At 41.7% G+C, this 144,179-nt stretch overlaps 11 protein-coding genes across 13 annotated transcripts; 7 read left to right on the forward strand and 4 right to left on the reverse strand.

The window, feature by feature from the left end:
* Positions 1 to 11,280: 11,280 nt before the first annotated feature.
* On the forward strand, positions 11,281 to 12,438 carry LOC308305378 (small ribosomal subunit protein uS9m-like; the record flags this gene model as incomplete). The annotated part of the gene is made up of 1 exon (XM_080750163.1): positions 11,281 to 12,438. One exon carries the CDS (start codon positions 11,281 to 11,283, stop codon positions 12,436 to 12,438), a length of 1,158 nt encoding a protein of 385 aa, XP_080606289.1.
* Positions 12,439 to 15,266: 2,828 nt separating this feature from the next.
* Positions 15,267 to 15,776, reverse strand: LOC308305421 (succinate dehydrogenase cytochrome b560 subunit, mitochondrial-like; the record flags this gene model as incomplete). Its single annotated transcript, XM_080750223.1, has 1 exon — positions 15,267 to 15,776. One exon carries the CDS (start codon positions 15,774 to 15,776, stop codon positions 15,267 to 15,269), a length of 510 nt encoding a protein of 169 aa, XP_080606349.1.
* A 386-nt stretch (positions 15,777 to 16,162) lies between these two features.
* LOC308306047 (succinate dehydrogenase [ubiquinone] cytochrome b small subunit B, mitochondrial-like) lies at positions 16,163 to 16,642 on the forward strand (the record flags this gene model as incomplete). Its single annotated transcript, XM_080750948.1, has 1 exon — positions 16,163 to 16,642. One exon carries the CDS (start codon positions 16,163 to 16,165, stop codon positions 16,640 to 16,642), a length of 480 nt encoding a protein of 159 aa, XP_080607074.1.
* Positions 16,643 to 21,218: 4,576 nt separating this feature from the next.
* Positions 21,219 to 25,473, reverse strand: slc25a47b (solute carrier family 25 member 47b; the record flags this gene model as incomplete). The annotated part of the gene is made up of 6 exons (XM_080750097.1): positions 25,216 to 25,473; positions 24,913 to 24,956; positions 23,948 to 24,019; positions 22,632 to 22,814; positions 21,606 to 21,873; positions 21,219 to 21,496 (listed from the first exon to the last, which is right to left on the reverse strand). Exons 1-6 carry the CDS (start codon positions 25,250 to 25,252, stop codon positions 21,219 to 21,221), a joined length of 882 nt encoding a protein of 293 aa, XP_080606223.1. The 5' UTR covers positions 25,253 to 25,473.
* A 2,327-nt stretch (positions 25,474 to 27,800) lies between these two features.
* Positions 27,801 to 28,826, forward strand: LOC308305789 (small ribosomal subunit protein mS22-like; the record flags this gene model as incomplete). The annotated part of the gene is made up of 1 exon (XM_080750661.1): positions 27,801 to 28,826. The coding sequence occupies one exon, from the start codon at positions 27,801 to 27,803 to the stop codon at positions 28,824 to 28,826; it is 1,026 nt and encodes a 341-aa protein (XP_080606787.1).
* Positions 28,827 to 32,138: 3,312 nt separating this feature from the next.
* On the forward strand, positions 32,139 to 39,676 carry slc25a29l (solute carrier family 25 member 29-like). 3 transcript variants are annotated; one of them, XM_080751266.1, is made up of 4 exons: positions 32,139 to 32,540; positions 34,600 to 34,643; positions 35,752 to 35,835; positions 36,604 to 39,676. In XM_080751266.1, exons 1-4 carry the CDS (start codon positions 32,513 to 32,515, stop codon positions 37,366 to 37,368), a joined length of 921 nt encoding a protein of 306 aa, XP_080607392.1. In that variant the 5' UTR covers positions 32,139 to 32,512; the 3' UTR covers positions 37,369 to 39,676. The 3 variants fall into 3 exon arrangements, with proteins under 3 accessions (XP_080607392.1, XP_080607393.1, XP_080607391.1); XM_080751267.1 differs by having other exon boundaries at positions 32,139 to 35,476; XM_080751265.1 differs by having other exon boundaries at positions 32,139 to 34,643.
* Positions 39,677 to 40,221: 545 nt separating this feature from the next.
* On the reverse strand, positions 40,222 to 103,520 carry fancm (FA complementation group M; the record flags this gene model as incomplete). Its single annotated transcript, XM_080750949.1, has 24 exons — positions 40,222 to 40,633; positions 41,025 to 41,319; positions 42,417 to 42,774; positions 42,923 to 43,010; positions 43,165 to 43,658; positions 44,126 to 44,232; positions 44,971 to 45,130; positions 46,722 to 46,841; positions 47,275 to 47,343; positions 47,879 to 47,964; positions 48,645 to 50,877; positions 61,659 to 61,823; positions 62,184 to 62,329; positions 63,423 to 63,666; positions 64,023 to 64,229; positions 72,808 to 72,995; positions 73,157 to 73,258; positions 74,128 to 74,220; positions 75,372 to 75,498; positions 75,975 to 76,106; positions 101,198 to 101,356; positions 101,812 to 101,889; positions 102,529 to 102,701; positions 102,797 to 103,520. The coding sequence occupies 24 exons, from the start codon at positions 103,518 to 103,520 to the stop codon at positions 40,504 to 40,506; spliced, it is 6,678 nt and encodes a 2,225-aa protein (XP_080607075.1). The 3' UTR covers positions 40,222 to 40,503.
* On the forward strand, positions 66,339 to 70,886 carry LOC308305451 (inhibitor of growth protein 4-like; the record flags this gene model as incomplete). Its single annotated transcript, XM_080750248.1, has 2 exons — positions 66,339 to 67,096; positions 70,883 to 70,886. The coding sequence occupies 2 exons, from the start codon at positions 66,339 to 66,341 to the stop codon at positions 70,884 to 70,886; spliced, it is 762 nt and encodes a 253-aa protein (XP_080606374.1).
* soul3 (heme-binding protein soul3) lies at positions 84,314 to 96,602 on the forward strand. Its single transcript, XM_080751352.1, has 5 exons — positions 84,314 to 84,868; positions 91,638 to 91,732; positions 92,625 to 92,766; positions 93,001 to 93,184; positions 94,108 to 96,602. Exons 1-5 carry the CDS (start codon positions 84,634 to 84,636, stop codon positions 94,274 to 94,276), a joined length of 825 nt encoding a protein of 274 aa, XP_080607478.1. The 5' UTR covers positions 84,314 to 84,633; the 3' UTR covers positions 94,277 to 96,602.
* Positions 103,521 to 106,477: 2,957 nt separating the features above from the next.
* On the reverse strand, positions 106,478 to 107,434 carry LOC308306049 (methyl-CpG-binding domain protein 4-like; the record flags this gene model as incomplete). Its single annotated transcript, XM_080750950.1, has 1 exon — positions 106,478 to 107,434. One exon carries the CDS (start codon positions 107,432 to 107,434, stop codon positions 106,478 to 106,480), a length of 957 nt encoding a protein of 318 aa, XP_080607076.1.
* A 7,496-nt stretch (positions 107,435 to 114,930) lies between these two features.
* LOC308306050 (doublecortin domain-containing protein 2-like) lies at positions 114,931 to 124,215 on the forward strand (the record flags this gene model as incomplete). The annotated part of the gene is made up of 10 exons (XM_080750951.1): positions 114,931 to 115,229; positions 115,979 to 116,030; positions 118,488 to 118,558; positions 118,877 to 119,008; positions 119,696 to 119,830; positions 120,952 to 121,012; positions 121,776 to 121,959; positions 122,275 to 122,384; positions 122,504 to 122,572; positions 124,111 to 124,215. The coding sequence occupies 10 exons, from the start codon at positions 114,931 to 114,933 to the stop codon at positions 124,213 to 124,215; spliced, it is 1,218 nt and encodes a 405-aa protein (XP_080607077.1).
* Positions 124,216 to 144,179: the final 19,964 nt, after the last annotated feature.

Raw genomic sequence — 144,179 nt, forward strand, 5'->3', positions numbered from 1 at the left:
TCTATATGCTGACTCTGGCTCCAAAGCATCACACTGGACAGCAGCTGCCATACCTTGGCTCAATTTGTATCTACTGTAGTCTATTAGCTAGCTGCTATTGCTACGGAAAACCATGGCTGCATTGAGAGGGTCCTATTCTAGATAAAGGTGAGCACATCCTGCCTGCCAGGCTCTATATGCCGACTCTGGCTCCAAAGCATCACACTGGACAGCAGAGTGAGTGGTGAGTATGTTGATGCTTATATTCAGTTTTTGAAACTTATATAAATACATTATATATACAGTAGATAGAATTTTTCCTAATAGCTTCCTCCAGTGGTTGCCCTGCTATAGAGCAATTGAGTGGCCACATTTCAGTGATTCTAGGTGTAAGTCTCATTAATGTTGGATCGATTTAAGAGGACTGGCCACTGGGAGGGGAATATTTCCCATCCTTTTACGGGATTTTAAGGGATAGGCAGCAGGGGCAATGTGGATTGCATTTAAAATGTGTTATCCTTTAAACACAAACTAGTTTCTGCTTGTTCATGGCCTATGAAGTTATGAACCATATGTATTATATTTAATTTATTTGCATACATTCTTACATTGTTATAAATATATTACTTTTCTTAAATTCTTATAAACATATAACATGTTGAGGGGGAAATAGGTATGGCAGCTGCCATACCTTGGCTCAATTTGTATCTACTGTAGTCTATTAGCTAGCTGTTATTGCTACGGAAAACCATGGCTGCATTGAGAGGGTCCTATTCTAGATAAAGGTGAGCACATCCTGCCTGCCAGGCTCTATATGCTGACTCTGGCTCCAAAGCATCACACTGGACAGCAGCTGCCATACCTTGGCTCAATGTTTATCTACTGTAGTCTATTAGCTAGCTGCTATTGCTACGGAAAACCATGGCTGCATTGAGAGGGTCCTATTCTAGATAAAGGTGAGCACATCCTGCCTGCCAGGCTCTATATGCCGACTCTGGCTCCAAAGCATCACACTGGACAGCAGAGTGAGTGGTGAGTATGTTGATGCTTATATTCAGTTTTTGAAACTTATATAAATACATTATATATACAGTAGATAGAATTTTTCCTAATAGCTTCCTCCAGTGGTTGCCCTGCTATAGAGCAATTGAGTGGCCACATTTCAGTGATTCTAGGTGTAAGTCTCATTAATGTTGGATCGATTTAAGAGGACTGGCCACTGGGAGGGGAATATTTCCCATCCTTTTACGGGATTTTAAGGGATAGGCAGCAGGGGCAATGTGGATTGCATTTAAAATGTGTTATCCTTTAAACACAAACTAGTTTCTGCTTGTTCATGGCCTATGAAGTTATGAACCATATGTATTATATTTAATTTATTTGCATACATTCTTACATTGTTATAAATATATTACTTTTCTTAAATTCTTATAAACATATAACATGTTGAGGGGGAAATAGGTATGGCAGCTGCCATACCTTGGCTCAATTTTTATCTACTGTAGTCTATTAGCTAGCTGTTATTGCTACGGAAAACCATGGCTGCATTGAGAGGGTCCTATTCTAGATAAAGGTGAGCACATCCTGCCTGCCAGGCTCTATATGCTGACTCTGGCTCCAAAGCATCACACTGGACAGCAGCTGCCATACCTTGGCTCAATTTTTATCTACTGTAGTCTATTAGCTAGCTGCTATTGCTACGGAAAACCATGGCTGCATTGAGAGGGTCCTATTCTAGATAAAGGTGAGCACATCCTGCCTGCCAGGCTCTATATGCCGACTCTGGCTCCAAAGCATCACACTGGACAGCAGAGTGTGTGGTGAGTATGTTGATGCTTATATAAATACATTATATATACAGTAGATAGAATTTTTCCTAATAGCTTCCTCCAGTGGTTGCCCTGCTATAGAGCAATTGAGTGGCCACATTTCAGTGATTCTAGGTGTAAGTCTCATTAATGTTGGATCGATTTAAGAGGACTGGCCACTGGGAGGGGAATATTTCCCATCCTTTTAAGGGATTTTAAGGGATAGGCAGCAGGAGCAATGTGGATTGCATTTAAAATGTGTTATCCTTTAAACACAAACTAGTTTCTGCTTGTTCATGGGCTATGAACCATATGTATTATATTTAATTGATTAACATACATTCTTACATTGTTATAAATATATTACTTTTCTTAAATTCTTATAAACATATTACCTGTTGAGGGGGAAATAGGTATGGCGGCTCAATTTTTATCTACTGTAGACTATTAGCTAGCTGCTATTGCTACGGAAAACCATGGCTGCATTGAGAGGGTCCTATTCTGGATAAAGGTGAGCACATCCTGCCTGCCAAACTGAGATCTTTGTACAACCACCCAGCAGTTGTGTTTTGACGTATGTTGTTTCATCATCATGGTTGGTTTCAGCCTCAGGTTATCTTCTTTCTGCCACAGAGGACTTAGGTTTTACAGGGGCAGAGTTTTGCTGGACTGGACAACTACCTACTACCTCACAGCAAGGATCCAGGGGCAGAGTTTTGCTGGACTGGACAACTACGTACTACCTCACAGCAAGGATCCATGCATCACAGGGGTTGACTCTAACGCCTGCCCACTTGCCCTTAACCTTACCGACAAAGTTGGACAGGCCTTTACTGTCACTCAGTAATATGGCAGTTGACATCACAACACATGAGAAATGAGATCTGTATTTAAACTTCTGTTTTACAGAAGCAGTCTCCTGACCAGACCACTGTCCTATCATCAAGGTCAAGAGGGCAAGGATACGACTAGAGAATGGGTAGAACATTTTGTTGATGGCCCTGTGGCTTACTTTTACCCCACGCCCGTCACAGTGCTCACTATGCATGGACATTGTGATATTGGAGTAAAAATATATACAGTTTTTGAAACCTAAGAGCTTCCTCCAGTGGTCGCCTTGCTATAGAGCAAATGAGTGGCCACTCTAGAGAACTGGGCACTGGGAGGGGGATGTCCTAGTCACCTTTAAAGTTGATCGATTTAAGAGGACTGGCCACTGGGAGGGGGATGTCCTAGTTTTGAGGGGGGAAATATGTATGGCAGCTGCCATACCTTGGCTAAATTTTAACTACTGTAGTCTATTAGCTAGCTGCTATTGCTACAGTAAACCATTGCTGCATTGAGAGGGTCCTATTCTGGATAAAGGTGAGCACATCCTGCCTGCCAAACAGATCTTTGTACAATCACCCAGCACTTGTGTTTTGCCATTTGTCGTTTCATCATCATGGATGGTTTCAGGTCATCTTCTTTCTGCCACAGAGGACTTAGGTTTTACAGGGGCAACTATTGTACTACCTCACAGCAAGGATCTATGCATCACAGGCTCTATGGGACACTGGCTCCAAACTAAAGCATTACACTGGACAGCTTGAGAGCGTCCTCTACTGGATAAAGGTGAGCACATTATGCCTGCCAAACAGATCTTTGTACAACCACCCAGCAGTTGTGTTTTGCCGTTTGTCGTTTCATCATCATGGATGGTTTCAGGTCATCTTCTTTCTGCCACAGAGGACTAAGGTTTTGCAGGGGCAACTATTGTACTACCTCACAGCAAGGATCCATGCTTCACAAGCTCTATGCGGACACTGGCTCCAAACTAAAGCACTACACTAGACAGCAGAGTGAGTGGTGAGTATGTTGATGCTTATATTCAGTTTTTGAAGCTTATATAAATACATTATATATACAGTAGATAGAATTTTTCCTAATAGCTTCCTCCAGTGGTCACCCTGCTATAGAGCAAATGAGTGGCCACATTTCAGAGATTCACAGCCTAGGTGTAAGAGTCATTAATGTTGGATCGATTTAAGAGGACTGGCCACTGGGAGGGGAATATTTCCCATCCTTTTACGGGACTTTAAGGGATAGGCAGCAGGGGCAATGTGGATTGCATTTAAAATGTGTTATCCTTTAAACACAAACTAGTTTCTGCTTGTTCATGGCCTATGAAGTTATGAACCATATGTATTATATTTAATTTATTTGCATACATTCTTACATTGTTATAAATATATTACTTTTCTTAAATTCTTATAAACATATAACATGTTGAGGGGGAAATAGGTATGGCAGCTGCCATACCTTGGCTCAATTTGTATCTACTGTAGTCTATTAGCTAGCTGTTATTGCTACGGAAAACCATGGCTGCATTGAGAGGGTCCTATTCTAGATAAAGGTGAGCACATCCTGCCTGCCAGGCTCTATATGCTGACTCTGGCTCCAAAGCATCACACTGGACAGCAGCTGCCATACCTTGGCTCAATTTGTATCTACTGTAGTCTATTAGCTAGCTGCTATTGCTACGGAAAACCATGGCTGCATTGAGAGGGTCCTATTCTAGATAAAGGTGAGCACATCCTGCCTGCCAGGCTCTATATGCCGACTCTGGCTCCAAAGCATCACACTGGACAGCAGAGTGAGTGGTGAGTATGTTGATGCTTATATTCAGTTTTTGAAACTTATATAAATACATTATATATACAGTAGATAGAATTTTTCCTAATAGCTTCCTCCAGTGGTTGCCCTGCTATAGAGCAATTGAGTGGCCACATTTCAGTGATTCTAGGTGTAAGTCTCATTAATGTTGGATCGATTTAAGAGGACTGGCCACTGGGAGGGGAATATTTCCCATCCTTTTACGGGATTTTAAGGGATAGGCAGCAGGGGCAATGTGGATTGCATTTAAAATGTGTTATCCTTTAAACACAAACTAGTTTCTGCTTGTTCATGGCCTATGAAGTTATGAACCATATGTATTATATTTAATTTATTTGCATACATTCTTACATTGTTATAAATATATTACTTTTCTTAAATTCTTATAAACATATAACATGTTGAGGGGGAAATAGGTATGGCAGCTGCCATACCTTGGCTCAATTTGTATCTACTGTAGTCTATTAGCTAGCTGTTATTGCTACGGAAAACCATGGCTGCATTGAGAGGGTCCTATTCTAGATAAAGGTGAGCACATCCTGCCTGCCAGGCTCTATATGCTGACTCTGGCTCCAAAGCATCACACTGGACAGCAGCTGCCATACCTTGGCTCAATTTTTATCTACTGTAGTCTATTAGCTAGCTGCTATTGCTACGGAAAACCATGGCTGCATTGAGAGGGTCCTATTCTAGATAAAGGTGAGCACATCCTGCCTGCCAGGCTCTATATGCCGACTCTGGCTCCAAAGCATCACACTGGACAGCAGAGTGAGTGGTGAGTATGTTGATGCTTATATTCAGTTTTTGAAACTTATATAAATACATTATATATACAGTAGATAGAATTTTTCCTAATAGCTTCCTCCAGTGGTTGCCCTGCTATAGAGCAATTGAGTGGCCACATTTCAGTGATTCTAGGTGTAAGTCTCATTAATGTTGGATCGATTTAAGAGGACTGGCCACTGGGAGGGGAATATTTCCCATCCTTTTACGGGATTTTAAGGGATAGGCAGCAGGGGCAATGTGGATTGCATTTAAAATGTGTTATCCTTTAAACACAAACTAGTTTCTGCTTGTTCATGGCCTATGAAGTTATGAACCATATGTATTATATTTAATTTATTTGCATACATTCTTACATTGTTATAAATATATTACTTTTCTTAAATTCTTATAAACATATAACATGTTGAGGGGGAAATAGGTATGGCAGCTGCCATACCTTGGCTCAATTTGTATCTACTGTAGTCTATTAGCTAGCTGTTATTGCTACGGAAAACCATGGCTGCATTGAGAGGGTCCTATTCTAGATAAAGGTGAGCACATCCTGCCTGCCAGGCTCTATATGCTGACTCTGGCTCCAAAGCATCACACTGGACAGCAGCTGCCATACCTTGGCTCAATTTTTATCTACTGTAGTCTATTAGCTAGCTGCTATTGCTACGGAAAACCATGGCTGCATTGAGAGGGTCCTATTCTAGATAAAGGTGAGCACATCCTGCCTGCCAGGCTCTATATGCCGACTCTGGCTCCAAAGCATCACACTGGACAGCAAAGTGAGTGGTGAGTATGTTGATGCTTATATTCAGTTTTTGAAACTTATATAAATACATTATATATACAGTAGATAGAATTTTTCCTAATAGCTTCCTCCAGTGGTTGCCCTGCTATAGAGCAATTGAGTGGCCACATTTCAGTGATTCTAGGTGTAAGTCTCATTAATGTTGGATCGATTTAAGAGGACTGGCCACTGGGAGGGGAATATTTCCCATCCTTTTACGGGATTTTAAGGGATAGGCAGCAGGGGCAATGTGGATTGCATTTAAAATGTGTTATCCTTTAAACACAAACTAGTTTCTGCTTGTTCATGGCCTATGAAGTTATGAACCATATGTATTATATTTAATTTATTTGCATACATTCTTACATTGTTATAAATATATTACTTTTCTTAAATTCTTATAAAATATAACATGTTGAGGGGGAAATAGGTATGGCAGCTGCCATACCTTGGCTCAATTTGTATCTACTGTAGTCTATTAGCTAGCTGTTATTGCTACGGAAAACCATGGCTGCATTGAGAGGGTCCTATTCTAGATAAAGGTGAGCACATCCTGCCTGCCAGGCTCTATATGCTGACTCTGGCTCCAAAGCATCACACTGGACAGCAGCTGCCATACCTTGGCTCAATTCTTATCTACTGTAGTCTATTAGCTAGCTGCTATTGCTACGGAAAACCATGGCTGCATTGAGAGGGTCCTATTCTAGATAAAGGTGAGCACATCCTGCCTGCCAGGCTCTATATGCCGACTCTGGCTCCAAAGCATCACACTGGACAGCAGAGTGAGTGGTGAGTATGTTGATGCTTATATTCAGTTTTTGAAACTTATATAAATACATTATATATACAGTAGATAGAATTTTTCCTAATAGCTTCCTCCAGTGGTTGCCCTGCTATAGAGCAATTGAGTGGCCACATTTCAGTGATTCTAGGTGTAAGTCTCATTAATGTTGGATCGATTTAAGAGGACTGGCCACTGGGAGGGGAATATTTCCCATCCTTTTACGGGATTTTAAGGGATAGGCAGCAGGGGCAATGTGGATTGCATTTAAAATGTGTTATCCTTTAAACACAAACTAGTTTCTGCTTGTTCATGGCCTATGAAGTTATGAACCATATGTATTATATTTAATTTATTTGCATACATTCTTACATTGTTATAAATATATTACTTTTCTTAAATTCTTATAAACATATAACATGTTGAGGGGGAAATAGGTATGGCAGCTGCCATACCTTGGCTCAATTTTTATCTACTGTAGTCTATTAGCTAGCTGTTATTGCTACGGAAAACCATGGCTGCATTGAGAGGGTCCTATTCTAGATAAAGGTGAGCACATCCTGCCTGCCAGGCTCTATATGCTGACTCTGGCTCCAAAGCATCACACTGGACAGCAGCTGCCATACCTTGGCTCAATTTCTATCTACTGTAGTCTATTAGCTAGCTGCTATTGCTACGGAAAACCATGGCTGCATTGAGAGGGTCCTATTCTAGATAAAGGTGAGCACATCCTGCCTGCCAGGCTCTATATGCCGACTCTGGCTCCAAAGCATCACACTGGACAGCAGAGTGAGTGGTGAGTATGTTGATGCTTATATTCAGTTTTTGAAACTTATATAAATACATTATATATACAGTAGATATAATTTTTCCTAATAGCTTCCTCCAGTGGTCGCCCTGCTATAGAGCAATTGAGTGGCCACATTTCAGTGATTCACAGTAGGTGTAAGTCTCATTAATGTTGGATCGATTTAAGAGGACTGGCCACTGGGAGGGGGATATGTCCCATCCTTTTAAGGGATTTTAAGGGATAGGCAGCAGGGGCAATGTGGATTGCATTTAAAATGTGTTATCCTTTAAACACAAACTAGTTTCTGCTTGTTCATGGCCTATGAACCATATGTATTATATTTAATTGATTAACATACATTCTTACATTGTTATAAATATATTACTTTTCTTAAATTCTTATAAACATATTACCTGTTGAGGGGGAAATAGGTATGGCGGCTCAATTTTTATCTACTGTAGACTATTAGCTAGCTGCTATTGCTACGGAAAACCATGGCTGCATTGAGAGGGTCCTATTCTGGATAAAGGTGAGCACATCCTGCCTGCCAAACTGAGATCTTTGTACAACCACCCAGCAGTTGTGTTTTGACGTATGTTGTTTCATCATCATGGTTGGTTTCAGCCTCAGGTTATCTTCTTTCTGCCACAGAGGACTTAGGTTTTACAGGGGCAGAGTTTTGCTGGACTGGACAACTACCTACTACCTCACAGCAAGGATCCAGGGGCAGAGTTTTGCTGGACTGGACAACTACGTACTACCTCACAGCAAGGATCCATGCATCACAGGGGTTGACTCTAACGCCTGCCCACTTGCCCTTAACCTTACCGACAAAGTTGGACAGGCCTTTACTGTCACTCAGTAATATGGCAGTTGACATCACAACACATGAGAAATGAGATCTGTATTTAAACTTCTGTTTTACAGAAGCAGTCTCCTGACCAGACCACTATCCTATCATCAAGGTCAAGAGGGCAAGGATACGACTAGAGAATGGGTAGAACATTTTGTTGATGGCCCTGTGGCTTACTTTTACCCCACGCCCGTCACAGTGCTCACTATGCATGGACATTGTGATATTGGAGTAAAAATATATACAGTTTTTGAAACCTAAGAGCTTCCTCCAGTGGTCGCCTTGCTATAGAGCAAATGAGTGGCCACTCTAGAGAACTGGGCACTGGGAGGGGGATGTCCTAGTCACCTTTAAAGTTGATCGATTTAAGAGGACTGGCCACTGGGAGGGGGATGTCCTAGTTTTGAGGGGGGAAATATGTATGGCAGCTGCCATACCTTGGCTAAATTTTAACTACTGTAGTCTATTAGCTAGCTGCTATTGCTACAGTAAACCATTGCTGCATTGAGAGGGTCCTATTCTGGATAAAGGTGAGCACATCCTGCCTGCCAAACAGATCTTTGTACAATCACCCAGCACTTGTGTTTTGCCATTTGTCGTTTCATCATCATGGATGGTTTCAGGTCATCTTCTTTCTGCCACAGAGGACTTAGGTTTTACAGGGGCAACTATTGTACTACCTCACAGCAAGGATCTATGCATCACAGGCTCTATGGGACACTGGCTCCAAACTAAAGCATTACACTGGACAGCTTGAGAGCGTCCTCTACTGGATAAAGGTGAGCACATTATGCCTGCCAAACAGATCTTTGTACAACCACCCAGCAGTTGTGTTTTGCCGTTTGTCGTTTCATCATCATGGATGGTTTCAGGTCATCTTCTTTCTGCCACAGAGGACTAAGGTTTTGCAGGGGCAACTATTGTACTACCTCACAGCAAGGATCCATGCTTCACAAGCTCTATGCGGACACTGGCTCCAAACTAAAGCATTACACTGGACAGCAGAGTGAGTGGTGAGTATGTTGATGCTTATATTCAGTTTTTGAAACTTATATAAATACATTATATATACAGTAGATATAATTTTTCCTAATAGCTTCCTCCAGTGGTCGCCCTGCTATAGAGCAATTGAGTGGACACATTTCAGTGATTCACAGTAGGTGTAAGTCTCATTAATGTTGGATCGATTTAAGAGGACTGGCCACTGGGAGGGGGATATGTCCCATCCTTTTAAGGGATTTTAAGGGATAGGCAGCAGGGGCAATGTGGATTGCATTTAAAATGTGTTATCCTTTAAACACAAACTAGTTTCTGCTTGTTCATGGCCTATGAACCATATGTATTATATTTAATGTATTTACATCCATTCTTACATTGTTATAAATATATATTACTTTTCTTAAATTCTTATAAACATATTACGTGTTGAGGGGGAAATAAGTATGGCAGCTGCCATACCTTGGCTCAATTTTTATCTACTGCAGTCTATTAGCTAGCTGCTATTGCTACGGAAAACCATGGCTGCATTGAGAGGGTCCTATGCTGGATAAAGGTGAGCACATCCTGCCTGCCAAACTGAGATCTTTGTACAACCACCCAGCAGTTGTGTTTTGCCGTTTGTCGTTTCATCATCATGGTTGGTTTCAGGTTATCTTATTTCTGCCACAGAGGACTTAAGTTTTACAGGGGCAACTACGTACTACTGCTGGACTGGACAACTACGCATGCATCACAGGGCTCTATATGCAGTCACTGGCTCCATTACACTGGACAGCAGAGTGAGTGGTGAGTATGTTGATGCTGGCACATGGGGCCTGTGGCTCACTTTTACCCCACACCCGTCATGGTCATGGCCAACTTGTCACCCTGCATGGACACAAGATATCAGCCATGTTTTAACAGATTAGGTTCATGAAGACAAAGCTCAAGATGGCCAACATCAATCACTTCTCCTGGCCTCTACTACTTAATAACACATTAATTACCAGAGTTAAAACATTGTCTCCTGACCAGACCACTAGCCATAACCTGTCAAGATCAAGACAGAAAAGATCGATCTTCACAGGCTCTATATGCAGACTGAATCCAACGCTGCCTCTTTGCACTGAACAGCAGAGAGTGGGGAGAGCATTTTGTTGCTGGCTTGTTTTTACCCTATGCACCTGTCATGGACAAAGTGTTGGCTGCTGCTCACACTCTGCATGGACACTGAGATATTGGCCAAGTTGTTAACAGATTAAACAAAGATTAAGAGGGAAAACATCGGTCTCTTTACTCTCTTCCTCGGCAGTGCTACTTTAATTACAATGACGTGGGCATTTGTATAGCAAATTAATGGTAAACTAGAGGACTGGGCACAAGTAAGGACCCATTTTGGGAATACTTACGTGATTCACGGATGTGTTCATTAATCCATTACTGGTTCTTGTCATTCTTTACCACTTTCAACTTCCAGACCCTATTTTGGCTTTATTGGACACCGGGTTGAAAGTAAAATGAATCTACTTGTATGATGGTTTTATGTGTAACATGCATTTTTAAAGACATATTTTTCAGGGTGGGCCTCTGATAAAACAATACTGGGAGGATATGTTGCCTGGATGCCAGGAACTGCCGTGGTGCTGGTCCAGTGTTACCTGGTGTCTCTGTACACACCTCTGTTAGTTTTATTTGCAGGGTCAGACATTACTGTCAAAGTCATGTTCTGATTTTGAACACGGCTGGTGACATCACAACACATCAGCAATTAGATCTGTGTAATGGCCCCACATAGTGACCTTGGTTGTTTCATTATCATGGTGGGCATAATCAAGTAAACATCTGCCAGAGAGGAATTAAAACTGTTTAACAAAGATGGCTGCCTCCAGTGGACCCACCATGAGCTCTCTGCTGTGGAGATGGGGACATTGTTGCACAAATATTAACGCAGTATCATCGCATTTAACCCGACAGGTCCTGAGCAGGCAGATATGTGTGAGCTCAGCCCTCCACAGGAAGAACCTGGCTGCAGCAGGACCAGAGAAGTTCACAGCAGAGTTTGTCCAGAAGCAAGTGGAGGAATTCAACATTGGGAAACGCCACCTGGCCAACATGATGGGAGAAGATCCAGAGAACTTCACTCAGGAGGACATTGATAGGTCCATCACCTACCTCTTCCCCTCCAGCTTGTTTCAAAAGAAGGCCAGGCCTGTAATGAAGCATCCAGATGGGATATTTCCAAAGCAGAGAGCTGTGCAGTGGGGAGCAGACGGTCGGCCCTTCCACTTCCTCTTCTACGCGGTCAAACAGTCCTACTTCTCTCTGATGCATGAGACATACAGTAAAGTCTTGAACATCGAGAAGCACCAAGATCGTCTCAAGGCAAAGGGACTTTTCTCTCTGGATACCAAGCAGATTGCTCTAGGAAGCAGCAGGTGGTTGATAAAGGAAGAGCTAGCTGACCTGATAGTGGAGTCCATCTCTGACCATGACGCTGCACGCTTCATCCAGCTGATGGAGGGGATGCTGTCCATGCCCTACTGCACCAACGAAGAAGAGTTCATCCTGCGCTATCGGCGGCAGCTGGAGGTCCAGTCCAGCAAGCAGCTCATCCCGCCCCTAGAGAGGGATGACAAGGGAGTGGCCTTCAGTGCGGCAGAAGGGAGGAGGAAGTCATCTAACAGCTCGGTGGTGATGAGAGACAGCGGCTCTGGACGCTTCACCGTCAACAGTCAGGATTACCTTCATTACTTCCCTGTCCTGCAGGACAGGGAGCAGCTGATGTTTCCTCTGCAGTTCATGGGCGTACTGGGCCGCTTTGACCTGGACTGCATGGTGAGCGGAGGCGGCCACTCCAGCCAGGCGGGGGCAGTGCGTCTGGCCATCTCCCGCTGTCTGCTCAGCTTCCAGTCTGAGGGCGACATGGAGATCATGAGACAAGCTGGGCTGTTGACTCCGGACCCCAGGGTGAGAGAGAGGAAGAAGCCTGGGCAGGCTGGAGCACGCAAGAAGTTCACCTGGAAGAAACGATGAAGAAGAGGAGGAAGAAATGTCAAAAGAACAGGTGGAAATAGATTGTGGTCTAAATAACGAGCTAACGAGGAGCCATACATGCAAACTAAGTGAGTACCACTGATGTCACGATGAGTCAGCTGTATCCATGTATGGAGTTTTACATAAAGCATTATATTTTTTTTAACTGAGGAGGTCAAATTATCCTTCATGATGATGACTGCTTGTATGGCAGTACAATAAGATTAATATAGCCAACAATGTCACCGACTTAAACGTCACTGGACACAGTCATTTACATTAAGTGGACAAAATAGAATTAAGCCCTGTAAGAGCCTCAACGAGATGATGTCATAATGACTTTACTTGCCCTTGACCTGAGTTACTTTTACCTGACTTTGCTTTCACACATGCTACCTCAATTCAAGCTTAAGTTTCTCCTTTAAAGATGAGGCATGTTCAACTAATGCAGCTAGATTTGCTTCTTCAGCAGCTCAAACTGAGTGGATAAGACAGATAGTTCAACAACTGAACCCTTTTTAAGAACAGTTGAACAGTTGACAATTGTGATGCACTATCATCAGGGCCCATCTCATCCTCCTCTTCATCATCTTATTTGTTTACACATAAAGCATCCCCATTGTTTTGCTTTGTCTTTAAACTGCATCTTAGGTTCAAACCAGTTTCTTTCATCTGCATATTTTTCTTCTTTAGGCAGAAGGTCTCTGCTCATTGAAATCTTGAAAGTCTGAAACAGTGTTGATATAGTTCACCAACTCTTGCACTGTCTGCAGATTGGCAGCATCACTCTTCATCAGACTTTCAACTTCATGCATTTTACCAGTTTATTCTCCAAAGCCCTCTTGGCTGACCGCTTACTCATTCTTTTAGCTTCCATTTAGCTGTTCATTTTCTCTTTATCTTCAGCCATCACGTCAGAAAAACAGAGCGTAAATTCTATGCAAGGCAACAAAAATTAACACTTCTCTTACAGACCAGATGCATAACAATTTCTGAACACGCAGAGTCTTCCGTTTAGTTTGCAAACAGAGACACGCTCCCGAAAAAGTCACTGCATTGCTTGAATCAATTCACCTCTGGGGCTAAGTGGCTTTAACGGGTTCTCAGATGTATTATTCTTTACCTTCTTTTTAAAGTTGTTGTTTTTCATCCAAGAAAGTCTTCCATTGAGTTGTGTCAAAGAATTCTTCCAAAAGATATCCAGAAACTGTCTGGTAGTTTTCTTAGAATCCAAACAATCTTCTTAAATCTTCCAATCAAAGCGAGATTTTTTTTAACTAAATGTCTAATGTTTCCAAAAATCTTTGAGCTCAAAATAATGACACACGTTGTAAATGTAGACTCTTCAAGTAAAGGCAAAAAGAATACGTGGTACACTACAGTTTACATGTGGTACACGTGTGGTAAAAAAAATATGAGCTCTCTCTCCTAGCTTTCACTGTTCTGACCAAATTCAGAAGAGAAAGGAACATCCACCAAACACATCAATAGAAGAGCACCAATCACAAGCATTCACTTAAAGACAGGCCAATCCACACAAAACAATTACTACAGCACACTGCTGCACATAATCATCGCAAAATTACACACTGCTGCATAATATTGGGCACTATCAACTTCAAAGGAAAGTCAGGTCAAAGTAACTCAAGGTCAAAGGCAAGTAAGGTCGTTATGAAGTTCTACCACAACCACAAAATACAAGCAAAGCGATGTGTTCCGTCTTCAGCACCAGGGCCAGCGCGCGCTCTCTCTCACTCAGACACACACACACACACACACACACACACACACACACACACACACACTTACTTACTTACTTACTTGCTTCTGGCAGTCCATCGTTGTCAAACGAAGAGCGCCAGGTGTCTCGATCTGCTGCAATCCTTCCCATTGCTATGTTGCATTTTATGAGCAGCACCTTCGCGTGCGCGTGGTCCTTGTAGCGCTTTTGTTGCCCTCCTGCAGACCTCTGGCCTGATTGGAGTTGGTCTGAGGACCTGTCGACAGTGTCGAGGTAGACGGGCTGCAGGCATGCAGATCACATGATCTAGCCAGCGGACAGAGGTCATATCTGCATGCCAGAATCAGTCACCTGACTCACCTCTAGGCTCTATAGCTGGATGAGCTGGTAGCTCTGAATAGATCATGTGGTGCTCCCATGTGATGTGATTTGTGATTTATCTGTCTGTCATTCAGTGTTATGAGTTTAAAAAAGGATCTCAATTTCAATAAGGGTTAGGGTTAGGATACGCCCATGTGCTTTCTTGGGCGTATCCTTTTAGTTGACCTTGTACCAGTGAGCTGTAGCATATACTGTCATGACACAGTAACTGTACCCTTTCCTATGCAAACTTCGAATAAATTCTTCAATAAATCAATCAATCAAAGCCCAGGATCCTTAGCAGACAGCAGATGTGAAACGCACACACACACACACACACACACACACACACACACACACATGCACACGCACACTGACTGAATACTTGAGGTATTCTTTCCATTGTGGTCCTGTGTTTTCAATTCATTGAGACAAAAATATTATAATATACAATAATATATAAGACATCAATAAAACATATTCTGTAGAGTAAACGGTTATCTAAGCTTATAGACATTAATAGGACCAATCCATATGGGAGCCATGCAGATCCCATGCAGAAGATCTCAATGTCCACGATTTAATTCTTGGATCATGCTTAGCTCTCGCATGAAGTCAAGAGGCAAAAATATTTCCTCTAAATTTTCTTTGATCTTTGGTTTGGACCTCCTTCTCCATCCACCAAGGCAACTCTCCTTGCCTTCTCCTAACCCAATCTCCTACAGGCTCAAAGGAAAGCAATGGCGAAGGAAGTAAAGATTGACAGAGATATGACTATGTAGCTGGTACGATACACATGGGGCATCTTCAAGCCTTTGGCCATGTCCCAACACAGATGGCGGATGCCGTTGTAGGTGTGGTAGGATACCGGGAAGGCAATGCCAAATTTGGTCAGGCTGATGAGATAGGAGCCCAAATAGTTGGAGTGGACCAGGTCGAGGTAGTAAGGGTAACTTCCTGGTAATACAAGCGCTGCCATTGCAAAGACTGAAATAGCTCCACTCATTCCAATACCGGTTAGTCTGTGTGTGATGGACATCACCATGGGGATGGACCACTTGTAGATAGTGAGATGGGGAGACATGGGTCTGTTTAGTCTTTTGTTTTTGGCCCAAAAGTTGATCATCTCCCCCTGTGCTGTGGTTCCTATTTGGGCTGAATGCCTGTGTATTACACAGTACTGAGACCTTGAGAGACGGACACCCTGTCGGGTCAATGTCCTTAAAAGCAATGCCATGTCTGCCAGATACTGAGAACACAACCGGTTTAGTGAAGTCTTTCTCTATACTACGTGTGTATCTGTCTTGTGTCTGTTTGGCGTCTCTTGACCTTATATAGGCAGAGCTCTGTTTTGATGCCACACAATCAACAAACCGTTGCATAGCAATAGCATCGACAAGTGGACGGGCGGGGCCTTTCAGTGGCCTCTGAGCGCCATCTCGCGTGAGTTGAGCCAGTGGTGGTGGTACCGATCATGGTAACATAGCGTTACCATGGTAACATCAACAACTCATCATCTGTGACGATGATGAGTTGTTGACGTTACCATGGTAATGCAATGTTACCATGATTCTATAAAAGTAAGATTCAGCAAACAGAGACCACAATGGTAGTTTCATCATCATGTTGGGCGTAATCAAGGTGACGTCTCTCTGCCATAGAGGACTTACACCTCTTTACAGAAGCAGTATCCTGACCAGACCACTAGCAGCCGTAACACACCAATATCAACAGAGACCGTCATACCTCCTCACAGCAAGGATCCATTCTTCACGCACTCTCTATACGGACTCTGACAACAAAGCTGCCTCATTACACTGGACAGCAGAGCGAGGGGTCAGTATCTTGTTGCTGGCTTTGGGGCCTGTCGCTTACTTTTACCCCACACCCGTCATCGACTACTCATTAGCCGCTGCTCTGACTCTGCATGGACACTGGGGCATCGGCCAGGTGTTAACTGATTATGTTCATGGAGACACAAAGATCAGGATGGCCAACATCGGTCTCTTTCTCCTGTCCTCCATCACCTTTGCCGGCCTCTGCTACTTCAACTACAATGACGTGGGTGTTTGCAAAGCCATCGCCCTGCTGTGGAGCAAATGAATGCGACACAAGAGGACTGCGTACTGGAATGACGGGGCCACAACAGCACAGACCTACAGGCCCTCCACCTGTACATATAGGCCCCAGGTCCCTGAGGTCAGTGTGGAAATAATGAAAGAAGACAGGTGGTGTGAGAAGAATCCCTCGCAATGTGCACGTTGAGCTCAAGGAGGTCTTTTAGAAGTATGGGAATGTCCTGAAAGTCAATGTCATGCAGAATGGTGGGAACATGGACCTTTCTTACTATATAAGGGAAGACATGGTGTCATTTGTTTTTGAAATCATGAAAAATGTTGTTTCTTGTGAAAATAATTCATGTGATTTACTTGCCAGTATGTAACAAACAACTCAATAAAAATACAGTAGGATATCTAAATATAATGTCTACTGTTGATTTCTGTTGAGATTGGCACATTTCATCCAGGTTTTTTCATCTCTCTCACGCCAGGGTTCTTGTGGTTAAAATATCACAATGTAGGATTCTGATTCAGATTTATTCATCACTAGACTTTCTGGAAAGATGCAATTCTGGAAAATTGAAAGTGTGGTTGCCATGATGTGAGTCACACTTGCAAATAAATTGCATCCTGACCTTGTCCCTTTTATGCCCATATATGGAGATCCCTGGTGTCATTAATATTATGTATAAGCCCTTATCTTGGGCAACCATTCCGTTTTGGAATTCTCAGACTTTAATCACATGCAAGAATATTCTCAGGAAACAAATCTACTCTTTTGGGTAATAATAATAACAACATCTGATAGTGAGGGTGAGCCAAATTGGCATTCCATAATGTAACCCCTCGGTATGTGACACAATACTGTCCCCTAGTGGTGTAATATCTGAGGGCATGTAGATGTTTTGCCTGTCTGATGGATATTGGAGTTAGTGTGTTAGTATTCTTGGAAGTGATCTGGGAGGTTGGCACACTTTTTTAGATGAAGATGAAGAATGTTCTCAGGATGTTTATGTTAAAAATGGTTAGAAGTTCGAGACTAGTGGTAAGGACGGTTCCCTGTAGTTTGACCTGGTTGCTATTCTGACAAACCAAATTTGAAGTAAATACAATTTATAGAGTATCTGTGAGGTAAGTATATACTGCTATAATATAAAGTATGCAAAATGGTTATTTTGAGAAATGAGCTGATTGTCCTGAGAATTCAAACAATACTCCTCATCCACTATTACTCCCAAAAAGGAGGTGGAAACCAAAAGTCCTCAAAAAGCTTTTAAAAGCACCCCAAAATAACGTCAAATAATGTCAAATGGTTTGATCATGAATGTAAAAACCTCGGAAAGAGATGAAGGAACCAAACAAAACACTGGCGAAACATTTAAACATAAACATACAGTAAGGAAAAAAGGAACCAATACATAACTGAAGACATAACTGCATAAACTGTGTTTAGGTTTTGTTTATTAAAGAATTTGCATATAAATAAGTATAGTAATTAATTTACTATGAACACTAAATGCTTGGAAATCTTGTAATGTATTGCATTCATAATCACAAGTCATGGCTGCAATAGCACAGATTTCCTTCATGTTAATCAGAATTGATTCATACAAATAAGGCATACCTCAAATAACAGTAATAATAGTCATGAAAAGAACATTTACAGTATTTTGTTTGGGATGTAATAAGGTAGCTAAGACTTGGAGCACCGAGATACTAGCAAAATGTTTTCAGAGGTAGATTTCAGAATTAGTCTAGTAACAAAAAACAACAGATGTCTGAGGAATTCACAGATGATGCCTTGAGAAGGCCTTTGTTGTTGAGGTTTGAATAGACACATGCATGGAGATATGACCAAAGAATTAAAAGTAAGTTTGTATAACAATTCTGCCTGGCAACACAGAAACATAAAATGTAAACCTTTGTAAGACAAAGGTGATTTTGGCCAATAATGTCAAAAATAACAAAACTGCCTCTGTTAATCATGATGATATTAAAGTCATCATCACTAACAGATCACAACCAGACTCTCATCCTGACCCTCAGTTTGCACTTACATTTGCACTCAACGGACCACAATGTAAATAAGGTTTTTACATCTTTTGACAGATACGTATGTACAAATATACAGGTATATAGGTCATGTACTGTATATGCATTCAATCAAAACTGTTGCATACCATGACACTGAAGGAATTTGGACCTGCGAACCATAACAAGTTGACAACTCAATAAAGTTTGGCATTGAAAACAAGCCAGCCAGAGCGAGGCATGAACTGATCTTGTGGATTCAGTGCTGTCCAAGTTGAATACCAAAAGTATACCTGTAGGTGCAACCTTAACCTCTCTTTGTTGATATGGACAGAGCACTGAAGACTGTATTGTTTTAACTAACCTAATTTGTTGTAAAAAAAAAAAAAAGAAAAAAAAATCAACAGCACTGTTTGCCCTGTCACCGTTTTCCTGCTTATAAGTGTCTCTATTTATTATACTGTATGTGTGTATATACAGTACATAAGATGCTACCTCATATCCATCTTGCTGCTGGTCTCAGAGTTACAAAACAAGTCTTTTATCTTATCTTTAAAAACTCAGGCAGAAATTATAATATGTATCCAGGATACTAGACCAGTGAATAAATAGTTAGTTGATGAACTAAAATAGGTCTCATTTTTGTTTCATGACAGTCTACCCTGTAGTATTCCAAGGTTGTACAGAGAATCTAAAGTAATGGGGGAGCAGGTCTGCCTAAAATAACAGAATACTATAGATACATATTCCATTAAAACCTCCATTGATTGGAAGCGTTAGGATAAAGGCATTAATCAAATGGATGATAAAATCTTGTTCAGGGGCAATTCAATGATTTAGTGCAGGATAGCACAAGAGCTCTGAAAAACTGTAGCAGCATCTGAAAAATATTATATTAGTTTTATATCACTCAACAGAGCAAGAGAAAAGTTAAACCAAAATAAATTAGAATATATTCTATCTTAGAAACTACCTTTTCCACACACCCTTTTCTACAGAGATTTAAGAAGTGTTGAACTTTCGTAGAACCCTGTTGATACCTGGATAGGTAGGGTTGGGGGCGGTAACCGCCGTACCGCCGTACCGCGGTATACCGAGGCCTACCGCGGTCTCAGGGTCCTTACCGCGGTCAAAATAGTCTATTTTTTATTGAAAACAAGCGAGTTTTAAAACGGGGGAGAGGCGAGGACCGCATGCGCTCCATGCCGCTCTGCTCTGGGCCGCGTACCACAGGTTTGGAACGTCTATGGTTTGGAAGCCACATACGTCACTCGACTCGGAGACACAGTCTACACAGACACAGCAGCAGCCTCGTAGTAGGGAGCACGGAGAAGCGTAAACTTTCTCTGACTGTAATCCACACAACACAAGTATGTTAATACATACCTTGTGTTGTGGCAGTAGTACCTTGTGGCATTTTGTTTTTTATTCATACGGATTACAGGCGGAGCGCGGACCGCGTGGACTAAAAGCGAAAATGAAACTATCTTTTACTTTTCCCACCGCGTCGCGCCGAGCCGCCGACTCGCCCGTTGTGCCCCGTCGCCGATTTTATAACCTTTTCTGTCAAGTCTTGTCACTAAAACCTGTATATATCAGCACTCAATCGCTGCGATTTCAGACGTGAGTTAATCACTGTACACGATCTGATTACCCGTCTCCGTCTCTCTTCTGGTTTGTTCACACACAGCAGTCTGTGTCTTAAAAGCCCAAGTAGCTACCGTTACTATGGTAACCCGACAGTGCAGATCTAAAAGCTCAGAACGCGTCGCGGATGCGACGTGTTGTGAGCTTGTAGATCTGCTCCTTTCAAAGCCAAACCTGCTGTGCTGTACGGGGAAGTATAACTCGGGCAGTCAGGCTGTGGAGAGGCGACTTTTGGGAAGACGATTGCAATATTTTGGCTTATCGCCGAACCTTAATTAATAGATACGGGGGTGCGGTAATTACCGCAATACCGGCGGTAAATGGGAAGACGGTAATCGCGGTAACAAAATGTCGATACCGCCCCACGCCTACCATGATGTAGTTACGTAATAGAGTTGCAACAGTTAATCAAACTAATATTTGAAATCTTTTATTAAAATATAAATTTGATACGATTTAATACATTTATTTTATTTTGGGAGGGTTTCATAAAAATTACAAGGGTCCACTTTCTTTCATAGACGGTCCCAATCTCCCCTTTTCTCTGCTCCCTTCACTGGCTCCCGGTCGTGGCCCGCACTGAATACAAAACACTGATGCTGGCCTTCAAAGCAGCCAAAGGAGCACTTTGTTTGTATTCATTTACAGTATATGCTAAAAGTTTGATTTTGTGAACCATTTTGCCATGCAAAGAGTGAATAAAACTTGCATGCATGATGGCCACGTCGCTACACAACCCAGGGAAACCAAAGTTCAAGTTCAACACTTTAAAATATAGGAAAGAAATTGCTAAAATCGATCTACCAAAACACACACACACACACACACACACACACACACACACACACACACACACACACACACACACACACACACACACACACACACACACACACACACACACACACACACACACACACACCAAGATGCAGCCTTCAGAATCAAGTTGAGGGTTTTAGAAGGCGAATCACAACTTCATACATCCCAAATACTGACATGTTGACCGGGAAGGCACGTATGCAGTTGAGACTCAGGCCCTTAAAGAGGACAGAAGGCCCCTCAGACCGTATACAATCCACAATGCAGTGGAAGAAGCCTCGATATCTCCGCTCGCCCATCCAGTCCATCTGCAGGCGAGATTTGATCAGGTCCATGGGTGTGCCGATGCACCAGCCGCACATCCCAGACAGACCGCCTGCCAGCATAATCACTTTCCACTCTGTAAGTAGAAAGAAATATAATATAAGTAAAACACTTAGCTTATTCCTAATAAATATTTTACAGTATATCTTACAGTATAGGACTTTCATAGAAATATTTTGATTTACCACGCTGGGTCTGCCCAGGCTCCGACAGCTGTTCGCAGATGATGTGGTAGGTGGTAAAGTATGTGGCAAAGGAAAGTCCATCTCTCAGTGCCAGGGCTTGGGCTCCCTTGTAGAGCCCCAGGAATCCCTCCTCACGGGCGATGGTTAGCAGACAGTGGACTGGGCCGCGGTATTTTGGCTTTGGAACCTCTTGTGAGCTTCCTTGGTAGGGAGCCATCTGGCACTGCAAACGCACCTTCACTATGTCCGCTGGGGACATCACTGACACCTAGAAAATGCATGAGTGCAAAGGCAGAGTGAAGCCTGATTCATACTTCATCATACGACAGTGGCGCATGACGAGCTGAGCTACAAGGTCACAACACGCCACATCACAATGTGTTGCTCGGCTATTGAGTATTTTTAAGCGAAAGAGAAGGGAAAGAGAGGAAGAGAATGATTTAGGGATGAAACTATTAATCAACTATTAACTTTTTATTTTACTTTTTAGTAATTGAATAATGCATTTACTGATGTACCGTGAACATTTTTTAAATATGTACCTGTATTCTACCTGTTAAACATTCAAGGCCAATGTTTCAGCATGCCAAAACTGTAGTTATGAACGTGTGAGTGCATGCTTAATACTGAAACCATATATGTGCATAGATAGATTGTATAAGTGCACTACTTCCACGTTCACTGCTACACTAGCTACTTTGCCTTTGGACCACAAGGCTCTGGGTTAGATACCTGGCACCGCCAACTCAGCGTATGAGTAGCACTGCTTAGGTGCAGCAAGACTGGGATGGCTGATGGTAGGTGTTGCTCTCCATCTCAGCAATCCATCTCCCAGAGGTGACGTCTAGTGCATAAAACAGGGATAGACTCCCTGGCTTATACAAACAATAAGCCACACTGACCGACTTACTTACTTATTTAACTATTTCCTATGGATGTAGTGCATCAGTATAATATGCTAATTTTATATACAAGGGTCATCATGGCGACAGTGTCTGTTTGACAGTGTTCAAAGCCCAAGCTCACCTGTGCCACTCCACCAGAAGCCCCAGACAAGAAGATGTCCAGCTTGCCAGGCAGAGCTTCGGGACTCCCGTGACGTAGTTGACGGAGGCACTGCAGGACATTCCTGTAGGTCCCAAACACTACAGAGGAACTGAGTGAAACAGTGGAGACAGGCATAGATATGCCCCTGTAGAAGCCTCTCACCTAGGGAAAGACAGTAAGACACGGTTAAGCACAGTGGGCTCACTTACTGTAGACCAGTGGTTCTAAAACCTTTTTAGCTCAGGGCACCCCTGTAAATGACTTTTTCATCCACGGCACCCCTGAATTATATCACCTTATATTTATGTCATATTACGGTACATAAATATGTACTTCTTTACAATATGTCAGGAGGAAAACTTGAGACAATAAACGTTTCCATTATATAACTTTATACTTGAAGTAACGACTTGAACTCCAATTCTGGGGGGGGGGGGGGGGACGTTCACCAAAAACAGATCTACGAGCTAACAACGTGTTGCGTTGTGATGTGTTGACTGTTGTTTTGGTGAAGAGATTTTGGTATAGATCGAAGAAGAACGCACCAAGTACAGCGCAACTCAGATCCGTTTTACTAAGTAGTTAAACCGAAGAGATATTGATAAATTCAATACCCTGCAGCACATCTGGACTTGCATCACGGCATCCTAGGGTGTCATGGCATCCACTTGTCATGGCAGAAACTGTAGACTAACACAGTGGTTCTCAACCTGGGGGTCCCCAAATTGTTTTGGGGGGTCCCCGGATGATCACCTTAATGTGCAACCTTGTTTTCTCTCTCAACAGTAAACAAACCAACATAAAGTTTAAGCGTATAGAGGGTATATGCACATTGACATTAAGGACTTTTTAATACCTCTAAAATGACAAATTAAACATTGGACAAATTGTCAAAAATTTGAGGCATAATTTGTGAAAATAGGCGATCTACATGCTCACATGAGCATGTAGATCTGCCATTTTCACAATAGAACCGTGTCATACAAAATGTAATGCCTCAACTCTTAGTGCTCGTCAGGCTTGGGGGTCCCCAGTTAAAATATTATTATTTTGGGGGTCGTCGCCTCAAAAGGTTGAGAACCACTGGACTAACACGAGATACCGGCTCAGAGTAAGAATAAGTAAGAATGAGGCAATACGTGTGCGTGTGTGTGTGTGTGTGTGTGTGTGCGTGTGTGAGAGAGATAGAGAGAGAGAGTGGATTGTGAGTTCAGAACACACAGAAATGGTGTAGCGACACAAAGTCCAACATTCACTGTGACGGTGGACAATCAGGTGATGTGTGAACCACTCACCCCTTCGTTCTTAAACGTGGATCGGACACAATGCCAGATTCCTCTGTACTTGTGTTGGGTTTGTATCCTCACCTACAAAACACAATCAAAGAGTCATTCAAATATCACAGATCTAATTATGACTCTGTGAGTCACTAATGATTTTTTATCTGTTGAATCTAGAGTTGCAACACCAACCATTGACAGCCCATACATCCAAACAGAAAAGTTCTGATTGTTAAACTCACCAACCAGTAGTGTGTTCTAGACTTTTTTTGAGGGCATACTATAATTTATGATCCGCGGCTATTTGTGTGGCCAGGGTATACACCAGTGCATAGACAATGCCTATCAAAATAATCAAATACTCTACTTTGAAAGGTTCACAAGGGCAGACGCTATTCATATTTTTATTTCTGACAGCAGATGCTGTATATACGTGTCTTACAGGTAGAACACAGCACTGTCACCAACATTGCAGCTGTACTGAAAGCTTGAATTATACTCTATCTACAAAGTGTTTGTTTCATAAAAAAACACTGTAGACATGTTATATGAGCAACTTTCTGTTAGTAAATTATGTGCAGGTGATTCTTTTTCTGTTGGAGTGTTGGAGTTTAGAAGAGCTCATTGAAACCTCTCAACGGCCCTGCGTAGTGCATACCACCCATTTCAAAATTGCACACAATGCAGGAGGCAGCAGGACATTAGTGTTATTGAAAAAGAGTTCATCCAACACAACTCCAACACTTAATCACATGCATGGAATTTATTGACATAAAGTAGCTCATAACATGTCTGCTTTGGATTTATTATTATTTTTTTTTTAAACACTTTGCAGATAGAAAGAGGATGTTGGTGAGTTTAACGTTGTTTAATACAATCAGATAGGACTTTTCTGTTTGGATCTAGAGTTGCAAGTTGTGGCTACTGTATGTAATGATTACAAAATACTGTGCATATAATTGGTGTGTGCATTAACTTACTTTAACTGTGTCCAAAGGGTACCCAACTGCCACCCCGAATGCTCCTGCAAGCACAAGGATCAGATCAAACGACTTTGGAAACAGATGTTAAAATCTACCACAGACAGGACAGGGAAATGCAGGTTGTTATAGACATTGTCCTGATTCCTGAATCATACTCTGTAACGTGGTAGCCCTGAATACATGACTATCATATCATGTATATGATAGTCATGTATTCAGGGCTAGTAACGTGGATAACTATCAGCAAATATGAAATAGTCAGCTTGTAGTCAATATCTATGTAAATGTAAATAGTTTTACCTCCTATGGAACCAGCAGCGAAATCTGCCAAGTGCATCTTTTCTCTCCTTTGCTTTATCAAATGCTATTCATTCATTCAGCTGCTAGCTGGGTTAGCAAACATGCCAATGTCACAGAACAGAAAACGTCCGACCTCAGAAGCATTATGAAATAATTATGGCTGTTATATGCTGATGCTTATCTACCAACCAGCACATTGAAACTGTAATCTACAGATTGAATTTTAACTGATAATATATTAATGAGCAACTAAATAAGAACATGAACACAACAACAACAACACCACCATTCACTCTGCTAGCTCCTCTGTGCTCTGACGTAACTGTCTGCATGACAAACATCAAAACGTGCGTCGTGAACGTGCACGGTGTTACTTTATTTTTAGCTCGTGGTGCAACAACAGCGCCTTTTCTTTTTAAGTGTGTCTTTCTAGAAACCGTCTACCATAGATGGTTTCATAAAATGTAAAAAAGAAAAGAAAAAAAGAAATGTTGTAGTTTAAAGAATAATAATAAAAAATAGTAATAAAAGAATTCTAGACTAGATTTTTTTTATAGAGACAATCAAATATCCAATGTAAAAATCTCTCTATCTCTCTCTCTCTCTCTCTCTCTCTCTCTCTCTCTCTCTCTCTCTCTCTCTCTCTCTCACTCTCACTAGCATATATATATATTATATATATATATATATATATATATATATATATATATATATATAATATAAAATCATATAATATACTATACAATATCCTTTTATTCATATAATGATATTATATATATTATATATTATATGATAATATGTGAATATATATAATATATATCATATATTATATATATATAATATATACTATTATATACACTAATATTGTGTGTCGCAGATGAAAAAACATGAAACTGAAAACAGTACTTGCGCCTCGCTTTGCTGACGCAAGTAATGAAGGTCCAGGAGGCTCTCATGTCCCAGGACTCCATCACAGGCTCAGGGGGAAGGACAGGCTGTGGGGTGCATGGCGGCTAGGGCCCTCAAATCCCACGCCAGGGTAGCATGCGCCAGGGCTGGAACACGGCCCCCATTTTCATAAAAAAACAACCCATCGATACTTCACGTCTCCCCAAAATCACAAAGACTCCAGTTCTTGACTTAAACAACTAGTAAGACGCTTCAAGGCAACATGCAACTTCGCCCTTTAGGGGCCAATTCACCCTTTGTCAGCCTTCTGATTGATCCCTGACTGACCAACCAGCAGGCTCTTTCTGCCTTGTCCCACCCTGGTTCTGTCTTTTTTATGCTGAATTAACTAAAACATCATTTAAAAACATGCCCAGTCACTATACTGCACCTGAGAGGTTCATTTTTACTGAAACCAATTAAGTTTAAAATGAGAATTGAATACACAAAATAACAATAAGAAGCAAGTGAATTTCAATGGTAGTGGATGGAGAGAAAGGACTTTTGTCCCACCAAGACACAGCAACCAATGAGCGCAAAGAGGGGCGGGACAACGGGCAGGACTTGACAAAGGGCGAATTCTTGGCCATTTGGCCAGTGATGTACAGTATATCGGACCACCCATATATGGAGATCCATGTACTGTAGTACGTCCCTTTTATTCCCACACATGGAGATCCCTGTCTGAACCAGCCGCACAGATATGGGCTGTCTTCCACCATATATGGGCATTCCCATATGAATTCCTGTTATATGGGCTTAATATTGATGACATCAGGGATATCCATATATGGGAATAAAAGGGATTCTGTTAGAGTGGTTCCCATGACATCACCACATACAATATATTTTATGCCCATACATGGATATCCCTATATGAACCAGCCACACAGATATGGGCCATGTCTTGGCCATCTGGCCAGTGATATATATCGATGACATCAGGGATCTTCATAATATGGGCATAAAAGGGATTCTGGGAAAAACCATATATGGACTTTTACCTAGGTGATGTCACCTGTGATGTCACAGTGATGTGTCAAGGGAACCAACCCATAGACTGTAAAAATGTGTACACACACAGCTTCACGGCTTCACGTCTACACAGGGACAACTGCAACCTTCGGTCGCAAATAACATGCTTTCCCCAGGACATGAGGGCAATTGGTCTAACGGCTGCAGCGGTGGAGCCAGTGTCAAGCCTATACATATCCTAGCTCAGTCTGGCAACCGTCTAGCCACCAGCACCACAAACAGATTACATTCTCTTATATTTTACAGACCATCAGCAAGCACAGTGTTTGAATTGATACTTCTACCAGCTTGCTCTGTAAAAGAGTCTTATTAGCTGACCTCAATGCCTATATGGCTGACCTGCCCATATATGGAGGCTGACCTGCTCATATATAGAGATCCCTGAAGTCATCCTGCCCATATATGGAGGCTGACCTGCCCATATATGGAGATCCCTGATGTCATCACTGTGATGTCAGGGGAACCACACTAACAGAATCCCTTTTTACCACATACAATCCCTTTTATGCCCCTATATGGAGATCCATGTCTGTAGAAATAGCCACACTGACATGTATAGTCTATACTAGGTTAGAAAAGCGACCTCTGAGGTAACAACAATCATGGCGGCGCTCAGTGCAGCACGGTGTTTATTCCAAAGCTATTCTCGGGTGAAAAATGTGGATAAAAGTACACATCTTCTAGTCAGACTCAGCAGGAGGACGCTTTGTAGTGGAACAGCTGACCATTCTCCCTCAGACGAACACGTGAAGCCTCAGTACATGGACCCAGCAGTGCAGGACATCCTCACCAGGATAACGGGCCTAGACCTGCAGAAAGTCTTCCGACCCATCAAACAGGAGCTGAAGCCACCCACATACAAACTCATGACTGATGCGCAACTGGAAGAGGCGACCAGGCAGGCGACTGAAAAGGCAAAGAAGCTACTGAAGATGCCTCCTGTCTTGCCTGAGAGGAAACCGATTAATGATGTGCTGTCTGTGGACCCGATCCTGGAGGGCATAGACACAGCCAATTATGTCTTCACTGACATTACTTACAACATCCCACACAGGGAGCGGTTCATCGTCGTGTGGGAGCCCAGCGGGACCCCTGAGGCCACATGGGAGGAGAGAGACAGGCTCATCCAGGTCTACTTTCCTAAAGAGGGACGCAAACTCACAGCGCCAGCCATCTTCAAGGAGGAGAACCTCAAGCTGGTGTTCTCCCAGGAGCGTCACACAGACATGTTGGACCTTTGTCTGATCCAGTTTGAGCCAGATTCTGCGGACTACATCAGGGTACATGCAGCCACCTATGAAGACCTGGATAAGCATGGCAGATATGCACTGTTACACTCCAGCAGACACTTAGGGGGCATGGCCTGGTACCTGGTCAACGCACGCAGGGTGGATGGACTCATTGTAGACATGCTACAGAGACATCTGCTTCAGGATGCAGTGAGCCTGGTGTCTCTGTTCCACATGGTTCATCCTCACAGTGAGTCAGCCCAGGAGGCTGCCAGCCAGCAGGCCACTGGCACAGACCTGCTCAAGATCTACGCCCAGAAGGAGTCTCAGAGATCGGGCTACATCAAGCTGGCTCTGCAGACCTACAAACAGACACCTGCAGAGAGCACTGCTGCGTGAATGGACCAGCTCCAGTTCTAGGAATGTCAATTTCCTGGGTATATTTCAACCGTCCTACCCATCTCATGGAACTGTGACAGTCCAACAACGCCCTGTGGAATGGTCTGGGCTCTGCGGGCTCTGTCTTTTCATTATTGTGTATCGTTAAATTCTTCTGTAGGAGAATATCATAGGGTGCTGTCACTGCTGTGATATTTTGTGGTTAAAACAAAGGTTCTCTGTTCTCTCTCCTGATTGGATGAAATTGGTATAATGAACTGAATCTGAAACTCTACAGCAATGACTGCTATTGGAATGTAGCGCCAGCTACATGGTGACTGGCATCACCATTCCTGGTGATGCCAGTGGTGAGCGCACCTCATGGCACGCTCTGCTGCCTGCACAAGTAGGCCATACATGGCCTATTTGTGCACAAGGCGCAAGTTGGCACCTCGACAGAGTGCAGCTCTAGTTTTATCATTATTTTTAATAACAAAATATCACTTCCCATGGGACAGCTTTTCAAAGAGATGTACAAGCCTCTCATTCCTCTGGGCAAGGCCGGAGACCTGTTCATCCACATACTCACCCTTCTCTGCAAAGGAATGAGCCATACCAAGGTGGGAGCCATGTGGAGGGAGGCGAGCCTAAGCTGGAAGACAATGAACCCTATGATATGAACACGTTTGTGACAGAGAAGAATTTGAACCAGCAAGAGGAGGTGAGCGTCCCTGAAATGAGCAACCAGCAGCAGGAGGATGAGGTGATAACCACAGAAATATGCAACCAACAGGAGGTGAGCAACACAAAAATATGCAACCAGCAAGAGGAGGCAAAAAGAAGGCAAGAGTGGGGAAAGACAGATGTGGGGATTTACTGTAGGTACCCTAACATCAACCGACTGTTTGTGGAAAACATCCTTCGTGACGTGAAGGAGGCAGAGCTCAAAGAGGTCTTTGAGAAGTACAGAAAAGTCCTGAATGTCAGTATCAAGCATGCAGAGCGGTGGGAAGGGCCTTAACTTTGGCTTTGTGACATTCAGTGACTCAACGCCTGTACAGAATCTCGCCCGCAACAAGTACATAAAGCTTCGCAGGAACTGGCATCTCAACTTGGAGCAGATAAAGGCAAGGGGGAGCACCAATCCCCATCAGTCTGGGGTGTCGCCAGTAACACGCAGGAGTCAATTGCGTATGGCAGGGGTATGCAGCTGCCATACCCTGGGTCCAGGGGGGAAAATAAAAGTTACTTTTAAATATAAAGCTGCACAGGTGCAATGCATTATTGTTAATTGTGGCACTACTAATATCTCAAGTTTAGCTGCACTTGAACAACCGTTCCAGGCTGCCATATCCAGCCCAAGAAACCGTAGAAACCTGGAAAAAAAATTACAAAACTCCCATCTTTGCCATACCCTAGCTTTTGCTGAACTGATGCCACTGCAGTACCATGGACTGCAGTAGACATGTGGAACTCTGAGAAAGAAAAAACTCCACGCACACTGTCTTCAAATGCAAAAAAAGGGGATTTAATAGGTAATTACAACGTTTCAGTCATATTTAGACCTTCATCAGGCATAAAGATTGCCTGATGAAGGTCTAAATACGACCGAAATGTTGTAATTACCTATTAAATCCCCTTTTGCATTTGAAGACAGTGTGCGTGGAGTTTTTTCTTATTCAGTTCCCCGGACCATTGTTTGGTCTCTCCTCAACGCACCTGTCGTTTTTGTAGGTGCAAGAGTCTCTCGTTTCAATGAACTCTGAGAAAGGAAAACTGTGATTTAAGCTGTTTTTAAAGCCACACTAAATGTGTTGTTTAGTTTTTTCTATTTCATTATTAAAAAATTCAATTGTATATTATGTGAATGATGATTTATGTGACAACTCAATAAAACACAGTATCTAAATATATACAATGTCTTCCTGTGTATCTTGATCCCCATAGTTTTAAATTGTTTAAAGCACACAAAGGTACGTGTGTATCAGTGAAAAGTAAACGAAATTATGTCATCAATGACATTTTATCTAAAAGGTAATTTAACTGTGTGTGTGTGTGTGTGTGTGTGTGTGTGTGTGTGTGTGTGTGTGTGTGTGTGTGTGTGTGTGTGTGTGTGCACACGCGTGTGCGTGCGTGCGTGCGTGTGTGTGTGTGTGTGTGTGTGTGGTCATCCCTGTGATATAAAAAAAAACTAAACTACACTTGTGTGAGGAGGGTAGGAGGCTGCCCCTAAAGGTTGATGATATCTTCGGTCAAATAAGTAAAGGTCGATATTTATGCCTGCCTGTTTAATTTTCACCTAATTCAAATGAAATTATAAGAAATAATATTACTAGAGGTCCTAGAGTGCCTTTGCCCAAGGAGATTTCTGATGTCATCAGTAGGCTATATTCTCATATATGGGCATGGTCCCTTTTGTGTCTATAGCCTATATGGATTGCACTCTAGGTTTGTTTATGTTACTAACATATGTCTGCAATGTATAAGCTAGGCTACATCACACTCTCACTGGACCCTTGGATTTTTTATAAGGTTTTTACTGAATAGGTGCTTGGTCTACCTATGTTTTTCCTTAGATTAGCCTACTATCTTTATGCAATTGATGTATTGATGTTGATGTAATTACTTTGCTATTGTAAATCACTCTGGATTTAAGAGCGTCTGCTAAATGCCTAAATTGAAAATTGAGTCTGTAACTAGAGTGTACTGTACACTCTCCAGGTGAGTATTTGACAGTGAAGCTTGAGGTGAGAGAGTTACAGAGATTTAAAAAAAAACATATAACAATCATATGTGGATCTGTGGCCTAACACAATGGTTCTCAACCCACCAAAAATAATATTTGAACTCGGGACCCCCCAGGTCCCCACCCTGAGCACATGGAATGCAGAAGTTGAGGCACTCCATTTTGTTTGAAAAAGAAGAAAATCATGTGGTTTACCCTATGGGTTTACCTCTTGGGGTAGGCTACCGACCCACAGGTTGAGAACCACTGGCCTAATGCATGATCTTGAAATTAAAAAGTTTGAGAATCACTGCTCTTCTAACTTACTAAGATTATTAGGTATAAAAAAGGGGGGTGTTGGTGAAGGAAAAAAAGAAAAGAAAAAAGTTGTATTAAATGAAAATAAATCCCTGATCACATCTTTAAATAAACAGGAAGGATTGTACAGTGCATGACTCCTGCAGTGCACATGGCTCTAACCAATGAAGTGGAGGGGCGGTGGGGGAGTTGTCTTGTACGAGGTGATGTGATTGGACTTGCTCAATAAGGACAAACTTCCCCTTGACATACACACACGGCCAGGGCAGGACTCACAGAAATAGAAAAGACCTGAGAGAAACTGCAACGTCAAATGAAACAGCTGGCTTTGGTTTAGGCTCAGTAGAAATAACAGTGAGAACTGAAGAGGGCACATTATCTTATTACTACAGCATTATCTGTCCCGAGTGACTGGTTGGTTTATTGGGCTGTATCCCAGATTACAGATTGTTGGGAGATTTGGTAGCTTATGTTAGCATTTTAGCATCAGCAGTTTTAACCCAGGAAGAGCTATACCAGCTCGGCTTACACAGACCAAGTCGAGTTGTAAAGAAGCTCAAATTTAAACAAGTCGTCAGGAGTCGTTGGTATTATATAAGGGTCAGATTAACAGCAAGATTGACACTGTAATTAATTACTGTGTTAGATAGTTTTCTTTTAAGGAATGGACTTCGTTGCAGGCTGCATAGGAGGTAAGTAGTAATTTGATATGTATGTTATGGTTTTAGGTAAAGTGGACTCATCTTATGCATAGTTTACAGTTTAGTACACGTTTAAAACACGCGTGTGCGTTTTTGATTCCTGGGGGGGGAAAAGCGTGGCTATGAACTACTTCCTGTGCTGCACCGCCACGTTGTATTTTGCATTTTGTCAACATGCTATCTCCAGTGGTGGGAAAAAGTACTAAAATGTTTTACTTAAAGTATCAATACTGCAATATAGAAATGCCCTGTTACAAGTAAAAGTCCGGAATTCAAAATGTACTTGAGTAAAAGTAGTGGCATAAAAAATGTACAGTACTTAAAGTACCAAAAGTAAGGTTCAAGTGGTCAATGTTTTGTAATAATCAAAATCTACAAAGTAATTATAGTTACTAAATTTTTAAGATAATTGGAGTGGGGTAAAAGTACAATATTTGGAACCGAGAAATTGGAAATACTCAAGTAAAGTACAAATACCTCAACCTTGTAAGTACAGTACTTAGTAAATGTAGTCTACTTATAGTTACTTTCCACCATTGCTAGGGTTCCCCACAATTCTGAGTGTATACAAATACAGGTCTATTTTGTTTAATTTGTAATACTCTCTCAGAGTTGCAGAACCCCCCTCAGCCTCAGGGAACCCATAGGTGCTTTTTCCTGGACCCCTCTTTGAGAACACCCGGTTCTGCAATGGACCATTCGTTCCATTTCGATTGGGTTCAATGTCATCATATGTGTACATCAGAGTGGATTTTACTGTGTAAAAACCAGACCAGATTTACATCCTCTTTCACAATGACAGTAGACCAATCTTATGACGTGTGCATTCCTTTCCTTGTGCTCATACAGGGATGGGCACACTGTGTGTGATGTTCAAGACTAGTATACAATTCAGATATTATTCATTATTCCTACAGATGAACTTATTTTGACAACAAGTCTTTTCTCAGTTTCTCTGGTTTTCCCAATAGATAGTTATTATTTGCAATGTTTGTTTTGTGGTCCAGCTTTGTGAAAGTCAAGGTCGGATAAAGCTAGTCTTTGGGAATTTTGTCAGCTGTTTTGTCTGCACTAGGCAGGCATGTTAGGTTTAGGCCGGCTTGCAGAGATAATAGTGTCTTTGGTTATTGTTCTTCCTTCTTTAGATAAGTTGTCGGTACTTTGTATCCATAGTGACAGAACTGTATTTTTCCATGGTCATCCCTGTATTCGGTCACAGCAGACATTTGACAGGTGAAGGTTTTTAAGGTAATAATAATAATCAATTGTGGGTGTGTTGACACTTCTGTGCCAGCCTCCCTGGACAGTGCTCGCACATTTATCTTGCAGTCACACAGTAACATCTCATGAGACACGCCCAAGATGCGTTTACCTTCAAAATGTTAGATGGTGGTGATTTTAATCAGTTAATTTATCCTGCTACTGAAGCAAGCCAAAATCCAAGACCACACCTAATCAATAACACAAACGGTGTTTCACCTGATCAGTAACTTAATTAATGAGGGACACTATACCATCATAGCTGCAAACATAGGCTGAACACATTGGTCACAGTGTTATTCACATAAATGACTGAACAACATCCAAGAGAAATGCAGCAACTGAGTTGAAAAGCATCTTTGCTAGTTAGTATGTTAGGTATTTGGGGGTATTTGAACTACGATCGCAAATGTTCAGCTTAGTTGAAACACGTGTTCTCAGTAATCTGAAAATATTATCTGTAGTTGGTATGTAGTTGGTTGGTTTACTTGTCTGAGAGGAGAGGAATGCCTGTTGGCCAATAGGAGTTCCTGGTCGGAAATGTTGTATAATCAGCATAAGTCAAGGACGAACACTGCTAGGCTGTCGTCACTGGGCACAGTGCAGACTGGCTGAATTGGCTAATCAGAGTTTAAACACACACGCACACATGTATTACCTTTTGTTTAATTTGGCACAACTAGGGCATTTCTTTCAACAAACTTATTCATTGTATTAATTAATCTCAGTTTATCACCCTGTACATTTTGCATCAGACAAATGTTAACTTTTTTTTCCTTCTTTTTTTCAGGTGCTGCTGGTGTTTTGGTCGGACATCCTTTTGACACTGTGAAGGTAGGTTTATTTCATTGTAGTTGGCCTAGTTTTAGAAATGAATCATGTCACCAGACAGTGCTTAGCTATGAAGGTGTTATGAACTTGACTGTAGCGTAGCCATTCAGTGTTAATTTCCGTCCAGTTGACCCAGATGTACACCATTAACCCACAAGGTAAACCATCTTTAGACAGTTGACAGCTTGGCATAATTTAGATGAATTCGAAATGTCCTTTTGTGACCAAGTGTCTTTCTGCAACAGAGTACAATGACAGAACAGAGTGATTAACATAACTCTCACACATGGGTCATCCAGTAACTAGTTTATTATTTATGTTAGTGCAGAGTTTATGACATGTCTTACCAGCAAACTGTGAATGTTCCCCATGCTAAACAAAGTGCATTGCATGTTGTGCATGTTTGCGGTGTACATTGAAGCTCAGAAAGGCATGCCATTGTACATGTACAGTAAATGCAACTGAGGAGCTTTTATATTAGTATGTATATGTGTATAGGCATTAGGCTTAAATATTACACATTTGGATGATTTGCAGACATGACTCACTTTGTTTAAACAGTTCTGAAGTTTAGTTTTTGTACCTTTAGTTTCAAGGGGCAGTATTTGATCAGTCTTATGTGTTTTAAGTTAAGCGTGGCCTGGCCCATTGTGTTGACCTTGGAGTGGTGGATGGGCAAAATTTTGGTTGAAGCTCTTTTCCTTTCTTGCTTTCAATTTCTCTCTCTGAGCTCATGTCTGTTGTGGGCTGGGGGAGGCTGTCTTTAACAGCAACAGTGTCACTTTGTTGTAGATGAGAGAGAGAAATATACAACCTCTCCACGGAAATGTGACCTAGTAAGTATGGTCAAGGTCTTCTGCTTATCTCACCCCAACATGTTTTCTTGAGTTATAGAAATACAAAGTACAGGTACTTTGTCTTGCAGTTTTAAGTTAATTCTTCCCTTTAAGTTCCAAACCTAACCCATTTCAGAATAATACTGCTACATGCTTGTTTGCTTTTTACCTGCATTACAGTATGTTTTGTTTAGTTGTTGTGGTCTTGTAACTAAAATGAATAATGTGTAGTTCTTGTTTTAAGTGTCTTATTGGTCTCATGTTTTCATTCTTAGGTGAGACTTCAAGTTCAAAATGTGGACAAACCTCTGTACCGTGGAACATACCACTGCTTCCAATCAATCGTACGCCAGGAGTCGGTAAGTATTTCATACTGATTTTAATATTACTTATCAGTTATAGTAGTTGCATTTAAAAAGATCGTCCAGGCTTTGAAATATGAAATACGTGCCATCTAGATTTGTGTATTATGTACAAACCTCATCATACTAAACCCTGGTTAACTTACCACGTGTTATGCAAGCATGGGCTGAATGGGCTACATGCAAATTAGGTGTCCAGTTACAGTCCCATCCTTCTGAACAGGCGTCAGTCCAAGATCAGCCAACCTGCCCCTCACATGGAGGGGAGGGGGGGGGGGGGGGAGTAATCAGCTGGCCAGGGTCACCCAAGACCTTATTCATGCATGGGCTAATTTAAGGTTAGGACATCTTTGTAATTTGAGCTGAGGAGAGTATACTGTATGCGGTCTCTCAGAGTACTATTCTGATGTCAGTTTCATATGCAGACATGCATACCACAACACACAGCATGAAATTGTTGTGATTTTGTTTCGATTTTTTTTCCCGAAACAATCATATTTAATATGAAGGTAACCAGGTTCAGAGTCTTAAGCTTGTGTTAGTCAGGTGCTATGACTTGAAATATGCCTTTTTAAGCATGTGCTTACATTCTCAGAACAATAGTGAAAGTGGAGGTTCATTTCACTTAATTTTTTGCCATTTTGCAATTCTGTGTCAATTAAGTCAATACTGCTTTATTGAGTTGACTTGTCCATGTCACGTGTGTGTGGGCATGTAAGCACGCCTGTTTTCTGACTTCCTACTAATGTGACACTCTGCCCATAGGGGTTGGGTCTGTACAAAGGCATCGGCTCTCCCATGATGGGACTGACCTTCATCAACGCCATAGTGTTTGGTGTCCAGGGGAACGCCATGCGCAGGCTGGGCCGAGACACGCCGCTCAACCAGTTCCTGGCTGGAGCTTCGGCGGGAGCCATCCAGTGTGTCATCTGCTGCCCCATGGAACTGGCCAAAACACGCATGCAGATGCAGGGCACGGGGATGTCCAAGAAGTCCACAAGGAAGTTGTACAAAAACTCTCTGGACTGTCTGGTGAGGATCTACAAGAAGGAAGGAATCCGGGGTATCAACCGTGGCATGGTGACCACACTGCTCCGCGAGACGCCAGGTTTTGGCGTGTACTTCCTAACTTATGACATCCTCACTCGCTCCTTGAGCTGCGAGCCGGAGTACCCATACTTGATCCCCAAGTTGTTGTTCGCCGGCGGAATGTCCGGTATCGCTTCCTGGCTATCGACCTATCCTGTGGATGTGATCAAATCTCGCCTCCAGGCAGACGGGGTGGGCGGGGTCAATAAGTACAGTGGCATCATGGACTGTGTCAGGCAGAGTGTAAAGAAGGAAGGTTTGAGGGTGTTCACGCGCGGGCTCACGTCCACTTTGCTGCGTGCGTTCCCGGTTAACGCCACCACGTTCGCCACTGTGACTCTTTTCTTAATGTACATGCGTGACGGGGAAGAGTGCCCTCAAGACTGCGAGGCTGTTCCCCTCCAGCCTCTACAGCCACAGGGACAGCCAACCAGCATGTGAACTGGTTCTGTGCTGGTGGGGGAGCACCCTCTGCAGGGCAACAAGCAGCACTACACCAACAATCAGCTAATCTGTTTTGCCTAGCAAGGTTTTGATGGCCACGAGAAAGTGTAGGGGGAAGTTGCAGCTTTACGCAGGTCTATGATCAGTTATTCATTTCTGCAGATATTGTCTACGTGTTTGTCATTGCCAAGCAGCATGTTTTTGGGAGAGCTTTTTTTGGTTCACTCAAATGTTCTGCGTATATGCAGCTGGGTTTTGGCTTGGCAATGGCATACATGTAGACCATATTCATGTGGCAGCCATTTTGCACTTATGTCCTACACTGGGTTGATGGGGTGGGGTTTCTCAAACAACTGAACATGACTTAAGTGCAAAAAGGCCATTGTAAGGGTGGACTGATTTTAGATTAGCATCTATCCAAGGGAACGCAAACCTTGGAGCTCCAGCCAAGAGACCACTAGTAGAGGCTTCACTCTATAAAGAAGCGATGTCTATAAATAATAATATTTGTAGATGACAATGGCGCTTGTAAATATTTACGTATTTCTTTTAAGTCCCTGGTTTTGTACTGAGCAGTTGTTTTTATTCGTTAGGTTTCATGAATTTAAGAGAGCTAATGGTTACTATTTAACAGTGACAGTGCATGATCTAGCAGTAATCATGTAAAAAGTCATTGAAACACCGACGTGTCTTTAATGCTGCATTCATAGAAAATTGTTCTTTACAATTCATACTGAAAGGGTTTCTGTATCTCCAAATACCAAATGTTGCAAACTGTGTTAACATTATTATTTTAGAAACAAAGCATGCACTCACTAAAAACAGGTGCTGGGCTGAGGTCAGAGTCCAAAGAGAGTCTGCACACTGGGTCAAGTGGGTCATGCTCCAAAGCTTTAAAATGTATTGGTTCCTTTTTACGCCATCATTGGACGTGACGTTTTGAGCCTACCGTTCTGGTGAAACATCACGTCCAATGATGGTGTAAAGGAACCAATACATTTTATCTTTTTTAACATTATTTTAGCTGTCAAGCCATTGTCAGACCTGGATTGTTACACTTTAGCATCATGCTGTTGGACCAGGTGAACATAATACGTAAACAAACAAACATTCTTCCAACTAAAAATGTGGTTGCTAGTAGAAGTTTAGTGTTAAATAAAAATGTCAAACATACCTTTACTCTCGTACAATGTGAATGCAGCATATCATGTTCATAACGGTTACAAAAACAAAGGCAGCCTTATATACATGTACAGCACATGTATGTAGATATTGTTGTATTTATATATTTATGGCTTTTTCTGAGAGGCTTGTGTGCAGTTAAGTGAAACTTTCCTATGAAAAGTCATGTTACTGCAGAGTCCCAGGGACTCTCAAAACTGTTGATCCAAAATGTGTTATGACCTGCTGGTGTGGGATGCTATCATTGAGTGTTGTTGTGTACAATCTTAAGCATGTGAAGGGCTGGAATTAGCTTTTGTCATTTTTCTTATGGTCCCCAGAAGTGGAAAATGTGTTATGTCCTGGTTTCTAGAATGTGTTGAATTGGATGACAGGGTTTGGAGTTGGCTGTCACAGTCACTGTACTGACTTCATGAAATGAGTTGTGTACTTTCCTGCAGGTCCTCCGAGGGTACATGACATGGCTGGTGATAATCATAGTAAATGCTAATTAGGCATGCCTGTTGCATACTTTTTGTATCAGGTTCTGTACTATTTTGTACTATGTCCCAAGGAAGCACCTTAAAGTGAAGCAATAGCAGACTGATATCCTATAAGTCCCACTAAGATTTGTCGTTATCATTTTAGTCACTTTAAAAATTTGAACACTTTAAATTTAAACCCATTGCTTGGAAAATTTTGCAGAATTAAAAAGATTTATAAATTCCTCATGTAATTTCACCGTCCATTGAGGTAACGCATGTATGGCATGACAACATTTGAACGTAACTTGAACAAAGGCTTGTGAGGTTCAGATTGTGAATGTCTGGGTCATTTTGTTTCTCTTTATACATACTGTAAGCGAATTAGTGTAGAGTAAAATCTCTGTAGGCAGCAGAAATAGGTTGATAGTGTTTATTTTTTTTGTCGGTCACTGTTACATACTCTAGAGTCAAATCAAGATTTCAAATACTTTTTCTAAACAAACGCATCTAGCTTGGCCTGACTGTACTTGTTGGAATGTAATTTTAAGGGTTGAAGATAATGTCTGTTGATAATGTTGCCTGTATTGTTCTCTATTCATATGTATATCTTGAGTCAACGCTTCATGAATGAATGGATAAATAAAAGCTAGATATAAACATTCTTGTCGTCATTAGCTGGATGATACACTGTGTAATGCTGTAAGATCATAACACTTTTAGGTTTCAAACCATTGTACATATACAATTTTATAGATTACCAATGTAACATGTTAAGTGCCAGCTTTCATCCTGACAACACTTAAAATCTGATTACACTGACCGAATTAAGAGCATAAATACATTTAAATTAACAATTTCAATAAAGTAAAATCTGCAGTGCTACAGTATATTAAATTAACACATAGTAAACTTAGTCAATACACGATTAGTCCAATATGCATTTTTGGAAGTTTTAAGTGAAAAGAGGGGGCCCTCTAGTGGTAATGGTGGAGAGGTCACAGGCTTAGAGCTTTACTCTGTAAATGCACAGTAACAGTTATAGGTTTATGTAGAAAAATAATTTTATTGCATTAATTGGTATTACACATTTAGTCTTTGTCAACAATGTGTGAATCCATTACCTCAACAAAAACTGCATTTTATACATAATAGGAAAATGTATAGACATTCATATAATACAAATATATACATTCTTTGAGTCATGTTAGCTTTTAACTTATTGTGCAAGAAACTGTCTGCTACTGAGGTTAAATCGGTTGGACACAGTGTGACAGACAGAACTGCAGCACATCATGATAAGAGTATTTTTGGTCCGGGGCTGGGAGGCACTTGTCTCTATGGATGTAGACATTGAAAGAGACCAGTCTCTATGGATGTATGGATGTAGATATTCGAAGAGGCACCACTGTCTATGAATGCTATTGATGGAGGCACACGTCTCTATCAATAGAGTTCAATTGTGTACGCTCCCTGAGTTACATTATCTTTACTGTGTGGTCTTCCTTGCTCCAGTGGTGTTCATGAGGAATGGGTCACAGGAGTAGTGCAGGCCACGGTAGATGTCTTCAGCTCTGGTACGACTCACACGTGCCCCCTTCTGTATGGCCTCTACGGAGCTGCAACGGGAGGAAGAGGATCATAGAACATTACAATAATATTTATTTTGGGGACTCTATGGCCTTCCCTCTAGCGCCACCTTAGGCCAAAATGTCCACACAAGTTATCTAAAAAATAAATTAAATGGGCAGGCAGCTTGATGTGAATCTTGGAGCAGCCTGGTCGCTAGAGGTCGCTGGGGCTTTTAGACAGTACTCTTGCATAAAGGCTCCATGCTCTTTCAATAGCGAACTAAGACCCTGAAGCTACCACAGTCTTTTAATGTTTGATGTTGTCATCCAGATCACGTGAAAAGTACATGTTGAGGGAAAGGAGGGTCACACACCGAAGATAGCCAATCTATAAGCTCACAACGTGTTGCAGCGCGATGCCGACCACAACTCCCTTTACCTGCTGACAAGGTGAGCCACGGTCCTGAAGCTGTGGCTCATGTTGAGGGCGTGGACGTAACTGACGCAGGGCAGCGTCTGGTAGAACTGCAGTGCCTGCTGCCTCTGCTGCCCTCTCACCTCCAGGGGCACGGTGATGCCCTGGCCTTTCCTCTGTTCCAGGCGGGCCAGCTCTGCCAGCAGGGCAGCGGTCTCCTGGGGGCCGTCGCTCCACAGCAGACGCACCCCTGCACGCACCAGCGCTGCCAACATGCTGTCATAGTAGCGTGTCCGCTGGAACAGACGAGACGTTTCACCTGAGACGGCAGATGAGAGACAGAAGATTTAAGTGTTTTGTGGCGCTTACATTCTGTTAAGCAGTGGTCCTAAAATATGTTCAATATATTTGGCCGCTGACCCCCATCTGAAAGTATTTTGTGCCAGGGTGCCATAAGAGAACATCCAAGTTAAACAAAAAATTCTAGTTTTAGTACAGTGGGAAGTCTGGGAACTGTCTTCAAACACTGCTATTCACAAATACGGTACATTTCTTATGCGTGCAAATATACCATCATCATCTAACCTCATGCACCTCATTAACTCATTTACTGCCCAAGCCTGAGTTTCCCTGAGTTATTCCTAATGTCTTTGCGTGCCCAGCCCCGAGTTTCCCAAGCTATTAACCAATAGATTTGATTAAAACAATCCAAAATTGGATCGCCGCTCCAGGTTACTAAGTAACCTAGAGCTAGTGCTTCCGTTCTGGGCCCGTAAGCGGAACTGGAAATGCATTTTTGGGGAGCGGGACAACACGTCTCTCTGTGGCCACTTTCTCCTGCATTCACTTCCTTGTTACATGCAAGGAAAATTGGAGGAAAAGACACCAATGTCATTCTCACAATTCTCACAATTCCAACCGGCAGATTCGTCACACCATGGATGCCAAACTGCAGCCGGAAGTTCGGTAGAATGCACTGGAGTCAGTGGAAGCCTGTGGAGCAGCTCATGAACAAACACTATTTATGAACAATTGAGACCAAATGACCATGACAAAGGTCTCAGTCGTTCATAAATAGTGTTTGTTCATGAGCAGGTCTAGGTCAGCTCCATTCACTGTCATGTACTTCATCGCACTTCCGGTGCGAGTTTTGGCACCCATGGTGAGCGCCATGGCCGGTCATGGTGCATGCCCGGTGGTCATGTGCTTCCCTACCACCTTAAATACCTTAGTTACATGCCGCAGCATCGCTAGCATCAATGCAAGCATGGAGTAACATGGGGTATTTTGTAATTGCGAATGGACCACAGTATGCACGATGGACACGCATGCACCCACGTTATAGGTAAGAAAATCGCAGTAGATAACGCGCGGAACAATCAATGAGTTAAAATCATCATCAGAATGTTGACTGACCTGGCTTGGTGCGGTCTTTCTCCACGACCAGGCAGACACGCTCAAACAGGCCCTGCAAGCCGCTCACCCTCTCGGCCAGTCGCTTGCGGTTTGGCATGAAGGCCAGATCGGACTGGCTCTGCCTCTCAACCGCCATGCGGTTGCTGACGATAAAGTAGCTGCCGTCCAGCGAGCAGACGTGGATGTTGGCTGCATGGCGCTGACGGAGGTTGGTTACCAACTCCGCCCCGCTGCTGATGCAACGGCTGTCCACCAAGATGGAGAGAGGGGCTGAGGGAGCAGGGGACTCGCCTACTGACGAAGTCTGTCTGACGGCACTCTGAGGCTGGGTTACTGAGGAGGATGTGGAGGCGGGTGCCTGGACACAGATCAAAAACAAGGCTGGGATGTTATAAATCAAAGTGAACCAAAACATGCTGTACGTAAGAATGTCATTTCTGGCATGCGAGCCTCTGTAAAGGTTCATATGATATATATTATGTCTTCTTTGCATGTTGCTACCGTACCGGTTTGCAAGAATCTAACAGGGACTCTGATTCGTCAAAGTCAAGCTGGTCAGACAGTAGAGCCCTGCTCTGTAACATCTGGAGACACCTGCAGGAAAGAATATCCATACTGTATATGTATTGGTTATGACTGAGCATCTGTGTGTGTGTGTGTGTGTGTGTGTGTGTGTGTGTGTGTGTGTGTGTGTGTGTGTGTGTGTGTGTGTGTGTGTGTGTGTGTGTGTGTTTGGATTTTGAATTACCTGTCCTCTTGTTGGCCATTATTAGCGACCCCTTTCTTCCCTTTGCTCTGCAATGAAAGTTTGGCTGCTACAGAAGCCTTCTGCTGCTCTGGAGGTTTATTTGACCCCATGTCGTGCCGTACTGCTGCCGGCCCAAAGGGGGCAGCAAGACTCCCTTCATTCCTTGGAATCTTTTCTTTAACAACCTCTATCTCCTCATCACTAGAGTCCTCTATGCATTTGATTCGGGAGCGCTTGCTCTTAACCCCAACCTCACGTTGCGGGCCTGTGTGTTGTGCCCGGGACCCAGTAGCAGCCTTAGGCCCGTACCCAGCCTTTTCCCGGGCATGCCGGATAAAGGCTCTCCGTCTGGTGGCGTACTGCTTCCTCCCATCCACGTAAGAGTCCTCAGGGATGGGGCCGAGAACATCTTCCTCGCTGCTCTCTTCTAGCTCCTCGACGTCACTGCCCACCACAAAGCTATCCTCTGCGTATGTCTCGTCCAACTCAGGCACCTGGGGTCAAAGGTAAGGAGGGTTAAGGCCAGATTGGAACTCTGTACAAAAGGCTCTCTGGTTAGGTGTGTGCCTCCTGTATGTGGTATGTGTTCTGAGTACGGTAATCACAGCCCACCGGTCCTTATGAGGTAACAGCCAAAGTAATAAACACTGACTAAACAATAAAAGTGTATATAGCAACACACTCATAGCTGCCGATGCAAATGTTATTGGAACACAGAGAAGTCCAACGTTTTGGACAGACCTACTGCCTTCATGTGTTCTTAGTCATCAAGACGTACCAAATGCACTGATATTCTGATCCCATATCAAGTTTGATATTTATATTTGTGAATCTACAGAGCTGTTCACAAAATAAAATGCCTGGAGTAAAACAAATAAAATAAAAAAGTTTTGTTTTTCTGGCTAAGAAAGGAATGTCACTGAAACTGAGCAATACTTTGGGGTCTTTGGGGGTCAATTACCTGTGAGAAGATGTCCATGTTGTGTTGTTTCTTGTTGGGAATTTTAAACATGCCGGCAACCGCAGGGCTTCTCACCGACTTCAGGTAAACACCCTGCATCTCAGAGTCTGATAGAAAGGACAAAGAGCCCAAGTCTCAGCAGGATTCTGTCTTTACTTGAAATCAAATACTTCCATCTCTACAGTAAAATCCTGTGTTCATTCATAACTCTGGGGAGTATACAAATGGAACCGTTACACACCCAGATATAGATAAACTAATAATAAGGATTTTACTGTGTACACCATTTTCAATCAGATTGTACAGCGCAAAGTTGTGTCGTCAAAATAGGGCCCTAGGTTGCTGACTGTTTTTATTTCTGTTACCAAAGTGACTTCGTAAAACTATTAAAATTATCAGATTAGAAAAATGCAATTCTGGGAAATTGCAATTCCGTCTTACCATTTGTATATTCCCCGCATTCAAGTCAATGGGGAAAATTAATTCACTAATAAATTAATGGCCAAATATGTAGATCTCTGTGTCAGTCCTTGTCCTTTTTATGCCCATATATGGAGATCCTGATGTCATCGATATTATGCATTTTATGCAGTTTCCCATTTGGCTTCCATGTCAGTCTCATGTGGTCTATGACGTCAGACGTCTATGATGTCAGTTACCTCCATAATTAGAAAAAGTTTAATTTTAGCATGTGTGTGCTGTGAGCTTGCATATCTGCCATTTTTCAATAGCTAAAGTATAAAATAATTAAGGCCCCTCCACCTTGGGGCTTGGGCCCTAGTAACTCAGTCCCACTCCCCCCCCCTGTGATGCCCCTGTGTGTGAGAAGCTTCTCAGTAGTATACCGTTGAGTCCCCCCTGAGTGCAGTGTGTGTTGTCCACCACAAAGCCTTCAAGTGACTGGTCCAGGTCGTTCCCGTCCTCTTCGTCAGAGGACACGTCCTCTCCTTCTGACAGCTCAGCCTCCCCGTCCAGGAAGTGACAGGCGCCTTTACGTCTGGCATGCTGACAGAAAAACGGTGAGGAAAAATGTCAACAAATACCATGACAGCGGTGTTCACTGAATTAAACTTGTTTAACTGACATTTTCATCCTGCGTAATAAACGACCGAATATCTGTCTGTCTGTCTGTCTGTCTGTCTGTCTGTCTGTCTGTCTGTCTGTCTGTCTGATGTCTGTCTGATATGCAGAGACATTTATAAAGGATACATAACAGAAATTAACAGAAATTTGCTTCATATTTTATTTAATTATTATCCATGTGATAAATCTTAGGATCATGACTTGTTTGTTTTTCTATACACAATAGTATTTTTGTTCATTGCTTTATTGTGTTTTTTGTATATGATTTGTTTTGTATTTCTTGTGAAAAAAATAAGCATGCATTGTTGCAGGCATACATACTTTTAAGTATACTTTTGTATATTTTTGACTTATGTAATTTGCTCAAATAAAAAACATTTGAAACTGATGTGTCTGATATGCATGCTGAAACAGTGACCAAATTTGGAGATGACTGGCATCACTGATACGTCTTAAATCCTACTATGACATCAATGATACCGGCGCCATGGTAACAGTTGCATGCTGAAACAGTGCCCACATTTTGAGATGACTGACATCACTGATACATCTTAAATCCTACTATCCTACGAGCCAATACTTTCACCTCAGTACACACCACAACAACAAGCAAGGACTAGTATAAATAACCACGGAGGTGTCCTTTCATGGTAGTTCAACTCATCTGCCAGCCGAAGCAGAACAGATGTGTGCTAGCATTCTTTTTCAAGAATTTACGTCACAATAAAGATTGATTGATTAATTGATTGATTGTGAAGACTGGACAGCTCTTTTCCCATCTGTATGGCACTTAGTTTTTTGTTTTTTCCAGGTCAGCGAGGTCACGTGTCCCCAGAGGCGCAGCATTCAAGAACTCTAAAACCCATGAACCTTACTTGGTATGCAACTCATTGACAGTAGACCTTTTGTATGCAGGGGAAACCTACAGTTTGTTCTTTCTTTATGGTTGATGAATTGAATCAACATGTTTTTTGTTTTGTTTAGGTACTACTTTGGCCTACTGGCAGAGTGATTTAGCAGCGATCAGAACAGCATTGAGATTAGCTTCATACACGCACGCACCCTCTTATAGAGCAGTGGTTCTCAACATGTGGGTCGGGACCCCCAGGGGGTCCCCAAATTATTTTGGGGGTCCCCTGATGATTAACTTAATGTGCAACATTGTTTTCTCTCTCAACAGTAAACAAACCAACGTAAGAGGTTTAAGTGTATAGAGGGTTTATGCATATAAGTGACAATTTAAGGACTTTTTAATACCTTATAACCTAATTGGCCAAATTGTCAAATATTAGAGATCGGCTATTTTCACAATAGAACCGTGTTATACAAAATGCAATGCCTCAACTCTTAGTGCTCGTCAGGGTGGGGAGGTCCCCAGTTAAAATATGATTATTTTGGGGGTCGCAGCCTGAAAAGGTTGAGAACCACTGTTACAGAGAGTTAGTATCCTGCAGAGCTACACCAGAGAAATACAAGACCCGATAAGGGTGTTTCGCAGGTTTGTAGACCAGACCTTGGTTTTTCCCAGGTGGTTTGGCTGCCTCACAGGTCCTGCTGTTCTGGGCTTATGTATGGACACCGAATCATTCTGGAAGTCGTCGTCAGACATATAGTCCCCTTCTGTTTGGTCAGTCTGGAAAACAAGCAGAGAGCCAAACCAGACAATTACTGTACGGTTCTCACCAGTGATTTGCAACCTTTTTTAATTAAAAGGACCCCCAACTTGATATTCATAAGACCCCAGACCCCCATTTGATACACATGTAACCCATTTAGACCTCTTGTAACTTATTAACCCTTTCCATCCGGGGGCCACCTCTGTGTCTCATTAGTTGTTGCTATACAGCAACATAATTTATTTTAAGTTTTTTGAATATGAATTTGAAGGTTTCCAGAAAACTTAGGTTAGGTTTTAGTGTGTACACTGTTAAATCCTGAGTGTTAATTTAACACAGAGTATACAAATAATGAATGGATGGTATATGTTATACTGATAAACTGTGCATAATAAGTTCCCCCCCCCTGAAATGGCATGACGTAATGTCATTAAGTTAAGCATATCTTACTATATTAAGCACAGCAGCTCTTTTCCTGTTCACTTGCAGAGGAGAATCCACGTCACTGTGGATGTTGGACTAGAAGAAAAACAACAGTTACTGCATATAAACACACACACTTTTTGTCTGAGTGTGTGTGTTTAAATACATTTAAGAGGTATTTTACCAACACAAGGTAGTCTAATTCAACATATTTCTATCTAAAATATATAAATAAACCTTCCACGCTGAAAACAGGCAAGGACATACAGAACAACAGATCACATATTTGCTGAAAGGTCTGCAAGCCAGTTGCCATGTCAACAGCAGGTAACTAGGAGACCAAGGCTTATTGAAGTCATTATCACATATCTTGGTTGGATAAGCGACCATAGCACATAAATTAACTTGCAGCATCTGTCATAAAAGTTAAGTACTTAAATGCAGTTAATGAAGAAAAACAACAATAATGGAATGGTGCTAATTTGTTCAATAATCTTCACATGAAACTTTTGAAATCTTATTCAACAGGATAATTGATACACTTTATAAGAAAAGAGCATTCATTGCCAATGTCTTGGTCCATTTATGTGACAGAGTGGAAAGGTGAATGCATGTAAAATGATGTACCCACCCTCTCTGGCGAGAACAAGGGGTTGACCTTGGCCTGATGTCGCTTATGGATCACAACATCATCATCACTGTCACTGCTACACATCACTGGAGAGGGTTGTGAAACAAGCAGAGATATGTGGTCTTGACAGATGTCTGAACAAAACCTGAGGTAGAGAGAGCCCTCGTCTATTTATCCTAGATAAGTGATTCTCAACCCTTTTAATTTCAAGGACCCCCCTGATATGCATTAGACCACTGACCCCCATTATACAATTGAAAATGTAGATCCCCATCTAAAGTGTAAAATCTAAATTAAAATTTGCCATGGACATACAAATGAGTAGACAAAATTACCTTTACAGGTCTGAGAGTGCACAAATGGAACCAATTGGACCCATAAGGTCCATTTGGCTCCATTTGTGCACTCTAAAGAGTTATGGGCGTCCTTGAATAAAGTTAGAGAACCACTGTCCTACCTAGTGGACTCCTAATGCGCCATAGTGTCATAGTAAATCAGTGTCATAAATATTCTGAAGAAAACTTGGAGACTGACATTCAGATATTAGGTCTTATGATCAAAATGACAACATTATAATGTTATATGTCAAAAGAAACGAAACAAATCAATACAAATTTGCCAGACAACAACAAGTCTTGCCACGGACACAATTGTCAAGTGTACGTCCGTTCGCGGAAACGTACACTACACATACATTGATGCTCCTGCTCAGTGTTCATTTAACTCCCTATCAATCATTTATTTAGCCGTCCTAGATTATACCAACCTGTAGAAGGTGGGGGAGCAGCAGGCTTAGATGATGAGCCCTGGCACAAACTGTCCTCCATCAATAACCTCTGCCTGGCCATGACACCTCTCTTGGCCTCGTTCGTACGACTTTGCTTACTTATCAAGTTGAACGGTGAGGAGGGGGAAGAGAAGGAGGACCCAGGGGCACCGGGCACAAGTGTCCTTCTAGCCCACGGTGAGGAGATTGGAGATGAAAGAACCCTGCCCTCTGACGGGGCTTTCGGTGTTGACAAGTAAGCTTCCTTGGATTGCGTGCTCCGTCTATGGAAACTATAACAGGGTGTAGACGAACCAGAGATTCGAGGCAGGGACACAGTGGAGGCAGCGTCCCGGACTTCTTGTTTTTGAGGTGTGGGAGGAACGGCCTCAGATGGGGCAGGGTCGAAGACTTCTCCTGCTTCATCCTCGGACGAATAGCCAAGGTTGAAGTTGATGGAGAAAAAGTCTTCAGAGTTGTCAAACGGCTGTTCTGTGGGAGGCGTCCTGTGGCTTGTGTTTGTCTTGCCTGCCACATATTCGTCTATCAGATGTCTATTTGATGCTGCCGCGTGTGTTTCTAAATTCTTTGTACCAGTGTCTCTCGAGTTTACTCTTGTGGTCTCCAAACGGCAAATGGCATGGTTTGGCGTGTGTTCGCGGATGTCAGGGTTGTGCGTAAAGTGCTTTGTGTTGTCCATGTCTGTCGCAAAGAATTTGCTTGCACTTTCAGTTGAGTGAGTAGCATTGAGTGCCTTCATAGGGATTTGTCTGTGTGAAGTGCTTGATGCCTGTTTATTGATCATATTGGTGATGTGCTCTGCACTTGGCGACGCACTGGGCGTGATGCAGTCTTCGGGTGTGGGGATGTCAGGGATGGTCATCTGTAGGAAGGCCTCGTCATCCCCAAAAAGATCCATGCTTTCATCCATCCTGGAGATGCCGTGCACCTGGGCTGGAGGCTTAGGATGTGGGTGGCCATGGGAAAGAGTAAGCTTAGGCAAATCCCTTTGCTCATTCATTCTATCATCCATCAATGCCTCCTTATTTAGAACTGTATTGCCCCCGTTTGTGTTATTCCTCACATCCACATCAACCAGTTCCTCTTCAAAGTCTTCATCAATCTCATCCCTTTTCCTTTTGTCGACTCTTTCACCCTCAAAGACCTCGTCCCAGCTTGGGCTGACGTCTCCTAAACCACCGTCCCCCTCACCCAGAGCTTCAGAGACTTGTGGTGAATGGGGGGAGGTGTGACACGGTCGCTGCTGCTGCTGCTGATGAGGTGAATCTTGGAATACTCTATTGTCCTCCGGATCCACTGCAACTCCATGTGAATTAGCACAAGCAGAAGTATCGTCATCAACATTCATCATCAAGTCACCATTATCCTCATCACCATCATCATCATCATCATCATCATCCAAACCCAGAGCAAAATCGACTTGGAATGTCGGATCATGGCCCTCGGCCACTTCCATTTGTCCAATTGAGGGAGGAAGTGATGTTGCAGTGCTGGCAGCTGGTCCAGGAATGTCAAGTGAAACCTCATCAAATTCCAAAGGCAATGGTGGTGGAGACCTGGACAGGAGCTCAGCCACGTTGGTGAGGATGACCCTCAGACTTTCATTTCTCTCTCTCACCGGGAGAGGTTTGGAGAAGGAGGAGGATACAGTGGTGTCCCATTTAGGGAGGTAGAACAAGGCCTGCAGTTCAACACTGTCTTCCAAGCCAGACTCATTGACGTCAATGTCAGTGATCAACTGTGAGAAGTGAGCCAAATCTATTCGATCGCCAACTTTACTCTTCTTTTTTACAATATCCTCAGCTGGAGACCTGATCTCCGGAATGGCCATGTCATCGGTCACCAAGATACAGTCATCGTCCATGTCAGCAATTGGGTGCTCATTATTTAAGAGGAGGGGATGCCCCTCCTCAGGACAAGAGGGATCTCTGTCATCATTAAAAGGTACCATAGTGTCATATTCTACAGGAGAGCCTGGCCCCATCACTTCTGTATCCTCCCTCTGCCGCTGTGCCTTCTCATCCATGAAGTCCAGATCAGGCAAAAATGGGTGAGAGGACTTGGGTTTGCTGTTGGGATCATTGGTTGAGCTTTTGAAGACCTTGTGTCTCATGCTGGTAGTGGTCTTAACCATCTGTCTGCTCCCTGGGAAGCCAATGACATCCGCCTTGTGGAGGTAAGGAAGAAGCTCCTCTTCATAACTGCAGTCTCCCTATCACACACACACACACACACACACACACACACACACACACACACACACACACACACACACACACACACACACACACACACACACACACACACACACACACACACACACACACACACACACACACACACACACACACACACACACACACACACAGACAAAAATAAAGATGTTGAATGACTCAGTCATCACTAGACTTTCAAACCTGTAAGATGCATGTCAAAGTCTTGCAAGAAAAACTGACCAATCAAAGATAGTGTCAGATATTTACTGAACTACACCTAAATATATACCAGTAAGACGACTGATAGTAAACTGCGACCTACGGTGGCAACCAATCATACAAAGTTGCGATGTAACATTTTAATTTGTTCATATTTAAAACACATCTGTGCTCACATGGGAATATATTGCATAGCAGTGCTTTACAGAAAAAGTACAAATAATGAACATTAAAGCAAAATATATAAAATAATAGCAAAAAAGATAGTGAATCCGGCAAAACTGAGGACATGAATGTCACAGAGATTTAAAAATCAACTAAAAGCAAGAGTGAAGAAATAGCCTGCCATTTAATCACAATCTGTTTCACCTGAATAATGGGTCCATTGAAAAAAGTCCAATCAAAGGCTAACAATCATCACTCCATCACTCAAGAGATACACCCAACTATCATCATCACTGGCATCATCATCATCCACCCCCTATGCCACCACCTGCGGATTTTATCTGTACAATCCAGATGACCTGGAAGTGATGCATTGGGAGTGGAGCCCTGCTTGGGCCGGCAGGGTGCCACAGAACCTGTGGCCCGGAAGAGGGATGTAACCCACAGGGTCGACAGACTTGATGGACATCAAGAGTAAAGCAAGGGGCAGTAGGGGGGTAAATGATGGAGACAGACAAGTGAGGTAGGGAGACAGGAGGTGGAGTATGAGCCAACATCACTTTCTGCTATTATTGTGTGTGAAAGATTAGCATAGAAATCAAGGAATATGGATCAAGAGCAAGAGGTCATGAATTGTTTGGACTGAATTTCATAATGAATAAATCTAAAGACAGAACATGGGAGGAAGATGCCACTGTTGTCAAACTACAGCCTATTAATTGATTATTTAATGCACGTCCTCCGTGCTCTGGAAGAGATAAAGGAATAATTCTGCCCACCAAAAGACATGATTAGACTGTTTAAATGGGCTGTCTACACCAAGCACTATAAGAACTATAAAGATATTGCTAATAAAGATCATTCTAACTGAGGATGCACGGTCTACAACACAACTGTAAAGACGACAGTGGTGAAAGATATACAGCTCTAGTGATAGGTGTGGACCTTAAATAATATACTCTTGGTGAGGAAATCCGAATTTGGCCAGACAATAAGCATACTGTATGTACATTTGTATGCTCACACACAATGCGCACACACACACACACACACACACACACACACACACACACACACACACACACACACACACACACACACACACACACACACACACACACACACACACACACACACACACACACACACACACACACACACACACACACACACACACACACTTTTTTTGATTTACTGGGACATTGCAGGATCCTGCTGTGTGCTTTTACAGGTCACTAACCATGGCAGCGTAATCTTACCTCCCCACAGAACCTCCATGTCAAGTCTGCTTCAATGAGCTCTCACAGTCACTTCCCGTCTTGATTGAACTCTTGAGAGTGTGAAAATTGATCCATCATTTTTTACACTATCAAGAGGCCAATTCATTAATGGGCTGAGTGGACAGTCACAAATGTCTGTATAACTGTTGTACTCTCATTTAAGCCATCATTCAAATTCATATCATCACTGTCAGACAGAAACCATCTGTGTCCAGAACTGTTGAAATGGAAACAATACCCTGTGTTTCCAATGGATCCAATATAGTTATTATTTAGTCACAAGGTCTTGTTAAAACTTTTCATTGGTTAAAATGTTTTAAAAACCCACAGACAAGACTTAACCGCTTTGTACCTGGCGTTCCTATTTTGGGCATGTCATTATGGGTAAATATTTGCAACATACAGAATAAGTAAATAAAGGAGACACTGTGAAGCACACAAACATACTGTATACAGTGAAGGAAATAATCATTTGATCCCTAGCCGATTTTGTAAGTGTGCCCATCACTGACAAAGAAATGAACGGTCTGGTAGCTTTATTTTAGCAGTGAAACAGAAAGTCCAGAACATCACATTATATAAAAGATATAAATTGATTTGTATTTAATTGTGTAAAATAAGTATTTGATCCCAAAAACATAACTAAGTATAGAAATCCATTTTGGCATTTTTTTTGTGCACATCTCAGGAGGGATTTTGGTCCACTACTCTTTGCAGATCCTCTCCAACTGTTGCTTGGCAACTGGAAGCTTCAGCTCCCTCCACAGATTTCCTATGGGATTAAGGTCTGGAGACTGGCTAGGCCACTCCATGACCATAATGTAGGGGTGGGCGATATGGAAAAATACAATATCACAATATTTTCCCAAGCTGTATCACGATACACGATTCTATCACAATTCTTTTTCACGTTGTTTTTTATGGTTATTCTTCAAGTTACTGGACAAAAACTAGACTCTTCTCAAATGAAACCAAATGGACCCTTACGGGTCCATTTGGTTTCATTTGTATACCGTCAGAGTTAAGGGGAGACCTTGACATTTTAAAGTTTGAGAACTACAGATTTAGACTAAAATGCAGGTTTAAATTGAATTCTGCAATAAATCTCTGTATTAACGATTAAACAATATTTCTCACAAGGCTCCCTCAATTGTATCACGATATATACGATACCTCTGAAAAGGCATATCGTGGAGACATTGTATCGTCTCAGCGATAATTATCACCATATCGCCCACCCCTACCATAATGTGCTTCTTCTTGAGCCAGTTCATCATTGTCGTACAGGAAGACCATGACCCATTTTCAGTGTTGTGGCAGAGGAAAGGAGGTTGTCACACAATACATCATGGTAAATGGCCCTGTCCATCCTCCCCTTGTCCTGTCCCCTTAGTTAGCAGGGAAACAACCCCAAAGCATCAGACCACCAACTTCACCCAAGCCTTCTATGAATTATTCAGATTTTCACTGGGAAACTTCAGACTTAGGGGCCATTACAGTGTAGTGTTTTATCAATGGTTTTCTTGGTGACTGTGGTCTCAGCTGCCTTGTGTAGTTCTGGGCAGATCCCTCACCTTTGTCATGATCATCGATACCCCAAGATGCGAGATATTGTGTGGAGCCCCGCAGCCTGAGGCCGATTGATAGTCATTTTGTGTTTTCTTACATTTTCAAACCTAAATCCTTCCTGAGATGTGCGCAAACTGCTGACCAACAACAAGAAAGGTCTGATCTTGGTGCCAACAAGGGAAGAGAAACTCCACAAAGTACAAAGTCATGTTTTGCAAGGGTTATCAAATACTTATTTCACACAAATGCAAATTAATAATGTAATATTCTGGATTTCTTTTTGATATTCTGTCTTTCACTGTTAAAATAAACATACCACAAAAATGATTAATGGTTCATTTCTTTGTCAGTGGGCAAGGGATCTAATAATTATTTATTTCACTGTATGTGTACAGTATGTGAATATGTATATCTATATAATAACTGATACAGTGGTAGCCAACCCAGGCCACAGCCAGGTGAGGAAAGAGGCACCACCTACTACTGTATGTAAGTGGATGCACTGTGGCATGACAAGAGGAGATAACACTTCAGAGTTTTTTCTCTCTCTCTCTCTCTCTCTCTCTCTCTCTCTCTCTCTCTCTCTCTCTCTCTCTCTCTCTCTCTCTCTCTCTCTCTCTCTCTCTCTCTCTCTCTCTCTAAAAATAATTATATTTTAAAGCCCCTCTCCTTTCCAATTGCCTTATCTTTGAAAACCTATGGTTTAGATCATGTAGTATAGTCTTGTCACTGATTGTGGTCCAGCACATGATGAATATAACATAATAGAATAGCAACCTGGTAAGATAAAAGTAAAATAAATAAAATAACATTCTAGTCTGGTTTATTGTTTAAACTATTTTACTTGTTTCGAACACTTTAAGCTCTTACAGACAGACACAAACAAAAAACTAAAAATAGAATGTCACTGGATAACTTAAATCTTTAAAGGTTTTAGCGCCATACTGTATTAGTAGTAGTAGTTATTTGTGTATATGATACAAAATGCAAATATCAGTCTGATATATACCGGTAGGTCAATCTGATATTTAGTTTTTTGTTGTTTTGTTATTGTTTAAGTTCATCTTAGATACACCACCATGTGTGTATTCAGCTGGTTAGCAGACAGGTACATGAACAGTCCCATCAACACTACAGCATTAAAGCCTGGAGGACTCACTCCACTGACCATTCAGTTAACAATAGATACATCGTGTCACGTTAGCCACCCACGGATTATAGTTGGATACATGGGTATACAGAAAGATCCTAGGATACAATGTATGGGAAACTCTTTTATGTGCTTGCACACAAAGGTCTACATTATGTAAACTGAGGGTCTATTTAATTTTCAAAACAGATCATATTTCGACCCACATACTAATAGGTGGGGCAGCCCTTATTTCTGTTATACTGTACATAACCATATGAATAGCAGCTTATACATGATTCCATGACAACTTAATGAACATAATTTGAATGATTTAATCTTTTAATAAAGCAATCTTTCTTTTTTCTTTGAATTCTCTCTGGGAACACAGCTGAAGCTGACAGGAATGTTTCTGCATTTTAAATAAAAAATCAAACCTCGGTTCGAAGTGAAGCGGTGAATTTTTATTCTACGTGTTCTAGAGCTATGAAATCTGTAAATATAATAATAATAAACAATAACAATAATAATAACTAGAACTGCACTCTGTCATGGTGCCAACTTGTGCCTTGTGTCATGTATGGCCTACTTGTGCGCCAGCAGAGCGCGGCCCTGAGGTGCGCTGACTACTGGCATCACCACGGCGATGCCAGTGACATCACCACTGGCATCACCAGGAATGCTGGTCCTTCATTGGCTGTTAATGATGACGTTGCCAGAAATGCTGGTCCCTGATTGGGCTATGGGCTTAAACACACACAGCTAAAACATACTTGCGCAAGTAATTACAAGGTTGGGGCAGCAACCCTGTATTGGTGTAATAAAAGAACTCTCTTCAAACGCCACAATAATTGCCGGTCTGAACAGCAATTATAATTTTCCTGACCAGCATCTCCAACCATGTTGATGAGTCAGAGGTACATGCAGGGAGAGATTCTTTTTTTCCCTTTTCTCCTTTGTAGATGTTTTGTATTTGTTGATGACATGTGTTTTTGCTATGTTGATGAACTGAGCCTTAATATCTGACTGAACCACGTGTCGTTTACATTTTTGACTAATACAGTATTCAATCAATCAATCAAACAAACAATCAATGGACCAATTGAACCCTTAATTACAGGTCTGTAAGGTCCAAACAAGCCATTTATACACAGAATAATCCTCAATGTTTATTTATCCATTTGTAACTCTGAGAGTGTACAAATGGAACCAATTAATGGACCCTTGGTGGTTTGATTTGTATATTTTTTAAGTAAAATTAACAATGATAATTTTACAGTTGAGATTGGGGTTCCAGAGATTAGAAATAAATAAATGGAGGTCTGTGGTTTCTAATGGAGGTCTGTGGCCTAATGCATATCAAAGAGGGGATCCTTGAAATAAAATAATAAATATGAGAATCACTGGTCTAATTAAAGGACAACTTTGTTTTTTTACAACAAGGGTTCATATTTTAGATTGTAATTAGAGAAAAGAAAAAGTGAGTGTTAAAATGTTTTCATTTGCTTCGTTCTATTGTTTTATCGCGTTTACCGTGCTAAAATGTGGGGCATGTGTACGCATGGGGGCAATGGGGCATGCGTACAAGTGGCTTAATATGTCTTTTTAGACACAATAAGCCAGCACAGCAGTTTCTTTATTGCTATTTACAGTAACACTTCTAGCCCCCATAAGTCACATCCAACCATGAAAAGTTGCGTTGTATCTTGGGAATGGGCTTATTCTGCGTAAAATGACATTTTTAGCCACTTGTACGCATGCCCCCAACCACTGAAATAAGAATCTCTAAAACAATAGAAAGAAGTAAATGAAATAATTTAAACACTCATCTTTTATATTCTTTAATTACAATCTAAAATATGAACCCTTGTTGTAAAAAAACTAAAGTTGTCCTTTAAACTGCTGATGTTGCTTAGTTAAAAACATTAATGTTCCCACATTCATATTTCCTGTTCCGTCTAACTTTCCTATCCTCAACCCAGTGTGTACTACGGTACGCATAGATACACTGTAGGTCACTCTGGCATGGCCTACTTTGAGCTTCCTGGATTTATGTAACAGTTCAGAGAATTGTTACATAAACACGGGGTTAGAGGCCTCCTCGCCTGCTCTGTGTATCTCCTTGTCATAATGGGAGGTAGAAAGAAAATGAGGTTGAACAATGTAAAGAAATACATTAAAAAAGAAATAACAGAGGGGTCAAAAGGGGTAGAAGGGAGGTGAAGAGTGATAGACGACGTGTGTGTGTGTGTGTGTGTGTGTGTGTGTGTGTGTGTGTGTGTGTGTGTGTGTGTGTGTGTGTGGTTACTTTCACACTGGAATCCTCTTTTATAGACTCTCTGCCTGTCGTCTACGTATGGAATGAAAGCTGAGGGCTGTGTAGGTGTTAGAGGTTAGAGGAAATTTAGTCCGGAACATAAGCAATGGCCAACGTCATACTAGAGTCTAGAATTCTAGACCAAGAGAGTTTTCCTTGGCTTGCACAAAATAGAAGAAACAGAAGTGACTCTGTGTGTGTGTGAGTGTGTGTGTGTGTGTGTGTGTGTGTGTGTGTGTGTGTGTGTGTGTGTGTGTGTGTGTGTGTGTGTGTGTGTGTGTGTGTGCGTGCCCGTGTGGAATAAATGAAAAATGACTGTAGTGAATGGGCCCAGTAATGTTTGTCCTCTGAAAATGATTGAGGATCTAGAAAATGGGCATCGCGGTGCTTCCAGCGTGGCAAAGGATCTATATGAACACAATTGGTCGATTCGGGTGAATGGGAGAAGTAGGACATACAGTAGGTAATATGTCATCCCAGTGGGGACTCCTTATGGCAGGAGTGCCAGCTTTTCTGCAGTGAACTTTAACCTTCAATCAAATCATTTGAAAACATAAATGTGGCACACATTCGACAGGTCCAGGTAATGAAGAGTGAAAAGATTATTAAAAGTGTTCATTTAACTGGAGGGTACTCTGAGTTACAAATGGATAACTTAACAACACTGAGGAGTTTACTGTAGAGAGCCTTTTATTTATTGCCAAAGAGGATCATCTAAATGTCTGCCTATATCCTTACATACACTACAGTACCTGCACAAACGTAAATAGTGTTTCATTTATAAATTAATCCACAATTATTGTTCCCCCCTTGTTTACTTTTAGCTATTAATCAATTTTGTTTAAAAAATCTGGTTCTTTAATTAACTCATATGCTGCCATTTAACAATACCTTCGTACTCTTTAACTGCCATTCGTCTCCATAGACTTCCATGTAATTCATAGTGCACGGATCATGCACACCCATGCCTAGATAATGCACCACGTGTGTCCACATTGCTCACAGCTTTCAAACAAAAAAATCCGAATGGAAATCCGTTCAGGCATTCATGAGATAGCAGCCATTATGTTTTACACTGTTGTGAGCTTGGAGGTCTGCTACCTGAGTTGTATGGGGGTTGTATGGGGTTAAACAAGCAATTTCGCGATCGCTATCATGCCTACTAACGTTTTTGGGGTCCCAAAACATTTTTTGAAAAAAAAATTATTATTTTTTTTCAAAATGGCGGAAATTCTCGGGTTCCTCGGGCGTGGCAGGGAGGGACATCGCGAAATTCTCGGGTTCCTCGGGTTTGGCAGGGTATGAGTTAAAAGCATTCGATAAGGTACAATACAGGGTATTTCTAATTGAATTAGTTCACCAGGTATTCTATATATCCATCCCCAGAATGTGTGTGTAATATTAGCTGCCATCTGAGCCTATAGGTTTTGTTTTTACAGATGGACTACATCTCTCTCCAACCCAAGAAAAGAAAAAAGGGGGGGAAAAAGGTTTGAGCATAATCTCAACCCAATGACCAGGATTTGGGAGCTTTATCCATAGCAGTGTCTTGAGCAACAACAGATGGTGAGATTAAAGCCTAATTACCTTTGCTGGTACCACATCTGTCGACACTGAGTAAGCTGAAGCAGATATTGGCATCATGATAATGGAAGGTGTGTTTTTTTGACATTCTAAATTAGATATCAACTGTTTGATTCTGCTAGTATTACGTGGAACAAAACAAATACATGTCAAGACATCTGGGCAATCAAATGTATCCAGAGCAGCATGTCTCTCAAAGAAAGGAGCGGACCTAGTATAAAGCCCTGGGGGACTCCAGCCAAGTGGATTTCAGCGCTGAATATCAGTTTCAGTTACAAGGAAAGACTGTGTGAGTCCAGTAAATCAAGGAGTGTAGATGATATCGTCACTGTCGGGCAGAAACCTCGTATCTCCAAGTGTCAAATTAGTATGTTTTTCCGTAAAGCAAAGCCCTGCTTCATCACACAAGACTGTCGCACAAAACTAGTGAAAATAGCAGATCTACAAGCACACAACGCCTCACGATACTTGTAGATCAGCTATTTTCACTATCTTAAATCATTTTTAAAATGATAAATACAAACCGAACGGTTTTGGACATACATGGTTTCTACCCGACAACGACGATATAATGGCTGACTAACCATCAACTAAGCCCACTAATATGCTTCCATTATGTCAGTATACATCACACAAAAAACTATGTGGTACGAGCTTAGGGGTTCTGAAAGTTTAAGCATATTTCTGTGTCTTGAGCAGTTTGCATCACTTATGTAAACTGGTTAAGCTGTCCAACAAAGTGTTTTTGATGCATCCTCCTCAATTTAAAAGTGTGATCTAACTTTACATGAATTTTAGTACTGAGCTAACAATTTTGTGAAGAACAACGTGCATGTTACAAACAAAGAAAATACTAATCAATGTTTGTATTTCTATTTGTTATAAGCGCAGATGAATTTCACACACCATATGAAAAAGAAGCAAACCAAGATATTTGTAAGCTTTTTACACAAAAAAGGAATAGACATTCACTATTGAATATAATTTGATTATTTAAGAAGAGTAGAGTCTGGCAAGCATACCAGGGCACCTCCGGCCAATACTTAACACATTGATCGCCGCGTGACGACCTTGACGAGTTAGATTCCCAATGGTCCAGGCCGCCACAAACGACTTTGACGAACTATCGCTGGATGGAAATGTTCATTAGCTTATATGTGTCAACAATTAGTTCCAGGGCCACCGGAAGGTCACCTGACACTGCGATGATGTCACCAGAAACAAAAACAGACATAATGAATGTGTATGAGGAAATGGACTGGGCGCAAGCTCGACGCGGAAGTGGATATCTTTTGAGTATATCTTCCCGAGTGGACAGGGATTATTTTCCCAACTCCAGGACACTCATGCGCATCTTTTGAGGGCTCCCGCAAGCAATTGGCTAAGTAGAATATTCCATGGTTTTACAAATGTTAGTCAAAATCTCCCCGAAAGCGTGGCAGAGAACGTCATAAGTCGAAAAACAATGTTGGCGATCAATGTGTTCGTTCCCCTGAAGAAGACCTTGCCATGTCGAAACGTTGGGATTCTAAATTCTGTATCGTGGCTACGTTGTGCGGCCTTTTTCTTCATCTTCATAGGCGATCAATGTGTTAAATCTTAACTCTCCTACTGCCAGATTATTTATTTATTTATTGGGTCTGGTGCCATCAAAAAGCGGCTTACCTTTGCGACGTTATAGTAGATAGATAGACATTTTTTTTTTTTGATTGTGCAATAGTGCACTTTGGTCTGCCAGGCAGCAGAGGGCGGCATCATGCGAGAATGAATGTGAATTTGCCTGTTATGAGTTGCCGTACATTCAGAGCAGTCACTGGCTACAGAGCCTCCGGGCCAAGCCCCCAGAACCCTGGGGGCGCCGTGAAACCAAATGGACATGTTGGCCGTTTTGAGGTACTGCAGTTGGGTCTACTCACATGAACGCGCGTCTAGGCTTCTTTGTATTGACGCGCGTTCATACCGGAAGGGCTCGTTCATGAAGCGCGTCCATGAACACAAACTATGACGCAAAATGCGTCACAGTAGACCCACTACGTCACGGTTTTACTAGCCGGAAGGAGGGGTGAAAACGCCTCATGCGCTGGGTGAGCAACTCAATGCAAGTGGACGGGCGGGGATATCTGTGTCCTCTCTATTCTTATTATAACTCTATGCTCCGGGCCAGAGGAAATCAACAAGGAAGTGAATTGGTCTCCGTTGATGTTAACGCATAATGGATTTTTTACACCATCACCGCGGAAAATGTGTTTACAGTACACGGCCGCGCGACCCCTCATCAGCTTACAGTCATCAGACGAACGAACCGAACGAGCGCCGTATTGGCGCGGAGGTCTCTTGAGAATTGGGGCGAACGTGAACGTTCAAAGCGTGGGGAGAGTTAATGCATGGTAGAAAAGATTCAAATTCAAATTCAATGATTTAGTTAAGACCTTTTGATTTAAGTAGTCGATAGAATAAGAATAAGAATGTAATCGTTAGTTGCGATCCTAATAGCAGGGAGTGACATGTTCTCACCTCTTTGTCGTCTCTCATGTGGTCTATGAACTCCATCACCTTGATGAAGTGCTGACACTGCAGGGAGTGGTCCACAAAGTGTGTGGGCAGTGTTCGGTTTTGCCAGTGTCTCCACTCCCACAAAGACAGCTCTCTGGACGGTGGCCCACGCTCGGAAACCAGCTCCTTCGGAGCATAAAATAATGTCAAATCACAGTAGGGATGATTATGGATTTTGATAAAACTATAAAAAAAAGAAGATTGTGTTCAGTTAAACATTTCTTTTGAACCTGATGTGTTTTCTTTTCTTTTTTCTTTTTTACATCACAAGTTTTCTGAGCGTCTCTGTAATTGTGACATTTTAAACCACGGTTAATAGTAAAAGCGCTTAGGAGTCACATCCCTAGCTCTTATGTATTTTGTTATGTCAAACTAAAAATATATTTTTAAGTTAATTGTCAAATATAACATTAATTAATATAAATTAATTGGGAGGAGACGAGAGGAGAGACCACTCAAATCCAACAGAGGAAGGGAAGGCTGAACCTGTGGCGTGTCATTCGGCAGGGACAGGAAATTAGATTTCCTCAGCGTTGGATGAGCCTCATCTTCCTCCAGTCTCATTGTGGAAGCCCACAGGGAATACTCTGTGGGGCTGAGGAATCCATCTTGCTTCACACTGCCCTGCTGGCCTACACGCACACACATACACACACACACGATTAAAGTTAAACCTGAGTCTTCCGTTCAGAGGCGTCACAAGGGGGGGAAAAGTGGGACTGAGTTACTAGGGCCCAAGGTGGAGGGGCCTTAATTATTTTATACTTTAGCTATTGAAAAATAACTGTTATACCGGTACAAGCTCACAGCGTGGCACAGAGTGCCGCGCCGTGCCGCAAGCTTGTAGATCTGCTATTTTTGAAAAGTTGTGAAAATGTGTGCAAATCTTTTATTTTGTAAAGGTGATACACCATGAAATTTCACTTTTCCTATTTTAAAACCTTTTTTGGGGGTCCCACTAGCACCTTCTATCCTCACAAAGTCCCATTTCTGACCGTTGTGTCTTTCTCTGGTTTTGAGAAGGCGAAGGTTAAAAGTATCCCACGGGTTCTCAAAACAGGCTATCCAGATTTGCTGCCGATTGTGACGTCATCTGCCGATTGTGACGTCATCACAAAAAAAAAAAATTTTTTTAAAAAAAAGTTTTTTTCAAAAAGATTTTTTTGGGGGGGGGGGGGGGGGTGGCGCAGTTCAGGCCAAAGGTGGTACTGCAGCTGAAATGCTCAGAGAGCCATTCAAAAATGAGAGAGGCTCTCTATTCAGGAGTGGTAATTTAGCCTCAAACCTTTTGAAAAACGTTTTTGGGACATAAACAATATGACATAAATACTTTTTAAATGCATGGTGTATCACCTTTAAGCAAACATTTGTAACTCACATTTTGCTTCTGGGGGGGGTCCCTGGAACTAAATATTTTGAGTTGGGGGTCCGTGGCCAAATACATATCATTTTGGGGGTCCTTCACACAATATTCAAAGACTTGCATTTTTTTTTTAATAGCAGATCTACAAGCTCGCAGTGCGGTGCTGTGAGCTTGTATATCTGCAACTTTTCAATAGTTAAAGCACAAAATAATGCGTAATCATGCATTCCCAGTCTAACTGGGTTAAACCCCCTCCCCCTATAAAGAACATTCATGGGGGGCCCGCAGTGAATCCTTGTACACAGGTGCGACACCCCTGGTTGCAGAATGACCCAAGGCCACCCCTGCCTACCAACACCTACCCAGGTTTTGAGGGTGGATGATGAGCGAGTCCCTTCCTTCAAAATGGGACCTTCTTCCTCTGATGGACGGCCTGCTTCTCTCGCTGTGGTCAAACTGACCACAGGTAATGTGCATCTTATGCAGCACAGGATTCACTCCATCAGGTAGCATACGGGCGCTGTTGGGGCACATGCGGAAACTCCTCTTGCTGTCAATGATATGCTTGTCCAAATTCTTCTTGCTGGTCTGGCTCTGGTTGTAGGTCTGTGAGAAAGGCATTAAACATGTACAGTAGTTTGCTGAAAAGCATGACAATCAACTGGTGTTTCTTCTGTAATTAGTCACTTCAGTGCTTAATTACAGAATCATTACTAATGTTTGACTACAATGTCTTAGTGACTTTCTACATGTACTGTATATCAAAATAAGGTGTCAGGACAAGGCCTAGCTCAGGGGTTCCCAAACCTTCCCATGACAAGGACCCCAAAACAGCCAGAGCCTCAGGCTACATTGGCGCGATGGCGCCCTATTGCAAAATGGCTTAAAAACATTTAAATAGCAAAAATAGCAGATCTACAAGTTTTGCGAGCCAGTAATTCTGCCATTCTTTCCTCACCCACCTTCTCTTCACGTCCCTCTGCCAGGATGACCACGATCCGTCCCTGCCGCTTGCGTCCAGTGCGGCCCATGCGCTGCACCAGGCGAATGGGGCTCTTCTGAGCATCAAAACAAATGATGAGGTCCACCTCCCCGATGTCCAGCCCCTCCTCCCCCACACAGGTCGACACGATGGTGTTGAAGCCCCCCTGGCGGAACTGACGCACCACCTGGAGAGCAAGCGGGTATTTGAATTACAATCACATTTTTATTTCAAGTCCCTCTGACAATGCGGTAAATCCTTCAATTAACACAAACATACTGTATCTACCAGAGACGTGTACTACTACCAAGACATTGATTCAGCAAAAGCCAATGTCGTTCAGGTAGGACATATTCAATACAATATAAGACTGTCTGCTCATACACATCATGTGGAGTGAAATGTTGGTGTGACATACCATACACACACACACACACGCACAGGCACACACACAGGCGCGCGCACACGCACACACACACACACACACACACACACACACACACACACACACACACACACACACACACACACACACACACACACACACACACACACACACACACACACACACACACCCATACAAGTACTGGTTGCCCTTAGGGATGGGACGATATGAACATTTCATGTTGTGATAATCAAAATCCTGTCCTGTTGCGGAACATTTGCCAAACGTTGTGAGCTTGTAGATCAGCTATTTTTCCCCAAAAATATTTGGTAGAGACTGAGTGAGTCTGTATCAAGTACGTTACTTATAGGGTTGTTATTATTTACAACTAGAAGCAATGCTCTTCCGAGCACAGGTCTCCACCAGGCCAGGTACTGTAGGTCCTGGTGGCGCTAAATGTGAAAAGGGTGCCATGTCTTCTTTGGCCTTTAACGGCAATGTGACGCTGCATGCATGATTTGAGGCATTTTGTTCCAGAAATTTGTTTGGCAAAAGTCGACCTGCTGGTGGCACTATAACAGGCCAATGTGAAAAGAGTGGCATTTGTTTCTTGACCTAGTGGGAATGTGTGTGCAGAATGTCTCTGTAATCACAAGCTGCGTTCATGATTTAAAGGACAACTTTAGCTTTTTACAACAAGGGTTCATATTTTAGATTGTAATTAAAGAATATAAAAGAGGAGTGTTATATTATTTCATTTACTTCTTTCTATTGTTCTAGAGATTCTTATTTCAGTGTTTGGGGGCATGCGTACAAGTGACTAAATATGTCATTTTACACAGAATAAGCCCATTCCCAAGATACAACACAACCTTTCATGGTTGGATGTGACTTATGGGGGCTAGAAGTGTTACTGTAAATGGCAATAAAGAAACTGCTGGCTTATTGTGTCTAAAAAGACATAATTAGCCACTTGTACGCATGCCCCCATGCGTACGCATGCCCCACATTTTAGCACGGTAAACGCAATAAAACAATAGAACGAAGCAAATGAAAACATTTTAACACTAACTTTTTCTTTTCTCTAATTACAATCTAATAAAATATGAACCCTTGTTGTAAAAAAACAAAGTTGTCCTTTAAGTAATTTTGATCAAAATGGACCAATCCTGCAAACTTTGGATGCCAATGTTAGCCAATTAGGATGGAATATGAAATATTGGACAGATCTGTCTTGATCACATGACTATAAAGATACTGTGTATCGATTTGCATGATTTTTGGATAAAATCAAGGAATAATAGGAAAAAATTGTTTTATATAAGTCGGCCTCCGGGGGCGATATGAAAAATGCAGGGCAAAGGTTTTTCCTTGGCCTCCAGGGAGTGCACATACAAAGTTGTACACTGATCAGTGGAATTATAGGTTGATATCCAGGGAGTGTGTGTGCACAGTTTGGCAGCGGCCCCAGAGATTAGCTGGTAACAAACTGGATGGACGGACGGACGGACGCACACACACACGGACAGATGGACGGACGGACGGACGGACGGACGGACGGACGGACGGACGGACAGACAGAGATGAAAACATAGTCTCTCCCCCTGCCTTTCGGCTGGTGGAGACAATGAATGAATGAAAGGTTCCCTCTCCCCTTCTTCCTTCCTTCCTTCTCCCCCCATCTCCATCTCTTTCTTGCTGATCGAGCTCTAGTCTGGTCTGACATCATCACGGCACGCACAACACAAACCGATTTGCGCTGATGTCAGGCATGTCCATATATGTGCTGAGGCATAATCCAGGGCCTCTGACGACCATATCCTTGTAGGATATCCGGACAATGTATCACACTGTATGACAGGACAACATATACTTCTAGTTGTGTTCTTATTTTGTATTACATTTTCCACGATGGCAGCGGGAACGTATTTGGAGCATTATTTACACAGCATAGAGAATATGCCGTTCGAACTGCAGCGAAACTTAAATCTCATGAGGGACCGGGATCAACACACAGAGGATTTAAAGAGTCAGATAGACACCCTGGCTAAAGAGTTCACGTCCAGTGCTTGGACTCTGTCCTCGGAGCAGAAACTCTCCATACTCGGGCGGATTCAGCAGTCCTACAGCAAATGCAAGGAGTTTGGAGATGATAAAGTACAACTGGCCACTCAGACCTATGAGATGGTGGACAAGCACATCAGGCGCCTGGACGCCGACCTGGCCCGGTTTGAGGCTGAACTGAAGGAGAGGCAGAATGAGAGCCGCACCGACTACGATTCCTTGTCCAGTAAGGGAATGAAAAGTGACTTCAGGCAGAAGAAGAAGAAGGTGGTCAAAGCCAAGTCTAAAGTGAAGAGTTCAGATGGTGGCGGCCCCAAGAGCAAAATGAAGAAAGTCAAACTCCTTCAACCAGGGGAGATCAACGCCACCGCCGACTCTAATGTTCTGGAAATGCCGGTGGACCCCAACGAGCCAACCTATTGTCTGTGTCACCAGGTCTCCTATGGCGAGATGATAGGCTGTGACAACACAGAGTGTTCCATTGAATGGTTCCATTTCGCCTGCATGGGCTTGGCAACCACACCGAGAGGCAAATGGTATTGTCCACAATGCTCTCCAGACAGAAAGAGGAAAAGGCCACCTGGATACCTGAAACAAAATGAATGGTCACCAATCAAAAAATTGTCTATTTTTTATTTTTGTTTCAACTATTTAGAAGCCGAGAGTGCCAATGAGGGAGCAGCATTCTCGTCACAACCAACAAGTGCGACCTGATATATAAATAACCCCACCCACTCTAGATGTGAGATCACCGAGATGTCACCACCAACCCACAAGTGTTGTGTACCACTACCCACATACCCAGCACCAATCGCAGTACTTGCGCGCTCTGCTGGCGCACAAGTAGGCCATACATGGTCACAAGTGCACAAGCCGCAAGTTGGCACCTCGACAGAGTGCAGTCTAGTTTGATGATTGCATTGCTTTGATATATTTATTGTGTGAAAGAGACAGCTGCTTACTAATCTGACGTCATCCAATGGGAAGATCCTTGAGAAAACACATTGTGACGTCATCCAATGGAAAAGCCCTTGGAAAGACATGTCATCAATTGGGTGATGACGTCACCCAGTTCACGTTCCAGGCCATTATGTAAGGGCCACGAGAGGGGCCCGTAGCCAATCTGATGGGCATAAACAGCCAAATAAATCTCCAGAATTTGTCAAGCTTCACGTGACATCATATCATAACCAGTAAGACTCCCTAATCGGGAGATAAGCGACCGTTGGTCGCTTATCTCCACAATCTGTCGGTAGATAATGCCGGTCTTATATAAGGGTCATTTGTGTACGGTGTGATGTCATACTGATGTCAGCAGTGTGATGTCATACTGATGTCAGCAGCTATGTCTCTATATATGGAGTTATATGTTGTTCGTGTCCAAATATGGGGATTGTGAGGTCAGACTTAGTGAGATTCGTCGGTTATCTCCATATATGGAGGGATGTAGGGTAAAAAACATGGTTGCTATGGTAAACAATTGGTTGCTAAGGTAAAAAAAAACATGGTTGCTATGGTAAACAGTTGGTTGCTAGGGTAAAAAAATGGTTGCTATGGTAAACAGTTGGTTGCTAGGGTAAAAAACATGGTTGCTATGGTAAACAGTTGGTTGCTAGGGTAAACAGTTGGTTGCTAGGGTAAAACCATGGTTGCTAAGGTGGTTGCTAACGTACACTAACAGACCAGCAACAACAGACTGTTGCCACAGCAACGTACACAAAGGTTTGTGTACACATGTGGTGTGATGTCATACTGATGCGGAGATATGAGCAGGGCAAAGGTGTGACGTGTGACGTGTGACCGACCGACGGACGGCCGGTGGAGGTTTTGATACTAAACTGCGACCTACGGTCGCAACCAGTAAGACTCCCTAATCGGGAGATAAGCGACCGTTGGTCGCTTATCTCCACAAATAGGCCAAAAGTTTGTTTTACCAATTATTACACTCTATGTGAACATTTACATCAACAAATCCCAAGTACTATGCAGAACGACCCATTTCAAGTTTTTAATGTACAACAATATTTAGAAAATAGGTCTACAAGCTGACAGTCCTCGTCCCTTATATTCCCATAGGTTATATGGAGATCTCAGTGTTTGTCAGTCCTTGTTCATTTATGCCCATATATGGACATCTCTATATCTACTGTAACAGTCCTTGTCCCTTTATGCCCATATATGGAGATCTCTTAACTGTAAGTCCTTGTCCCTTTTATGCCCATATATGGATATTCCTGATGTCATCAGTATATGAACATATATGGGCTTTCTGATATGCCCATATATGGAGATCTCTTAACTGTAAGCCCTTGTCCCTTTTATGCCCATATATGGATATCCCTGATGTCATCCGTATATGCCCATATATGGGCTTTCTAATATGCCCATATATGGAGATCTCTGTATCTCCATATATGGGTATAAAAGGATACTTCAGGTCTGACATCAGGTTTGTTTATATTGGGTTGCTAGGTTTGACATCACAAACTCTATGGGCCATCTGACCTAGAAATCTATATTTGGGCATAGATGACTCATCGTGACCTCATCACACGTCGACCGCACGTGTGACGTGCGGTCGACCGCACGTGTGACCGACGGACGGCCGGTGGAGGTTTTCATACTAAACTGCGACCTTACGGTCGCAATAAAATGGGAGGAGTTGCATGATCTTCGACTGGCGGGATGTTTGTGCCGCCAAACGCATATAAGTGGCAGCGATGATTTCGAACGCACATCAAAAGTAGAAGTGCCGACAGAAAAGATTGAAAATCGAATACTACTTTTTGAATTAAAGGAGTACGTTGAAAGACATGGATTCACGTTGAATGAAAATGTTGGACTGCCTTTACAGAAAATCCTTTTTTATAAAAGGATTTTCTACAGAATGGTTAGAAGAGTCGAAGCAGGCGCAAATCTCTAGTATGGGTAAATTCTCCTTCTACAACTCCGCCACCCAGGTGTGGAATTCCTTGACTACCTCGAAACATGTAGCTCACTGGCATCCTTCAGATGAAAACTCACCTTTCAGGAGGCCAGAGAAGTTATTACTTCTCCCATAGACAGGCGAGAAGTGAGCAACCCCCCTTTAACTTAGCCCCACCCCTTTGTTTTCCAGATACTGTACATATAGTGTTTTTATAACTGCGATATTATTGAATGTTTTTTTGCTTTTTGCTTGCTATTTAATATGTCCATGAATTAAACACAGAGGGCTTTCAATGTAAAAGAGGACCGTAAAAGGTCTTACTTGAGATGTTCCTATTAGGCAGGGTGTTTAACTGTACTTGTACTGTTCTCCATTTTTGTCTAATAAAATAATCAATCAAACAAACCGTCTAGGTTTATATCAGGTCGCACTTATTGAATGATGGTGACGTCACCAGGAATGCGGGTCCCTCATTGGCTTTTACTAGTACTTTACTCTTACTTTGTGTATTTCACAAAGTAACAATACTCTTACTTTGAGTAGGATTTTTCAGTACTCTTTCCACCTCTAAGCAAGGCCTGAGTGGTCAGGCCATCTGGTGGACAACTCATTGGGTGAAGTGTGGAGATGATGGTTTGTCATCAGAATATGTAACTGATTGAAGCTCTTATGTGGTGTGGACACACTGGTGCCTCTTCAGGTTACCTAACTGACTGAAACCCTTGTCACACTTTTTACACACAAAGGGTTTTTCTCCAGTATGGACACGCACTGGTGCTTCTTCAGAGTTCCTAACTCACTGAAACCCTTGTCACACTTTTTACACACAAAGGGTTTTTCTCCAGTATGGACACTTACTGGTGCTTCTTCAGAGTTCCTAACTCACTGAAACTCTTGTCTCGCTGTTTACACACAAAGGGTTTTTCTCCAGTATGGACACGCACTGGTGCTTCTTCAGAGTTCCTAACTCACTGAAACTCTTGTCTCACTGTTTACACACAAAGTGTTTTTCTCCACTGTGGACACGCTGGTGCCTCTTCAGGTGACCTAACTTACTGAAACCCTTGTCACACTGTTTACACACAAAGGGTTTTTCTCTGGTGTGGACACGCTGGTGCCTCTTCAGAGTCCCTAACACACTGAAACCCTTGTCAAACTGTTTACACACAAAGGGTTTTTCTCCAGTGTGGACACGCTGGTGTGTCTTCAGATCATTCAGCTGTCTGAAACTCTTGTCACACTGTTTACACACAAAGGGTTTTTCTCCAGTGTGGACACGCTGGTGGCTCTTCAGAGTCCCTAACACACTGAAACCCTTGTCACACTGTTTACACACAAAGGGTTTTTCTCCGGTGTGGATACGCTGGTGTGTCTTCAGATCATTCAACTGACTGAAACTCTTGTCACACTGCTTACACACAAAGGGTTTTTCTCCACTGTGGACACGCTGGTGCCTCTTCAGGTGACATAAATCACTGAAACCCTTTTCACACTGTTTACACACAAAGGGTTTTTCTCCACTGTGGACACGCTTGTGTGTCTTCAGGTCACCTAACTGACTGAAACCCTTGTCACACTGTTTACACACAAAGGGTTTTTCTCCGGTGTGGACACGCTGGTGCCTCTTCAGAGTCCCTAACACACTGAAACCCTTGTCACACTGTTTACACACAAAGGGTTTTTCTCCACTGTGGACACGCTGGTGTGTCTTCAGAGTCCCTAACACACTGAAACTCTTGTCACACTGTTTACACACAAAGGGTTTTTCACCAGTGTGGACACGCTGGTGTGTCTTCAGGTGACCTAAATGACTGAAACCCTTGTCACAGTGTTTACACTGGAAAGGTTTTTCTTTGGTGTGGACATGCTGTGTCGATACCTCAATGAAACTCATATCACATAAGAGGTTTTCTTTCCTGTGTAGGTCATCAAATGTTTCTTTACTTCTCCTGGCTGCGTTGAAGTCCTCGGAAGATCTCGGTTTGTCTGTGTCTCCTTGTTTCTGGCTGGTTACACAGCTGGTGATCGTCGGTCAGGAAGATGAGGGCAGCTGTCAATTGCTCATCATTTGATGGTAGAGGTTGTTGTGGGTCCTCTTAATGTTTTCATGGAGGGTGACCAGAGACGTGAAGGCGCATGGACACCCCTTCTGCTACTTGGACTGTAAATTGGAAGGCGTTTCTTTGTCTTTTGTGGGTTGGAAAGACTGATATATTCTGTCAATCTCTTTGTCTATGTCTCTATTATGTCCCTGACTCTCTGACCCTCACAGCATAGTCTGTCCGAGGGTTCCTCACAGTCGTACTCAGACTAAATGTGACGATCAGAAACTGTGTCACATCTTATTCAGGTCGAACAGAGCTCTGGTCTGACGTCACACAACACAAACCATTGACATCATTCTTAATAACACCGATTTGCACATCTGACAGTTGCAATTCATCCATCTGTTAGTTGAATCAAGTTGATGACCAAACCCGGAAGTAAAGGCTCAAGCTTATCGGACATATGCCAGTTTATGCCAATCTATGCCCATCTGGCATATGCTACGGGCATAGACGGACCCTCTCGTGGCCCTTAGGATTAGGGTTAGGGTATGACCTATGACGTCACCCTTTGCTTGGCTACGGGCCCATGGCATAAACCAACACATTCTCACCCCCAAGTGATGGATATATTTTGGTAGTTAACACGATGACTGGCAAGGGCCACAAGAGGCCGCTAAAGTGCCAGACATTCCCTCGTAGGCCTCCACTATAACATACGGGTACCCACGCAGAAGTGGATTGGGATTTCACTGTGAACAGTGTTATGAACATGAACCGGATGAAGAGAGCTAACAGTTAGCTATAGGCTTCTTTTTTTTTAGAAGCCCGATTTGAGGCCATTTAGCCGCAAAAAAAACTTTTCCCGCTACCATAGGAACACAGTTCAGAGAAAAAGGTCTCTAAAGATGTGAGAATGTATTGGATTAGCCGGCGCGATGCGGCGGCGTTACCCGATTACGGGCCGGTGGAAAGAGCTCGCGGTTTGCGGCCTGGATGAAAATTTAGACGGGGGCTTCGTTAAGGCCTCCGATTATTTAATTCATTTTGGACCAAGAGGACCCACAAATTCACACACATGGGTGTGCGGAAACATTTACACAACCAATGTGTTCAGTGCCAATGCATCTGGCAGTGTGCTATTACAGTATGTGCTTGCTTAGATGAAAATCCAGTTTTATGGTTATAGGTTTATTAGAACACCATAAAACAGTACAAAAGAAAATATTGACACTAGCATATTACGGATCAAATGAGGTTTCATCCTATAATGATTTCATGCATTTTATGCAGTCAACCAGTGTTTGGTAAAGTGAGATGGTGCATTTTGTCTCTACAGTACCTCCAACTGTTCCTTCTGAGTGAACCCTTTAACCCCTTTCCCTGCTGCCTGGCCCATAAAGGTCATGACCCGGATCAGCGGCGCATGGCGGTTCAACATGGCTGCGATCTCCTGCACGCTCTCGCGGAACGACGAGAAGATCATCACGCGCGTGCTTACTTCCTGAGGTTTACTGACAGAGGCCGCACCTGAACGTGAACAACAGCCAGAGAAAAGAGAGGAAGAATATACAATAATAATTAGGGTTTACAAACATTATTGCAACTGTTTCACGGTTTCAATATGTTATTCGTGTTCCACAATGCTTCTCAGAAAACTGGAATTAAGATTAGAAATAAACACCAATCACCATTGTTGTCCTGGTTCTCAGACCACTGTCTGAAGTGCTGAACGACCACTTCCTCCAGTTTCAGCAGTTTAGGATGACTGTAAATGAAAGGCTCATCTGGACCTAGAAGTATTAATGGCAGAGAGCAGTGGTGGAAGAAGCACTTTAATCAAGTAAAAATTGGATTTGATACAAAGGTATTGGCATCAAAATATACTTAAAGTACCAAAGGAAAGTAGTTTTTTGTCTAACTTTTTCAGAAATAGCAGATCTACAAACCTCACAACAAATTATATTGTGACGTGTTGTGAGCTTATAGATCTGCTGTTTTCAAATAGACTAAGTATAAAATAGAGCTTAATTTGCTAATGTATGTTTTGTAATAAGTACAATATTTGCATCTCAGATGTAGTTGAATAAAGGTATAAAGTATTGAAAAAAAGAGGTGTTTAAGTACACTTAAACACTGTAAATTTACTTTTCTATAATAAAAACGTCTTTTTAACTATGGACCTCCCTGCCAGACGTCTTCTGGACGTCTTTTTTAAAGACGTGATCGCGAAATTGCATGTTTAACCCCCATACCAACCCCATCTTTCAAACATGGCAGCCATGTTTGTTTACATTTGAAGAAAACATAAGGGCTGCCTTCTCCTGAATGCCTGAACGGATTTCCAAGCTGATTTTTTTGTTTGAAAGCTGTGAAAAGCATGCACATGCATAGTGCATGATCTGTGCACGAATGTGTGCACCAGCGTGCACACTATTTTTTTAACCCTGTGTTGGCGAACCGGCAATATAAGAGGTCCCACTTTAAATATGGCACCGAAGAAGTTAATTACTTTCCCCCACTGGCAGAAGGTGTTGTGATTAAATGTAAGTGATTCGTTTCAAAGGAGGAGAAGGATTAGATGAAGCCCTGCATTACGAAGCCATTAAGTCAATAGGTAGAAGAAGTTACAATGGTATGACGTGAATGAGCTTTCACGTACCAGCAGATGGCTTGAGAAACATTGCCTCCATCTCCCTGTAAAGGTCCATGAAGATGGGAGTCCTTTGTAGCTCGTTCCGTGCCCTGGACATCTCTATCATCCACACAGAAGCAAACAACACTTTTTAAATTGATTATTGGGCAAAATGTACACCTAAAGGAAACTCAAGAATATGTGGTGCATTAAAGGGCCACTTCACCTCTGGGACAACCCGATCTTATTTTATTGTTGTTTGGGACACAATCAACACAATCCTTATTTTTTGTGTTCAATCTGTGTTTTTAGATATTTTAGTATTTCAGCATGTACTAGTGATGCATTTTGCATCATCAGTGATGCGTTTTGCATAGGGTGACCAGACGTCCCAGTTTACCCGGGACAGTCCCGTTTTCAAGCTGCGTGTCCCAGTGTCCCGACAAATATCTCTAAAACACTAATATGTCCCGGTTTTCAACATTCACTGCAAAATTGTCCCGGTTTTCACCAGAATTAAAATAATAGTATCTGTTTTCAGTGGTTGCATAGACATTGATCATGAACTTTTCACGAAAACATGCTCACCTAACCAATCAGAAAACATGAACAAATTCATTGCGTGTCTGAATTCAATGCTGAGGCTGTTTGTCAATCACTCACTGCCTGTATGCAACCCTGCGGTGCGTGTGTGCGTGTGCACAAACGTTAGAGAATGGGCACGCGTGTGCGCGGTAACGTGCACATTGCTTTGAGGGTCCCGGTTTTAGGCAACAGTGGTTCGCGTCCCGGTTTGAGCGGCTGAAAATATGGTCACCCTAGTTTTGCATCATATTGCGGCTCCAGACAGATTAGTTTTTTGTTATTTTTTTGGTCCAATATGGCTCTTTCAACATTTTGGGTTGCTGACCCCTGGCCTAGTGGGAATGTGGGAATGTGCGTGCAAAGAAAGAAACAACGATTAGACATGATTTATGAGTTTCATGAGTACATGATTTGAAGATTGATGATTATGTGAATACAACACTGATTATATTTACAAATAATACCCCTGGGGCAAACAAATACCTGCCGGAGGACTGACAATGCTTTGTGCATCAACGCCATTCAAATGGATGCAAATAAGTATCGCAAATACCCGCCTCGGTTCTTTTAAATGCCGGGGCTTCAAATTGATTTAGCTAATTAAACGCCCAGGCTACTACTTGGAAAATAACGGTATGACAATGATTTAAATTAAGTCAAGAATCAAGAATATAGTAAAGCAGTACCTCCGTCCATGATACTCTGACAGTAGAAGAAGAGAGATCGGAGCCCCATTTGCAGCAGTAGCTCGTAGCCATGGTACAGCTTGATGCAAAGGGCAAAATCTCCTTCAAACACCCCCTGCTGAGGCAGCTGTGGGTGAAAAGAAGGACATAAGTCAGGCTGGATTCAAACCCCTGCAATGTCCCACAGTACAAAAGCATATAATGTCCATCATCCAAAGATTCCTAGAGAGTCAAGATGAAGGTGAAGACAGGTGATTCTGGTTAATTCATTTGCTGAATAAGAATATTGTAATATAGGTAAATAATAATAAACATAACTTTGCTCCCCTAAAGGTCAACAGGAAACTACACAGATAAAGTCTTGTCCTAAATACCATATTGAGCTGGATCAAAGTGGTATTTTAAGCTGAGGTTTCTGAAGCGTAGCACCTTCTCAGATATACTGAGAAGGTGCTCCATAATATTTAAGTAACATAGTTAAAGCAGACAACAAAGCTTGATTTTAAGATCAACCTTGATAGTAAACTTTGACAAAGTTATTTTACAAAGTAGATTTTGGGCCATCAAGGCCAATAATTCAAAAGGTTGGGATGTGGACTTCACCTTAATGTTTGGTGGAGGGTTCTTGCGGAACTGGTCTCTTGCGAGGATGATCTGGTACTTGGAGAGAGTCCGCAAGTCTTTATGGGCCATCACACGGTTCTGCACCAGACGAGACATGAACTTCTCCAGAACCTGGCAGAGAAGGAACAGGAACAAACAGAATACAGATCCACAGACAATAGTTAATATTGTGTTTCTTAATGTTTTACCCCAGGGGTCATCATTATGTCCGTACCACGGACACATTTGTCTGTGTCAAGACTTGGCGTTGTCCGTGGCAAATGTTCAGTTTCACACAGTACACAGTATTTTGATCATAAGACCCAATTACCCAATTGACCCAATTGAATGTCAGCCTCAGAATATGTATCTGACACTGATTTACTATGACACTATGTATGGAGTCGACTAGTACTAGTGGTTCTCAAATGTTTTGTTTGCGAGGACCTCCATAACTCTGAGGGTTACAGACCTGTTATGGTCATTCTCAGGGCTAGCTCTTTACAGTATGTGTTTCTGGTAATATTATTTTCCATTAATCTTTTATGTCTGTGGCCAAAATAGTTTTTCCCAGGTGTATTTTGTGTATTAATTAGCTGTATTAGCAGTATTAGAGTAATACAATATTTTTGATAACATAAACAACATAGTGATTTCCAAAAGGTTGCATTACCTATAATTATATACTGTAGCAACATTAAGGTGGTAGGGAACGATATTTAAAACATATGCTGATATCTACTAAGGTTGTCTACAGTATACACTGCACCAGAATACACTAATGTATTGTACACAATTAACTTGAAGACTGGGGTAATCTCTGCTAACAGTAAAATACCGTAGACTCTTTGTCAGCTCATGAGCACACAGAACCACAACAACCACATACTGTAAGCACAAAAACTCATGCTGTAAATTCCCTCCATCTCTAACACACTCACAGACACACACACACACATGCGCACGCGCGCGCACACACACACACACACACACACACACACACACACACACACACACACACACACACACACACACACAAAATTACTTGGAAAAAACGGTTGACACAGATTTACAGATTGAGGTGAAGTCTTGCATCACCCATAGACATACAATCAATCTAAAAATGCAGTTGGCCCTTTCATTTTCTCTGTCCTAATTTCCTTGTAATAACAGTGAGGTAGTTAGAGGTAGCCTAGCAGCCAGAAAAATGTAAGATGAATATCTATTCATCATCACAGAGAAGAGACCATCATCATTTCAATTACTTAAATGAAATGCAGAGATGAAAAACAGACTTTCAAAAGGCATTTTCTGGGCTACTCAGTTTCTTTGTCCAGCCCTGTGTAAAAGGATACGTAATAAAAGCAATTTAAAATATCTTCAATTTGCAAATGTGTGTTTCATAATAGTCAATATGCTACTATAGAGAACTTTGTCCATAGTAGGACATGACATGCAAATGTGAGACAAAGTGGATATATTTGATGTTTTTCAGGGAGATTCATAGATCATTTTCATTCAAAGTGAAAAAAAAAGTAAGGAAAACACCAAGCTAGTGTATCCAATACCCAGTCACCCCAGCTAGAAACATATAGATACTGTAAATACAGTACATAATACTGTAAGAATATTATTCTATCAACAAAATAAAAGCCTGGGTTTCCGAGGCTAATATTATTCTGAAAGGACCTTGTTTCAAAATAGAAGCATATTGTAAATATGGTTCTCAACTTTTTCTGGACCAGGGCCCACTTCACCTAACCCTAAATTATGCATTTACTTTGCAGAGCTCTGTAAATTTAGCCCATTCATGAATCGAACAGCCACTGTTACCCAAACATTCTGTGGACCGCTTCAGAAAATCCGACGGCTATGCTGACAGCTATGCCCCTTTTAAAAGCTTCAGTACTTCAAGCCACACAATGGATCATCGATATGCACTCAGCCGTATGTTAATTCACACGGCTGACACTCAGCAGCCTTTGTTAAAATTTTTCTAGATTTGTCCCCCTTTTATACGCCTTTGTAACTCAAAACAAATTAACCAAATGGAACACTGTACATTACGGTGTACATTGCTAGGCAGCAGGAGAGGGGATGTGGGGGGCTTGTGTGTGCAGGATTACACCCCTGTCTGTATCACAATGAAAACAACATCTTTAAAATGGAAATTAAACATTATTTATATATATTTTTAATTATAATATTATCATTATTACCAAATCTTAGTGTTTTGCCAATTGCAATGTCCCACTGGTGGGCCAGGGCATAATTTGCCATATCAGTTCTATATGTATGATTTATACATAGCCGACGATGTACAAGACCACAAAACATTGCAACATAGCTCAATGTGAGATTGTAGATCAGCTATTTTCTAGATGCGATGAGCAACCAAGTATAAATCAGGCAAAAATTTGAAAAATAAAAATGGATCCCATGTTTTTCTCTGAGAAGGAAATGTGAGACGGTCAGATACGATTCAGTAGAATCCCAGTCTGTCTCTCTGAGCAAGTGAAATGTGAGTATATGTTTGTAGCACAGCTCCTGAAGACAAAGGTAAGGGGTTAAATAACAGCTGCTAATTCCACTGACATTTTATAAAACATAAACAGCTATGTCACCGATGCCATTTGCCAGTGTAAGAAGACCAGTCTATGTGCCACAGCCCATCTGGACAGGATTGTGCCTCATCATATACAGGTCAAATTGCTATTTGGAAGAAGAAGGAAAAAACAGACCAACTACGCTTACGCCTAACTTACACTTTTGTTACAAGACTGTGAAGCATGCAGTAATTTCAATATCGCGTTGCATTCACCACGTTGTGTTGTATTTATCGTCTATCAATGTACAATCAGAAAAAAACCATGTGATATGAAAACAACAACACTTTTGAAAACAATTATTACTGAAGACTGAGGATCTTAATCAAACTAAATTCATTCATTTGGCATTTGAAAGACAACACACACACACACACACACACACACACACGCACACACACACACACACACACACACACACACACACACACACACACACACACACACACACACACACAGTATGTTACTATTTTAGACCCAGGTGTCAGGGGGTTCAATGATAATATTTCATCAATCATGTATGTGCACGGTAGAGGAACTAATGGATCTCTGATGGAGATGAGATGAAGCTTTATGTGCATTGGCAGTTGTGGCCTACATGGGACAGAAATAGGCTTTTCTAAAATCATTACATAAGAGGATTAGTAAAAAGGAGAGTCAAATTAAATCAAGCCATTCTATAGCACAATGATGCTAAATGTCTGCTCAAACCTTCTCTGTCAGTGCTAAAAGGTGGAAAGAGATATGATTGAATTGGATTAATTGATTCAGAGTTCAGTTCATTCAATCAGCCTATAAACCAATCAACCAATCATCCGTGAATCTATCAATACCGTCTCTCACAAGAAATATTTACATTGCAGCAACACTGTCAAATTGTAGGAGAGGATTGTCACAATACAAGTCTAAAGTGTCCCGTGTTACCGATATGCACACGTAACTATACCTCTACTGTACAGTATACCTCTGTAAGTGTACTGACAGAAACATGTCGATCACCATCAATGTCTCCACTCCACTCTAGTCACAGATCTGAGAGCTTGTGTTGGGTTACCTCTCATACACACACACACGGCCAGTGGAACTGGTGTGATGACACTGTAGGAGAGTGGAAGCAAGAACTATAAATAAATAAACTGCTTCCAATTGTGATCTCAGGGGCCTTTTCCCACCAAAAGAATCTTGGTTGAAGAACCAGTGCTGTTCAACTTTCTTGGACCCTTGGTTCGTTCTTGCGAACTGGCCGCGGACCGGCATGCGTTTCCACCAGATTGAACCAGAGGAACCAAGGATGTTGTGGTTTCCGTTCCGAACCAAATTTTACGGTTCGGAACCAACTCGGTTCTCGGTGGAAAAGCTCACCTCTGGTTCATCGCATAGGCGGGAGAAAGAACCCGAACCTGCCCATAGAAAAGAGGAGAAACTTGGTTCTCTGGTCAGGCACAAAGAAAAACTGCACTGTGGAAAAGAGACAAGAGATCATGAATTGCCCCACTTGTGAACGTTCATGAGAATTAAACTGATGACAGGCTGCTAAAAACTGGGATACCGTACATATGATATCGATATTGAGCCCAGCCGTGTGTGTGTGTGTGTGTGTGTGTGTGTGTGTGTGTGTGTGTGTGTGTATAACAACATAGGGTATACTGTTTCAAATTAGGCATTTATTAAAAGACTCACATAGGATTGTAATTCCGACTATCATTGCAAGCAAAACTGTTTAGCCTATATGTTTTAATCTCTCTCTCTCTCTCTCTCTTTCACGTGCTTGCATTTGAGAGTGAGAGAGAGGGAGGAGTATATAGGGAGATCTAAATATACATTATAGTATAGTTTCAAAGGTGGATATCAAGGCTGAGAAGAGAAGAGAAGAGAAGAGAAGAGAAGAGAGCATCAGTTACCTTACAGAGCATGCCCAGTGGATGCCCAGCGGAGTCAATAGGAAAGCCAGTGGTCTAGTTGTTGGCTTCTAATAATAACAGAACTGAAGAAAACTTACTGAACCATCTGTTCAAACTGCATGTAAGCAATGGGAAATATGTAGAGGAGAACAGTGTGTGTGTGTGTGTGTGTGTGTGTGTGTGTGTGTGTGTGTGTGTGTGTGTGTGTGTGTGTGTGTGTGTGTGTGTGTGTGTGTGTGTGTGTGTGTTTAAGGCGACTAGGCGTAATTGTTGTTTAGAAAGTTTTCAATCGGAGGACAATGTCTGTCTATAACAATGTAATCTAGATAGATTGTCTAGATAGACCTCAGAGAAACAGAGCTGTACAAAAAGGAAGGGAATACAAATAAAACTGATCAGTGGTGTCTGAAACGTTGTAGGAGAGCATTAGGAAAGTATATATTTCCCTCTCCTTCTGTGTACCCTGTTGGTCTCCCTGTGGTGTGTGTGTGTGTGTGTGTGTGTGTGTGTGTGTGTGTGTGTGTGTGTGTGTGTGTGTGTGTGTGTGTGTGTGTGTGTGTGTGTGTGTGTGTGTGTGTGTGTGTGTGTGTGTGTCACTGCACAGACTAGAGAGGATTATGTAATCTCCTCCTCTCTACGTGCTTAATGAGAGGTGCAACATGGCTGCTGGCCACTAGGCTGCTAGATGGAAGTAGTTCGTATTTTAAACTGTAGAAGGCGCCCTATTCCTCATCTCTTGTTCTAAACACAACCATAGATGACTGTCAGTCTGTCATACAATAAACACTAACTCAACTCAACTTTCCACTTACCTACGACGGTCAAAGTATGAGTTTTTATTTGTTATACATTTTGAAATAATGAAATAAACATTCTGCATAATGACTTGAAAATGTAGGCCTACTTTTACTTTTGGTAATACAGTATGCACATTACTTATGCCAATACTTGTGTACCTTTTCCACTTATGTTGCATCTGACATGAAAAAGAATACTAATATCAATAATAGATACTAATATCAAAAAGAGGGATTGTCCACAGAACTTCAGAGTTCTGTGGACTCTGAAGTTGCTTCTTGTTTATTCATCGTCCAACAAAAGTATAGATCCTTAATCAAAGTAAAAACTCCTCCTGCTGAGGTTCTTGTCCAATTCTCAGCGAATAGCATATTTTCCTTTTAATGTTGAAATTACAACATATTAATTTAGCTCCAGGACGGAGGGGCCATTCAACCTCCGTTTCTGTTGGAATGACCAACGATTGAAAGTGCGTAAGCCTTTTTATGGCTCAGAGCAGACCCTAAAGCAAGCTCACACAATAGAGGAGGCAAGTGGCACCATTAACCTAATTCAAAAAGAGTCAAGCTCATCATCAGCTGAGTGCCCAGCGTTGTATGTCAAAGTACACGTGACAATAACCTCCTCATGTAAGTGCATATTGCCAGATTTATGGTTAGACTCCAAGGCTGCCTAGCAAGACAATCAATACATTGATTCACCAATCAATACATTAATTTACCAAACACCTTAAACCCCGGAAAGTTAATTTGGAACTGGCTTTTATGTCAAACTTTGACCTTTAATATATTAACATATTAGTTCGTCTATATGCTTCACAACCCCCCTTTGTGAGGTACAATACTACCTCACAAAACTTGACGAACTAATATGTACATACATTAAACTCGATGTCCATGTCAAGGACTAATGAATATACAAATTGAACATCAAAACCTATTAAAATACACATTATAACCATCACACAATCACAATAAGAACAAACATATAGAATACATAGAATAAAACACAAGGCTTATGAGACATAATCAAATACAACCTTAATAGTCCATCAATGAAATCAAACATTCCCCATGACCTCTGTTCCTTACAACCCCTGGGACAAAAAATCTCAGCCACCGTAAGTGATCAGTCCATGGCTCCATTATTTGGTATGTAAATGAACAAGTCTCGGATCAATAATCAGTCCCACACATCATATACCAGAGGCTGGACATATATAAGGGTATTATTTTATAAACCCCACAATTACTCTAATTAGGGGACACCCCCCTTTCATAATTTCTTTCACCCAAGATATATCATCACACCCAATATATGTATGCCTCAGGTATCAACATAAATCATCATCCCTAAATAACTTATATCAGTACAGTACAGAAATGCAAACAAAAGGAAGTTACTAACATTCCCGATATATCAAATTATCTCATATCAGCCCTCTTGCAAATCAAATATTGCACTACTGTATTACCAAATTTGAGAAATACTGCACTGCATCATTCAGATTAATCAAATCAAATCAATCAAACAAACACATGAAGTAATCATTGTACATATTGTATTATATGTGTATCAGTTTGTGTGCATGTCATAATCTAAATAACTCCTTTGGTTGCCTACTTGAACATAGAATGAACACACTTTGCTCACATCTTTACTCATCTCTACTAGCGTATAGTATTTTCTTCCAGAGATTCTTTCAGTAATTTCCAACATCCATTTTGATCTACTACATTCCATGCCCTAAGTTTTAGACACACATCTATCAATTCCTTATTATGTACGCTTATTCACTATGAGTGTCATGAGTATTTTTGCGCCTAAAGATTTCCAAGCCTGTATTGGGTCTTTCATTTAGTCTCATCAACTTCTAGCCATTAAGTTTCACTGCAAAACATCAATTCTAGTTAGCAGTTGGTCTCAAACCTTAAATTATCTTTGTCATGTTCAGTCTTCAGTCAGGAATCATGTGGAACCATGTATGTGTTCTTTAGTACGTGATATATATATATCTATATATATATATATATATATATATATATATATATATATATATATATATATATATAACCTATGATCATTTGGAATAGCAATTATATCACGGTAAACAATAAGAACTCTCTAATCGTTATGTGTAGGAGGCCTCTACCTCACCAGGTCATTAATTAGACCACTCTATTCATTTCTATACTGTTATTCCCTTTTTGGTACTCCTAAACAAATTCGTTACACACACCCATGACTGAATAGTAGTATTTTCCATTACCTCATTATGTTCAAAGTACATGAGAAATTTATTTTCCCATCCTATGACTTATACTTTTCGCAAGGTCAATTATATACTCTTACAAGTCAGATTATCTTTTTCTTTTCCTTCCAGCAACAATGCAACACATACATTTTTGAAGATCTCCTAATCAACCAAAACCTGTACAAGGTAGCATAAAGTCCTAGCACCTTGATGGTCTATACGTCTCAAATATATTTTCTGTCTGATCCCTGAGTGAGATAATTCATACCAAAATAAAACAATACCTCCCTAGCAATCCACCAAGATTGCAGCCTTAACTTCCATAACATACTTAATCAAGGCTGCCTAGCAAGACAATCAATACATTGATTCACCAATCAATACATTAATTTACCAAACACCTTGGAAAGTTAATTTGGAACTGGCTTTTATGTCAAACTTTGACCTTTAATATATTAACATATTAGTTCGTCTATATGCTTCACTTATAACAGAGTATTTGTACAATTTAGGCATTTACACTTTTAATCCAAAGCGATTTACAATAAGCAGACCTGATTGATACTTTTACTAAAAGATTTGAGTACTTATTTCCCATCGCTGAAAAAAAGAACAGATCTACAAGCTATCAACAAATCGCTATGCGACGCGTCGATGGCTCGTAGATCTGTTCTTTTTGGCAAGCGGCACCGTGGTACTGCGGAGATAAAGCGTGTCACGTGGTACGCCTTCATCTCCTATAAACATCCCATCCATTCAAGCCCGGCCATGAAGGGCTGAAGGCGTCTCGTACCGAGGGGGCAGAAAGAAGACGTGACCGGCCTGTTGTTTTCGCTATTTCTTGTGATCGGTCGACTATTCAGGACCTATGAAGCATATTTCTTTCCGGAACAAAACAAATGTCTAAATGCACCAGGAAGAGCCCAGTTCTGCTTGTTTTTTCGACCATGAAGTTGTCCTAATCCCGATTACGAACCAAGGACCCAGACACGTCAGAATTGCACAGAAAGGACCGATCGAGATACGAGACTGGTCAACATTGTTTTGGGGGGGATATTTGGTTTAACTTGGGCTAGTTAATTAATAACACCGGGGCCATAATGGACGCAGGAGGCTGCCCGCTAAATGGCAGCGGCGGTGGTGGCCCCGAATATGGACACAGTCCCGGGATGATCACGCTCGAAGACCTGGAATCTTTTGACGAAGACCCGCAAATGGATTCGGGGCACGGAAGCCTGGAAGACGAGGGGGAGGCTATGGAAGATGAGCAGCAAGGGCGCCTGCTCAACTACTGGCAGGTCGCTGCCAGAGGACACCAAGTGGAAGTATCTCCAGGTAAACAAAATGAAGAGTGGTGGGAGAAAAATACATTGTGAGTGTCGGTGACTCGGTGGTCGCGTCTTTAAAACCACATTAAGATCAGTGGTGGAAAGTAAGTGGTTACTCAAGTACAATTTTGAGGTATCTTTGCTTACCGGAGTATTTTCTGTTTTCAGTACTTTTACTTTGCACAGGATTTGAGGATTTGAACTGTCTGGTACCGTACGGGTACCATTATTATTCGTTGCATGTTGAAACGGTGTATTACAATGTAACAACTTAAAACTGACTGTGGCGTGACTTTAAATTATGCGTCAATACGTGTAGCTTATATTGTTTCTTAGAAGCTGCATAGAAGTTGCTCAAGTTTGACAACTCGATGCAGGCTACTACACGTGTATTGTCTACTGTCTAGCTGGAAGGACTAGTTGATTGTTGATATAGTCAGGAAAATCTAGGTCGCTGTGTACCTTTCTGGTGGGTGGGCTCATGGAGGCTGTACTAGGAGTGTTTATGTTTTGCAGCAAGGTCTGTGGTACCAATATATGGCACAGCCAATATAATCCTCCTGCTCACGACAACAGGTCTAAATAGAAACAAAGTATGGGGTATTAGGTATTACACAGGAGTGGGTGAAATTCGTTTTTGTACAAGCCACAGTTTTCAGGGTGGGGGGACAAAGAGAGAAAATGGAAAAACGAAAGAGATGTACAATACATTCACTCAGCATAAAAAGCAGCAGGTATGTACATATCTGTCAGGTAATAGTTAGAAAAGGTAACACACACACCAAATGGCTGTGGCAAGGTGCTGATTACTGGCAACAAACTTTAAAAAGAAAGGAAAAGTGTTGCACACTGGCTCGGAAGATCTTTTTATTATTATTTTATTTATTTATTTTTGACATTTTGCCTTCAGAAATTGAATGAACGTACGTGTGTTTATTCTGATTAAGGCCAGCAGGCCGAAACGCCAATAAATTAATAAGGAAGATAATCCAATTTGAGGAATCGGGAATAAAGTCCAACATAAGGAATAGAGACGGTCAGAGAGAGTAAAGTGTCCCACTCCCAGTATGGAGGAGATTGGGAGGCTAATGCATTAGCATCTAATTACACCGTGGCTGCATATCATGAAGAACCAGCCTAATTATTCACATTTTTCACACACTGTCCTAGCAATTCTACCTGCTAAGTAACTCAAATAACATAATTGTAAATGTATCAAAGTTCGATTCATCTAATCTCTATCAGTGATATACTATTTATAGGCATCAATGAACAATCTGCATAGGAATGGTGATATGGAGAAAATCAAATTACGAATTTGATATTTTGATTATAATTATAGCGATATTATCAATACAGCCCAGCCCAGGGGTTGACACTAAGGTCTCAGAGGCACTTGCCCATCGGGCAAGTACAGGTCATGTTCTACTTGCCCGAAGGTAATGCCCACTTGCCCGAAAAGTAAATCGTCCGTTATAAAATGATAGGTACGATTTTAATTACCGCTCAATTTAACACTTATTTCTTTACTTTCTGGGGCTGTGCGATAAAATGTCATACCTCAATACCTCCAAATCCAAATACCAAATACTTTAGCTATGATTGAATATGTCTATGGTTTCACACTTGTTATTTTATATTGTGTGTAGCAACAGTAAAAACAGCACATTATAGGTAAATAGAGCTCTTATTTTACATTCCACAGACCAGAAGACACAGCGCACTGGCCACGTTCAGGTGTTTAGACAGATATCTCGTGTTGTGTTTATAGACATTTCTGTCCCCTCTCAAATGAGCACTTGCCCTGTCGGGCAACCTGAAAGCCAACTTCACCTGCCCTGATGTTTTATTTACCTGCCGGGGGCAGGTGGGCAAGCCTTAGTGTCAATGCCTGCCAGCCCTACTCTTGAACCATTCACATTTCTAAACAGAGACTAAGACAATGCAACTGAACATATTAAAGGAGTAATTCACCCCCAAAATGACTTTTTTTCTATTGATTACTCATGCCATGGAGACTTTAGTTCAATAATATTATTATTTTGTGTATTTGTCGCAAAACAAAAAAAAGAAAAAACACAAAAATTATAGTAAATTTACCCACATTGATTCCGGATGGGGACCCACATGCATTTGCAGAATCAATGGGGCGTACATTTGGGGGTACATTTATTGTAATCAAATTATTGTCTTAGGAATGGGACAAAAATATGCGACAAAAAATATATATATTATTGAACTCAAGTCTCCATGGTGTGAGTAATAAATAGAAAAAAAGTCATTTTGGGGGTGAACTACTCCTTTAACATCTGTGCTTCACTGCTTCAGTTCCAACAGGTTGTTTGTTGTGATTGTAAATGTCAGTTAAGACTGCTGAACTCTCTATAGAGATCAGCAGGAGAGGTGTTACAGCGGGATTGTTTGAATAGGCTGAAGTTGTAACTCGTGCCTGAGGTACAAGGGTGTCAGGACAGGACATAGTGACCCAGATCCCCCTCCTCACAATCCACCCTGAATAGCCTTCTGTATAGCTGAAGTCAGTCAAGTCAGGTGAACTGTCGGTAGACGGACAGAGGTCCTGGAAATAAATACAACTGCCAGCTAATTATCCAGTTCTACACCCTGCCCTTGCCCCAGGCCAGAAACTGTGGTGTTGGGGGGTGTGTGTGTTGTGCGTGTATGTACTGTATGACCTACTTGCATATAGTGCCTGGAATGTAGACGGCAGACAAGGCACGCCGAGTTGAACTTTTCAACATCTCTTCGGCCTCAACCAGACCAGCAGCTTATCTGATATCTGATTCCACATTCAGCTGTCCTTAAATTTCAAAATATGAAATGTATGTCCACAACCCAATAATGGACTGTAATGAATGAAATAAAACTACATTGTTGCCTACAGTATGCACATTGTATACAATATGCAGTAGATGATCAAATATACGCACAAAAAGTTAGCAAACTTAACTTCGGTCCATTATATCTCCCCTTTAACAGTACCAATTGATATTGTGTTTTATATCATTTTTATCATTGATAGTCAGCTTCACAACGATGTACAGCTTGTAAGCATTGGGCATTCATGGAAGGAGCAGCACAGTTAAACATGTAGGTAGCGCCCCCCCAAAAATATGTCAGACTCTGTAAAGGGGACCAATCAACGATAAAAATGATATCAATACCATTTGGTATTATTCAAGGGGAGATTAAATAATGGACCAAATTTTTACCAAATTGTGGGGCTATTGGGGATATACAAGCTGCAAGCTTATAGATCTGCTGTTTTTGAAGAAGCATGAAAATGTGTGTGTGTTTGTGTGTAATAATACAAAATAAAAATAAAGTTTGAGCGGGTCAATATTTTCAAAGACTTGCACAAATTGTCATGATTTTTCAAAAATAGCAGATCTACAAGCTCATAGCACGGCACTCGGTGCCACACTATGAGCTTGTATCTGCTATTTTTGATTAGCAAAAGTATAAAATAAGAATGTTTGCAAAAACATTACAGAATAAAGTTACTGCTAAATGATGACCTAATATATGTTTAACAAACCCACCCCAAGTCTGTAACCTGGCCTGTTTGAAATATTTTGAGGGAAGTAACTATCAAACAAATGTTTCATAGTTGAGAGATGTTTTTGTAAATTAGCTGCTCATTGAGAATCCAATGACACAGACTGTCACATGCTTCTCCCACCACACCTCATAGTCTACAGCACTAATTGAGGATTTAGCATGAAATCACACAAGCTGGTGCTCTGAGAGTCAGAAAGGGATTAACTAGCTTGGCTGTACTGTCTGGTACAGAGGTTTTGGCATCTAAATCCTGTCCAGAAATACTGCAGTTAAGGCAACAGGGCAACAAGTGCAAAGTAAACTTCTTTACTGTCGTGTAACTGGCAGGGAGTTGGGGGGTAACACAGTTTTGTTTGCTCATTTTGAGTTAAGCGCAAGTCCAATCTGGCAAGCCATTGTCAAAGAAAGGGGGACGCCCACTCGGTCTGTCCCTCTTCCTTTGAAGAAGCGTAAGCTATCAGAAGCATCTCGAGAGAATGGGAGCTAGTCTAACTTGGTGACAAAGTGATCATCTAACACCTGTTACTAGAAAAGAGCAAACGAGCAAACAAACTTGATTCCACTCTCTCCCAGTAATAATACTGTAAGTAGCCTTTCACAAGGTATAGAATTTTGTATCCTGCTTTCCACGTATGTGGAAACAAATATGGCTTTGTTAATTACAATGGCTCCATACAAAGCTAAAGGAGGTCAGAGGAGCACAATCCATCACCTGACATGGATGCATTATTTAATCAGTGAACAAAATAAAATAGTTTCCCATTGCGATTCAGCCATGCGTTTAAGGCATTGATTCTTATAGCTTTCCTCTAAGTGGTTTTATATACTGTTATATATGTTATACTGTCCGAATTGCAAGTATCAACCCTTTTCTCATTTCAGTCATTGCCAATGTTGCAGGCTATAGTACGTCATTGCCAACCCCTACCGTTTGGTCAGGGGCAGACAGTGACCAAGAGATGCAATGAATCGTAAGCTAGCAATAGTAACCATAGTAATACACAAATCCCCACATTGTGAATTACTGGCCTGATGATTCATTGAGCTTCTGCAGTAAATCGTATTGTGAGAATGCTGACATCTGTCTTTGAGCTGATAAGATGTAAACAATACAAATTATGATTCATATAGTCCGTTCCTCTAAACCTGCTTGTCGATATCAGCACAGGATTAGTAATAAAATAAGCAGATCAAGTTTTGCCTGCATTGGAATGGAGCAAGGTATGCCAGAGCCACATGCAAAGATCCATAATCTTCATTGTAATTTATTTGAAAAATGATACATAACTCCACTCAACCTACCACAGGTAGGGAATCTATTAAAGGACATTTCATTTAAGTTGCCTTAAATGGGATCTATCACGGACAGGATTCTCTGTATGTCATAGACGTCAGCACAGACAGAAAGGGTAAAAAGTGTGTTATGATCATTCTGTGTCAACATTGGGTGGCTCCAAAAGTGCTGCTATAGAAACATGGATGGTTGTGCGTATGTTATACTTGACAGTCCTCTCTAGGTTGGACTTTACAACGCTTTTGCTCTCGGCAGCTGGTCACAAAGTGCTAGCTGCTATAGAAACAGAATAGTTTGCTCTCATTGAAGAACACACAGAGGAAGGCAGGCAGTCCCCCAAGACTTTTTCCTCTCTTGCCAGCCAGGAACGATAGGAAGTGTCCATTTTGAGCCAGTCACCTGATCAATGATTTACAATGTAAAGCAGAAGTCCTCCTACTGGTTAAGCAACACACCAGCGAACAGATATGCCTACATAAATGTGTAGTTGACCAGCTTAATGCATGGTTGGTATTGACCAGATTGACTCTTAATATTACATTCATATTCATTAATCACAGAATAAAAAAGTAGTGCACTTTATAACGGCTAATGATGAAGATGAGTCTTCCCAGAGAGATGTGCAGAGTGGTATGGTGTCTGCGCATCATGTGTCTTTCAAGCTCAGCAAATGCTTTGCATCAGTACTAGAACATGCCAAATACACTACAGACCAAAGATAAGCTTGCATTACCCTCTCGCCGTTTTATTCAAGATACTTAAGGCCTACACCATTTAAAAATGTAACATGCATAATTTAATCCCTCAGATGATTACATTTGTGACTGGATCTCAATATATCAGACAATTGGAGGGTTAGACAATTGAAAAAGTAACTGTACTCTGGGAGCCGCAATACCAAAACCTTAATTGGTTTAATACCTTTTTATTTAAAAAGAAATCCCATAAACATCATTTTAAGTTCAAACGGTAGTCTGCTTCTAGACATACAGCAATTCAAACAGCCAGTTGAGTACATTGAACTATTCATCTGACATTGTCAGCCTGCTGCTGATAATGCCAGAGCGTATACCTAGCCCTGAGCAGGTTTCTCCTCTTGCCTCAGCATCAGTTCTAATAAACATCATTGTCTGCATCATGCTGATACAGTGTCCTGCAGGGAGGTGGCTCTTCTCACGCAAGCTACTGTACCAACACCACCAGCCAGAAACCTTGGATGTAACCTTACTGTAGAGTCTAGACAATGTAAAACGAATAGTCATAAGACATAAATAAACGATTGTACTGCATGTTGTATACGTAATAAGAAATGTATCTAGGACAGACATTCCCATGGCAATTCTGTTATTTCGTGTCAAACTGAAGTGGAAGTGATAAACACACTGGGGCCCACTTTAACATGTTCGTTCAATATTGAAAGCAATAACTTATTTGCATCCCCCCAGCAAAGTTGCTGGCAGTGAACATGGAAGTTGGGAGCTTATGAGTGAATCAGATATCTTTATTTTTCCAAACATGAAGAATGGCAATTCATTCTATACATGATACACTCCTTGTAAAGTATGCACTATGCAGGCAAAGTCAGGAAGTACGTGACGAGAATATCTTGTCTTGTGCAACCAACACAAACAGACTGACACAGCCTCAGGAAACAAACAATGAACACAATAAGAAACACAAGGCTCGATATTATCTTACCCAAATAATGGTAACAAGTCAAGTCGTTTGTAATCTCTCGAGACAGCCTCAGAGTCGCTACGGGACAAGTGGGCAGTCCCTTTTCATGACGATGGCTAGCCAGAATGAGTCGTTTGCTACTACTAACTAGTACTAAGCAGTCTAACATAATAATTCAAGTTGTCCTGACATTAGCCAACTCATTTTTGTTTTGTTTTTCTGACAGAAATGGCCCAGCCCATCCAGCAGTTAACCACTAACAACCACGGGCGTAGTGAGAGAGAGCAGGTCCCTTTCTCACTCATCACACGCAAAGAAAAAGTAAGTATTTCCTCCTGCAATTGTCAATTTTGTAATTGAGGAGAAATGAGCACGAATACATTGAAGCCCACTGCGCAGTGATGTGGCCATTCAGCCTGATGCCACCTGCCTAACAATTTTGCCATTTTCCTGCTTCATCTCTCTCTCGACTAAGGGGTCCTTGGCCTGAAAACGTTGAAGACCCCTGATATAAATTATAAATCACATTCCTAACATTGTGGTCAAGAAAAACAGAGATGATGAGTCTTCAGATTATGGCTGGAAAGTTGGGAGTGTGCAGTTTTGACTCGACTGCAATGGTTTATTCAACAGTTTGGAAGCCAGGAGGGAGAAGAGTCTAGGAAGTATTTTCACCTAACGCACATTTCATTTTATGAATCAGTTAATTAGAAAACAGGTATTATGAATCATGATCGGCCGCCAAAAATAAAGAACACATCATTGTCTGTCAGCGAGACACTACTAGACACAACTACTGTGAGTGGTCTTATTTTCACTGAGGCAAAGACAATCCAACCACCTACTACAATAAGCTCCATAATCTCCTATGGGGAATGTATAAATAAGAAGGTCTAATAGGTTTAACCTGAGTTAATTACTTACTCTTGGAGCACTGTCTAAAGTGTCTATTATTATATACTGGTTCAATAGGTTCACTCTAAAGGCCAAACTAAACCTTGATTTGTATGTATTATTCTCAATCACAAGAAACAACTAGGAAACAGTTACATCTAAGGAATAAGGATGCAAGAGCATCCAATCCAATATTATTTTATTAAAAATACAAAATATGTTTAACCTATTCGTAAAATTCAACGCACTGATAGCAAGTCCTAATAAAGTTAACTTCTGTCTCTCTCCACCTCTGTGTTTGTGTGTCATCCGTTTCCAGTGTGGGGATGTTCTATATGAGAAACGCTCGTATGAAAAGGCCAATTGGGCGTGCATCACAGTACGCGAAGACACCTACGAGCAGAGCATCTGCTATGGCTTCATGAGGATAATGAAATACATCTGTGAGCAGAATTCCTTAGGTGGGTCCACAAACAATATACAAAATGACCTAAAACATTCTCAAATTACTGTCTTAAGCAGTAGGATATCATTGGAGGGTAGAAGAATAGAACCTGCACACTCAAATGCTCCAATAAATTGCAATGACAATGTTTCAAGCCTGGGCTTTTTGTCGGGTCAAACTCAGTGATGTGCGTATTCTGTATCAGGATGTCATTATAGGGTGTACATTTTCTTTCCGTCCTCCTCCGCAGGTGAATATCTGGGCATGTCTCTGCCCATTGTCACGGTGGTGCACACAGATGAGAGCCGGTCTGTGATCTCCCGTGACGTCACGGTGGGATATTACCTCCCCACTAACTACCAGGCCCAGCCCCCGCAACCCGTTGACAATGACATCGTCATAGAAGTCTGGCCCGCTGCTGTCGTATACACAAGGTAAGTAGAAAAGATCAAGTTCACAGTTTACCATGAGAAACGTCCGCGTCCGTGTACAGTACACGTGTAGACATTTTTGGAGCGGTGAAAGCGCTCCCAATGAACAGGTATATCCGTGGGTATGTGGCTGGCTGGCTGGCTGTGTCCGTCCGTCCGTAGTCTGGCAATACCTTGAGTGGCCACACACAACACACTAGTTAAAGGAGGGGCGCTGTTTTGTGCAGGCCAGGCACACTCACCACTCACTCACAGGCACAGTTTACACTCACTCACTCACATAGGGTACAGCTGCTCAAATTCACCGCTCCACTTCGAACCGAGGTTTGATTTTTATGGGTTTCTATGGGTTTGCTGCTCTGACATCACACTCTGGCTTCACTGTGATGTCACACTAACAGAATCCCTTTTATGCCGATATATGGAGTTCCCTGATGTCATCAATATTAACAGTTCTACTGCCATATTTATTATTTATGTATTTGTGCTGGTGCCATCAAAAAGTAGCTGTTGTTATAGAAAATTTCCAATCATTTTCAGTGGACACATATACAGTATATGTACTGTAGCCAAACTGACGGCAGGGGGCTGCCTTATGCAATGAATGGATGTGAAATGGCCCTCCCCTCTTTCCGTCGTTCAGAGCATAGAAATGCATAATCTAGATCAGGTCCACAGAGAACAGCCAGGAAGTGAATTGGACATCCATTCATGTTTACGTGTGGTGGAGATTTTGAGGTCGCTTGTCGCCCTGAGGCGTCTTACTAGTAAATAGTAAATACCACTATGCCGTTCTCTGATCAGAGCTGACATTGGTGAGATGACTTTACAGATACGTAAGGAAACACTTTAACTTCATTGTGGAATTTTTGAATAATGTAAACATGAAAAACAGCAGATCTACAGGCTCATCTCTCTCTTCCCAGGGCTTTTGGTGGACCGACCAATGAGGTGACCATCGTCGACCAGATCCATGCCATGGCCGAGGTGTTGGACGCTCCCAATGCGTGCGCTAACGACTCTTTCATCATAGCTGGCTACACCAACCCAGCTCACACCAACCGTCGGAACGAGATCTGGTTCCTGGAGCGCTGAAGGCTACACTAAAGCCACATTTATACTCTGCAGTACGACACGTCATTTGCCGACGTGTTCAAGAGAACTCGTCTTCAAGATAATGCGGCAAGCGACACCATCGTGCGATGGATTATAAATTACGTTTTAACAGACCTCCCCTCACTACATGCAGCAGCCATTCTGACATGCCATATCAGGGCAAACACAGCTGGAGCCATTCGTTTTCTTTAGGCATTTCTGTGTGCCAGAATGCAGGAGTTGTTCATGCCCATTATACACAGTAATGCCTAAAATAATTGATGTTAGCGCACTTCAAAATGCCTGCTGTGAAAAACGTATATATTCATCTACTCTTTTTCGACAAGTGTTGCTCGAAAATGTGAAATTCTTTGTCATGCTAATCAGTCAGAAATAGGTCCTTTAAGTCAAACATCCCTTGTCGCAAGGTAAAGGTTTTAATTATCCTCGATCTCTCAAGGCTAATTAAAACAGAAGTGTGACCTATCTATGATCCTTGACAACACCCATCATATGGGTCCATAAACCTAGCCTGTCACCCAGGTTCTGTTCAGCTACAGCCCAAATGTCCACCATCCTCCTTCAAAACAACTACCAACCCTATAGATCTTCTGTATCTGCATAGTACTCACTTCAATAGTGAATGCTTCTGTGGATAAAGTCCCTTAACAGACTCCAAAATAGATTGATAGAATGTTTCATTTTTTCAATTGAACTGGAATATTTATCTGATTCAAACTACAAATGAAAATGCCATACGCTTCTAAATCCTGTGCTTTCCTTATCTACCGGTTTGTTCTAGTCAGATATTGGAACAGGGGAGATCAAGTAAAGGTTATCTGTAGTGAGACAGTTTATGAAATGGTTGCTTGTGGAACCATAAAACAAGCCTAACAAGGTAAGATGCAAGTATTCACAAAATACTAAACAAAAGAAAATAATTAAATAAACATAAGCCTACAGTATGAATGTAAAGTATGTACAGGGAGTTTGTGAATCAAATTTGATGTTACAACAAACCAAAATATGACAAAGTCACTGATTTTGCTGAATGACAATCAATAATGCTGTTTTGCATATGCCATTTCCTCATTTTTAAAGTCAATGCATTCCTCATTGAGTCATTTCTATGGTCATGTTCTCACTCACAAACGCGCACCCCACAACACAAAATAGAAGGCTATGTGCCCCTTTTGCTGTTTCAACGTACTGCTCTGTGTCAATGTTAGTATGTGTGCACTTCTATATGCGAATTACCACTGTTGCTGAGTAGATAATGCAACACTGAAGAAAAGACCTAGAGCACATAGAGAATTAGAACTGAAGTCACAGTTAACATTTTTTGGATATCTCTTTTTCTTTTTATAATGTTTTAATAGTTAAAATTATTTGTGTTGTATTACCAATTTTAGAAAATGTTACAAACTAAAATACAAGAGTGAACCTCAAGGAAATTATTTTCAGTTAATATTTTCGAATTAAGCAACGTGTGTAAAAAAAAACCACATGAAATATTCTGTGATTGTGCTATGTGTTGTACTTTATAATTTTTTTACAATTTACAGTATATGTTTTGAAGGAAACCAGGAGTTTGTAGTCAGGTATTTATGGGAATGCCAGTCAACTGGATATAAATTGTATCCATGGAACCAGGATCTGCACTTTGCTAAATCACTGTGTGAAGAATAGCTCATGAAGACAGATATATATTAACAAGAATCACTGCACAACCAGTGATTTCAACCAATCCATCCCTTTCTATTCTGTGTATGGAAAAGAGGTGTACATTATTTTCTACTTAAAGCTAAAATAATACAGAAAGGTCTTGAGACTTTACTCTATTTGCATTCTTCTCAAAAGTCATCAAAGGAAATAATACAGGTTAGTCTTTGACTGTTGCTTAGTGATAAGTAAAGCGGGATCGTCAATAAAGAGACTCAAGATTCCACCACTGCAGGGATATGGCATGACAGTCATAATGACACGTTGGTTGTCCTTGAAGCCTGCATGTCATTAAAGGGAAAATCAACCTTAAATAGTACATTTTCCAGAAGTTGAAGAAATATATTACATTTTCTTTCTCCTTGGGTGTGATGTCTGGATGAACAGAACAGAGCAGAACATTGAAAAGATTCTTTGCATTGAGCTGTAAACTATAACTTCAATTAGTTATTTAAAAAAAAAAAAAAAAAAAAAAACGTTGGGTTGATTTCCCCTTTAAAACAGCCTTGGTATATGGGAACATCCAGTTTGAGGATTGTACTTTTGTTGAATTTTGCTTATTTTGTCAGTGTTTTGTAACTGTGCTGTAAAGTGCAACACCATGGGAGCTACTGTGGTTTTCAATGTTTTGTTCTATGAAAAATACTTGTTTCCTTTCTTTTAACAATAAAGTAATGTTGCATTTTATCTTTGGTTAATTGTCTTATCGTTGTATGGATGGAGAAAAGCAGAAAACATTTCAACAAACAAACGAAAAGCACAACCAGTGTTTGTTTACAAAAGTTCTGTTTTGAGTTGTCACATATTGCACATAAGTTTGCTACACATCATTGTTGTCGGGTTGAAACCGTATGTCCAAAATCGTTCCTTTACGGGAAATGGAACTACATTCTTTTTTTTTTTTTTTTTGCATCTCATGAGTTAAGGGTGATCCCACCTATCTCTTTGGTCTCAGCTGACAAGCTGTGTCAACCACCATGTGCTTACAGTATAATGAATACACCTTAAGGTCAGTGCATTAATGAGAACAGCATATGTGTCAAACAAAGGGGTTCACACTCCATTATGTAACCTCTGAAACATATAGTGTAGCCTCTTCTTCCCCAAGAAGGGGAAAAACTTACTGTAGGCTCAATTACACAGTAACATGATGAGCTCTCACAAAGAGGAACACAATCCACACACACACACACACACACACACACACACACACACACACACACACACACACACACACACACACACACACACACACACACACACACACACACACACACACAATTGTTTGTCACTGTGTACATGAACATACATTACTACTTCAAGGGATCTTACAGTTACACAACCAGCTGATGATGAGACCATTCCATCCCAAACTGATCAATTGACTTGAGTCAATAGTAATCTTTGCTTTCTAGTATCATCAAAGGTAATCTTAACTACTTAAACCATCTATACTTTGTTAACCAAAGGATGGATCATGGACCCTTGGCCAACTCTCTTGAGGTGGCCGAAAACAGCCAATCTCACAATGCATCGCAATGCTACACTAGTAGATGTTCTATTTTTGGATAATGATCCCCCAGAGTAGGGATAACGTTGACAAATTATTAATAATAATGATATTTATGACAGGGCTGTCCAGAATATGGCCCAAGCAAGGGCACATAGTTACAGGAGTGTGGACTGGCATGTAGTGCCCATAGTAATAAATCTATGTAACATTTCCATAAATAGTAACACTGTACTTCTGTGTCAAACACAGAAGAGGAACTAATAAATCCATAGGGGCCTCCATGATGCATTTGTTCAATATGAAGATGCGTTGGTTATGGTATCCAGCAATAAGCGTTGTCAGGTCTGTCAGATAAGTAGGTGGCTGGGAATGGAAGTACGGCGCTTACCCATCTATGCGATTATATCTATTGGTGTGCCGTAAAAATTTAAAGGCCACTGGATTGAAGCACAGCATGTATACAAGGCAGTAGATGCAAAGGCATTGACAACTAGATTATAAATTGACCTTTTTGAGTGGTGGTCACACCACTCCTGTAATTCGCTTTCACGATGTTACTGGCCGTGTATGTCTGTCGCCGTGTATGTCTGTCGCCAGCCATACCTCTCCTGACCACACACACAGACCACAAACACACACACACACACACACGTTAAAGGAGGGGCGCTATTGAGCAGGCAGACTCAACACCCTCTCTCTCTCTCTCTCTCTCTCTCTCTCTCTCTCTCTCTCTCTCTCTCTCTCTCTCTCTCTCTCTCTCACACACACACACACACTGTAGACACACACGTAGCAAGGAGGGCGCGCGCGCGCAGACACACACACACACACACACACACACAGTCACACACACACACACACACACACACACACACACACACAAATGTCCGCGACTGGGTGGCTGCAACAGCACGCACAACGTTTTTTCACTGTCTCTGATGCACGCAGCGTGCAACTCCTGTGTGTGTGTGTGTGTGTGTGTGTGTGTGTGTGGCTGCTCGCGCTAATGTTGCAGCCGGAGACAACTCTGATTGGAAGTGGCGTGCCGCTGAATGGAGCTCCCTGCTTGTGTTCCCACTACTTTACCTCGCATTGGATTTTTATTATTTTTCGGCGCTGTTGTGTGCACTCTGCACTGCAGCTCCGTCCGTCCGTCCGTTCAACACACATCACCCAAGTAAATCCTGGTTTATACTTCTTCATCACGGCGTGTTCCGTGACAAAATGTGGCTGATCTACAAGCTCACAACGCCTCGCGCAGAAACTTGCAGCGCAGCGCACGTTATTATTTGTATTATTTAATAATCTAACATAGCCTACTATTTAAATACTTTCACAAGCCACATTGTGGCTTAATATTCACATTAAGGGTAACAAGCAGGTACGCTGCATGCCATGCACTGCACATTAGAACAAGTTTGCTTGTGAGTGTAAATCAGTGGCTTCCTCAAAGAAAAAGAAAGGAGGGGAAAAAGCGTTGGAAACATAAGGTTCGGGCCTCGGCGCGGGTCGGACGCATTTTAATGATTAATGCTCGGACGTCGATTCGGGTCGGACAAAAAACTGTCGGACACGGCCCACACGGGTTCAGAACTGACAGAAAAAATTGGCCCGATCCCAGCTCTAATCTACAAGCTCACAATGCGTCCACCCCGTCCATCATTAGCCGAGTTTCTTAAAGCAGGTCAAAATAATAATAAACAAATAATAGTTGGAAATAGTTGGATTTAAGATCACAATGCTTCCGTCCGGCCGTCCGTCTGTCTCCCGCCACTGTTGAGCATGAGCAACCTTGCAATCCATGTATTTGACTCTTTTTATTTGACCACCACTCAGTTCACAACAAGGTGTGATTTTTAAGATGCAGACCAGAAGATGGGGAGTTAAAGGTGTATTCAGTGATAATGAAAGTGGCCGGGGGTCATCTTGTCCCTTATCTGGCCTTACAGTGTGGAAATGTTTAGTTTTTTATAGATTTTCTACACCATTATAATGTTCTCGTTTTGATCATTAGACCCAATCACTGAATATTGGTAGGCCTACGTCTCCAGCTTCAGGATATGTATGATACTGATTTACTACGAGACTGTGGCATTTTATGAGTTCAGTAGTTTACAATCTAGGCATTTAGCAGACGTTCTTAATTCAGAGCGACTGTGGTTCTCAAAACTTTTATTTTGACCATCATAACTAAACATCATAACATAACTACGGCCATACTCTACCCTGATTGGTCGAGGACTGGCTGGCCACCTCTGAAAACTGAATCTAGCTATGCTCATAACACGGGCCATGGTGGAAGTCTGCATATGGTCAGCACACATTCTAGTGAGGAGAATGAATGGAAAATGTACCAATTACTATAAATTACCTGACAGGGTAGAGGAAAGAATGTACTACTGTCGTAAATAGCTTTCAGGAAAACGGTGAAGACCAGGCTAATATACGGCAAACCTTTCAACTGCAGATTATTTGACATTCCAGTTGTCCAGCCAGTTGAGACAAATTAGTGGACTCAAATACCTAACATACGTAACATTACAGTGCTTTCTCTAATGAGCCAACTCTTGAGAGATTAATCGTCTTATTATGAACCACACTGTGAAGGAAGATAATGTATTGTTTACTTCCAAAGAATTCTCATTCTTCCTTCAAAACTGCCCTGAAAATTCACCTTTCAGGAGGCCAAAGGCAGAGGTAGCTATCACAGGCTAGTTATCACTCCTCCCTTAGACAGGTGAGAAGTGATCACCCCTTACTTTACCCCAGGGTGTTTTGACTGTACTTGTGCTGTACTTGATTGACTGTACTTGTCTGTTCTACATTTTTGTCTAATTAAATATTCAATCAATCAATCAAACTCACTAAAAGAAAGATGACAATGTTGCACTGTCTACAGTAACACATTTTAATCACAAGGTGGCAGTAGAACATCACCAGGAGCTCCATCATGAGATGGAGTAAGGGAGGGAGGATTCATTAGATTGATGGGAGAAAGAGGGGGAGAAAACATATGCTGTGATCTCTCACCAACCTAGTAACACTGACTCTTTGGATTAAGGGATCTGTTAAAGTCTGTGGTTCATTTAGAAGCGTTTGTGCAATTGTGCATGTTATGGATGTGTGTTAATTTGTTATATGGCAATATGAATATGAAAAGGTCTGAAATATTAGGTTCAACAAAGATAATATTCTCATAAAATGTAGAGCAGTTATTATAATCCAACAATTAACTTAACCTCTAGTCTTGGCGCAACAGAAGCTCATAAAAATGACTATAACATTAAATTCGACCTCTATCTCACACTTTCACTTGCAAGAATGAAGAAAAGAGTGATTGTACTTTAAATATAGCACTCTATTGCAAAGGTCTTCAACAGGGGGTCCGGGACCCCTAGGGGGTCCTCAGAGTTACTACAGGGGGTCCTCCAAATCTTTGTCCAAATCTATTTTTGGCAAAGAGGTTTGGTGTAGAGGGGAAAAAGAGCAGACTAAGTACAGGTGAAAGGTCAAGTTTTTTAAGTATTGACATGATTCCAAAATACACTGATGATTGCGCCGTCAAACAATGAAACGATGTGGAAACTATGAAGAGGTTGTGGGGGTCCCTGCTTCATCTCTCTCTCAACTAAGGGGTCCTTGGCCTGAAAACTTTGAAGACCCCTGCTCTATTGGCATGATCCTACCTGCAAGTAGAGGGCTTGGTGAGCAGCAAGGGCCTCTCCCAGAGGAACCACCACCTTCTCCAGGCTGCGCTGGTGAGAGTGGGCCTGGATGTCTGGACTCTCCTCTGAACGCAGCTCAATGTGGGAGATAAGAAGATTGGAGATCACCTGCTGCACTGCCTATAGTGAGGGATGGGTTTGACAGACAGAGAGAACAAGAGTGACAGATTATGTAACGCCCGGGATTCGAACGCGGGTCTCCCGCGTGAAAGTCCAATATCTTAACCATTGATCCAAAGGGATATCCCTATATGGACCGAGGGAGATACTAGACTTTTAAGGCCATCAGGCTGAGGCAGTGAGTCACGGGAGGCTCTCTCCATTCCGACATGTCGCCACTCCGAAATTGACTTCTTATTGTCGGAGTGGCGACACTCCCATGGGCCTAAGGTTTAGGGTTAGGGTTAGAGATAGGGTTAGTGTCGGAATGGAGACATGTCGGAAAGGAGACATGTCGGAGTGGAGAGATGCACTCGTGAGTCACTATACTACATATGGAATGTAGTTAGAATGAGTGGATATCATTAAATCATATTCAATTAGTCACCAGACAGAGACAAACAGGCAAGACTTACCTGTATGTCCGCCCCAGGGGTGGCACTGAGAGCCAGGATACGAAACTGCTGAGTCTGACTGCCCAACTGTCTCACCACCTGATTATATGGAAAAAAGACGTGTCAATAGACACTAACGCCTGATTTATGCTTTGGTGATAACAAAGTGTTGTGAGATGTACACAGGGGTGGGCGATATGGTGATAAATATTGTTGAGACGATACAATGTCTCCAAGATATGCCTTTTCAGAGATATCGTATATATCGTGATGTAATGAGGGAGCCTTATAAAAAATCCTGTTGAATTGTTAATACAGAGATTCATTGCAGACTTCATTTAAACCTGCATTTGTCTAAAGCAGTAGTTCTCAAACTTTAAAATGTCAAGATCTCCCCTTAACTCTGACAGTATACAATATATGACAGTATACAAATGAAACTATCGTGGTTTCAACTATCGTGATAAGATTGTGTATCGTGATACGGCTTGGGAAAATATTGTGATATCGCCCACCCCTAGATGTACAGTATTGCTTGAAAAACAAACAACACATTTTCAACTGAAGAAAGTATTGACATATTCTGTTGAAAATGTTGTTTTTCCAAAGTAACACATCACTTCACGCATTACCACATACGAAGCAAGCAAGTATTATGAGCACAAAAACTGTGACGATAACTTTATGTAGCAGTGATGATAAGTGATAACTTTATGTAGCAAAGGACCTGCTCTGTACCTGACAGTAAGCTTGATTGCCCAGTGCCTTGTGGGCTTCATCGATCACCAAACACTTGACCTGCAGGGCAGGACAAGTATCTCTGGACAGGTCATTGACCATCACCTGAGGAGTCAGGAAGAAGATGCGCTTTGATCTCCACAGCAGTTGCCTCTGTGGCGCCGCTATATTGCCTGTGGTTGGGAGACGGAGGTAGTTGTTAATAGCAGGTAAAAAAGAGTAAAGGTAAATATATTAACATGGAGTTTGTAAATGAAAAGCATTCCACCTGTCAACTCAGCCATGTGCATCTGTGGAATCCCCATTATTTTATAACAGGCCTCGATCTGTTGAGCCACAAGGGGTTTGGTCGGGGCCATGAATACTATCTTCCCTGATGGATACCAGCGATAGAAGTTGTACATGACAACAGCTGCAATGAAAGTCTTTCCCAGGCCAGTGGGAAGACACACCAGGGTATTCTGGAGCAAGGCAGCCTCTGATATCTGTAGCTGGTATTCCCTGATGGGATAGTTGGTAGGATATATCCATACTTTAGCCGATGAGCTATCAAAGCCAGGAAAGTCCGGGTAACATCGTCCAACTGATGGGGTGGCTGGGAGGGCAGTGCTCTCTGCTCCTGGAGGGTTGTCATCCTCAAGGAACTTTGGGTCAAGCTGCAAAGTTTTCTCAGCCTCATAGACGGCAACTAGCATCAGGTCATCATCGTCATCTTCAGCTGCATGTGTGGTGTCCTCTGCATGGGCGGATCCATGACCAACTGCACCCCAAAGTGAGTGTGTAGGGCGTTGAGGCAACGTTATGTCATCTGTCCCCGTCTGATGTTGTTGTGGTGTCTTGGCCGAGGATCCTGCAGAGGAGGTGCTGGCTTTTCGAGGTCGTCCCCTAACTGCCTTTTTGTTGGCCTTTTTAGGTGGTTGACTAACCTTACTTTCAGGAACCGATGCACCCCACGTCTGGAACAAGGTCTTTTGATTTGCACCACTACTCATTGTGAGTTGTAGTGATGCTGAAAGTTACGACAAAGCCATGCTGAGATGATGCGGCAACATCTCGAAATGAACTATACATAAATAATGATTTACTTCCGCATAAGGGAGTTTCAAAATAAAACCTCCCTGTAACGGCAACATTATTCTAGAATTAAATACGTTGATTAGTCGGACATGTTATAAATAAATAAATATATTCTAGTTGTTGATATGTTGCACTATACCCAAATTACTACATCCAATTAACATATTTTATTTTATTATATTTGAACATATTTTATTTTCCTACTCAGTGCGTAACACCGGAAGAGAATAAGGAGTTTGAGTTCATATCCCGCGACTTCTGCTGCGTTGCCATAGTAATGGAGAGACGCCAATGGGAGATGATGTTGAGCCGATTTCAGGTGCAAATCATTAATTCCATAAACTAACAGTTTTATTTAGCCACGGCAGTGATTTGTAATATCCCCGGCACCTACACATTGTCAATGCGGTGATGGTGATTGTGTTCTGAAACTTCTTGTGTATGATTAGCCACCCACGCTAACTTTAGCAGCTATAGTTTTGCTAGGCTAAAGGAATCGTCCCTTATTTGGAAAACGAATTATGATGTTACAAGTTCAAACAGCTCATTATCCCAAGGGACATCTGGGCACCTCGACGTAAAATTGGCTATTTTGTCCAAAATTTAAAATAAACAAAAATAAATTATTTGAAACATTTCCCTAAGTAAAATAAATTATACATGACCAATGCTTCAACATTCGACAATTACGGTTTAATATTTCTACAATTGCTACAAAACCTGTATATCTATCGTTTTGGGGCATAAACAATAAGTTGAAGGATATGTTCACATCATGTATACTTTCTTTTACTTAAGACCATTTACAAATATTTTATTTTATAACATTTTGGACAAGATAGACAATTTTACATCAAGGTGCTGACCAGTATCCGTCTCTGCTTTTTATTTTTGTACACCAAATCACTTTGCCAAAATGTGATGGGTTGTGAGCTTGTAGATCAGATGTGCTATTATGTTCCCCCGAGAATATGGATGCTTGGGTAATTGGCTTTCTTTTTTTGTGTGTCCCTTTATTATTAGAAATAAGGGATGCCCAGACAGGTGTCTTATTTTAATTTCAAGTAGTTGGCAACCCTAATACATACTAACATACATACATATGGCCTACATAAGTATACATACATAGTATCATACAAACCGATACACACACCTTTCCTGTATCTAACAGATTTAATTGAAAGTGGCTGTAGCCACTAGCCACTAGCCAGATAATGAAGCTATCATTTCTCCCCAAGGCGTGTGCGTGTGGATTCCTGGTGAGAAAGGAGATCAACAGTGCACGGGAACATTTTAAAGACATCGTGAGAGAGATTGACGGGAACCTGGACCATTTAGAATGGAGGGACAGCGTCATACCCGTTCCTCACTTCACAGACACTGTATGTGCTAACATTACTATGTAGTTACTACTACAAACTACTAATGTAGTATATTATGTATTGAGAATGAGATTCAGCTCACTGTCACTTTATATTTCTTTTGCTCTTTTCCATTCTTCACCAGGACTGTCAGTTTTTACCCAGCAGCAAGCCATTGAAACCAGGACGTGATGTCCCCAGATCCTTTCCCCAACCTCCAGCACGCCCATCAGAGAAGAGAGGCGTACACTCTCCAGAGAGGCTGGAAGCAGAGAGAGATGTTTCCAGCAGCCAAATCTCCCTTTCCTCCAGTAGCCCGGCTGGAGGAGATGGGGAAGGGGAGACGGGATGTGGTCAGGGAGACACGGTGAAGGATGGAGGAGTCACTACTACTGTCTGGAGCAGCCTTGGACTGAACATGGGCCACAGTCACTCTCGCCTAGGTATGTGTAGAATATACTGTAGGTAGGCCTGTCACAATTATTTCATAATCGCCTAATCGTAATTATTTGAGAAGACCGCGATCATTTTGCATAATCGTTTCCATGTTGAGAAAGGTTTCATACTTTTTGAAACATTAAAAAAAATAGTTGAAATAGCAGATCTACAAGCTCACATCGGCTATTTGCTCTGTTTTTCATCTGTTTCGTTGGTGTTGTGAAGCAACTAAAAGCACAGGGAAAAGAACAAGACCAGTACAGTATATTATGTCATCTATGACATAATGACAAGGTTTCAGCCTGATCTGATAGCAATTCACTTCTATTATGAAACTATTATTAAATATATTAAAAATATACAAAGCAAACACAAAAAACCTACAGAGTGTAAAAAGAATAAGAAAAAATAAAAGATTCTGATCATATTTGTTAATTGTTAATTGTTATGTTATGTATAGTGTCACATCACAAGTTCACAGGTGTAAAGGAGTGGGTGAAATATATTTCCATACAAGCCACGCATAACATTTGTACGACAATGGTGCAACTTTTCACGTTTTTTGGCACCACTATAACAAGTGATAACGAGTGAATGCAGTTTTGGAGGTGTGCTCTATAGAGGCCCCTCGACATGTATTTCTAATTTGGATATGATTAGATGTTGCGGTCATGATATACGTTATGTTTTGTAAGAAATAAGCCTTGCCCACAAATATGTGAAGTCAAATACAGGCAAACCGTATAAAGAAAACAAAAAAATGGTAGAAAATCTTGTCAGGCAGAAATAGGCGTGGCCTGGGAATCGTAACATGGTCCAAAGAATCCAAGGGAAGAAAATTGGGATTGCATGACCTTCGGTTCAAGAGGTATAGGCCAACACGTGACGGGGTCTGTTATACCGGCACCAAATTGGTTATTCCTTGGTCTATATTGAGAGTGGGTGCAAAGTTTCATGCCGTTCGGTTCAGCCATATGACATAATGTTAAATCATTTGATTTCTGCAGCGATAGAACAGACTACTGCATGCTCCACAAAATGTCCCTTGAAGGCTTGTCGTTGGTTATGACGTTTCAGATTCTGACATGGTTCTCCCACAGCCAGGCATGGTAATTGTTTAACTTGTGATCTGTCGGGGTCACCTCTCTCCATTCTTCCACACAGAAGATCCTGTAGGAATCATTGCCGTACTTTCCAATGCCATACAGCTCTATGGGGTACCGCCACTGTTTAGTGAGATATTCATCTGAGAAGCGTATGAGTGCCTTAGCCCTGACCCTGTATAAGCCCAGTGGCTTTAGAAGTTCAGATAAGGGTTTCCATTCCGCCTGACGGGTTACCTCTGCAGACGGGTAACGCTCAAAGAAACACCTCAAAACAGGAATGGCCATCTTAGCGCTGGTCTTATTTAAAAAGATGGTAGCCACCAGAAGCTTCCAAGGGTCATGGAACAATGTTTCCTGTACCAGGTTGAATGGGGACTGGGGTGGAGTCCACTTCTTGAAAGCTTTTCTCCTGGGGGGACTCGGGCCATCTATCAGTGACTTCTCACTGAAATAAGGACTGGTTTTCCAGTCGTCTCCCAGTCGTTTGTGGCTAGTCTGGGAAGCTCTCATTGGTGAACTGTGTCCAAACTGCCCACTGGTGGCCATGATGCTTTGACTCCCAGCTATGGTTTCCTGCTCGCATGATGCGGAAGCAGGGGCGCTTTTGGATTTATGTGGAGGTTGGTCCATTATTACAGTAACCTTTATTGTCCTCTGTCGTCTGTGTGCACCTTCTTTCTTTCCCCGACTCTGTTTTGCATGGCCGGACAGCAGTGGTGAATCAGAGACACTGCAATTCTTGGATTTAGTGAAATCAAAGAGGTCTATGTATAGGTCCCCCTCTCTGTCTTTTAAAAGGAATGCTTGCAGAGATGCTCTGGACCGGAACGTCTTCCCATGGGGACTTCTAATGTAGATGTCCATTTTGCCTGCTGACTTGCCAGTTTTACGCTGCCTCACCACTCTTGTCCAGCCTGGGGGCATCCTAGAATGACATGAGCCTTCACCGTCTTTGTGACTTGGATCAACAGATTTTCTGGTTTTGTTGGCCCTTGACTGACTATCAGTGATGCATAGATCCATATCGAGTGATTATTCCGACAGCTGTATTCCAGAACAGAATTACCATCTGAATGATCCTCACATTGACCATGCGCTCTTTCTTATAGCAAGGTAGGGCAAAGTTGGATGTATACATAGTTCTGGGGTCAGACCATTGGGCCATACATTCGGATATCAAAAGTAAACAGAGAAATGACGTCTGCGTCAGAACATTACTATCAATGCCAAAAAAGGAAGAGTCCAGGGATGCAATTTAGATAGGGGTTCCCAAACTTTTCCAACCCTCTTGAAAACGTTTGAAATTGAAAAAATGTTTCAACAATAATGAATGACATGCCCAAAATAGGGATGCCAGGTTGAGAGTGGTGGTTACACTGGCACAATAATATTTAATCCAAATAGATTTCTTTATTATTTGTTTGTTCTTTCTTCTTTTTCTTTTTCATCCTCCTCTCTCCTTTCCCCTTTCCTCATTGGAGCTATCCATTATTAGACCCCATTGTGTTATTTTGTTAAACTTAAAAACTTTAAAGGAAGTCAAAGACTGTTGATTGGGTGGAAATCTTTCTTAGTCATAGATAATTGAGGTTTAGACTGACTGGGTAGTGAATAAGCTGTCTTCCGCATTGTGAGCTTGTAGGTCTGCTATTATCGGCACACAACACCACTGTGCAATAGGGCATAAATTAAGCCATACAGTATGCACCCCACTGAGCCTCTCTAGTCTTTCAAATTAAATGGACATGTTGTTAATAGGGTATTTGTCACTGTACATTTGCTCATATTATGTGAAATTAATCCTCTGCATGATATGTGTCCCTCTGAGGTTGCAAGGAAGGGAAGAGGGCCTCAATATGGAATTCAGACAGTGGATTGGGGGGCTCTGGACGAAATCCTCTGTGTACAAGCGGTCGATGGCGGGGGGCCTCTGAAGGAGGCCACCGTCTCTTGCTACTGTCTTCTCGATTTAAACCCTTCCTACACACTGGGCATGTGTCGTGCATTTCCAGCCAGGGCACTATGCAGTCTGAATGGAAGAAGTGATTACAAGGCATCTGTCTGGTCAACTCTCCCAACTTGAAGTCCTCCTTACACACCGGACACTCCATACTGCAGTCTGCTTGTTGCTGAGAGATGTTGACTGTAGGGAGAGAGGAGATCTTTTCCTTTTCTGCTGGAGGAGGGCCAGTGTTTTCAAAATCATCTAATGACTGTGTTAGGATAGTGTCTAAACCTTCCTGTTCAAACGCATAGTCCCCTAGATTAGAGTGCAACATCTCTGTCCATGAGAGGGGCGAACCATTCTCTTGTGAGACATAACGGGATTCCCGCTGTTGTGACTGCCCAAAGGTCTCGGTGAGGGTAGACCATGATAGCATGGTGTCACTTAATGGCACAAAATCACAATAATTCTCCGACTGTGGACGACAGCGGGGGTCACTATGATGATAATCAGGATAGGCTCTCATATTAGTCTGACGGTTCTCGCTATGCTGACAATAGCGATCAGGCAGAGGAAAGAAGTTGTCATTGGGTTGGCGGTAGTCCGCACCATTAGGACGGCGGAAGCCATTGCCTGGTCGACTGTAGTCACTGGCATGCTGTGGTTGGTGTCTGTCATGTGGGAGGAAGCTGTCATAGTGGAGCTCCGCCACTAGGTCACATTGGCTGCCTTCTAGTCGTATAGACTCGTCATGTGAGGTCCTTTCGGACTGACGTGGATCCTGATGACCCCATAGCAGCATCAGTGGTTGTGTAGACAAAGCCTCCTCCTCCTCCTGGCTTTTGACTCGTGAAGCTAGTACGGAGATCATGTCTGTAAGGCGTTGCCCTTCCTGACGCAGTACAGATATCCTGTCTGTAAGGCGTTGCCCTTCTTGTCGCAGTTCATCCTTTTTCTCTATAAAGCTATGTAGCAGGTTGGTCACGGTGGAGATATCCGGTGTGGCCTGCTCATGAACAGAGGGGCAGTGCCTGGTGCGGTAGCTGACCTCATAATCATTATGATGTGATGCCGAGTGACGGCGCCGCCATGGTCGAATGTTGGCACCTCCATGCTGAGGTTGGCGTCCGCCATGCGGATGAATGCTATCGCAGTGGCGTGGATAGGCATCATTAGGCCGAGAATGATAGACGTCTTTGGGCTGATGGTGGACGGCACCATGTGGAGGGTAGTTGTAGTTGTTGTCGGGTCGACGTTGAACAGCAGCACGTGGAGGTGGAGTGCAGTACCTTTCTTCTTGATAGTGTACCTGTGACTCAAACATTACTGTGCTGTGAAGAGGGAACTGTCCGTCGTTATCATCTGACGTTTCCAGAGGAGTGACTTGATGGCGAGGGAATGACTCATCTGCAGCTGCCGATGAATGTGCTGTAGGTTGACCTGACAATCCCACCCTCCTCAGACGGTCCCTGAGCTCCTTAACCAGGTCAAGTTCTTCCGGGGGTAGATTGACACGCGGGGCCCTTTCAGACTGACGTGGTGGAGCCTGATGACCCATGAGCAACGTCAGCTGCCGTGTGGGCGAAGCCGCCTCCTCCTGGCTTTTGACATGCGAAGCTAGTCCGGAGATCATGTCTGTAAGGCGCTGTCCCTCCTGTCTCAGGACAGAGATGCTGTCTGTATGGTGTTGCCCTTGTCGCAGTTTGTTCCTTCTCTCTCTGAAGCTATGTAGCCGTTTGTCCTTTTTCTCTCTATAAGCTATATATAGCAGGTCGGCCATGGCAGAGATATCCGGTGTGGCCTGCTCATGAACATCGGGGAGGTGCCTGGTAGGATAGCTGACCTCATAATCATTGAGATGTGGTGGCGCCGGGTGATGGCGCAGCTGAGAACTATCTATATCATGGTCTATCTCTCTTTCATCTGGCCTGAACATGTTAGGCTGAAGTGGTTTGCTTGATTGCAGCTCAAAGGACCAGAATATATTTGAATTTAATAGGTCACTCAGGATTGTAGGGTCGGAACACTACTATCGATGCACATGAGTGTGAAACAAAGGTCCAGCTATGCCGTTTGGATTTTTCCTATGTGTGCTGGGGTCAGGGACAAGCCGTGAGGATTCCCTTTAACCAAATAGATATGGTCAAATGTTCTATTCAGCAGTGCTTGTTACCTTTTATACGATTTTTCCATGATGTCAACGTCCGTATTTTGCCGACGCACAAATCAGTCATCTCATTGGCACGACAGTGGAGGACATCCATATTTAGATCAGTGCATCTCATATGCCATATGATGTCATACTGTATGTTCATGTAGGATATTCTCTGTTTATTAAAGAGCTGAGGAGACATGGAGACACATGTTAGTGAACTAACACACTGCAACACAAACAAAAAATATCTCTTTTGATCCTGTGTATTAAATTGTCTGCATCATTACTGAGCCATGTATATCAAATGTATCTGTAAACATGTTATGCCTTATTGCATGTTCACTAATCTACTCCCCAGCACCACTGCTGAAGAATACATTCCTCATGGCTCTTTATGTTCATTACCCTTATTAGTATTTCCTTTAACTGCACTATATTACCTTTATATTACCTTCCTTATCATAGGCTATGTTGCTGTTAGCACAGACCATGCCACAGTAGCATGTCTCTGCTTGTTCCTGTATGAGTAGTAATAAATATTGATTGACTATTGATGATTGATTCTTTATTCAGCTGTCCTAGGCAGTATGTACGTTGTTGAGCCTTTTTCCCCACAAGCGTGGTGTGTGTGCGTGTGTCTTATGTAATGTCCTTGTGATGTGAATGCAGAGGAACTCTAAGTTAAAGTTGTGTGACCAAGTTTCTCATGTCGTCCCTTTCCCAGGTGCCCAGCGGTACTGTTTGGCCCATGAGGTGCCCCATACCCCAGAAGCATTGCGTCTACATAGAAATACTCTGGCTATGGAACTGCTATGGCTCCAGCAGGCCATTGGCAGCAGGAAAAAAGTAAGTATATTATGATATAATGAAAAATATAATATATTATGATGAGTTATAAATATGATTATAATTAATTATAGCCCCGTCCTTTAAGTAAAGTGTTACCTGGTAGTTATAATGTGTATAATGTGCTTATAATTAGTATTAGTTGTTATGCATAACTATAACACTGTTATAATCCTTACTAAGTGCATTATAATGCATTATAAATGTGATTATAACACATTATAGACCCAACCTTAATAAAAAGACTTACCGAAAAGGGCTGTCAATTCTAGACAGAATGTTCAGTTAAACCTTAAAAGATAAATAAACAGACATATAGATCAAAATTACAAAGCGGTAAAGCAGAGGATAAATAATGGGTGCTTTAATCTTTAGTAAGAAAGTAGTATTGCACACGAAAAGATATATATAGCTGGTACTCTTAGAAATGAGGGAGCAAATGCATAAGCATACTGACAATTTTTTCTCAAATCATTACTGTGTTTTAGTAGCATTAAACCCTTCAAACTTTTAGAATTGTGATTCAGAACAATGGGTTCAGCCAACCCACATTCTATACACATACGCACTCTTCACCTATTAATTGAACCTTCTCACGCTCGCACGCACACATAGATATTAGGCCCGACAGAAAATCTAAAGACAGCGATATTGACTTTCAGAACTATAATCTCAAGTCTCAACCCATTTGTTCTGAATCACACATTGATTCCAAAAGTCTAAAAGGTTTAATGTTGCCAAGAAACACAATGATGAACTGAGAGAATGACATTGTGAATCCTTGTAGAATGAGTAAGTGGTACAGTATGTGCTAGCACTCCCTGGTACATAAGTTGTAAGTATAGCATTAACAGGATATTGGATAACAGACTAATGCTTAATGTAGTCTTCGTCATTCAACGGTGACACATGCAAAAAACAATTCTTTACCCACTTAAACACCAGCATCCGTATTGTGGGGAAAGCTTGCGCAGAAAATAGCAGATTGAAGAAGTGCTGCCTGCAACACGTTGTGAGCTTGTCGATCATCTATTTTCAGCTAAAGCATTCCCCACAATAACAGAAAATACACTAATATAGAGCCCTGAGAGACTCATATATGGTGGTTAGGTCTGTAGAATTAATATTTTAGCTGATTTAATGTGTTGCACAGTGGTTGTTGATCAAGTCATTGGTTACTTACTTGGTTACCCATGGAGTACTGAGTGAAATGCTTATTGTATCTTGAAGACATGTGCCATGATTTTGTGAGTAATGAGTATTTGGGTCCTTGTATGCTCTCCTTTACAGTATTTAAAGTTTAAAATGTGTGTTGTGTGTGTTGTGTATACAGTGCTGCCTGTGTGTGGTTGTGTATGCACAGCTGTGTGTGTGTGTGTGTGTGTGTGTGTGTGTCTGTGTGTGTGTGTGTGTGTGTGTGTGTGTGTGTGTGTGTGTGTGTGTGTGTGTGTGTGTGTGTGTGTGTGTGTGTGTGTGTGTGTGTGTGTGTGTGTGTGTGTGTGTGTGTGTGTGTGTGTGTGTGTGTGTGCGTGCGCGCGTGTGTGTGCGCGTGTGTGTGTGTGTGAGACAAGCAAACAGGCGACAGGCCATCACTCAACTACTTAGCATATATCATATCGTTTAATTGTCTTGTCATGATTTCATTGCTCTTCTCTGCTCTCTTCTCCTATAGTACTTGTCAGTGAAAGAGAGACTGGGTGTACCCTGACGTCGCATGAAACCAAACCCCTCTGAACTGGACAAGATAATTTGAGACGGAGGTTTTGAATGAGTTAAATGACTCTTATTTGTACCAGTTAGCGGTTCACAATCACATTATTGAGAAGACAAAGTGTACAGTATTTTTCCAGTTGTATTAATCTCTTGCTGTAATAGCTGTATGTATAAACAAGCATTTTATTTGTTGAAATAGAAAACATGAATAAACTTTATTTTTCTAAAGAAGTGTCTTTTGTTCCTTAGTTGCTGCTTCAATGGTGTCTCTGCCAATTGTCTTCATAGCAGCATATCGTTGCTGTCGGACAGAAACCTTGTACCTCCATATTTCAACTTTTAAATTTTAGTTTTTTTCCCCCACAAAATGGATGTGTGGGTTTCATGAATTTTGAACCAATGAAAAGTATTAACAAGAACTTCTGACTAAATGTTTGGAACACGGGTTATTTTATACAAAAAGTAACAGTTTTAGACATACAAGGTTTCCATCTGACAGCGACGATATTGTTGTCTGAGATACAGCCCCATTGTTCAGAAAGAGAATCTACTCAAAGAGATTCCGGGGATGGCCCCTCGCTCAAACCAGTTTGTGTCCTTATGTCTCATACACAGAAATCCTGTGTAGTGTTAAACTAATGAGTCCATTTGGTTACATTCCTACACTCAATGGATAAATGAACACTGTAGTATTCTGCTGTGTATAATAAGCTCAAATGACAAGTTAAAACCACATGCTGCCGATATTATACACGTCACTATAACACTGGTGTCTGCTAATGACTTAAGTCTCATTTGAGGCTAATTAGCATGTAAATAACAATTGTTCAGCCATATTCCCACCGTTAAACCACTTTTATTAGCCTCGTTTCGGCCAGGGTCACCTCGCTGAACTTTAAACAATGGGTCTCTCTCTCTCTCTGGTACTTGCATGGTATCTCAAATGCAAACAAATAATTTGTAAACTCATAAGCTCAAAACCTGCATACTATTTGGGGGAAAGAAAATCACAAATATGTTTCTGGGTTATCTTATTTATTCAGCTTACACCATTTGGACTCTTCCCCCTTCTCTCACTCTCTTTTGTTGTGGTTGCTGCTGCTGATGGTCTGGCCCACAAAGCTAGTCACTGCTGCCATGGCAACCAGGAAATACTCACAGCCGTCCGTCAGTGCAGAGAGTAGCGTGTAGTGTGTGTGTGTGTGTGTGTGTGTGAGGGGTGTGTGAGACCAGATCATGGTGAGCGGACGACCGGACGTCCAGACAGACCACCACGACACACACAACTGGGACCCCTAATCTTCACCTTTACTTCCAGTTCCACGTTTTCTTTGCTTGACCTGCCAGGCTGGTGAGTCTATGAGCAATGTGTGTGTGTGTGTGTGTGTGTGTGTGTGTGTGTGTGTGTGTGTGTGCGTGCGTGCGTGCGTGCGTGCGTGCGTGCGTGCGTGCGTGCGTGCGTGCGTGCGTGCGTGGGGAACTAGTACATGAGAAAGTGTTGTGTGTGTGCGTGTGCACGACTGCGCGTGCGTGCGTGTTTGTGTGTGACAGAAGGTGGTCAGTAATTTAGCTTCAGTTATAGTTGGAGAAGACAGAAGTGTGCATAGAGTATGTATAGAATGTGGGTCATCGTGCTTGTGTGTGTGTGTGTGTGCGTGGACGTGGCCATGGATACGAGCAGCCAAGCAGACAACAGTGTTTCCTTCTGGTGTAGGCTATACTATAGCAGCGTGTCCTGGAGAGTAACAGCTGGGATCAGGGATGGCTGCCAGCAGTGGAGCGTCCTCCACGGCCACCGCTCTCCTGCCCCCGGTGAAGAGTGTGATGGTTTACAGGAACGGAGACCCCTTCTACTGTGGACGCAGGTTTGTGGTCAACCAGCGCCAGGTGGCCAGTATGGAGGTCTTTCTTAATGAAGTGACCCTAAGCATTGGGGCCCCGCTTGCCGTCAGGACCCTGTACACCCCCAGACAGGGCCACAGGGTCAGGGAACTCCAGGAGCTCCAGACGGGAGGCCAGTATGTTGCGGCCGCAGGCTATGAGAGGTTCAAGAAGCTGGAGTGAGTATAGAAGCAAGTCACTAATACTGATATATCGTCCATTATTTGATGTTTTTGACAATTGACGAATCTGACACCAATAGGTCGTAATCTTTAACCACTTTCAACCTGGTATCCATATGTTCGTGTCATTATCGGTGGAAATTACAATCTTTGAATTGCCTATTAAAAACTTTCATCAAATCTACGTTTTCCAACCCTATTAGAATAAATGTAGCACTTTTTGACAGAAAATCGGTCAAAACATAGATATAACTGTGGGCTAGGACTCTCCAAAATCAGGATTGTATTGGACCCAAAAATGTGACATTGGTCAGGCTAATGATAATGTGTATAACCAATAATTCAGTTTACAACTGATTGAAATGTATATAGATTTGCTAGATTCCAATGATTGAAACATTTATGCTATGTGAATAACGTCCAGCATTGATGTAAAAGGGACAAGGCATGCTCGATTGTAACATGTAGGCAAGTGTACTATGATCTATATATGCTTTTCAACTCTTTTAACCACTGACCCTAGCCTCCCTATTCTGGGGCTAACATTCAGGAAAAATAGCAGATCTAGAAGCTCACAACGTGTCGCAGCATGACACTTTGTCAGCTTGTAGATCTGCAATTTTTTGGCAAGGACATTTAGTTTAGTGTGAAAAGAGGAGGGGGTTTTGTATAGAGCCCTGGGGTCAACTATAGTGTTATAAATGTTTAATGCTGTGATGACGTTGTCTTTTACACCTATATTTTAGTTACCTGAACACAGGCCTGAAGAGCCCGCCTGTCGCCCGTGAAGGAACTCAGGTAGGTTATGAGTTAAAATGAAATCAGTCCAACAGGACAGTCCATGATTCATTAATCTGAACTTAAACGTGAGGAATGTGCCACTGCATTGCTCAGTGAGGGCAGCCATGCCACAATTCTCTTATCTCGTTGATCTGTCCATTTGAATTGCAGCCAAGTTGAATATGAAAATGATCGCTTGTGTAGCCATAACATCAGGATTTTCCATTCTAGAGCCAACTTCATATTTGCCTACATATTTGACGACACTTAAAAGCCGTTTGTTATGTTAGCATTAGTGGCTTATGTGCACTTTGCCCAACTACAGTATGTGTGTCAGTGTAAGCACTTTGATGTCACTGGTTGACATTTAAATTCATTTAAATGATCGCATAATGATTGTATTGACAATCACTCTTCACTTTACGCTATTATTGCGACCATAGGTCGCAGTTTACTATCAGAACCGTCACAGCTTGTCCGTGTCCGTCCGTCTGTCCGGACGGGTAATGCCTGACACTATGGTTCCCCTGACACATCACTGTGACATCACAGGTGACATCACAGTGATGTCAGATACTCAGAGCAGGGATCTCCATGTATGGGCATAAACAGGTGACATCACAGTGATGTCAGATACCCAGTGCAGGGATCTCCATATATGGGCATAAACAGGTGACATCACAGTGATGTCAGATACCCAGTGCAGGGATCTCCATATATGGGCATAAAAGGGATTATTTTAGGGATCTCCATATATGGGCATAAAAGGGATTGTATCCCAGAAGCCCTGTTAGGAGAACCACACTAACAGAATCCATATATGGCCAAAACAGATGGCCAAGACAGATGGCACGACCTCACCCTCTTGTCGCCCTTAGGCGTCTTACTGGTATATTTACAGTCAGAAATTGGTTTTGGGCGATGTGAGACAAAATATATAAACAGTATTGCTGAAATAAATAATTATTCATAAAGACATTGACATATGGCCAATAATGATGGACCACACACGCACGCGCACACAGAGAGCCACTCACAATGGAGAGTGCTTACGTATTCGGACCAATTGGCAGGGATAAGATTCAGAATAAATGTTTGTCGAGCCTGGAGTGTGTTTCTGGTCTTTTACCATCAGTGTAACTTTTCTGTGCAGTAAACATGAGAGTGATTTGTTTTATTTGTGCCTTGGGCGGCTGCCATTTGGAGAGCTTATTGTGTGTGTTGAGAGGCCTCTGTATAAAAGTCAGCCGTGCTTGTTGTGAGTTGCTGTGGAGTAATGTTAAATTGGCCTGCCATGATGAGGCTGTGTGTGTGCGCAGGTGCACGTGCACGCGCATGCGCGTTTGTGTAATAAAGCATACCTCCATGCAGTGTTATCAACGCTGTGCACATGTCTGGGCAAGCCCGATGCTGAGCCCCACGTTGGCAGCGCCACGAGTCCTTCAGCGCCAGGACACTTCAAAGCCAAAACGCTGAGGCATGATTATCTGTCTTTAGTTTGTCCTGGGTTGATTTATTGCAGTGGTGCCGTCAGAAGCAGCAGGAGATACTATGTGAACAGCAGATTATTGTACACAGTAAAAACCTGAGTGTTAACTAGTGTACAAATGGAACCAAAAGGACTGTATGGGACCATTTGAGTTACAAATGGATAAATGTTAAAGGGGAAAACCACCCATTTTCAATATTGAACTATGTCATTAATATACTTTAGAGGAGTTCTGTAAATACAAAAAAAGTTTCCCCCCCTTCTGTGTTGCCTAGAACTAGAGGATTGATTTTGGTAAATGGTAAAATGGTAAATGGTGCATTTATATAGCGCTTTTATCCAAAGCGCTTTACAGAGATTGTGCATTACATTCACCCATTCACGCACACATTCATACACCAGTGGCGGAGGAAACCATGCAAGGCACCAACCTACTCACCGGGAGCAATTAGGGGTTCAGAGTCTTGCCCAAGGACCCTTCGACATTAACTCAGGGGGAGCCCGGATTCGAACTGGGAACCCTTCGGGAACCCTTCGTGCTCTAATAACGGTTTCTCTACCCCTGAGCTATGCCGCCCCATTTTTTGGGGTTTGTATTGCAAAGTACACCGGTGTGATGTCATCACTGTGTACTTTGCAAAACAAACCCCTTTTTTTCCACAGAACTCCTCTAAGGTATATTAATGACAGTTCAATATTGAAAATGGGTGGTTTTCCCCTTTAAGTACAGTATGTAACCGTCTCTTGTGTCAGACACGTTATGTATGGATGTGTCGTTGCCATGGCTTCCCCACTTGAGCTGACATGAGTGCAACAGTTAAGCGTAACTTACCGTATATCCCGTAGTGTGGCAATGTTGCTTGCCACAAAAATCTGTTCTTTTTGGCATGAGAGTTGCTGCTGATGGTTTATATTCACATTTCATAACATTTCTGAAATAGCTGAACCTTACCTAACCCTCTACCTTGTGACTATGTCTAATGCAGGCAAAGTTAATCTACAGGCCAAATGTCTCGGCTAAATGGAGGAAGTTCATACCTATACCTTGTATCATTCAGTGAGTTACACACACACACACACACACACACACACACACACACACACACACACACACACACACACACACACACACACACACACATTTTAACAATTTGTTCATGTCCACATACTGTAAAGGAGAGCATACAAGGTCCCAGATATTCACAAAATCATGGCCTATGTCTTCATGATACAATAAGCATTTCACTCAGTACTCCATGGATATAAGTAAGTGGCGCCAGTGGCGGCTGTCAATTATAGCAGAGACAGCCAGCCTTTTTGCCTCCATTGCAAGTCTATACACTTTCAGTGAGCACACTTTCCTGTCTCCCTTCAGTGTTTTCCGTAATGGAGACCTCCTGTGTCCGCCCTTCCGCTTTATCATTCCTCGGAGCATGCAGCAGGATCTGGAGCAGATTCTGAGTCTGGTCACAGAGAAGGTCAGCTTACGGACTGGAGCTGTACGCAGGTCAGTGACACTGACACACACACACACACACACACACACACACACACACACACACACACACACACGCGCACAAACGGTACACATGTGTGTATATCGGTGTGTATATCTGTGTGTATATCTGTGTGTATACACAGATAGTACTCTGTTAATTACAAGTAGAAGTCCTGTAAACAAAATGTAATTGAGTATGTACTTAAAGTACCAAAAGTAAAAGTACAAAATGTTTGAAAATAACAGATCGCGACGCGTTGTGAGCTTGTAGATCGACTATTTTCAAATAGCCAAGGTTTATGTACTGTATGCTTTATAATATTATGATAGTACAATATTTAGATCTGAGATGTAGTGGAGTAGACATAAATGTATTGGAAATTTGAAATACTCAAGTAAAGTACAAATACCTCAAGATTGTACTGTACTTATGTAAATTTACTCAGTTACTTTACACCATTATGTGTGTAACCATTTTGTGTGTGTGTGTGTGTGTGTGTGTGTGTGTGTGTGTGTGTGTGTGTGTGTGTGTGCGTGTGCGTGCGTGCGTGCGTGCGTGCGTGCGTGGGTGCGTGCGTGCGTGCGTGCGTGCGTGCGTGCGCGCGTGCGTGCGTGCGTGGGTGCGTGCGTGTGTGGTGTGTGCGTGCGTGCGTGTGTGTGTGTGTGCGTGCGTGCGTGTGTGCGTGCATGTGTCAGGTTGTGCTCCCTGGAGGGACTCGCTGTGACCTCAGCAGGAGAAGTGGAAACTGGCCACTGCTATGTTGCCGTGGGAACCGAGAGGTTCAAGAAACTCCCGTACTTGGAGCTGTTGATTTCTAAGGCTGCAGAGAGGTATTGTTATTTGGGGGGGTTTTGGTGTTTGTCTTAGTTGTTTTTAGACATTGGTTTATTTGACCTTCTTTAACACAGGGGGGTCCCCAAATTATTTTGGGGAGGTCCCCAGATGATTAAATGAATGTGCAACATTGTTTTCTCACTCAACAGTAAACACGTCAACATAAAGTTTAAGTGTATATGCACATTTCTAAAGTGACAATTTAAGGACTTTTTAATACCTCTAAAATGACAAATTGTAAAATATTAGAGGCAGAAATTGCGAAAATAGCTGATCTATGTTGCGAGGCGTTGTGAGCATGTAGATCTGCTATTTTCACAATAGAACCGTGTTATACAAATTGTAATTCCTCAACTCTTCGTGCTCGTATTTTGGGCGGTCGTGGCCTGAAAAGGTTGAGGAACACTGCTCTAACATACTGTAGAGAATGAGGGGATAAATTACACATTGTCAGAGTCAAGGCACTATAGTGTATAACTTACATACACATATATGTTTTAATTTATTTTCCAGACATTACCCTGGAAGCAAACATTTTCCAAGGAGTACAGAGGTAAATTGGAGTTATTTTCGGTTTGAGCTTTTCATAACTCACTTGTGGTTCTGTACTGGGATATTTCACTTTCAAACATGTTTGGGGTAATTTTTAAATCTACCCCAAAAAATATAAGTGAAAAACACGGCCATCTCACGCATTAGAAGGGCAGTGTCAGAGCCAGAACCAAGGTCAGATATTTTCAATGAATTTATCATGGTTAAAATGGAGTTGTCTGGTAAAATTAGTATCAAATATCATATAATAAATCAAGCAACTTAAAAACTGTCTGAAGTTAAAATGACTCTAAGCATGTTTGAAGTGAAATATGCATCCATTTAGACCAGGAACCCCTTTAAATAACTTCTGGGGTTCTTGTTGCTATAATGTATATACAGTATAGCAAAGCAAACCCTGAAACCCCTTAGAATCGGCCTCGGGTCTAAATTGGTTAACAAACGTGTTACAGTATGTCGAACAAACATCTCTGAGTAGTCACATTTGAACAAAATCAAAACAAGGGGAAAATGAAGATGGTAGTGAAGAACACCATGTCACAATTGTTTTTCCCTCTCAGAGCAGGAAAGCAGGAAGTGGCCCAGAAGACAGATACAGTGACTCAGCCCTTCTGGAATCACCAGAGGTAGTGACATTGATACTACCTTTTTAATAAATTACTTATCTGATGGTGTGTATTGCCTGACATTCTGATCCAAGACAGTGCTCAAATTATTGGCTTAAGAATGCAACACAAACAAAAGAATGCGAGAAAAAAATAAACTAGAAAGATTGCTAGAAAAGTGTGGTTGCCGTGACGTGAATTTCGCAAATGAATTTCATCTTACCATTTGAATTGATCACATTCAAGTAAATGGGGAAAATTAATTCACTAATAATGGCCATATGGAGATCTCTGTGTCAGTCCTTGTACCTTTTATGTCCATATACTGTATGGAGATCCCTGACGTCATCAATATTAAGCACATATCTTAGAAAGCCTATTTATGGACATACTGTGTCAGTCTCATATGGTCTATGATGTCAGCCATCTCCATATTTGGGAAAAGTAAATTTTTTAATTAAAGTCAATGGAGAAAATTAATTCACAAATACATTTATATAAATTAAACTATTATTATATAACGTATCTCCTAGCAAAATAGCACGCATGCGTGTCCCGATGAAGCCGAACGATTTGGCATATGGCCCAAGTGTGTGCCACCAAAACTGGGAGGAGTAGCGTGGCAAGTAAAAATCTCCATGAAATTCAACACTTCGATAGAAAATGTATAGAAAATAAGTAATTATTTGGGTGAACGACTCCTATAAGTTGAGAAAGCTGGGAACCATCTCTTTGTGACATTGGCTTGCAAATGAATGTGGCTTTTAATTCCTGAACTTCACAGTCAGATGGGAGGAGGGTGAGGTCCACAGGAGATGAGGCGACGCAGGTGGCCTCACAACTGGCCGTTCAAAGAAGGGCCGGAAGGAGGGGTCATGGGGAGGAGACTTCCGTGTTCTACGCCAGGCCCGCCAGGGTCCGCAAGAACCAAGACTACCAACCTAGACTGTCAATCAGCAACGGACCAGGTTAGGACCCTGGCCTGAACACACTCATTTTTTTACGCTATGCTTTGGGGGTTTTCCTGCCTTTATTGATAGGTATACAGTAGGTTGACAGGAAATGGGGAGAGAGCTGGGGGTGACACGTAACAAAGGTCATCAGGATCGGGACTCGAACCCGCGACACGCTGTCAGGCCGGAATACCAGCCTATGTGCCTGGACCACTACCCTGTGGCCAAGGCCTCTATCGACTGTCTTTGAGTCAATGTTTTTAGCGTGTTGACCAATTTATATGTGCAGCACGTGTGCAGCAGCAATAACTTGTTTGCTGTTCATTATAGCCCAGCCAAGCGTGTTTAAAAGGAAAGTGCAGCGGAGGAGAGAGGAGGTGCGAGGGGCTGAGGAGATACAAGAGGATGAGAACACAGCGACAGAACTCCCTGTTGATCAGGTAAACTCACAACCATCTCTCGTCTGACCGTTAAAACCTTTCATGTCATGTGGCATGAAGCTCGATAAAAAATGATAAACGATTGATCTGTTTTTCTTCTCCTTCCTCTCCATATGAAGAGAGTGGCAGAAATAGTGGAAGATGAGGAAGTAACTCAAAGGGATGACCTGCTGCAAAACACTGAACAGGTGCACATGGCAAAATAGTTGTTTTCGTTTTCTTTCTTTTAGGTTAAGCGTGGGAGTTAGTTGGCATCCCTGCCAAGATGTTATTTTTGGAAACCCATAATCATGTTCATCCGAATGATTGGTGCAAAGATTATATGACAAAGGTGTACTTTCATAATTTGTATTTTGTGTGTGTGTGTGCGTGTGTGTGTGTGTGTGTGTGTGTGTGTGTGCGCGCACGTGTGCACATGTGTGTTTAATGTGGATAGCAGCTAAATAGAAAGGCAAGCACTCCAGCAGGCTCACCTGTGAGCAGCAATAGATCAGTCCAGAAAAGAGATCCAGGCAGACATGAAATTGAGACTGATACTGAAGCATCACAGGTATTCATGCATTCATGTACTGGATAAACTATTTGTGTGGGAGTGTGTATATACCCTGTCAAAATGTAATTTTTTGAAAACCATAATCATGATTATTAGAATGATTTGTGAAAAGATTGTATGACAAAACTATGTGCTCTTGCCAAGGTATACTCATATAATTAGCGTGTGTTGTTATTTTTTACGTGGATAGCAGCCAAACATAAAGGCAAGTACTCCAGCAGGCTCACCTGTCAGCAGCAATAGATCAGTCAAGAAAAGAGATCCGGGCAGACATGAAATTGAGACTGATACTGAAGCATCACAGGTATTCATGCATTCATGTAATGGTGGTTAACAACCTCATGTATGGTAGATGTACAAATTGTTAATCTAGTTGGAATTATCTTCTTTTTTGCGAGACAGGCGGAGATGATGAAGAGTGAAGTGTGCAATGAGAATGGTCACGAACCCTTATACAATGGAAACCAGGTGTGTGTGTGTGTGTGTGTGTGTGTGTGTGTGTGTGTGTGTGTGTGTGTGTGTGTGTGTGTGTGTGTGTGTGTGTGTGTGTGTGTGTGTGTGTGTCTCTGTCTGTGTGTGTGCTCAATTATTTTTCACTGTTTGGATTTACAAAATAAGAAAACCTTTTTTTCATTTCCAAGGTACAGCTAACCCAACACGAAGACACTGAACAACAATCAGCTACGGAAAATCATACATCTGCAATGACAGACGAAGATCTTGCCAGGGCTGAGGTGAATTAAGCATCTTCTTCAGACGATTTTGAATTGAATCAGTGGGTCAAATGTTTTACTGTCAGACCCATAAGGGTAAAAACTTCCATTCTGAGTTAAATGAGCTCTGGATTTACTGTGTGTACATGCAGGCACTTATATTGAGGGCAAGTAAAGACAGTAATGAATTCTGTCACTGGTCTCATCTGTATTCAAGGTACCTGAGCCTGAGCTAAAGCTGAACTCTTCAAATTCAAGGACTTCATCATCCTCATCTAACGGTTCCAGAGACAGCGGATCGACCCATGGAAAAAATAGGGAGTTTGAAGACAGGTCAAGTTTAAAATCCTCAAACTCTAAGGGGGTACGCTGAATTGCTCTACATCGCCAAGCCATGTCCCATCTTGTCTGTCACTCATTCACTTTTGTTCTTACCCTGTTTAATGGTTTACTCCAACAGAGCTCTCCGCAGCCTCCCCCATCAAATATAATGGAACAGTCCAATCATGGAGGACTGATGGCTGAGGAGAGGGAAGGCTTCATCAAAGATGCATCGATGCAGTGACCTTAATGTCCACTGCGATATGGCTTAAAAACTAAAATAGCTGATCTACAAGCTCACACTGCGATGTGTTGTGAGCTTGTAGAACAAATATCTTTTGAAAGATTTTGATCATTTGACAATAGTGACATGCCCAGAAAGGGACGCCTGGTTGCAAGTAGTTAAAAAGTGGTTAAACTGACACAACTATCATATTCGTTGAATTTGAATAAAAATGTATATGCTTTTTTTTTCTTTACTTTCTTTTCTCTCCTTTCCAAATGCCCTCCCTTTGAAAACCACTTTACTAAACATCAACTGATGAACTATGGCCACAATGTTCTTGTACCAAATTGCCAAGCCATTGTTGTTAAAGATTGTCTTTGTTGACCTATATGGGGCCAAATAAATGTGAAATTAAAACGAGAGTCGTATTTGAACTGAGCCGAATGACAAACTTTTAAGTTAATCTATGTTGTTTCTTTTCAAAACCTGTAGACAAGAGTCCAAAATATGAACTTGCTCAAACCAGGGATAAATGTACCACCATGGATCTTGTCCCTTGAACTTTCATTGATGTAACATTATGTATAGAATGAGAAATCTATTTTGTGACATTCTGGATGAAAAACATTTTGTTTTGGATCAACGAGCCATTGAGAACAAACTAGTTAAAGATTCACAAAGGTTTTTATTAAAGCAATCTAGCTACATTGCAAGCTGACATCTTATCACAATAACAGTGTCATTTTCACTGTATCTTGTAACTATTAAATATCTGGTAATAAAATGACAATAAAACATATGTTCTCGCATTTTCTTTCAAAAATAAATAATGAATCTCTACTAACTGTTCTGCTTTATTGTATTCATGTGTATTTTATTTTTTCTGTTAAGTAACTGTGCTTCATTTTCTGCTCTGTAAAGCACTTTGAGCTGCATTTCATGTCATGAAAGGTGCTATACAAATAAAGCTTTATTATTATTATTATTATTAACTGAACTGGTTTACTGAAACTATGTAAACATATGAGCATGTTCCCTCACAAAAAATGTCAACAGTATGCACGGTATTGCTTGACAATAAATGCACTTTTGAGCTCAATTCATACTTAGTCACACACAACAGTTGTGACGCGATGAGCTTGTAGGCCAGCAATTATTCTGGATTTCTGCAGTGTAGAAAAACATGTTGTCATTCCAGTTTTATCTTTCCCAGCCAGCTAGAATGTCAGGTACACACACACAAATGTGCATTCTCTTAAGTTAATTGTTTTGTTGATAAAATGATATATAGCACCACTATACCAATGTTTCTAACATAACCTTTGCTTTTCCCTGCACGCACCACATGTGATAGACAGCAGCCACAGTAAAATCGCCCCGTTAAACCGAGAAGTGCAATTCCATTGGTCCATCCGTAACCCGAAACTCATTTGTATGTGGTTTCCATAGTGTTTGTATGAATGGCAGTAACATGGTGAGGGGAGCAGTAGTTAACAGTCAGGGGATTCCACACAAGGACAATAAATCTCTCCCGTCTCTCAAGTGAACCCTGTGTGAACTCCAGTTCCTTTAGTTTTAGCCTATCAGCTCCTGGGTCTTAGGTTTACTGAGCTCACACCGAGTTCATTTCAGGCATCGTTCTCCCACCGAGAACTTTGCCATACGGTGGTGCCACCGGACTGAATGTAAATTCTCAATTCCGTTCTTCCTGTCTCCTGGTTCTCCACAATCTCATCCAGTGAGGAGGTCTAGGAGAATTCATAGTAACTCAACCAAGCTCGACCCTTATGGGTCCTTCTGGTTCCATCCGTACACTCAGTCAGGATTTTACAGTGCAGGCTCGGTAGACTGGGCGGTGTGCTGCTGAGTCAAGACATCCTTGCCATTGATGGAGCTGATCACACACAGAGTGATGCCAGTCATGGTGAGGAACATTCCCACAACAGCTCCTACAGAGAGGAATGGTGGTGGTGTGAATAGAGAGCATAATGTAGAAAGAGATAAGAAGTAAGAACAAAATCATTAGGTCCTGAACCTGCTATCATAGTTACAAATGTTACATGTATGCTGTACACCCGCTGCTATGTGCACCTACGGATGCTTTGCCAGTCTTTTGCACATTTTGTCTAACCACATGTACGTACGTACACTCCTTTTTGAGCAGTGCCAACTTCTCCTATGTCTGGCTTTTTATGCTACGTGTAGCGTATGTATGTTTAGATATTTTTTTCTTTGACATGTTTCTTTTTCTCTTTGCTCTCCCTAGATCGGTCCTTTTTTGTCTTGTTTTCCTGAAAACAAAATAATGGCAGAGCTTGCACAAAAACAAATTTCACCCACTGATTGAAATACTGTGATGTGACAATTATCTTTTCCTTACTACTCGCTTCTGTTGAATCACTCCTACAGGTTGCTTAATGTTCTTCACAACTCAACTCCTACAGCTAAGCCAAGCTGGCCGTGAAAGAACTTACGTCTGCCTCCAAACTCTTCACCAAGCAGCTTGCCAGTGAGTAGGGTGAAGAGGAAGGTGAGTGAGTTGGTCACGGGAACAGCTAGGGATAAATCTGAAAGAATGAAGAGAGCAGATGCAAGAAGAAATGTTAAAAAACATAGAAATGTATATATACTTCTCTATGGCACAGGTTGTTTATAATCAACCTTACCTAACCTTTTGAAATAAAAAAAACTCAAAATTGTACTTAAGTACAGTACTTCAGTAAATGTACTTTACACCATTCTTCATGTCATATTAGCTATTTTATACCGAGTTTAGGTCCTATTCTGCAGTGGCTGGCTCGTTTGGCTGCCGGTAACTCTAAAATGTCTAACCCTAAACTTATTTCTAATTTTATCTTCAGTAAAACAAGTAGCCTCTACAAGTATACAAAGACTGCCCCACCGAGCGGTCAGCGCAGTGAGTGTGAGGTCGGCGGAATTAAGGCGAACGGCCGAGAGGGCGAACAGACTGGTTACCCTACCACATACATGGGCAACTGGCGGCCACATGCGGCGCCCACCTTCACTTAATGCGGCCCACAGGTTAATACCAGAATACTGATATATTATTGATTTCAGCTGTTACAACTCCAAACATGACCTGCTTTAATTCCGTCAGTCTATATTAGTAGCTTAATGACTAGTATGTAGTATTAAAATGTCTTCTTTTTATGTCCAATGTATTTGTATTTAAGTTAATACATTTAACATGAGTATATAACCAAATGCGTTTGAAATTAAAGTAAAATGATTCCAATTCAAAAGAAGCCAAAAATAGCAGATCTACAAGCTCAAAACGCATCGCAGCGCGATGCGTTTTGAGCTTGTAGATCTGCTATTTTTTGCTTCTTTTGTATGAGATACTAGGTGGAAATATAGTGGCATCATCAAAGTTGCCCACCCCTGCCCTACCAGAACAGTGACAGTCACATCTGTGCTGCAGACTGATTAGACTGCAAAATCTGCAGCATTAGATAACTACAGCAGAGAGCTATGTGTAGAAGGAATTTCATCTCACCTGTGGTAGCCAGAGTTAAATAGTACACCAATGAGCCACTTTGGTTCAACAGGAATGGGACCAGGTACTGGGCAAATGGAGCAAGCAATAGATAACCATTAGTAGCCATAGTAGGCCTACATGTCTAGGCAAATGGAGCAAGCAATACATAACCTTTAGTAGCCATAGTAGGCCTACATCTCTCTCTCTCTCTGTGTGTGTGTGTGTGTGTGTGTGTGTGTGTGTGTGTGTGTGTGTGTGTGTGTGTGTGTGTGTGTGTGTTTCTTTCTTTTTAATAGAACTTCTATTCAATTAATCAATTTCTATTCGTAACGTATCCCTTTAGTAGTATGGAGAGAGACCTGTGTCTATTTTAACCAGTAGCTATTACCTTCAGATTGAGAAAAAGAAACTTGACTTCAGCCAGTAGCTGTGAAACCACATTGCTTCTCTTCACATTCTCGACCCCCTCAGTTCCTCTCTTGAGGAAAGGATTGGTGCAGCCCCACAGCACAGCAACCAGCACCAGACAACACACCTCCACTGAAACACATTAGGATTACTGTGCGGAACCGACACGATTTGTGGCTTGTGTTTAAAATGCTTGCGTTTCTTGAAAATTGTATAAAAGCCAAGTAAAAGTTAGTGGGAGTGGGTAACATGTTTCCGAGGCTACATGTACAGTATCTAAATCTACTTCCGTAAACAAATCAAGAAACAAGCTACGCGATGTATTTTCCTCTTTTATAGCATGACGCTAAAGAATATTTATGAATATGCTTGTAATATTCAATAATATTGTTCATACATAGGAAAAACATAATGTAAAATGCAGCAGCATACTTGCTTGCTACTTACCAACAGAAACCATCGCTGCAATCAATGTGTAGTCTTGTGTACGCTGCTGTAGGCTGGCTACGCGACGAAGTTGCATTCAAGTCTAATAAATGTTATTGGTATATATACCTGTACATTTGGACATTATAAAGAGTCAGCAGAGACTGCATCTCCTCAATATTATTTAGTGAATAATTTGGCCTGGAGGACCATTAACAGTTATGCTAAAACATAATAATATATGGACAAAGCAACGTTGTAGCATATTATTGCAATCCTGAATGCAGCCTCTGCTTGTGACTGCAGCCTCTGCTTGTGACTGCAACCTGTTCCTGTTCGCGGATGACTCGGCTCTCCTAGTCTCGGGCAAGGACCACTTGCAGGTTGAGAAGACACTTAACTCTGAACTAAGTAAGATCTGCACATGGCTTAACGACAACAAATTATCAATTCACCTGGGAAAAACGGAGTCCATCCTCTTTGGAACAAATCATAACCTCAAAAAGGTCGATAACTTCACAATCAAAGTGGGTGACAAGGTCATAACACGAAAAAACGAAATCTCTTACTTAGGATGTATCCTGGAAGCTAATCTTTCCAGTGAAAAGATGACTTCTAAAGTAATAAATAAAATCAACCAACGAACTCGTTTCCTACAGAGGATAGCCCCGATGGTCAATTTTAACACACTGAAGACCATAGCTGGTGCAATAATCCAGCCCCTCTTTGACTACGGAGTCCACGTATGGTATCGTGACGCCCCACAAGCCCTGAAAACTAAACTCCAAACAGCCCAAAATAAACTAATTAGGGTCCTGCTTAGCCTTCCCTATCAGACTCACCTCACCGCTACTCACCAATTAAGAGTGGGGTGGCTCAGAGTAGATGACAGAGTACAGCAGCTTGCAATGGGCCTGGTGTACAAGATACACTACACCAGCCGGTTTTCCACAGGCCCAACTCCACACCACTCCACACCACACCGCCCACTTGTGCCAGGTTTTCCACTACAAGGACCTGGGTAGAGTGGTGTGAAAGTGGTACTAAACAGGGTACTAAAAAGTATCCACTCTAGAGTAGGTCTGAGCTAGGCCAAACAGGGCCAAACACTTCATAATGACTGATCACTCATTGACTTTTCATTTAGACCACCAGGATATAGTTGTAATACATGATAATAGATTCTATTGTGTTATAACCACTATTATAATCTATTATAGTGTATTTTAATTATCATAGTAATACATTAATATTTTATAATGCATTATAGCCTAATCACAGTTATAATCCATTACAGTGCATTATAATTAGGATAGTTATAATACAAATTTATATTGTATTTTAGTCACAGTTAAAAGGGTCAATTTGTTTCTTACCGATAGGGGTACTTTTTTGTAATGGAAAATGTAGATATTTTTATGTGGTGCGGTGTGGTGTAGTGTGGTGTGGTGTGGTGCTAAAACTGCAGTCGAAAAGGGGCTATATGATACCCAAGTACCTGTCAAAATACTTTATAAACATTAAGGATGTCCATAATTACAACACCAGAGGCAGCGCCACAGATCACTTTCAACCCAGAGTCAAAACCAACAAAGGGTCAAACTCTTTTTTCTGCTATACCACCAAAATGTGGAAAGCCTTACCGAAGGCCATAAAGGAGTGTGGATCACTTGCATCCTTTAAAATTGCCCTGAAAAGCCACTTACAGGCAGCAGCCGTTCGCAACTGGTAATAATGAACCTAGCCCCAACCCTACCCTCCCCTGCCCCTTCTTTGTATATACTGTTTGTTTAAGAATTACTGTCTTTGTTTTGTTTTTCTTTACATATCTACTGCATAGTACTGTGTTCTATCTGTCTGTCATTCAATGTTATATGAGATACTTCAATGGTTTCCAGTGGAAATAAGCTTAGTCTTTTCATGGATCTCCTTTTAGTAGACCTTGTACCAGTGAACTGTACCGTCATGAAACTGTACCTTTTCCTATGCAAACTTCTAATAAAGTCTTCAATCAATCAATCAAAGCCCCCTTTGTATTTAATAAGTTGTAGGCATGGAGGAGACCAGATGAGGGCGCTATACATCCTTGTTTGATTCAACAAATACCCATGCAGTGCACTCAACTGAGTTCAAGTTTAAGGTAGGCTTAAAGGAGTAGTTCACCCACAAAATGACCTTTTTCTATTGATTACTCACGACGCCATAGAGACTTGAGTTCAATGATATATTTTTGTATTTGTCGCATTCGACAAACAAATTATTATAGTAAATTTACCGCCATTGATTCCGGACCAAATGCATTTGGGTCCCCATCCGATATATAAATGGGGGTAACTTTATTATAATCAAATAACAAAAAATAATAATGAGTACTTTCTACTTGTGGTACTTTAAGTACATTTTGATACCAATTCATGGGTTGCATTTGTAGTCCTACACCAGCCATTTTGAGGACCAACACAGGTGTTTTGATTAACGTAGAACATTAGTTCTGTGCCAATCAGACACATTGAACACCTGTGTTGGTCCTCAATATGGCTGGTTTAGGACTACAAATGCAACCCATGAATACTTTTGTACTTTTACTCAAGTCAATTTTGAATTCTGGACTTGAACTTGATACTTGATACTCCACCACTGCACAATAGACACGTTTAGAAATATCGACATTTATTTTCACTTCATTTCATTGAAAGAACAATAATTAAACATAGGGATGGAACAAGAAAAATAAAGTGCAAAATCCATTGGTGTGAGACTAAAATTAAGGATTAATGTCAGCACATGATAGAGTTCAAAACAATATCAACTTTTCACATAATATTGCCGTGGTCTCTTTAATCTGCACAGTATTAAATACATACAATTATATCCTAGTCTTAGGTTCATAAAAAGAAAAGGAGAAAAAAAAAGTACTAACTCTGTATGCCGGAGGCCAGGAGTGGCAAAACAAAATGCACACTATTTACCACATAATACAATCTACAGTACAACTACACAATGTAACCAATGAATTGGATACAATGCCGATGTAAGTTTATTATCTTGTTTCATATCCTTGTTGGCTGCTGGCTTTCACAGAAGTTTATCTTGCAATTCCATGCCATATCCTCCACACAGAAATGTACACAGCCAAGTGCGGCCTATAAGAACATCACCATTCTAGAATATAATCTCCTTTCCAGTCACCCAGTTGGTGGCGGAACAGCTGCTAAAAGCACAGACAGTGAGGGGTGAAGGTCTCTCTTGCGCTGAACACTGACTGTAATAATAAAATAATAATTAGGGGGGAAAGGGTTCACCAAAAAAACTGTTCATTTTAACTCATCCGTTTTGTACCCATCCATCTTGTATGGCCACTGATTGCATTGCAACATTTTGTTCATACTGTATATTCTTTTGTACAGCCATAAGGTCTCTTGGTATTCAGGTGTGGTGACCAGCGGCGGCTCAGTTGTTTGAGATTGACACTGACTAAGGTTATGGGTTATGTTTCCACAGGAGCCTGTCAACCGTTGCCAGGATGCTCTCAACATCCTCACAGTAAGGTGACTTCAGGTGAAAGAAACACATCGTTGATTCCACGTTATGTACTATCCATTTATCACTGGAGCAATATCTCTAGTCTTGCTGCTATGTGTTGTCTAATAACGGAGCCCCGTGTATGGTGACCACTGTAGATCCACTGGTCGTGCTGTATTGCTCTATGTTACTTGTTTCTATGCTGTTCAGGTCCACTCTGGGGAGGTGGAAGCCATTTTCAGAGGGTGGGTTGGAATTGGTTAAGCTGCCAGACACAGAGTTGATGCCAATATTGCCCATTGGCACGCTGCTCTGGACGGTCCACGATGACATCTTCTTCTGACGTGCTTTGGAGCCCCCACTGGTTCCCAATACTCTAGCTGCATGGGTCCGCCTGGTGTCGGTGAGAGAGAAAAAACACACTCTAGTATTAATGCACATTGAAGTTAAAAGTGTAATACTGTATACTGTATTACCAATGTGTAAAGAGTTAGCTAAAAAACAACTAACATATGGACCGTGGTGAACCTAAATGATTCTTCACAGTACATATACCGGTAGTAGCAGCTGAAGTGACAGAAGGAGAAAGCAATTCATTCACTTTGGATTGTATAAAAATAGCACCACTGTTTAATTTGGACAGTAGTTTAATGAGACCTGGCAACATAGCCAGTCATTGTCTGCGTTGAAGGAATGCTGCCGTACCTGTTGTAGGTTTTTAATATGATGAGCAGAATAGTGAGTATTATGATGATCCCTATGACGATGATAGCAATCATAGCCCCAGAACCTGTGATAATAAGCAGAGAGACACAGAGGGAGAAAAAAATGTAAATTTAAAATATTTTTGTCAGTGTTATTTCTAGGACTGGGCCCTCATAATTGATTAATCATCTGTTTTTTTAGCTGATTAGATGTTTTTTTTATTATTATTATTAATCGTTGTTTCATTCAAATCTCTTGCAAACTCTGGACATAGCCATTGTGAAACATTAGAATGTTCAGTTATCAACCTCACAACTTGAGAAAGCTGGTCTCTGCATGATTGTACACTATACTGCAAACACAATTGTACAGATTTCTTGATTAAATCAACTAATCGATTAGTCAACGAATTCCTGTTAGGCGACCAAGAATTTACTTCGTTGAGGACAGCCCTAGTTATTTCCCCTCTAGTAATTGGACATTTCCATCTCATTCAGATGGTGAGCTTGTCATCATAGTGTCTAGTAGCTTTTGGAAACCATTCACAGTCAAGCAGTGGTTCTCAGTGCATCATCAGTTTAACCACTTTAACCCAATATACTGTACATCGTCTATTTGAAACAATGCGTCGCAAGCTTGTAGATCAGCTATTATCAACACATCTAGAAAAAAAGCAGATTTTTTTTTAACACTAATCTTGTATTTGTGTTTCCTGGAACAAAATCTTTTCAGATAATGTTCCGCAGCAAAATACATATTCATTTGTGTGTCTTCAAGGTTTGCTCACCATTGTTGTACAGACTGTACAGACAGTATTTTCGCTGAATGCATTCCCTTCTGTCTAAGCTCTAAATGGTGTTATTGCCACTCCCTTGCAGTCCATCTGATTAAAGCTCCTGACGTACTCAGGTTGCTTATCTTAACTACAGCCATAATGTGCTATTAATTTGAACTTCCATGAGGGACACTGTAACTGTAACTGGTATCGCTCAGTTATGTTTCAGAAATGTCCATGTTGTTGGTCAACAAAGAATTATATTAAAAATGCTCCTGCACAGTAAACAAATATAGTCTATTTATACATACTCTGGATGAGTATTTGTTCTTTAGATTTGGTCGTGCTGGTTGTATTTGTGGTGAAGTTGGTCACTGGTGAGACAGTTGAAGTTTGCATTTTCAGCAACAACCTGGACGGGGAAGACAAAACACAAAATACAATGTAAGGATTTAGATTAGTTGTCTTGAGACTTTATTGTACTCAGAGGGAGCTTTGACAGCCTGTTCAACACAGCAGCACACAGACGCAGTAGCATACTAAACCCAATCTCCATACTGCAAATACATTCATGCATCATGTAGCACACAACATTGCCATCTGGGAGAACACTACACTACTAAGCAATAATCGCTATCCACTACCCAATACAGTAAATTACTTTCAAAATAAGAACTTACATATTACTTACTGTATCTCTTTCAATTAAGATAGAGCATTGTTAGTAGTGTGTTAGCTATGCTTTGCGTTCACAAAATAACTGAACATTTTAAACATGTTAAACATGTAGATACTACTTTTAATGTTTAGGCACGTCATTGTCAAAATCGTAAAATATAGTCAAGATCTTTTCAAAAAGCAAAAACAAAACAAAAAGCAAAAATTGACGATCTACAAGCTAACAATGTGTGACGCTTTGTGTGCTTGTAGATCAGCTATATTGCTAGTCATCATACATGAAGTATATGGGGTTAAATGCTTAAAATGTCTGAGAAACGTGTGCAAGCATGGCATAGGTGTGCATGTGCATGTGCATGTTGGGGGTTTTCAGCCTTGTCAGCTGTAAGAAGGAGATCTCCAAGGAAAAAAGGTTGGGAACCACTTGAATAGAGAAATAAGGCAATGATTTTGTTGGTGCTTTAATGCCACTTAAGCAGCCTACATTTCAATGTATTTGTTGATGACAAGGCCATTTTTTGAGCGGTGATAGCCGCTTCCTACTTTTGACTTAGTGTGTCCCTACTGTATGTCCCTATGTGTGGTGCAGCACGAACAGCTGCAATACCGCTGGGTGACCAGTGGCAGGACTGTGTGACCAAGTGGTGCTGTTGAGCAGCCTAGACAGACAGACAGACAGACAGACAGACAGACAGACAGACAGACAGACAGACAGACAGACAGACAGACAGACAGACAGACAGACAGACAGACAGACAGACAGACAGACACACACACACACACACACACACACACACACACACACACACACACACACACACACACAGTATAGCTGCTCAAATGCACCGCTCCACTTCAAACTGATGGGTTTGATTGTTATGCTATGTTGAAGATTTGAATACCGAGGACCACGATGGAAATCCCCAGGATCTTTTGTGTTATCCTTTTAGCCTTAATGTCTTACCGTATACTTTTATACATGTATGATTAATTAAGTATTCAATCTAAAAACTATCACTATCACTCCAGGGTATGGTACACAAACTGCATTAGCAATGTGTATAATGTAAGCTTAAAACACTTACAGTAATAATAATTATAGAGTTTCTGAAAGTAATGGCATAGTTGACATTGTAACTGTAATACTATGACCCAGTTTGTCATCATTGAATCACTTCGCTGTCCATTAAAGTTACTGTATTTCATTATGTAATATGTTACTTATGTAATGCGTTACCCCGCAACACTCTACTGTAGGTACAGTATCAGGTGTGAAACAGTTAAACAAACATGAGAAGAAGTTTGTGCAACACTTTCACCGGGCTAACTCTTACACAACCTTTGGGGAAAGGAAAGAATGCACAGTATAGAGTGAAGAAAAGGCTGAGAACAATAATCATACAGAGGCTGGGTGGCACAGTGAATGGGTGAATATTGTCCAAGAAACAAAGGAATGAGGATATTTCAACTATGTTTACCAAGGTATTGTAATGGTAGAGATAATGGCCATTATAGCGACACAAGGCAAATAAGGTGGAAAGAACCGATATACTACAGTTGCCTAGGCGTATACTTTCTGCTTCTTACAGAGTACTCTGCTAAAGAAAATGTTCCTTTAACTCTGTGTACAAATAAATGGATGCTGAATTACCATTTACATTTGTACACGCCCAAGAGTTACAAATGGATAAATTAACTCTGAGAACATAACTGTGTAAGAGGCAGAAAGTATACGCCTAGGCAACTGTAGTATATCGAAATATATTAAACCTGTGTGGAAATTAATTGTGGAGGTACTTCTGGGGCTTACTGGCAAGTGCATGTGCACAAGAAATTCTGGCACTGATCAGTTTGAAGGATTAGTTCCTGACACACAGACAGACACACAGAGCTCATAGAGCCACTCCGTAAATCTCTGTAAATGAGTGTCTAATATAGACATGATATAACACAACTCTCTATTGACATACTGCAGGGTTCCCCAATTAGTTTTCCCCAAGGGCCGAATTATGTCTAGGGTACCAAGCCGAGGGCCACAACATTGCAGGGGGCGACGGTGGCGTTCCCGCTACTCCAGCGACTGCGACAGTTCAGATATCGTTGCTGTAGGGTGAAAATCTTGTATGTCCAAAACCATTCGTTTTGCATTTATCATTTTAAAAATTATTTAAACTAGTGAAAACAGCCGATCTACAAGCACACAACGTTGTGTGCTTGAAGATCTGCTGTTTTCACTACTTTTGTGCGACGGCCTTGTATGATTTGCGAAAGAACGTACAAATTTGGAGATACGAGATTTCCACCCGACAACGACGATATACTAGTGTTGTTGCTGCTCTTATACCACCATTATTACTGGGGTTGGTGTGGGCCAGACAGTAGCCCCCCGCGGGCCGCAAATGGCCCGCGGGCCGCCTATTGGGGAACCCTGACATACTCAACTAACATGCACTCATTCATCAATAGAGCATAATGAAAGGCATTTCTTCCTGGAAGTGCTATCATCAGACAGATTGATGGCCTGCATTCATGTCTCCAAGGAACAGCTACAACTGAACACTATGTCGAAATGTTACAGATAACGCGGCTGTAAAGATTAAATGATTGTTAGTGGCATTCAGCATGAAGTAAACTCATAACCAGACACCATCATTGACAAGAGCTCCTTCCTTTTTTTCTCTCTGTTATTACTCAAGAAATGTTTTCTTTAAATTCGATTTAGAATCCACCAGTCATTTCCAACTGTCCCAACAGGATATTAGCAATTTAAAATGTTCTAATGGGAAGCATATCTATGTTTTCTCAGCCCTACAGTGTATGTTCCCTCAACCCTAACCCAACTCCAATCCCAACCCCAATACATCTATGGAACATCATTATCATTATCACTAGAAGGTAAAATTGTATACTCTCATAACATATTTCTGATTCCTGAATTTCTATTGTTGATGTATATGGGAATTCCCCTTATTATGTTTCCTTTATCTACATTTAAACTTTTTTGTTTCCTTTTTTTTCTCTTTTTCTTCATTCTCATATCTGCTATTAGGCTGATGTATATCCTTGAATTTTAAACACTTCTAACTAATCAATGTATTTTACTCCATGAATACGTAGGATAGGCATCCATAAGCTTTCAGCGTCAGCCTATTCCTTTTGATCACCTGTAACAATGACTAAGTGGATGTATGACCTGTATGTGAGTATAAAAAAAAAACATACTGTAGGGCTGACCTAATAACATATGTACAACTTTAAAAGCAAGGAATTTCTGCTCAGACATGGGTTAGTGGCTTTGACCCTTCTGCCTTTGTAATAACATTTACCCCTGCTGGATCTCCCTGAGGCCCTCACTTACGTCTCTTCCCTATTCTATCTAATTCTCTGCCCTACTGACATGATAGCACAATGCTATTGAGGAGATGCCCTTCATCCCCTTTTAATACTATAATTACCCTGCCACACATTGTAATTGGTCCTGTCTGTTTGTGTGTGTGTTTGCTTGTTTGTTAGCAAGATAATTAGAAAACGGATGGGCAGATTATCCTGGTCTTTGAGCGAATGATCAATAGAGGGGGCCGCCAAGAGATGATATATTTTGGGGCACAAAGGTCAACGGTCAAGGTCACAGCCAAGAGATATACTGTACAGTAGAGCTGGATACGTTAGCTATTTGCAGGCGAGGGTTTGCACCCTATGGTCAAGTTATATTAGTCTGTCTGGTCTATTTCATTTTCATTTATTTGTTTATTTAGACGGGACAATGCATATTAATTAACATTACATGAATCAATGTAAATACACCGGATTTAGCAAGATGCTAATCTTTGTCCGTAGTCCCCAAACATCAAACATCAACATCAACAATACTGACATAAAAAGACACATTAAGTATGCAAATACAAAATACATAATTTATTCTATTATTATAGAATAAATAATTTGTAATCAAGATGTTATAATGATGTGATGAGATGAACAATAACTTGTTCATTGTTAACATGACATTTTAATCAATATTTTGTGGATGTCCTGGGCCAGGACATCCACAAAGGACTCCAGGCAAAGTTTTAGGATTCTCATCTTATTTAAGCCGGCTCATTTCACAGTATATTTCTCCCATCCACAATGTGAACAGTCAGGCAATATGCACATACTCCTAATTGTATTCTGTATGCAGAAGCCTCAGCCACTATATCTGCGCATTCATTGTACCTGACAGGAACATTCTTATAGATTGAATCTACGGTGTTGTGATTAATGACTCCAACAGAGACCATCCATCACTGACACTAGGCCTTTATCTATTACTGTTTAGGAACGAATCCAAACAAAACACAGGTCGGAGCACACCCTGTAGTGTAAGGGATACTTCCCCTTTCTTTTGGCCTGGCTTGACTTGGCTTGGTGATAACCCCGAAACACTTCAGAGGGTTTGGATGACACTTGTTTAAAGATTTATTGTTTAAGTTGGAAAAATGTCAACCGAAAACAGGGCGTAATTCTTCTTATTCTAAGTTCTGGAAATGTGCAGTTTCTAATCATCACATCTACCAGATGTACCCTGGCATCCTTATTTTGGGAAAATCATAACTTTTATTATTATTATTATTAATATTATTATTATTATTACTTCCAAAATAGTAAAAATAGCCAATCTACAAGCAATGAGATGTGTTGGGAGCTTGTCATTTATTTTCACTATTTGTTGTTTGACTGGTAAAGTATAGGGCTTGAGTGGTTAACTTAAAGGGATATTCCACTTTCAAAAAAGCTTTTGGTAATTGTACTGTCTAATCAGGCTTTTGGGAACACCCAGGACAGTTTTTGAATTTCTTGATTCAGTATTTAGATATTTGATATTTATTTTCCCCATTTTGCCACCTTCCAGGACCTTCCTATGCAAACCCATTATAACTTCAAACTCCATTTTAACCATGATAGATTCAATGAAAACAACTGTCCTTTTTTCTGGTGACTCCTGACACCCTCCGAATACGTGAGCAGGCAGTGTTTAAGGAAAGCTTAATTTGTTTCCAGTTCCATCAAATGGCCAAACAAACAAATAGATGACTTGTACCCAAGAAAACAGAATGAGGTGGACTGTATCCAGTACCAGTATCTGTGTATTCCTGATGGGTGTTGCAAAAAAAAAAAAAAAACACATCATCACATCCATTGCCACAAGAGGAGCCCAAGGAAGACAGCAACAGGCATGAAATAAACCAACCCTTTCTGCTATGCTAAATATCATCAAAGAAACCAGTTCTTTCATAAATTAATGCCATTTGTCACTAACTATTACAGTACAAACATACAGTTGCGAAAATAGCCAATTTAAAAGCTTGTGAGCTTGTGGATCTACTATTTTCACAATCAAAAATGTTTTGCCCCGTTTGTGGGAATGGCAGTGTCAGTGGCTCAGGGGTAGAGTGGCCTCTTGTTAACCGCAAGGTTCCCAGTTCGATCCCCTGCTCCCCCATAGTTAGTATAGAAGTGTCCTTGAGCAAGACGCTGAACCCCTAATTCCTCCCGATGAGCAGGTCAGTGCCTTGCATGGTTTCCTCCGTCATCAGTGTGTGAATGTGTGTGTGAATGGGTGAATGTAATGCACAATCTATGTAAATCTATGTATGTAGGATGCTGTATAAATGCACCATTTACCATTTACAAACGTTTCACCTATAATGACATGCCCTTTAGGCACTTATAGGGACGCCAGGTTGACCGCTAGGTCTGTGGGGTTTATACATATTTCACCAATGAAAAACTATTAACTATAAACTACAGATGATCGATCCGAACACAGGTTCTTTCCATTTCCTGAAAAGAAACCGTTTTGGACATACAAGCTTTCCGCCCAACAGCGCGATAGATTCTTTTGCTGATAAATACTGAGTAAGCAACATACGAGGGTCATACCATTCTCTCGAGACAGAGTCATGATAGCTTACGCAAAGGAAGAGGGACAGACCGAGTGGGCGTTCCCCTTTCTTTGACGATGGCTTGCCAGATTGGGGTCATAGTGATTGAGGGTACAACTGAGGGGACCCGACCAGGTGTAACAAAGAAATCCTTCCCATCCTCCTTCCCAGTCCCCACAAAGTATCATGGATCTTACCTAATCTAAATAAAGACAAACATGACCTAACAAAACAAAAAGCCCACCCACACCAAGGCTGTAACCCACGTTAACGCTGACAAGCACAACAGCGGTCTGGCATGGCTGGAGGCTGGCAAGGAGAAAGACATCATATGGTTTGTGACATCCAGTTTTATAGTTGAGCCCATTGTCACAGGAGCCAATCATCAGCTAGTTCCACCTAGTAGTCTACCACTCACACTCAACCACAATCAGAGACCACTCACAAACCAGCTGGTAGCCTACTCAACAAGTCACTCATTGTCACTCAATCATAGACCAATGAGGGGAGAGACATGCACAGGGAAGACAACACACCAAAGCTATGATAGACGAAGGTACCGGTAGGAATCAGGGGTAGAGCAACCATCGTTACAACACAGAGGGTTCCCAAAGGGTTTCCAGTTTGATCCCAGGCTCCCCCGAAGAGTCCTTGAGCAAGACTCTGAACCCCTAGTTGCTCCCGGTGAGCAGGTTGGTGCCTTGCATGATTTCATCTGTCATCGGTGTATGAAAGTGTGTGTGAATGGGTGAATGCATACACAATCTCTGTAAAGCACCTTAAATAAAGGCGCTAAATCTGTGCCACCTCATTAACTTTTTTTTGAGCGGTGGTCACACCGTCTCCTATACGTGGCCGTGTGTGTGGGTATGTATGCGTCCGTCCGGCCGTCCGGCCGTGTATGTAGCCTGGCAGTACCTTTTCTGACCACACATGTTAAGGGAGGGGCGCTGTTGTTCACACACACACACACACACACACACACACACACACACACACACACACAGGGGGGGAGGGGGGGGGGGTTGGTGGGTAAACCACCGCTCAGTTCACACGGGTGTGATTTTATTATTGTTTTTAAAAGAAAAAAGCTCACAACATATTGTGAAGCGAGGGCGTTGTGAGATTGTAGATCTGCTATTTCTGCTATATTCAGTAGTGTGAAAACCATATTTTGCACGTTATTGAGCCAGGTAAAGCTCAATAACGCTTGAGTGCAACTGAGTGCATAGCGTGTATCATGAGTCTCCCTCGGTTTGCATTAATCTGCTCTTGTAGTAGAGAAAGAGCGCATGCGTTGATTTGAGATAAGCTGGCTTGGGGAGGGCCCATTCACTGGAGTTCTTCAGGGGCCAAGTCATTTCTCTGTTCAGGCCTGAGAGCAAGTGCTTTAAACGAGAACAAAATTTGCATCAGCTATGAATAGCGGAAAACCCTGGAACAAGGAAGAGCAGCCTCTGTACAGTTGTATATTGTTGCGCATGCACATACGCACACGCGCATTGCATGTATGCATGTTCGATCGCTCGCTCGCTCGCTCAATCACTCACTCACTCACTCACTCACTCACTCACATACTTGACAAGCAAGCAGTGAGAGGGGGCCGCATTGGGGAGATCTGTTCACCTAAGTAAGTTACTCCACATTGACATTACACACACTCTACGTTGCATACACATATTGTGTCCAGCTGGAAAAGTGCCCTGCTTCTTGTTGAATCAAGTCATCATGAGTGGATCAGCAACTTTAGAGATTCATTACATCACAGCCACATAACATGTTAATTACAGCTCACTTGAATTGAACAAAATAATGTTTTGGGGATGGCGTTGGTCTGTCTGTCTGTCTGTCTGTCTGTCTGTCTGTCTGTCTGTCTGTCTGTCTGTCTGTCTGTATGTCCAATAATTTGGTCCCAAACAAGATACCGGTATCTCGAAAACTAGACTTGCTGAGCACATTTATGTTCCCTACTAGGGGACAAACCGTACTGATTTTGATGACCATATGTCTTTTCCTCTACTGCCAACCGTAGGCCAGAATGTTTGTTTGTGTTAATTTTTAGCCTAACTATGAGTTTGTATGTCAGTCAGTTCAAACCGCTTTCATCCGGTTTTGTCTGAGAAGCAGCATGGGCACATCAGTGGGTGACAATTTTACTGCGCCGAACAGATTTTGCAAATAGAACAAGCTGATAATTATTCATAGCGTGATACTGCTGGCTCACCAGCATATTTGGGTTTACTTCACATCTTTACATCAGAGCAAGCAGACAAAGGCCCAGCCAAGGCCCAGCCAAATCATCCGTGCAACTGTATTTGAATAAACTGTATTTTATTATATTACTTTACTTATCTTGGCTCAGCATATAAATAAGAGTACAACTTACACCGATTTGAGAAACCATTCCATCTCCAACGACAAAAGCAGACACTAAATAGCAAGTGGCTCCAGATCAGTGATCAGGTACTCCCTGCTGACTGTCGCTAAAGTTCACAGGGAGGTGATGCGTCTAGATTTCTCTTCCAGGTTGACTCCTGGATGAAATAACTGTTGATCTGGTGCCAGGAATGTTATAAGCAAAGACCTAGGCTGTTTGATTCCAGCTTTTAATAAATAAGGACAAATATGGTGAACGATCAATTTGTCCATACAGCAGTGAATCGCAAACATTCACCTAGTGTCCTTGTCTTTCTTGCAGTTGTATAATTAGGGGCAGTTAGACCCATCACCCAGCACCTACAGTAATAAGATAAAAAATGTAAACAGTAGTACTAGGGGTCCTGAGCACCAGAGTGGCGGAAACCAGTGTCATTTTGTCCAAAGCCTTAACCATTTAAGCCCTATACACCTGCACTTCGTCGTACACAAAATATAAAAAATAGCTGATCTACAAGCTCACAATGTGTAGTGTTGGGATGTGTTTGAGTTTGTGGATCTGCTATTTTTGCTATTTGCTAAAATGTTGAAGTTCTTTGTCTTTTTCTTGTTTCGCCTATAATTACATGCCCAAAATAGGGACACCAGGTTGAAAGTGATTAAAGCTGCATTGTGTGACCTTTTTGCACATAAAGTGTACACACCAGCCTTACGTATCATCATCAGGCCACCAGGTAGTGAGGCAGGGATTATGTTTTCGCCCCTGTAGGTTTGTGTGTCCGTCTGTACAGCTAGTGTATCTCAGACGCCACTGGACCAATCGGCGTCAAACTTTGCATGCACACTCCCAGTTGGCCAAACCCCCACATTTTTCTAATTAGCCTCATGGCTGCACTATAACAGGCCGCTTTATGTTTTTGGCCTAAAACACAGCATCCTATCTACCCCAAATGTAGCGTTCCAGACTGACACAGCCCTGGGTAGGCCACCCAGCCTGGTAGAGATCTGCCCCCTTTTTTGGTTTTTCCTCCTTAATAAAGAATGTCCAAAGTTCGCAGAACTCTAAGCTCACCAGGCTGCCCCATGTCCATGCGATATTCTATGGCCTGTAGATACGTTTGTCTTGCTTTGGGTTACCATAGTCTGTGGTGCATGTGAAGGGTAGGGGGATGGTTGTGACATCAAATTATAATACTTAATAATAATTCCCCTAGTTTATTGGTAGTGGCCATGCATCAGACTTTAATTGTAATTAACGTTTGAACCAAAGCAGACCCATTGGCAAGTTCACTGTGTCATGTTCTGCTGTTTATGACCTATCACAAGATTCACTCATGAAATCCAACTGACGCCAGTGAACAGACAGTCAATAAATGACGTAGAGATTACATGAGCTCTGACGTATGTGCTGGACATGATTATATGATGTGACAAGTGGAAAACAGTCCTCACTGGTAGGAAGGATAAGAAGAGATTTTCTACCTGCATGCAACTAATGATCCCCCCCCCCCCCCACCACACACACACACACACACACACACACACACACACACACACACACACACACACACACAATTTAATTAATCTATGTGATTCACTTATGAAACTATGAAATGACCCTAACCCTAACCCTAACCCAAAGTACAATATAATGGGAAATACTTGCAAA

Source organism: Nannobrachium achirus (genome assembly GCF_963921795.1).
Source record: "Nannobrachium achirus genome assembly, chromosome: 20".
Taxonomy (NCBI): domain Eukaryota; kingdom Metazoa; phylum Chordata; class Actinopteri; order Myctophiformes; family Myctophidae; genus Nannobrachium; species Nannobrachium achirus.

Coding starts and splice junctions, on each gene's coding strand:
- slc25a29l (XM_080751265.1), top strand. CDS start 34,569: ATGTTAACTTTTTTTTCCTTCTTTTTTTCAGGTGCTGCTGGTGTTTTG. Junction 34,644..35,751: donor ATCCTTTTGACACTGTGAAG/GTAGGTTTATTT, acceptor TTTCATTCTTAG/GTGAGACTTCAAGTTCAAAA. Junction 35,836..36,603: donor CAATCGTACGCCAGGAGTCG/GTAAGTATTTCA, acceptor CTCTGCCCATAG/GGGTTGGGTCTGTACAAAGG.
- soul3 (XM_080751352.1), top strand. CDS start 84,634: ATGGACGCAGGAGGCTGCCCGCTAAATGGCAGCGGCGGTGGTGGCCCC. Junction 84,869..91,637: donor CCAAGTGGAAGTATCTCCAG/GTAAACAAAATG, acceptor TTTTTCTGACAG/AAATGGCCCAGCCCATCCAG. Junction 92,767..93,000: donor CTGTGAGCAGAATTCCTTAG/GTGGGTCCACAA, acceptor CCTCCTCCGCAG/GTGAATATCTGGGCATGTCT.